At 50.7% G+C, this 141510-nt stretch overlaps 3 protein-coding genes across 3 annotated transcripts; 1 reads left to right on the top strand and 2 right to left on the bottom strand.

Moving 5' to 3' along the window:
* Window positions 1-19216: 19216 nt before the first annotated feature.
* Window positions 19217-40057, bottom strand: RHBG (Rh family B glycoprotein). Its single transcript, XM_077841161.1, has 10 exons — window positions 39868-40057; window positions 29758-29944; window positions 28611-28761; window positions 27918-28065; window positions 26218-26384; window positions 24263-24400; window positions 22910-23043; window positions 21298-21419; window positions 20080-20153; window positions 19217-19291 (listed from the first exon to the last, which is right to left on the bottom strand). The coding sequence occupies exons 1-10, from the start codon at window positions 40055-40057 to the stop codon at window positions 19217-19219; spliced, it is 1386 nt and encodes a 461-aa protein (XP_077697287.1).
* Window positions 40058-51061: 11004 nt separating this feature from the next.
* Window positions 51062-60498, top strand: HAPLN2 (hyaluronan and proteoglycan link protein 2). The gene is made up of 7 exons (XM_077841302.1): window positions 51062-51269; window positions 54870-54914; window positions 56133-56246; window positions 57378-57731; window positions 58931-59047; window positions 59677-59862; window positions 60215-60498. The coding sequence occupies exons 1-7, from the start codon at window positions 51062-51064 to the stop codon at window positions 60496-60498; spliced, it is 1308 nt and encodes a 435-aa protein (XP_077697428.1).
* Window positions 60499-68368: 7870 nt separating this feature from the next.
* Window positions 68369-121427, bottom strand: BCAN (brevican). Its single transcript, XM_077841599.1, has 13 exons — window positions 121238-121427; window positions 101773-101859; window positions 97795-98187; window positions 95354-95528; window positions 94219-94346; window positions 91448-91741; window positions 87830-88252; window positions 85071-86396; window positions 79087-79194; window positions 76399-76557; window positions 71391-71473; window positions 69772-69916; window positions 68369-68586 (listed from the first exon to the last, which is right to left on the bottom strand). Exons 1-13 carry the CDS (start codon window positions 121425-121427, stop codon window positions 68369-68371), a joined length of 3729 nt encoding a protein of 1242 aa, XP_077697725.1.
* Window positions 121428-141510: the final 20083 nt, after the last annotated feature.

Raw genomic sequence — 141510 nt, 5'->3', positions numbered from 1 at the left:
TTTGTTCGCAGTCCTTCGCTTCGTATTCGGTTTGTAAATAAACCTGACTCCCTGCTGCACTGGGGCCTTTTCTTTCCTAACCCAGCAAAGAACGAGCCGATTGTTCGTGTCAAAGGGAGACGCTTTCCTTGGAGAGCCCCGACCTTGAGGTGCCTCTTCTCCCCAAACAGGCACTAACAACAGCAAGCCACAAAACCTCCCGCACGGCCACAGTGCCAAATATTTTAATTACGCTGCCTAAGGTCAATAGGGAGCAGAAAATAGGATGTGGAAATTGCCCTGGGCCAAAGTCAAAGCCCAAGCACTGTGTGCGTCTCTTTCACAGGTGTCTGGGCCTGGGATGAGGGCACTGATTTAGTGTGGCAAATGGGCCAATGACTAGGGCACCAGGACACCTGGGTTCTGTGCTCAGTGCGGAGCGGCCGGGTCGGTTTGAGCGTGGGACTCCTGGCCTGTATCATGAGCCTAGGACTGGCACGCCTGGTGAGATTTGAGGGTTTTCTTTAAAGCCGCAGCTCCTGCAGTCCCATGATTACTTGAGCCTGGGATAGAAGGCGTCTTTTAATGATTAAATAATTTCAGCCGAGGCACTGTCCTCAAATCTCCGAAAGGCACCGGAAAGCTTGGTTTCAGGCAGCGCATCCCGGATATCAATGCAGTGCCCACAGCCTGGTAAATCCTGGGGCAATCCATTGCACTGTATCCGAGAGGGACATGTCTCGCCTACTGGGAACAGGAATGGGTGGAGGGCATGTCGTTACTTTGTGAAAAAGGCTGGCTCTTGGAGGCCGGGGGTGGGCTGAGAGAAGGTGGGAAATCATTTTCCAAAGGGCAGAGCTAAGGACAAAGCAGGTCCAATTTTTACCTGAATCATTTGGTGGAAGGAGATGAAGGCACAGACTGGTGGGCAAGGCTCAGATCCTCATAGGGTCTTAGAGGCCTGAGTCCAACATTGAGGCACTATCGAGGTGCCTCATTGCTCGGGTGACTGCCCTAACTACTAGGCTAAAGGTCACAAGGGAACTCTTTCTTGCAGTCTCAGCTTCTAGCTAGCTTAGGCAGATGCCATCTAGCCAGCAGGGTTGTTATGGCCCAGGCATTGTACAGGGTGCCTAGCTCAGGGCTGTGGATTCCACTGGGTGGCGAGACATCGGAAAGTGCAGTGCTGCAATGCTGAGCGTTGCAACGTCAATGTCCCTTTGCAGATTTAGCCCCCGAGACTGTCCCTCACTCTGTGTGTGGATGCCACAGCAAGTGCACCAGTGCCCTGATTTCAGCCGGCCCGACTATAATGCACATAACAGTAATGTCATAAGCTACAGTTCCAGCAGGGATGAAAACAGAAGCCCCTTGGCTCCCTGGAAAGGTGAAGTGACAGCACTGGGGGTGCATTCCTACCTGCTGCTTGGCTAATTTGCATATGGCAAAATGCAAGGCTCCTTACCTGCTGGTAGGTATAAATTTGCATATACATCAGCAGTTCCAGACAGCATCTAAAGCTGTTCAATCTGGAATTTCCCCATGTGCCACATTTACAAACTGATAAATATTCTGTGTAATTGCACCTACATGATGTGGGGAGGGAGGGTATAGTGACAACATATGGGGGTTGACAAGGGGGAAAATTGGCCACCCTAATCTGGAAAGTATTCGACTCAGACTGGGTAGCCCAGTCCCAGGGGAGCAAAGTCTTTTAACGTTCTACTTGGGATGTGTGTCTGCTCTGTCCAAAATGGAATTAGACTGGATGCTGGCTACTGATAAGAAGAGGGTGAGGACTGAACTGATTCACAATAGCAACAGATTGTAGTAAGTATCTAGAGACTTATGGTTTCTGCTCCTCTCTAGCTGAAACAAGAGATTGACGGGCCCTGGGGATCAGCTTTGATTGGTCCTGTGGTTGTCTCCCTCTTTTTGAACGAGAGTCACCTTGTGCTAGAGGTGGTACAAACACAACAGAAAAAAGGGTTCTCTATCCCCCACATCTACTGAGCCTTGCTGTGGGCTCATCAAGGAGCTAGATGTTAAGAGAGAGGAGGGGTTAGCCCCCACCAATTAGTTTATAGTTTGTTGGGGTTTGTATATTCTAAAGAAAACCTTGGTCATGTTCCCACATAATCCAAACCCTAGATATCTGTGAACAGGCAGGTTAAATACCATTGAAAGTGGGTGTGGTGGGAAGACACTACTTAGATGGTGAATTTTTGGGGGCAGGGACTGTCTTTTTGTTCTGGGTTTCTATGGCGGTCCTGGTGCTGCAATACAGAGTGTTTCCGAGAGCCAGACGTGGGAGAATGGCTCTACATGGGAGCTTGACCCAATTGTTTTTATTTATTTTAAGCAGAAGCCCTAGACAGCCTTTGCACTTGGTCTTTACTTCTGCGATAGAAAGGTCACAATAGTCCTGCATTGACTGGTGGATGAAGGACATGTCCCCAAAGGGAGTTTTCCTGTCCCGACTTACCTGTGCCATATGGCCTCCAATCGCTGATGAAAACCTGTATATTTCTCACTTGGTTGTATGGCCTCAGTTTCTCCCTGCTGTCTGTTAAAGATGGGCCTGAACTCAAATGCAGTTTCCAAATGCTCTTGAGCTCTGGTATGTTCCAAATCCTCAGACAAACTTTCTGATTTTGGGCTCATCTCGTTATTTATCATTGGAAACGCATTAGGATCGGGAACTGAACTGGTGTGTCTGAGTCACTGTTCTCTGCCCAGTGGATTCACTAAGCTACATTTACACTCATTTTGGGGCCCTTTTATACTGCCAGAGCAGTGTATAGCAGCCTAGTTTAAAGTGATCCAAACCCGCCTCCCCAGTGTGGATGCAATTATACCAATATAAAAGTGTTTATGTATAGCTATTCCTCTGTGGGAAGGGGAATAAGCTATATCAGTAAAAGGCACGTTTACAGTGGTTTAATTATATCTACTAGTACAACTGATAGCATATATCGGTAAAAAATTATACCTCTAACCCAGCAGCTCTCAACCAGAGGTACGCATATCCCTGAGGGTACGCATATCCCTGAGGGTACGCAAAGGTCTTCCAGGGGGTATATCAACTCATCTAGATATTTGCCTGGTTTTACAACAGGCTACATAAAAAGCCCTAGCGAAGTCAGTACCAACTAAAATTTCATACAGACAATGACTTGTTTAGACTGCTCCACATACTATACCCTGAAATATAAGTATAATATTTATATTCTAATTGATTTATCTTATAATTACATGGTAAAAAGGAGAAAGTCGGCAATTTTTCAATATCATTAATCTGTGACACTGTTGTGTTTTTATGTCTGATTTTGTAAGCAAGTTGCTTTTAAGTGAGGTGAAAGTACACAGGACAAATCAGACTCCTGAGAGGGGTTTAGTCGTCTGGAAAGGTTGAGAGCCACTGTAGCCTAACCAACATAGCTATATCAAATCTATCACAGATATATACGAAATCTGTGCATCAAGCAGGCCTTAGTGTAAATGAGAATCAGGATCCAAATATTTACTGGAATATTCAGTATATCCTGCCCTTCCAGCTGTATTGATTTTGTACAGTGCAGTGACATTGGTATTTAAAATGGCCACAGTCCCTGGGTTGAGTTGTAAGGGACTTTGTTAGCTCGTGACAGATTTTTCTGGCTGGAGAACGATTAGCCATACTCCCCTTTGTTCAAACCGGGGGGCGGGCGGGTAGGGGACTCTCTCTGCTCCCTGTTGTTGATTATCTCTCTCTGCTTTCCCATATGGTTCCCATTATTATAATATCGCACAAACCTCAGCTAACGAGAAGCATTACAGGTGTCATTAGAATAACGAGTCACACTCTAATGAAGGTGGGAAAGAAGATTAGCTGGATTTCCATCCAAGGAAGCCTATGACATCAGCTGTGTTACCAAAGGGAGGGGGTGCATAGCTTCTGTTCTGTAACCTACAAGGGCCAGCATGATGGAATAACTGTTCAGCTATCCAAGAGCAAATCTCCTCCCATATTCACATCCCCTAAGGCCGAAGCTTCCAGGGCCTCATCTTCTGAACCAGTTTGCTTGGGCTTGGGGCCATCAGTCACAGTGCGTCACCTTTTAAAATATAAATGCACTTTAAGAACAGACAGGCTGGCTCATCAGCACAACTCCTCTATGCCCCTAAAAGCTCATAGAAGATTAGGTTTGGAAGAGATCTCAGGAGGTATCTAGTCCAACCCCCTGCTCAAAGCAGGACCAACATCAATTAAATCCTCCCAGCCAGGGCTTTGTCAAGCCAGCCCTTAAAAACCTCTAAGGATGGAGATTCCACCACCTCCCTAGGGAACCCATTCCAGTGCTTCACCACCCTCCTAGTGAAATAGTGTTTCCTAATATCCAACCTAGACCTCCCCCACTGCAACTTGAGACCATTGTTCCTTGTTCTGTCATCTGCCACCACTGAGAACAGCCGAGCTCCATCCTCTTTGGAACCCCCCTGCAGGTAGTTGAAGGCTGCTATCAAATCCCCCCTCGCTCATCTCTTCTGAAGACTAAATAATCCCAGTTCCCTCAGCCCCTCCTCATAAGTCATGTGCCCCAGCCCCCTAATCATTTTCATTGTCCTCCGCTGGACTCTCACCAATTTGTCCACATCCTTTCTGTAGTGGGGGGCCCAAACTGGACCCAGTACTCCAGATGTGGCCTCACCAGTGCTGAATAGAGGGGAATAATCACTTCCCTCAATCTGCTGGCAATGCTCCTACTAATGCAACCCAATATGCCCTTAGCCGCCTTGGCAACAAGGGCACACTGCTGACTCATATCCAGATTCTCGTCCACTGTAACCCCTAGGTCCTTTTCTGCAAAACTGCCGCTTAGCCAGTCCCCAGCCTGTAGCGGTGCATGGGATTCTTCTGTCCTAAGTGCAGGACTCTGCACTTGTCCTTGTTGAACCTCATCAGATTTCTTTTGGCGCAATCCTCCAATTTGTCTAGGTCACTCTGGACCGTATCCCTACCCTCCAGTGTATCTACCTCTCCCCCAGCTTAGTGTCATCTGCAGACTTGCTGAGGGTGCAATCCACACCATCATCCAGATCATTAATGAAGATGTTGAACAAAACTGGCCCCAGGACCGACTCCTGGGACACTCCACTTGATACCGACTGCTAACTAGACATCGAGCCGTTGATCACTACCTGTTGAGCCTGATGATCTAGCCAGCTTTCTATCCACCTTATAGTCCATTCATCCAATCCATACTTTTTTAACTTGCTGGCAAGAATACTGTGGGAGACCGTATCAAAAGCTTTGCTAAAGTAAAGGAACATCACGTCAACCGTCTTCTCCATATCCATAGAGCCCGTTATCTTGTCATAGAAGGCAATTAGGCTGGTCTTAACCAGAAAATGTGTAGGGGTTGGGGGGGGGGGGTTTCTAGGTGAAACTTAAAGGTCTTGAAATTTGAGTAAATTTAAAGTAAGGGGAGGGGGAGTTGACAGGGTCAAAAGCGAAACCCATTTTAAAATTATCGAAATGAAACACTTTGTTTGACCTGAACAGAATTTTTTTTTTCTGGTTTGTGAAAATTTTCAGGCTTCAACTTTTTGTTCTGATTCAGGATGAGGAAATCTCTCCATAGCTCAAATTGTCCTGGAATGGGAAAACTGGTTTAAGTCCTGCTGTGGGCCAGATGATCTCCAGCCCTAGCTCATGCTAGTCATAACTGTAGGTGGATTTAAAAAAAAAAAAAAAAAAGCAATCTGCATGGGGGAATTTATAAACTGATTGGCTGTGAAAGTGTCTCTGCCCGTTTTAGGCTAATTTCCATGGAAGTTCTCATGCAGGTTTTCCAGGGAGCTTGCTACAGATCATTTTAGCACCTTGGAGATGCCTTTGAAGCCCTGTTGCCTTCCAGTGGTTTGCAAAGGTGCAGATGATTGGGATTTAGCAAACAGTTCTGAGCATAATGCACAAGGTGGAATAGACTCTACCTCCAGCTCCCAGAGTTGGGCTGGCTTTGCTGGGCTAACGGGAATCAAAAGTCAGCAGATCTGACTGATACAAACAAGCAGCCTGTTAAGTGGCAGTGATGTCTAGTGGCTAGAGCACTCAACGAGGACCCAGGCAACCTGGGCTCTATTCCTCTCTGCACCACTGCTTTGCTGGGTGACCGTGGGCCATTGCTCTGGGCCTCAGTTTCCCCATCTGGGCAATGGGGTTAATGATACTGCGTTCTTTTGCAAAGCACTTTGAGGCTGAAAAATGCCATGTAAGAGCGAAGGATTATTTTTATTCACTACGATGGTGCCTTTTCTGCAGAGCTGGAGGAGAAGTTGCACTTTATAATCCTACTCCATCCGTAATGCTGTGGCAGTGGGTTAAATCAACAGGTCACGGCTTTGGGGAAAATGAAAGCTTCAGGGGAGCTGTTGCTGGAGCGAAGAGGGGGAGGATGAAGAGGAGCAAAGAGGGAGCCCAATAAGGGTGGGGCGATGAAGAAAGGCAAACACTTGAATTAAATAACCCCCCTATAAAGCTGAACTGAAATTGAAAGTATAAAGCGTGTCCTCGGGGCATTACCAGCTTGCCATTTCATGGAGGGGGTGGGGGGATCCTTTGACGGTATAAGTTTAGAGATAAAACTACAGAAAAAGGGGCATGCTTGTCTCTTTCCTAAAGTAGAAGGTGTCCCAGCCGCTGTGCTCTCTAGGCTGCGGAAGCCTCTGAAGGGCAGCACTCAGGCCAGTGTCAGGGTTCTGTGCCCCTGCCCACCGAAGCGATGCCGCTCGAAACACCAAGCGTGACGCAAGAGCTGCCGACGCCCAGTGCAAGGCCTAACGTGAAATCCGCTTGCATTCGGGTGTCGTCAAAACCCGGTGTTTCCAAAGCTCATGATGGTGGGGGTGTTTTGGGTGCCCTATTTGAGATTTTTCCGTAAAGCCCCAGCTCCTGGAGTCAGCCAATAACATGAGAATCTCAGCTGGCATTTTAAAAATATATATACTTTTAGCTCTCTCGGTTGCAAAGAGAAGCTTGCACACGTGACCTCCAAAAGCTTAGAAACTAGAAGGCAAATAAAAATAACCCCAAAGGTATTCTAGATATTTAAGTTTCATGATTTTTAAGCCAGCTGTGACTCTTTGGATTTTTGAACACTTAGCTTTGACAATACTGAAACCCCCAAAATCTTGAGATAGGCCTGAACCACAATCCCAGATCCTCACACGTATCCTGAAATTTAGGGAAGCTCTGACCTGCATCCAAGCGTGTAGCACGTTGTGTCTCCCTTTCCATACTGCAAGCACATTCAGGAAGTGAAGAGTTGATTGGTTCATGCTTTTAGACTGTCCAATCTTTCATGTAGATGAAAAAGGAGGAGTTTAGGAAAGTGGAGTGAAGTTTTAGGGAGGGGCTGTTTTTTTATTTTAGACAGATCTCCCAGTCACTGCGTATTATTTATTTGCATGGCAGTCGTTTCTAAATGCCCTAAAAAAACATTGGGACCCCATTGTGCTAGGTGCTGCATGGGCTAGAGCTGGTCAGGACAATATTTTTCTGCTGGAAAATGCAGATTTGTGGGAACCAAAACTTTTCTCGGCCGTGGATTGGTTTCAACAAAAATCGTGTCGGGATGGGTGCTCAGGTCTGGGATGGAATTTCTGCTCAGAATGGGAGAGGCGGAGCTCTCCTTCCCGTCCCCGCCGTAGTGGTTAGGATCTTGGTTGGATATCTCTCTTGCTTCCCTCTCCCCAGAAAAAAAACTCCATGTTTCAGTTTCATCCTGATGCGGAAGAAAAACAAAGTCTGAAAACTCAAAACTTTTCATGAAACCGTATTCATCTTTTCCAGCCAGTTCTGGTACAGACAATTCCTGCCTGGAAGAATTAACGATCTAAACGGAATGATTAGCCCCGTTCTTTTTGTATTCGGCTGGAACCGCCGAAGCACAGTGGAAACTGTAGGTGATTTGCTCGGAATTGGACAGGAAGACTGTGGCAGAAAGACGAAATGAACCAGGCTTTTCTGAGTCTTAGGTCAGTGCCTTCACCAGACTGATCTTCCCAGCCTTCTGAGCGCTCTCGCCCTAAACCGCCTAACCATCTGCATTTTCTGAAGTTACGCTTTACTCATGCACGGAGGCCTGCAAAGGACTGCACAGAAATGAATGAAGCCTGTGAGGTGGATCTGGTGACATTCCCTCCATGTGGGGAAACTGAGGCACAGAGCGGCAACACAACCCTCCCCCCACCCCACCCCGAACCCAATGGAATAGGGCTGACTTAGAATCCTGGCTCCTGACACTCCACAAACACAGACTTGTCTGGAAACCAGATCCAGAGGCAAACTTTGCCTCCCTGCTTGGCTGAAGTAGAACCTCCCAAAGATGGGGCTGTTTGAGATCTGATGTGAATTCTTCAGCTTGGGCCTGTCTCTAATCATCATAATCCTGATGCCCATAATGTCTGGGTGACCGCTCCGCCCCAGGACAGGCCTGTGGGTAGCAACCAAAGTGGGCTGCCCGGATTAACTGCTTAGCTGCACCATCTGTTCACCAAACTGCCATCATTACGTTCAACCTGGGAAGAAAAACGGCCCCTACAGAGAAGCAATTTGTTCGCTGACTAAACCTTTCAGGCTCTGGCTGTCCAAATCCGCCATTGGGGGAAGGCTAGAACTCGCCTAGCTACTGACTCACTTAAACAATCTATCTACAGAGGAGCCGGGCTCAAACTGTAGGGTTAGAAAAAGGGCCAGGGCCGGGGGAAGCAGAGGGGAGAGAGTTCTCTTAATCCGATTACAAAACATAACAGCTTCTATGGAGATGGGGGAAGGGAGGTCAGTTTCACACCGGCCCTGGACGTCTACGGCTTAGTAATGATCCCGCTGGAAGAGCCTTTCTTTCAGTCCCAGTAGGTTGCTTTTGAAACCTGCCGAGCGGAGATCAAAAACGGGGGGAGGGTGGTTTACATGGGAAAGCAAAGGAGGTGGAAAGGGTGATGATATTGGGTTGTATTAGGCTGATTCTGGGACATGGGAGACCTGGATTCTGTTCGCAGCTCTGCCACTTGCCTGCTGAGCGACCTTGGGCAAGTCCTGTTACCTCCGTGCCTCGGTTTCCCCATCTGTAAAATGAAGACAATGATCCTGCCCTCTTTGGCAAAGCGCTCGGTGCTGTATGGATGAAAAGCACTGGGTAAGAGCTGGGTAGCGTTGTTCTCGCAGCTCAGGGGTGAGGCACATTGGCAGCATGCTGGCTAAGGGAAATCTGCTCTGTGATGCGGGGGAAATCGAAGGCCACTCCTGGAAGTTTTCACTAGCACTAAATCCATGAAATGCCATGGGATTTGGGCACTGTACCTAACTCCCTTAGGTCCTGAGAGCAAAGCATCTGGATCCAAAGTTTCCTTATCCCTTTCTGGAAAGGGTGATGGGCCATCCCCATTTTTGTAGATACTGTAAAAAGCATCACTAAACCTGTCCCCACTCCGTTCTCACTCCCGATGCTTTATCCCATCTCCTCTGGGGGTCACTCCGATCCATGGCAATGCTGACAACCCCGAACCGTCCAACATCATGAGTCGGGCTTCAAGAAAAATAATGAGATTGTCTTAAAAATCATGACATTTTCTTCAGTACTTCCACTCGGGTTCTCTTTATTTGCCTTCTGGCTTTTGAGCCTTTGGGCTTGTCAAGTTTTTCTTCATAACCCCGAGATCTACAAATGTCTTTTTTTTTAAACACAAGCTGAGAGTCTCATGCCCTCACAGGACCCCAGAAGCTGGCGCTTTAAGTAAAACATCCAATTCTCGAGAAAATTGTGAGTGCTGGCAACGCGGCCGCTGCCTTTGGGCAAAACTAGATCCCCAACATGGTGTCTGGCAAGGTCAGCCCCAGGCCCGTTTAGAGCCATTCGGCTCCTCTGGCAACCAGGCTGCTTATTTGGGAGACTAAAACCAAGATTCGTTGCCTTCAGTGGGGCTGCTGCGTGTGGAAACCACCTAAAGAGACAAGCAGCAGGAGGGGAAAGGAAGGCTAAGGGCAAACAGGCCAGGGACAGGGCTAGAACTAAAGATTCCCAATGCCCTAGGCACTAGATCACATTGCTTCTTTACTCCTCTCTGTTATCCTCCAAACTGACTCGACCCATCACTAGCATCCCGGAGCCTTTCTCCTAGCTCTTCCTTAATGGCCAATTTGGAAAGCCTTGCGCAGACAGGCTCACACTCACCTCCTTTCTCCAGCTCCAGCGGGACCTAGCCAATCAGCTGGGTGGCACCTGTTCCAGCAGGAGACGCGCACACCCCGTGCGAGAGTCTGGCGCTAGAGGCATGAAGCATCTGGGGCCCGTCTCCCTGGGTTCGCAAGCTCCCAGGAGGTAAGCTCACACCACTCCTCCTGCCAGCAGCCCGGTGCAATCCAGGCCTGGACGTCTCTATTTAGCATCTTGCCCTTGTCTTGCATATGCCAGATTCAACTCTGTGAGGCCATCAGTAGATCCACAGAAGCCAGTGACCCTGAGCCTTCCCTGTTTGCCTTTCGAGGCAGCGCGTGGGGGAGGAGCCTAGAATGAAATCCAAGCGGCAAACACCTATACCTGATCTTCAGAGCCCGTCGAGTGCAGAAGGCTGGTCTTGTAGACAAGGCTAATGCTTGGCAGGGATGTCTGGGCTCAGTTCATGACTCTGGTACACAAACTCCCAGGCTGGGGAACCTTAAGTAAATTGTTTCCCCTCTCTGTGCCTCAGTTTCCCCATCCGCCATTTGGTGACCTTCCTTCCTTTGTCTTTACATTGGAGGCGGAGATTGACTCTTGCATGTGCAGCACCTAGCGCAATGGAGCCCTGAACTTAGTCAGCCCTCTGGATACTACTGGCATAGTAACTTGCGGCTGGACCCTCAAAAGTATTTAGGCACCAAACTCCAGTGGAAATCAATGGGAGTTCGGGCCTTGTGGCTAACTCTGACCCAGACCTTCCTGTCACAGGCAGCCTTTTCCCTTTGCTGGACTCTGACCAAGCCAGATCCAAGCTGCTGTGGTCCATCTCGGACTAGTCCTAGTTACCCATTTAAAGCTGTACTCCCCTCCCGCCCCCGCAACCCTTGACAGAATCATTGGCCTGATCCTGAGCAGCACGGAGCACTCTCTGTTTTGGTTTCAACAGGGGTTTGCAGGTGCTCACTGGACACATCTTTTGGCCCTAGAGAAGATTTTTATATCCGCAGGCCCCCTCCAGGAGCAACTGGGTAAAGCGCTATGGCCTGTCATACGCAGGAGATCAGATCGTGTGATCCCGTCTGGTTTTAAACTCTAGGAACGCACATGTTCAGACACTGGGCCCAGGAGAGGCTGTATGCTTGCTTGTCTTCTCTGAAATCAGGAGATCAGCCCTAAAGGTGGGAGGCCCACTTGCCTACTTTATGCCTGTACTTGGCATGCCCTAAAGCCATTGGACCAGGGTGTGTTTGGGTTCCATCTATTCGGGGACGGGGAGATATATTTGTATGGACCTAAGGTATCCCGGCTAATCCCTTGGGGCAGGAGCATAGGGTGGGTGAGGAGCCCAGCTGGCCTGCTTTCCCCCTGCATTAGGTGTAACATGCCAAGCCGTGTGGAAGAGCCTGTGCCGTGAGGCCCCATTTAATCAAGCAGTTGTTGATGAGCCTCCGGCTGCAGGTGTTAGCCAGGGCTGGTTAGCGAGATCCTTCTGTAATTTACAAGCAGCAGCTGCGGAATTCACAGCCCTGGCCCCTTAGCTGGGGGAGTCGATCCTGCGCTAATTAGCAATTAGTCCTTGGTTATAGGCAAGGGTTTCTGCCTTCATGTACAAGTGAATTTAAAGCTCACGGAAGCAAGAGACTAACAGCAGAGGCAGGTGCTTTTGCTTTCTCCTAGACCTGTCCCAAGCAGCAGCCTTGCAAATCGGGATCCCAGGCTCCCTTCCAAGGAGCTGCAACCGTGTAAAGTCTGCAGGCCCGATGCTTTTCTCCCTTGTGCTTCAGTGAGTCGGGGCACGGCTGCGCAAGCCAAGGGAGCGGATGGTTTACGCGCTGAGTGGAGACTGGCCTAAGGGAACGGAGAGTCGGGCCCGGTTTGTGAGCCATGGGAGAATCAGGCCCATGGGACCGTGGCTTCAAGGGCAAACATGGCTAGCACTAAGGGAATGTTTGGATGGGGGGGATTTGAGCCTCTCTCCAAACTCCTGTGAATTCTTTCTCCTCCAGCCAGCCCTTATTCCTCTCACTTCCTAAACTGTTGTTGTTAAGCTGCAAAATTCAACTGTGCCTTAACTCTGGAGCCATAACTGGCACCTCTATCATTTGTATCCATTACCATTAATTATGTCTGTCACCACAGCCCGCAAGGGCCTAATTGCAGGGCCAGGACCCCAGGGTGCTAAGCACTGCACAGACTAAACAAAAAGAGTCCCTGCCCCAAGGAGTTTACAAGCTAGGTACAAGTGAAGACGCAACAGGTGGATACAAGCAGACAGGCGGGGGAGTACAAGGAAACAGCAATGGTCAGCACGAGCAGCAGCCGTCTGGCAGGTGTTGAGGTTTTTGAAGGTGTCCAAGCCGAGGAGAGTCTTAAGCAGGGGTGTGAAGGAAATAGCTTTGTGGATGGTTATGGACCGCTCCTCCCAAGCATCAGAGGCAGCACGGGAGAAAGGACAAAGTCGTTCCGGTCCTGGAGCCCCTCCACGGAGAATAGGGCCGCACCGGACTGAGTGCTATATGGAACTGACAATCTCTGACTCCGAGACTTTAAGGCCAAGAAGGGACCATCGTGTTCATCTGGTCTGACCTCCTGCGTGGCGGGCCACAGAGCCCCATCCGTTCGCTCCCCTCCCAGGCCCGTAGCCTCTGGCTGAATTACTGACGTCCTCAGATCTTGATTTAAAGACTTCAAGTGACAGAGAATCTACCATTTACTTGCAAGCGACCTGTGCCCCACGCTGCAGAGGAAAGCAAAAAAACCCCAAGGTCTCTGCCAATCTGACCTGCAGGAATATTCCTTTTGAAAATGGGGCAAGTTAGGTCCAGATTACCGGAGGTGCCTTTGGGGTGTATGTAGGTGCCCAACTCACATTGGAACCCATGAGAGTTAGGTGCCTAAATACCTTTGAGGATCTGGGCCCAAGTCTTTCTGGCCTCAGTTCCCCATCTGTAATAAGGGGATCATGATGTTTTCTTTGCCTGTCTTGTCTATTTCGTCAGCTGTGCAGGACAGGGGCTATCTCCTACTAGGTGAATGTACAGCTCCAAGCGTAACGAGGCCCTGACTGCTTCATTGGCAGCCTGCGTACGTAGAGACCAGTGGTACATGCTGAGAGGCCTGCTGCATCCAATTAGAGCCCTCCTGGAACCTGTCCCTCTTCCGCCGATTCCACTTCTGTTCCACCAGACCCAACCGTAGAGAAAGATTTAAATCTGTCTGGAGAAGGGCTCAGATATGCAGTGTGACAATAGCAGGGAACTAGCCCTTCCCCACCCCTCAACCTTTCCCACTACGCTATTGTTTGTCTTCTCGGCTCCCGTAACAGGCTCCTGCAAGGTCTGAGGTATGTCAGTGCCAAACATCCCCACCAAACCCTCTCCACTGGCTTTCCAGTCCCAGCCAGCACTCTGGGCTCCATCTCGAGCCCATCCTCATTAACCCACAGGCCTTAATTACCACTCGCGTTGTTGCCTGCGAGACAGAAGCAGAGCTGGCCTCCCAGAGCAGGAAGGGGAGTGAAAAAAGGTCTGCCCTGGCTGTCATCAATATATTGATCTTTCCCCTTTCTGCCCCTTCTACCTCTTGGTGTTTAATTGGCAGTAAATGAGACCAGTTGGAGGTGTTGTAATTAATGCCTGCCCACAACTCTGTCACTGCCGGGACATGGGATTGCTCTCTCTGGCTTTTCACGGCATACAGCCGCTCAGGAATCTTCTGGTGGAATGATTGTGACTGAAAAGATTCTGTCTTTGCAAAATCAGAGTTTTCCCCCAGGAAAAATTTCCATTTTTGCCAAAAAAAAAGAAAAAAAAAAATTCAATTTTTCCCCCCTTCCAGGCAAGCTGAGCTCTTCAGATCTCTGCCTCCACAACCCCAGCCTGGCTGCCTCTCCAGTAGGTTGCATACAGATCCGTTGACAGGATTTGGGGCCTTAAAGAGAGGAAAGATATTCTGGTTCTAACGTGGAGGTACCCTTGAAATACAAGGAAAAGCTGTGCTGGCTATTATTGTCTAGCTACATTTTCATCTGACACACACATTCGCCTGTGGAACTCATTGCCACAAGGAAGCATTAAGTTTAGTGGAATTCGCAAAATGGACTGGCTTCATGTATACACCGAACGAGAACATCCGGATTTATCTTGGCAAAGAACAAACAATCAAATGCAAATAATTGGAGGAAGTGCTCAAAACCTCATGCTTCAGGGTCTGACTCAAGCTCTGTTGGATGGAGGTCAGGAGGAAGCATCCCCGGAGGCAGGTTATGCCATCGCTGCAGGAGTTCTTGCACCTTCCTCTGAAGCAGCTGGGGCTGGTCAGTGTGGGAGACAGATTCCTGGGCTAATCTGCTCTAGTGTCCTATGTTTGTATTCCTAGTCTGCTGAGTTCTTGCCCAGCAGCATTGCCGGGGCCGGAGTTTGGACCTGGTGCACGTTTTCAGGAGGACAGTAGTGGACGAGAGATGTGCAGAGGGAAGAATCATAGAATATCAGGGTTGGAAGGGACCCCAGAAGGTCATCTAGTCCAACCCCCTGCTCGAAGCAGGACCAATTCCCAGTTAAATCATCCCAGCCAGGGCTTTGTCAAGCCTGACCTTAAAAACCTCTAAGGAAGGAGATTCTACCACCTCCCTAGGTAACGCATTCCAGTGTTTCACCACCCTCTTAGTGAAAAAGTTTTTCCTAATATCCAATCTAAACCTCCCCCACTGAAGAGAGGTCAAGCCGGAGGATGCACGGTCAGCGGGACCAGAGGAAGTCTCTGGCATGGTGGCCAGCAGGGACAAGGAACGGAGACGCTTAACAAGAGACAGGGGCCAGCTGGTGGCCGTTGTAGGGGGACGTGACTGGGCGTCAGAGGAGAGACTCGGACACGGGCCGTGGCCACCAGGGTGGCAGGTTCGACAGCGATGCAGAGCTGGAGCAGGGCTCCTGAAGGGACATGGCCGGGATAGGTGGGTGGGGAGAACACGTGAGGTGGGGTGTAGGGAGGCCAGAGAGAGGAGGGAAGCGACATTAGTCGAGACAGGCAGTTAGGGCACAGACAGGGGTCAGGGTGGAGGTGGTGGAAGAGCTTAGATGGGAGCTTGATGCCCCTCTAGCTGGAGATAACCGCTTCCTCCGGCTGAGTGAACAGCCAGCGATTAGCTGTAGGGATGTCCCTAGCCAGACCTCAGTTCTGCATGCTGGAGGGGGGAGATGAGGCTGCTAAGAAACAAAGTCCCCATTGATGAGAGAGGGGAATGCAGTACAGCCCTGCTTCATCCACAGCACCCATTCCCTGCAGCCTTGATGGGCAAGGAGCACCCTCTGCTGGAAGAAGCCTCTGGATTCTGCAGAAAAGGACCTGGGGATTACAGTGGACGAGAAGCTGGGTATGAGAAGAAGGCCAATGGCATATTGGGCTGTATTACTAGGAGCATTGTCACCAGATTGAGGGACGTGATTATTCCCTTCTATTCGGCACTGGTCAGGACACTCCTGGAGTATTGGATCCAGTTTTGCTTCCCCCCACTACAGAAGGGATGTAGACAAATTGGAGAGAGTCCAGCGGAGGGCAACGGAAATGATTAGGGGGCTGGGGCACATGATTTATGAGGAGAGGCTGAGGGAACTGGGCTTATTTAGTCTGGAGAAGAGAAGAGCGAGGGAAGATTTGATAGCAGCCTTCAACTACCTGAAGGGGGGTTTTAAAGAGGATGGAGCTCGGCTGTTCTCAGTGGTGACAGATGACAGAACAAGAAGCGATGGTCTCAAGTAGCAGTTGGGGAGGTCTAGGTTGGATATTAGGAAAACTTATTTCACGAGGAGGTGGTGAAGCACTGGAATGGGTTCCCTAGGGAGGTGGTGGAATCTCCATCCTTGGAGGTTTTTTAAGGGCTGACCTGACAAAGCCCTGGCTGGGAGGATTTAGTTGGTGTTGGTCCTGCTTTGAGCAGAGATTGGACTAGATGACCTCCTGAGGTCTCTTCCATCCCTAATCTTCTGTGATTCCAGTTGAGTGAGCAGGAGGAGCCAGGCAAAGTGGTGCCAAAGGGCATGTCTACACTGAACAGAAAAAGGTGTACCGCTGAGTTTCAGAGCCTGGGGACCAGCCCCCATGGGTATGTCTGCACCACTGTTTTTAGCCCTGTGAGCCCAAGACACGTGGGCAGGGCTCCGAGGCTTGATGCCATGGGTTTTCCTTCACAGGGTAGATGTACCGTGTAAGAAGGCAGACCTGCCCCCAAGGGGTCTGGGGGAAAAACATTTCCATCCAATTGCTTTTTTTTTAATGGGAAATTGGGTTTGGGGCGCAATGAAAATTTTCCTGGAACCAATTTCCCCAATTTCCACCTCTAGCTTGTACCTCTGAGGCCTGGACCCTCAAAGATATTTAGGTGCCCAACTCCCATGGGAGTCCAGCACTTGTAACCCCAGGTTACAAGCCTGAGCAGCAATTCCTACACTGCTATTCTAAGCCCCACAGCACAAACTGGAGGTTGACCCGACCTCTGGGACTCTCTGCCACAAGCCTTTTGTTGCAGTGTAGACGTGCGCCATGTGTCCGAGGCTACAGCGCTCTCTGCTGCTCAGTGGCTCAGAAATAAAACGTACATTCACAGTATGTCCTAGAAGTTATGGAAAATCCCCCTTCCCCCTAAGAAACCTTCCCTTCTAAACTTTAATTCTTTGACAAAGGGGAGCAAAGTTGAAAACGGCATGTAGTTTCATTTCATTGGAATCTTGTGTGTGTGGTGTCCCTACATTTTGCTGGGGTGTGTGGATTTTCTTCCCCCCCTTTTCCTCCCCCCCACTGGAAAAGGCTGAAAGAGGGGGAAAGTCAGAAAACACACAATAGTTTTGGTTCAGATTTGTTTCATTGAAAATTCTAAGAATTTTTTTTGTTCAAAACCTTTTGTGCAGATATGTGACCAAGCCGAGTACCCCAGTACACTGTATAATAACACTTTCATCCATCGATCTCAAAGCACTTTGTAAGGGTGGCATGGGATCATAATCCCCATAGGGAAATTGAGGCACCGAGCAGGGAAGTGACTTGCCCAAGATCGCCCCATAGCACAGCAAGGAATAGAAGCTGGGTCTCCTGACAGCGACTCCCACGCCCCCTTTCACCCCAAACAAAGAACGGAATCGTTCTCAATAAAAGACTAATTTATTTCCTTGTGGTTTGGTATATCTCAGTCCCCTCCATTGTTTTTAAAAATAAAGTGATTTATTAATAACCTCGTCAGACATGGCTCTTAATGGGGTGACAGTACGTTCCGTGAGCCCAAACGTGTGCAGTTTAAGGCCTGCTGGACACACCACTGACTAAATGGGTCTAGTTCTACCAGTAGGCCCACGTGTGGACGCAATTACATCAGTATGGAGGTGCTCTACATGGCAGGGGATCTCCGCCATTTTTTCTTTCTGGGGCCCCCACAACAGGCTATAAAAACGCCACAGCTCACTTGTGCCCCAACAACTGTTTTTCTGCATATAAAAGCCAGGTCCGGCGTTAGGGGGTAGCAAGCAGGGCAATGGCCTGGGGCCTCCACGCCACAGGGGGGGCCATGATGCTAAGTTGCTCAGGCTTTAGCCCCCAGGTGGCAGGGCTTGGGACCCCAGGCTTCCCCCCCATGCGGTGGGGCTTTGACTTTCTGCCCTGGACCCCAGCAAGTCTAATGCTGGCCCTGCTTGGCGGACCCCCTGAAACCTGCTCATGGCCCCCCAGGGGAATATAAACTGTACTGGCAGGAGGTGCCTTGGTACTTGTATAGCTGTATCCATTGTAGGGGTTGTCCAGGCAGGGGCACTGGAACAATTGTATAGTGCAGGCGTTGCGAGCCATTGAACCAAACAGTAAATCCTGCCTACCATGGAAGCCAGACGTTTGGTTGCTATTATTCCTTCAAGCCAGCAAGAACTGCTGCACCCCTGTTCCACTGCTCCTGGGCTCCGGGATAGCTCTGTTTAAAAACGAACCTCACCCCTAGCCACCAGTTTCTGCAGAGCTGGTAGAAAATCTGTATGTAAAGCCAGCCTAAATCCCATGGTCAAGGCAAGAAAACAGGGACAACAGTTTGTAAAAAGGCTGCGGTTAAAACAGACTCCTGTTGCATCCATGGCACTTCAAATGGACATATCTTAGGCACCTCTCTGTCTTGGGCTGGTATAGAAGGCTTTTGACCTGTCTTTCAAGACTTCTTGAATGATTAGTTACTTTCACGGTAGCACCTCCAGGGCCTCATTGGACTGAGTACTGCACAGACGCATAGTGAGAGAGAGTCCCTGCCCGAAGATCTAAACAGCTCAGGAAGGATTCGTTTTTAATACAGAGAGGGGAAACTGAGGCCCAGAGGGAGGAAGGGCTTGCCTGCAGGCAGAGCTGCACTGGTTAAGCCAAAGGTGTGTGTTTTATACCAATGCCCAAGGCTGGATGGAGGTGACCTTTTCAGTCGGAGCGCTTTATTTTGATTTAACTGAAATCAACGAGGAGCAGGTTTAAGATCAGCCACTGTTTAAACCAAAATAAGAGAATCCACTCAGTTTGCATCAGCTCAGTGATGCCGGTGTGTACGCCAGGCCTAAAAGACTGGCCTGATCTCACACCAGGCTTCTGACCAAGCCAGGAACTGAACCCAGATCTCTCAGTCTAGCCTCCCACGGCTTCCTTTTCTCTGGAAAGGAGCCTGGACAGCGAGTGAGGCTGAATGGGGGTGAAGAGGGCGTTAGCCCCATGGGAACGTTGATCCTGGCTTCCATTCGCTTCGTATTCCAGGCATGGGGTAGATGGGCAGGGACAGTCCTGACGCGGGGATCCTTGCAAGAGGAGGTGGGATGGGGTGGAGACCATGGCCTGGCTTCCTTCCTCCCATCACAAGCTGCTACTCCTCTGTCCACAACTCAGGCTAAGTCCACACTAACACCCCTTGCAGTTGGCAGATGCTCAGGAAATCTCCCCCTATACTGGATGGCTTGAATCAGGTGGGCCCACGTGGTTAGCAGGCTGAGGTGTGCCGACGCAGAGCTTAGCCAGAGAGGGAAATCCCATTAGACGCTTGCACTCCTTTCGGGGTCCTCGGAGTTCACAGCCGTCATGTACCCATCCTGATGATCCTCAGGGACCTGGATGAAACCAGAGACACAGGGTGACACTGGGTATATTCCTGCTCAGACCAGCTGGGGACAATCAGAAACCTTGCGCGGAAGAGACGCTGACTGTGAGCCATGACTCTGGGCATTGATGGTGACCATAATACAGCAAGTGGCATCAGCTGAGGGCATGTGTTAGCATTAGACACAGTGATTGGGAAACTCTTTTCCTATTGTGGAAAAGGTGAGTGTTAAGATGTCGGTGACAGTTTCAGGGCAAATGCACCTATTTCCCAGCCCCCTACGGTCCTGGGAGGGGACCCACTTAAAGGTTTCTGGCTCCCAGCCACTGTCTCTGTCATGGCTGATTTTTTGTTTAAGTCTCTGGCCTGGGACTCAAAAGACCAGGGTTCAATTCCCAGTTCTGCTCCAGATTTGCCCCGTGACTCTGGACAAATCACCTGCGGCTACGTTTTCAAGCGCTCCCACTGGCGACTTTACAAAGCAAAGGCAGCTGCTGAGCGCTTTGGAAAAACCAGGCCTTTTCCCCTCAGCGTCTCAGTCCACATCTGTCAAATGGAATGGATCATTTTTTTGCCTAGTTAGGTGGCAAAGCTCATCTGGGCAGGGCCTGGGTCTCACTATGTATACGTGCAGCCCCTTGGCTCATGGGGCCCTGATCCTGGTCTTAGCTGCTAAGTGCTATGGTGAAATAAGTCATATGTGGCGCTCAGTCTGCTACGGCTCTTCAAACGAACCCCAGGGATCAGCCTCTGCTGCTTGTGGGACCTTGCCGAAAGAAGACGAAATCAAGGATTTACCTCCCAGTAGATCTGATCTTCGAAGCACTGTGTGTCTGGAGGGGACCCAAGCGCCCTGATTTTCAAAGTTGCTCCTGGGAACGTAAAAGGAAGGGTGAGGGGAAAAGTTCGTCCCATTCTGCAGTCTCTTTTCAGAGGTACTGATCACCTGCAGCTCCTCTTGTAACCAGTGGGAGCAGCCAGGGCCCAGTACCACTAAAAATCAGGCCCACTTATTTTGTTGCCTGTATTTTGGATGTCAAACTTCAACTACCCAACTTTGAAAAACTTAAAAGAGTTTTTAACAGCTGCTGATTTCCCGACGCCTTGGTTTATGCTGACCTCTAGTGGCCGGACAGGGGTTTGGCACTCAGTGGTTATAGTATTCAATAGGGATTTATGGAGAACTAATTTCGAAGTGTAGATGCTACTTAAGAGAGGATTATAAGCTCCTTTATGTTCTGTGTCTGTACAGTGCCTAGTGCCCCGGGGGCCTGTCTGTGACTAGAACTCCAAAACGCTACCACAACACAAATAATTAACAATAGTAAAGTACTCGACTTGAGAATCGGGAGACCTGGGTTCAATTCTCTCCTCTGCCACAGACTCCTTGTGTGACCTTAGTCAAGTCACTTTAGGCCCAAATCTTGAAAGGGATTTAGGAACCTAAATATCTTTGAGGATCTGGTTCTCATTTGGTTCTGTTATTGGCAAAATGGGGATAATGATTCTGTCTTGTCTATTTAGACTGCAAAGTCTTCAGGTCCAAGGCCATCGGTTGTTATACCCACATGTGGTGCCTAGCCCAATGGGGCCCTGATCTCTGCCGAGATCTGTGCTACTGCACCATCAATAACTGCTATTGAATCAAACCAAAAATGCTGCACTTTGTGGTCCCGAAGCCCTGTAGCAACGTTACCATGAGATGTTCCTGGAGTCCTAGGCGCCAACTCCGTGGGTGCTCTGGGGCTGGAGCACCCACAATAAAAAGTGGGGCACCACCAATCAGCTGTTTGGCAGCTGGGAGCGGGGCTTGGGGGCGGGCGGAGAGCAGCGGGCGGGAGCTTCGGGGCAGAGCCGGGGTGGGAAGAGATGGATCAAAGGCAGGGCCTCAGGAGAGGGAGCAGAGTGGGGGCAGGGCCTCAAGCGGAGCAGGGGTGGAGGATAAAAGTCTATGTTTCTGCCCGCGGTACTGTGACCACAGTGAAAAGATGCCCCATCAACAGGCACAAAGCTCACCCACGAGGCTCCCTCCGACCACCGCGAACCCCAGCGTGATGAGTAACGCGAAGAACTGGTAGGCTCCCTGGTACTTTGCCGTCCGGCTTCCATTGGCAATTAAAGGGAACACGTCGGCCATCCTGCAAGATCGGTAAGACCAGGTATGTGTTGGGAACTCCTGTAACTCATGCTGACCAAGGTAAGGCCTTGTCCCCATCACACGCCTGATTCATTTAAGGGGATAAGAATCTACTGCTGCTGGAAGTCAGTGGAGTTATTCCATTAGCTTGAGCTGTAGCCCGTCTGCTCCTAGTGCTGAAGGTCACCTGTTCAAATCCTGCCCATGGGCCAGCATCAAAGCCAGGTCGTGGGCGCTCAGTGCGGCTTCAGGGACTGATGTTTTGCTACTGTGGAACTAATGAAGCCATAGAGATGTAACCGTGAAGGATTGCCTAGATACAGAAGGGTTCAGAGGCAGCAGAAAGGGTGCAGTGTTAGGGGTGTGGAGGATTTGGACAGTCCTCGACCTCTGGAGCTCACTCACTGCTTGTCCCCTGACAGGGGCTTTTTGGGGGTGGATCAGACGCATCTATTGCTGGAGGGGGAGCTTACTGTCCACAGCAGTGGATAGTCCTGCCACTGAGGAGCAATTCCCTTCACCTCTCCATGCTCCGGTTTCCCTGTCAATATGACTGCAATAATAATGTCCTTCTCCCAGGGGTTGCATTACGAGGCAGAACTAGCATGAGTAAAGCACTCAGGGTTGGAAGGTGCTATAGATAGGCTTGGCTGTCAATGTTAGTAAATATCTGATGACTGAAATTTACAGCGGGGCAAAGTAAGAAAAACAAAAACGCTGCTTAAGAACTTGATTTCAGGCTGTTGACCTGTCATTTTGCCACGTGCCGCTGACTCTTTGCGCCTTCGAGTTCTAAAGCTTCAACTTCCTGCATCTCCGCGTCTACTCTCGTTAACTAATGACTGTCTGACGGCCTCTGTGGTCTGTCCACCCCCCATAACTTCCCCACAACTGTGAACAAGTAAATAGATAACTTGGAAAAAAAATGCTTTAAAATAACCCTTTGTGTTATCCAGCGACCATATTAAAACATAGTCGTACGTTGCTGAGTCTCGGTGTAAAGCCTGGGTCTTCGATATGTGGGCTATTCCCCCCCCCCCATGCCCCGAGCAGCGTTGCGAACAGGTGTCGGGGGAGGGGATAGGAACTGCCCTGCCCTTTCCATAATACACACTGACCTTCTGGTGCTGGTACACAGGAAGGGGGTTCTTGGTCCTGAAAAGATGGAGAACGGCTGCTATAGAAATACCGTCTCCCAGGGAATAGCCGTGCAGTGATTCTCGGCCTCTCGGTGGCCGTACGGAGTTAGTGAGCAGAGGACAGGGTGGTGTGTTAGTGAACTGTGCGCGCTCAATGCCTGGCGTGCATGGAGCTGCCTGGATGTCACCTCCCACCCACTCCGTCACCGGCATCGGGTGGGGCGCGATTTACGATCGAAATCAAGGAATCCACTGGGGGGGGGAGGGTTGGGATGAAGGATGGTCTCTTCCCGTCCTCTCCCCCCCCCCAGCCCCCCAAGTGAGTGAGACTGGCGTGCCAAGCAGCGCTCACCCGTCCCCGTAGACGTCTTGTGTTGCCAGAGCTGCCATCAGAGCTCCCAGGAGAGCACCCAGGACGCCCGGCATCCCGTGGAGGTTGTGGACCCCGCACGTGTCCTGTATTTTTAGTCTGGCGTCCAGGATGGGCTGTGGAGAGCACAGAGGGGTTGTGAGGACATGAAGGCCTAGAGGCGCGTTCAGGGCACGAGTTCTGCAGCGGGTATCTAAGAGGCGCAGTGCAGGGGGTGGGAGGGCTTAAAGCAACCTTTCTGGACTGCCCCGGGGGCTGGAAAGCCCCTTGGTGTCACTGAGACATCCCTGGGGGCCTGTCTAAAGGCACGTCCACGCGGGACGCTTCTTACAGCAGTGTGGAGAGTACATAGATGGCTTCCTCCCTCCCCCTTCCGCAGGTTCAAATAGCAGTGTCGATGGCAAGGCAGGGCTTAAGCAGGCAAAGGAAAGACGCGCCTGACCCCTGTGGGTATGTTTCCAGTACAAACCCTACACGGTTCTCTGCACGCACAAGGTAGCATTCCCGCTGTCTTCCTCCCGCGCCCCCGGCCGGAGCCGTTCGCTGCCACCCGCACGCTGCAGTGTGGACGCAGCTTGCTTTTCGCTGCGGCACGTGGCCACGTGTACCCTACGCATCACCACCAGCGCTGTGTAATACAGACATGGTTTAGGCCCCAGCAGTCCCCACCCCCGGGCTTCAGGGCTGTTCTTGAGGCCTGGCCCCCACGGCACACCCGATGCTGGGGGTAGCGAGGCAGAGGCAGCAGGGCGGCTGTCTTCCACGGTCCCGGCGCTGGAGGAAACCTCCCCTGGCCCCAGCTGGGGTTTCAGGGCCTCTTTATGCTGCTCCAGTTCCTTTTCCCTGTGTAAAGGAGGGCGAGGGCCTTGCTAGAAGGCCTGTGTCTCACCGACCCCAAGGTCCAGCACAGCGGGCAGAAATGAAACTTTCACCCACTTTGAGGGCCCTGGCTGGCGCGCTGGAGAAAAGGGGCCTTACTGCCAATGAGGATCAGGCCCCACATTAAAGGTACGTACGCACGCACCACACGCTCCCGTCCGTCGTGGGTAGAGTGCCTGAACAACGTGCCCCCCGCATGGGTATAACTACCAGTGTAGGTTGCAAGGCACCGTTTAGGCAAGTAAAGACACACCTGGCCTCTGTGGGTGTGGACCCTACACGGCTTTCTACGTGCCCAAGCAGGGCCTTCCCTGTCTACACAGCCCGACGCTTCCTCCCGTTCCCTGGCAGGCGAAGCTACACGCCGCTGCGTGACCACCGCCCGCTTTTCACTGTGGCGGACCCTCTGCGCCGCGGCAAGAGGCGTGCTGCGTAGACGTCGCCGACGGGACGTACCGTGAGGAATTTGAAGCCCAGGGTAGAAATGAGCCCAGCCAGAAACCCAGCGATCATGGCACCGAATGGAGTCAGCATCATCTCGCCTGACGTCCCGACCACGACCCCGCCGGCTAAGGCTGCGTTCTGAATATGGACCTAGAGAGAGAGCATGGGGGGAGGAGCTCAGTTCAGACTCCCGCACCCACCGCTGGTCAGGTGCGGTGAAGACTGGAAGGAGAGGTGGTGAGAAAGTTGGGAAGAATTTCAAAGTTGTGTCTGGAAGGCACGGTTCAAAACAGCAGCCCCTCGAAAGGGGAATCTTAGATCTTAGAAGGCCCAGAGGGAGAGGAACTGTCCCCATAGTATCTACCAATGGTATTTATGTGGGCTTCATCACTACAGCACCAGAGCACCTCTCAGTCTGCAGTGTATTTATCCTCACAATCTCCCTGTGAGGTAGGGCAGCGCTATTGCCCCATTGTGCAGATAGGGAAACTGAGGCACAGAGACTGAGTGACTTGCCAAAGGTCACAGAGTGAGTCTGTAGCAGAGGAGGGAATAGAACTCAGGTCTCCCAAGCTATAGGGCTAATGTCCTAAACACTAGGCCATCCTTCCTTGCTGCCTCTGGCAATATCCTTGGGAGTTTTATTGAATTAAGTTTGTCTCTTTGGGCTCCCTTGTATTAAATGAATGGTTTGTGGTGTTGTGGGCTGAGATTATTTGTAACCTCTCAAGGGGCGGGGGGCAAATGTGACCGATGTGAGACTTGGGGCTTGAAATTACTATAATGACCAATGTGCCAGACAAGAATGGACTTTTAGAACAGAAAGCGCTAAGTGGTTTTCCTGGAGAATAGTTGGGGGCAAGGAATGCAAATTCCCCACCGCTAGTTACACCAAAATCCAGCCTTTTGAAGCTACACCCTGAAGATCGCGTCACTGCCTGCTGACGGCCTGGTACGTGAAGACAAGATGAAAGGCCCAAGCTGTATAAAGGAGAGGCTGAACTGTTCATGGTGGCGGTGAACTGACACAGGTGTGAACTTATAACCATGGGGAAAACCTGATTGGGGGTTTTGAAGAACTGACACCTCCCAGAGCCCGAGTCTGGAGTTGGAGTGGGCTCTAGTGAGCCTTTCAGCGTGTGGGTAAGTTCTTGTATTGTTTTAAATAAGTTTTCTCTGTAGTGCTGCTACCTTAAGAATAAATATGCTTGCTTAGAAAGCGTTGGGTGGTAACATAACTGCGAGCAATTATGCTGCTCGTTGCTTTCTCTCCAGAGGCTGCTTGTGCAGCCTGACTGGCTTGCTGGGAATGTCACAGCCTGGAAAACCCTCAGTCAGGAGGGAGAGAGACGGGGGTCTCTCCCCAAGCGATGTGAGGGCTGGGGAACTGGGAGCGCCTGGTGGACCACGATGGGGGAAATACAGGCATCCTCAACTGTGACACCCATAATCCCACCTGCTCACCTGTCCACCATCTTGGGAAGGATGGTCCTGGCGAGACAGGTCTGCACAAAGGGAGCCCCACTCTTGTGCATCTCTGCAGGTCGCCAGGCTCAGGGCTCCTCTCCTGCAGAGCCTCGGGGGTGCGTAGCAGAGTCCACACGGCCAAAAGACTGAGGTTCTCATTGGAAGGGGGAAATGTGTCTGGCAGGAGACTTGGGGGGATGGGTGGCGGGTATCGAAGGCCAAAGGAGGCTAAGCCTCCCCTAACCCAGGCCATGGCTCCCCTGAGGCCTCCCCCTTGGTCCTCTTCTCCCCTGAAGCCAGCAGGGGCTCAGCTGCAGACGACGGCCAGTGGTGGCTCGGGGATCAGGCCGGTCGTGAGGGTGGTGGACTCGGGGCTCAGGCGTGCCCTCGGGAGGAAGGGGCGGGGCTAGGGGCTAGCCTCCCCGAAGGTAGGGTTCACCCACCGCCCATGCTTGGGGAGTCAGCAGCAAAAAGACAGAGCTGCCACTGAGTTGACTCACCATGTCCAGTTTGCCTTCCCCATTGATGAGGGCTGACGTGGCAAAGGTGGCCAGCGTGCTAGCAGCCAGGGAGAAGTAGGTGTTCATGGCTGTCCGCTGCTGGTCATCGCCACAAGCTGTAATGGCAGAGTTGAAGCTTGGCCAGAAGAGCCATAGATAGATTGTTCCTGCATGGGAAGGAATTAGGAGTTGAAAGCAGATTTGGAAGGCAGGGAATCTCCCACAGAGCTGATGGGGAATGTTCTGTGAATGCTTTTGCTTTGATCAAAAGCCGCTTGTTGTCAAAACAACTTTTTTTGACGGAAAATGGGTCTTTGACCAAAACGTAAATGGGCATACACGCTTTGCTTCTGGGTTGAAATTTCCTGTTTTTTCCACTGAAAAAAACAGAAAATGAAAGACTAAGTGCTGGATTTCGGTTAAATCAAAACCCAAAACACTTTTACCAAAAATTTTCAGTTTCTGATTTTTCAACAAAAAGCGCCCCCCCCCCCCCCCCCACACACACACACAGTTTATGGAAAATTCAGAGGGGAAAATGTTGGGTTCGAATCCATGCTCTAGAAAAGACTCAAAATTTGACTTTTCTGATGGAATTTTCAGGTTTGGTTTGACATAAACGCCCCCCCCCCCCCCCAAGAACTGCTGCTGAGCAGACAAATCAGCTATTCACCCAGCTGTTTACTGAGAGAGTTGTTTACTGTTTAACAAAGGACTTTTCTAAGTGCCCTATAATACACATGCTTGCTTGGATTGTTTTGAAACTTGCTGTACCGTATCTGTGCCAGTCTATACTGTTATGGTCACCACTTTTACAAGACTCTAATATATTTTGTACAAAGCATACCTTGTGAGAGATCATTGGAAAACTCATATCCCGCTGAACATTATTGTCCTGGTAAAATATGTGTATCAACATTGTATGGTAAGTTATAAGTTTCTACTATATAACATTGCTGTAACACAGGGGTTCTCAAACTGGGGGTTGGGACCCCTCAGGGGGTCACAAGGTTATTACATGGGGGGTCACGTGCCGTCAGCCTCCACCCCAAACCCCGCTTTGCCTCCAGAATTTATAATGGTGTTAACTATATAAAAAAAGTGTTTTTAATTTATAAGGGAGGTCACACTCAGAGGCTTGCTATGTGAAAGGGGTCGCCAGGAAAAAAGTTTGAGAGCCACTGCTGTAACGTGTTCCAGAGCTAAAAAGGCAGGTCCAAACCAGTTCTTCAAAGACGCATTAGCACCCCCAGCCAGGTGTTAAAGAGCTGTCACTGGCTTAAGCAGCCAATCTTCAGCAACATGAAGGTGTAAACAAGAAATTCACATGTCATCACAGAGATGGTTCAACCCGTACGTCCCCAAGAAGCTACTTGTCGCCTGCACCCCAGTCAGGAGTAATCCTCAGAGAGGGGAGGTTGGTATAAGAGAGAGACAGAGGCCTCCTCTGCTCATGACATCAACAACTCTCGAAGAATTGAACTAAGAGGAGAGTGGTCCCAGCAGCTGTTCAGTGGTCCAGACGGTACCCTGGGTAATGTCACACTGGGACAGGGTTAAGGGTTCAAATTTGGAGTCATCTGAGCAAGGGGATCTCAAGATAAAGCCCCCTAAAAATACCACAGACATAGTTTTCCGATTCGTCAGATGTTATTTTGGCCCCATCCGGGGCTCGAGCTATGTGTGTTCCGAGTCCTTACCGATCATAGCAAAGAGATCTGAATGGTACACGGAGCCTTCCCTCTGTCTGCTCTTGTCCAGCTGGGGCCGATACAAGATCCGCGAAACCATCAATCCGAAATAAGCCCCGAAGGTGTGGATGGTCATGGAGCCCCCAGCATCCTTTGCCTGGTTGGTACAGGAAGCAAAGGATGGTGCTGAAAAGGGGGCAGGAGGTAATACAGTCTGTACCACCACTGGGCAGCATGTTTGCAGCCCAACTGCGCTTAGCAAACAAACACGGATTCGACAATATTGAAATGTTTCGCAAATTCATGTCGGTTTTGTCGAAGGCTTTGGTGAGCAGGGGAAGGGAGGGAGCCCTAAAAAATCTTTAGAAATCTAAACATTTGACTTAAAAACTATTTTTCATTTGGAAGCTTCCTGGAATTTTATTTTAAAAACAGTTTTAAATGCTTGCAAGAAAACATAGCTAGATTTATTTAAAAATAAAGGTGGGGATAAGAACCACCCAAAAACTAAATGAAAATAATTACGCTTTGGGTCAAATTAAATGTTTAGTTTGACCCAAAACAATTTTTTAAATTTTATTTAGCCACTGAACCAACAAGTCAGGTATTTGCTCAGCTTGACAACCACGCTGTGACCCAGCTTAGAACAGCTTAGAACAGCTTCCTCTGGGGAACGGAAGAGCCATGAAAAGTGTGACTTACCCCAATGACGCTGAGCAGGACGAATTCATTAATACCAAAGAGTGTGACTTCAAACAAGGCCATCAACAGCAGCTGGATGGGGCTTGTCTTGCCCAGAACTGCTCCGAAGGAGATCAGGACAGCTCCGGAGCAGAAATCGGCATTGATCATGCTAGCAGGAATAGTGAAGAAAGTAGAACAGGTTGCAGGAGACTGTTACCCCGGGCAGATTGCCAACACAAGACCAGTTTCCTCTAGATTTAAATGGTGCAGGGACCCTTGCGCCTGGGTGAATTTCAGCCTCCAGTTTAATGGATAACGGAGAAGATTGTCCACTTGACAGTCTGGGAAATTCACAAGGGTCCCCAAGAGAAAAGCTTTCCAGAGAAGGAACGGCAGAATCGGTTAGCAGGTGTGATTGGAGACTTTGGAACAGAAATGCTAGGCTCATCTAACGAATGGGTGGAAGGGCTAAGAACTGAGCTGGAGGGTTTCACATCTGTGAAATTACTCAGCCGGTATTGTGGTCTGCAGGAGGCCAGATGATCTATTGATCCTTTCTAGTCTCGATCTAATGAGTGAAAAAAGCCCTTCTGTTGTTCCGTGTATTACAGTAGCCTCAACTGAGATCAGAGTGCATTGTGCTAGGTTCTGTCCATACACATAGGGAGAGATGCGCTCCGCCCCGGAGGCGAGAGAAATGAGCTCTTGTTATCCCTATGGTACAGATAGGGAGCCGAGTCCCAGGGAGACAAGGTCACAAGGGGAGTCTGCAGCAGACATGGGATTTCAGCCTAGGCCCTCTTATGCCTACTGCCAAATCCGCTTTTGACTGCTGCATAAATGAGCAAATCAGGCTGAGGCAACACAATGGCGTTCTGATCACAAGCATGTCTGACATGAACATCTGTGCGGCTCCCTGGCTTAGAGCTGGACCCGGAAGGAAAGCTGTATGTGTGACTTCACGCCACGTTACCATCTATCCGAGCGCCTCTGAACCTTTATCCTTGCAACCCCTGGGAGCCAGAGCAGGGCTGTTCTTCCAGTTTTACCAATAGGGAGCTGAAGTACAGAGACTTACCCACTGTCACACAAAGAGTCTGTGGCCAAGCTGGGAATGACCCACCTGACATCCTTCCTCTCTGACACCTGGCCTCCAGCCACTCACCTCTCTATTCCGATGTGAATCTTGCCATTGTGAAAAGAGTGGAAAAAGCCTTGGATCAGTGTAGACCACTGGATAGCGAACGCCGCGATCAGGAAGTTAAAGGCTACGCTGCCAAATCCATAACGTTTCAGGAAGGTCATCAAGAAGCCAAAGCCGATGAAGATCATGGTGTGGACATCCTGGAAACCTGGGGAAAGCATCACAAATGGATTTGATCCCGGGGGAGAGGGAACTTGTCAACACATTTTCTGAAATATTTATTTCCCCCCACCCCACCCCAAAAAACCCTCAAGTATCGACAGCTTTTTGACATGCTCCAGGATTGGTGCAAAATAACCCAGGAGGGGAGAAATCCACAAAAATGTTGACTTTTTTTTTCCGTTTTTTTTTTTTTTAAATCTGAATTTGAAACTACCTTTGAACTTCAAAACATTTTTAAACTTTCTGTCAGGAAGAAGAGCCGGAGAATCCACCCCAGAGGATATAGGTAGACTGCAGTGCTAAGATCATCCTCTCAGCACAAATGCAGGTGAGCGTTTCCCAGGACCGTTTCTTTCCCCTCTGCTTTCATCAGAACAGACAGCAGCCCCCAGCCGGCTCTAGGAAGCCATCATCCAGGGCAAGAGAGCAGCCAAGCGACCTTGAGAATTCGCCGAGCACGGACGTGCCATGTGGCCCCGTTCTCTGGGGCTGCCCCATGGAACGATGACCTCGCTGAGTGGCAGCTGCGCAAACACTGTACCTCACCACTTTGTTCTTCCGCCGTTCAGGCGGGACGTAAAAAGCAAGGTCCTGACATTAAAGAACCTGTGACACCTTTCGCAAGAGCTCTGGGGTGTCTCCTGGACATTTTCCAACTGGAGCCACTCCCCCCACCTCCCCACTTTTCAGAAGTGAAGAATCAGAAGTGCAGTGCTCCACTCCAGACGTGGCTGCATTTCAGTGCGGGACAGGTGACCCCTGTTCTGTAAAGCACTTTGGAATTCTTCGGGCTGACTAGTGCTACGAAAACCTAAGTCCTGGTTAGAAGCATCATGAACAGCGTTGCACTTGTAAGGGCGACATTTCCACCCAGAATCTTACTCGGCGTTACTGTGGGAACATGGACAATAATTCTTAGCCATCGCAGAGCACCTTTCCTGCCTAGATCTCTCCTTACAAAAGTGGGGAGCGGTTACAGATCATTGCTAGTTCTCGCGATTTTATCACAAGTCTCGTGATATTTGCTGTTCTTGATAAAGCCCTGCTCTGGGAGTCAAGTGGTGGGGGGAGAATTCAAAGCCACTTCTAGCCCTCATGTCTGCAGAGAAAAGCTTGCAAGTGCAAGTGAATCTAGTGCACCCTAAAGGCTCAGAAACCAGACCAGAAGATAGATAGAACCCGGAGTTTTGTTTTTGTTTTTTAATCTCACAATTTTAAGCCAATATCATGATTTCTTTGGGTGCCTGAGCCATGATTTTTTTTGAACCGTTATGGGGTTCGCAACACTGTTGCTATTATCCTCATTTAGCATACAGGGAAACTGAGGCAGAGAGCGGGGGAAGAGGTTTGCCAAAGGTCACACAGCAAGTTAGTGGCAGAGCTGCAAAGGGAACCAAGTTCTCATCACTCTTAGTCCCTTACTGTAACCATTAGACCAAGTGGGCTGTTTGTCCAGTTAAACCAGTTGTAAATCCAGAGTGACTCCCCTGACTCCAGTGGATTTTAGATCAGTGAAAACCATCGCAGAGATGTGGCATGCCAAGCCACTTATGGAATCGCTCTGAAACCAGTGCGCCAAATGCAGCTGGGAATAAGAGGGTCTTATTCTCCCTGGTCCAGCACCTCCTGTTTTCATTCGCACCAATGCTAAGCATGTGCACCGCACTATGGGCCTGATTCTCACTTCCGCTATTAAGGTCCCTTTGCACTGCTCTGGCAGCGTGAAAGCCCCTTTCACTAGGCTAGAGCGGCATAAAGGGGCCTTTGTGTAAATGAGAATCAAGCCATCAGCACTGGGTGGGTATAAAAATGATTGTAACTTTCATGCCCGGGGGAAGGGGGGGCGGCGGAAATCGGGTCTATAGCAGGAACAGCAGCGAACCAGAGAGCTATGCGAGTACAGGGTCTGCTGTGTTCTCTTAAACTCTCCCCCTTCACCACCCCCAGCACAGAGATCTGCCAGCTTCTTCACCACCCCCTCGTTCCACAGGAGTTAACACAGCCCACAGAGTGCCAAGATCCTGCGCGGGTGTAAACCGGTGTCACTCCACGGCAGCCAATGGGACTTCACCGATTAACACCTGGGTAGCACCTGCCCCTCCGTCTCGTCACCTCGCTGCTGCCAGCGTACGGAGCTAACACTCGACACTGGCGACAGTCACAGGTACAGGCTTTCGCTCATGGCCTCCGGCCATGCCACCATGTGCTCTGCACGGAAAGTGACTAAAGTAAATATAAACTCTGCAGGTGCACAAGCATTAGGCTCATGATTCAGGAACAAAGCAAGGGCCTGGTCTTGTGGTGCCCTGCACCCTGTGGGAGTCCTTTGCTCTGGTGTGAAGTGGGTGTGAAACGGCGCCTGCCCGATGCTCATTTACGCCAAGACCCTTTACGCTGGTCTGGCAGGTCTTAAAGAGGAAGTAGACTCATTACACTCCTGCTAAGATCCTGCTTCCCTTGCCAGAGTGGTGTAAAAGGCCCATGGTATAAAGGACACTCTGCATCTACCACTGTGAGGATCAATATATTAAAGATGACGAAACGTTTGGGAGATCTACCAAAGACAAATGCTATCTCAGAACCTGGTATGCTTAGTTATGATTTTGTAGCATTTTACACTTATTTCATACTAGTGCCAATAACAACACAAGGGGCCCAATGCTGATTTACACCAGGGCCCCTTTACTCCACTCTGGCAGTGTACTTACATGTGCTTGACACCCGTGTGCGCTGCCCAAGTAGAATAAAGAGGACTTAGTGTAAATAGGACGCCCGCGGGCGCAAGGTACAGGGCAGTGGAGAATGAGGGGGCATCTACCCTGCAAAAAAAGACCCACGCAGCAAGTCTCAGATCCTGGGTCAACTGACTTGGACTCACACTCCAGGGCCAAAAATAGCAGGACATCTGGCCCTCAAAGGCTCTGAAACCCAGTGAGCAGGGAGGGTCTCAGAGCCCAGGCTCCAGTCTGAGCTCGAACATCTACATGGCTATTTTTACCCATCACGTGAGCCTGTCAGTTGACTGGGGCTCTGAACCTCACTGCTGTAGGGTTTTGGGGCAGGGGTTTGGTGTTTGGGGGTGTTTTTGCTTGTAGCGTAGACATACCCGGAGACGCCAGGTCTCCTAGCTCAGTGGCGTGGTGGAAAGTGTCCTCCTGTGTGTGCAAATGGTCCTGGGTTCTAATCCTACCTCAGATGGCACAGAAGAACTGGTGAGGAAGGCTGAGTGATCACAGAGCTAGGCTGAGAGTTGGGAGACTGATTTCAATCCCCTGCTCTGTCACAGGCTTCCTGAGTGCTCTGGGGGCAAGTCTCTCCCTGCCTCAGTTCCTCATCTGTATAATGGGCCCTGCCCTGCTTCCCAGGGATGGTGTGAGGACAAATACACTAACGATGATGAGGGGCTCAGACGCTATGCTAACAAGGCCCAGACGTGGGTGTAGACAACTGTGGGGGACTTTACCCTCCTCTAGAAAACATCGTGGATTGCATTAATAAAGAAACCTCGAGCTTGGGCCAGAAGCTCGTCTATCTCCCTTTATTAAAAGTGGACAAATTCAGGCCTGGTACAAAGCTGCTCCTGGAAGCAATATGCAACAACTCTGCCACCGCCCAATAAAAAAAAAGTTGTCTACCCCCGGCTATCTAAGGCCTGGCCTACACCTGAGACGTCGGTCGCCCTAGCTGCGTCGCTCAGGGCTGTGAAAGATTCTGCGCCCTGCAGGTCTCCTTAACCCCTACTGTAGGGGCAACTAAGTTGATGGAAGCATTTTTCCATTGATCTCGCCATGGCCTCTCGGAGGGCTGGATTATCTGCACTGAGGGAAAAATCCCTTCCCTGGATGCCGGAAGCATCCACACAACAGCCGCGCAGCTTCAGCTCTGCGGTCGTGTAGACGTACCCTAGGCCACCTCTTTCCTGATAGAAAGTGCATGTCTCTATGTGTTGAATGTGTGTGTGTGTGTGGGGGGGTGAGTAATTCTCTTTCAGCTCTGGGTGGAGTTAAGAGTTGGCAGATGAAACTGGGAGAACCTGTAGGACGTCCGCTCCTGCTAAAGCCTGACTGCAGCTATGCGGTTGCCCTGCCTTCACCAAGGCCGAGCAGCGTAGGTCTCAGCCCTGCATCCACGTACCCCGCCTCTTGGGCAGGGGTTCCATGAGAGCAGGAAGCGGCATGGATCACAGGCTGTGACGTGCTGATCCGCATGGTAAGGGGAGTCCTGGGAAGCCTAGAGGCAGGGTTCGCGGTGAGCTTTTGGTTTTGTGCCTGGAGCACTGTTGGTCGCAACTTCCTTTCCCCTGGGGAGGGGGTGGGAGAAAATAAAAATGACCCATCTGGCTGCAGGAGTCTTGATCCAACTGAAGAGGCAGAGGCGTGTCAGACTCGGGAGGAGAGTCAGGTGTGGCTCAGGGGGGAGCAGTTCACATCTGTCCATTGGCAGAGCTAGGAGTTGAAAAATGTATCCTGAGTCCCAGGCCAGTGATCTGTGCGCTAGGCAATGCTGCCACCCTACACACTATTGCAGAACCATGAGGCCAACGTTTTCAAAAGTAACCACTGACTCTCAACTCTCTGTTGAAGTCACTGGAGCTATGTTGATTTACACCAGCTAAAGATCTGGTCCAAAATTGCCCCGAATTTCTCTTAAAAATCAGGTACTTGTCTACACTTAAAATGCTACAGCAGCAATGAGCCACTGTGGATAATCCACCTCCCCAAGAGGTGATCGCTAGATCGACGGAAGAATTCTTCCGTTGCCCTAGCACTGTCTACACTGGGTGTTAGGTTGGCTTAACTACACCACTCAGCGGTGTGGATCTTTTTCATGCTCCTGAGCAGTGTCGTTATGCTGAGCTAATTTTCTAGTGCAGACCTGGCCGAAATAAAGACAACGGCCTGGCCTACACGAGAAAATTATGTGTTCATAAATCCACACCCTAACCGACGTAGGTAAGCTGACCTAAGTCCCCATGTCGACAGAGCTAGAAGAAATTCTTCTGTCAACCTAGCTGCCGCTTCTCAGGGAGGTGGATTACCTACGCCAATGGGAGAACCCCTCCCTTTGGCATAGGTAGGGTCTACACTGAAGATAGTGTTTACAGCCATGCCGCTGTAGCATTTCCAGTGTAGACTAGCTCTAAGCACCTTTTCCAGACCTGCAGAAGAGCTCTGTGTAGCCCAAAAGCTTGTCTCCCTCCCCAACAGACGTTGGTCCAATAAAAGCTATGATCTCACCCACCTTGTCTCACTAATATCCTGGGACTGACACAGCTATAACACTGCAAACCTAATTTCTCTTTCACTTGCTTTGCAGCGTTAGTTTCAATCTATTTCATGCTGCTCCCTTAGCTAAGGCAAAGGGGGCGTGTTTTCATTATTCCTGCAAGTGTCTGATCTGTATCTGTTTCAGGCCTGGCAGTTTTGCTGGCTGCCCTTAGCAATTTGACCAGGACATCAGGATTAATGACCCTGGTTCAGGACAACAGTCACGGGACTTTCCATCCCCATGAGTGGTCCGAGCCTATGTTTTGCAATCGCGCTCATTCCAAAGAGCGTTCCTCAGCAGCGCACCGACCTCTAACCTTGTCAGTACTGGAGCAGGGAAGCGTCTGCAGTGAGAAACGATGCACTAGATGGTACTTCGATTGGAAGCTCTACGTTCTGGATTCATACAGCACCTTGCACTGTGGGTTCTGGTCCGTGATTGAGGCTCCTGGGTGCCACCGTAATACAGATAAGGAATAGTAATAATAGTAGGATGGTACTAAATAGTAATTATAATTAATAGATCACATTGGAGATTTAAAAACATGTGTCTTTCTCAACCAGAACCTGATCTAAAGCCTGTTGGAGTCAACAGAAAGTCTCGCAGTGACTTTCACAAGCCAGGTCCTAAGCTGTAAAGTGGTTGTGTCTATGGTTAAGTTTATGACCGATCCACACAGGGTAGAAATTTGAGCTGGTCAGAAAAATTCCAACCAAACAATGTTTCATCAGAATTGCCAATTCGGTGAAGTCAAAAGGTTCCATAGACACAGTTTGGCTTCACCAATGTTCCAATGGGCTAACTGGGGCAGTGGGCCAGGCATCCAGCCCTGGGGGTCCGGCTCCTCTCCTTTTCATGGAGAATGTTGAAATTTTTTGTTTTCATTCCAAATAGGAGTGAAACCCAATTTTGAAATATCAAAATCCCCCATGAAACGGAACTACTTTCCCCCACTGTGTATATCCCACAGTGGCCCATGATGACAGCCAGCATGTGGGAACACTGAGCAAAGTTCTGCAGAGAGCAATGAAAATGGTTAGGGAACTGGAAAGCATACAAATACGTACAAATATGTTGTTTGTATAGCTATGCCAAGCAGTGATTACTACCAACTAGAGCCCTCAACCAAGATTAGAGGCCAATTGTGCTAGAGACTGTGTGTGCAAATAGCAAGAGACATTTCCTTATGAGCATGTCTTTGCTGCAGGGGGAAAAAGGTGTGTTCTTAACAAGCATTAAAATCCTAGCACAGACAAGGTGGGCGAGGTCATATCTTTTATTGGGCTCACTTCTGCTGGTGAAAGAGACAAGCTTGCGAGCTACCCAGAGCTCTTCTTCAGGTATCTTCTCTCTGATATCCTGGGACCGATACGGCAACAACAACACTGCAAACAACAAAGGAAAGTAGCGAAGGCAAGGCAGTTGTAGTTTTGACACAAGTTTGCTGGCAGACTAAACTATAGGCTCCCCTACAGTAGAGATGTAGGGCTAGAAAAGCATACCATCTACTTAACAGCACGTATAAATCCAGTGTATGCATAGCTCAGTACAAAGATCTCCTTTATTAGCTTAGGCGTTAGTTATGTTGATAAAGGAGCAGTGTGCAGTGTGAGGTTATTACAAGAGATGCACTGTCAAGCAACAAGAAAAGGAGTACTTGTGGCACCTTAGAGACTAACCAATTTATTTGAGCATGAGCTTTCGTGAGCTACAGCTCACTTCATCGGATGTATACCGTGGAAACTGCAGCAGACTTTATATATACACAGAGAATATGAAACAATACCTCCTCCCACCCCACTGTCCTGCTGGTAATAGCTTATCTAAAGTGATCATCAGGTTAGGCCATTTCCAGCACAAATCCAGGTTTTCTCACCCTCCACCCCCCCACACAAATTCACTCTCCTGCTGGTGATAGCCCATCCAAAGTGACAACTCTTTACACAATGACAGGTTTCAGAGTAACAGCCGTGTTAGTCTGTATTCGCAAAAAGAAAAGGAGTACTTGTGGCACCTTAGAGACTAACCAATTTACACAATGTGCATGATAATCAAGTTGGGCCATTTCCTGCACAAATCCTGCACAAATGGCCCAACTTGATTATCATGCACATTGTGTAAAGAGTTGTCACTTTGGATGGGCTATCACCAGCAGGAGAGTGAATTTGTGTGGGGGGGTGGAGGGTGAGAAAACCTGGATTTGTGCTGGAAATGGCCTAACCTGATGATCACTTTAGATAAACTATTACCAGCAGGACAGTGGGGTGGGCGGAGGTATTGTTTCATATTCTCTGTGTATATATAAAGTCTGCTGCAGTTTCCACGGTATGCATCCGATGAAGTGAGCTGTAGCTCACGAAAGCTCATGCTCAAGTAAATTGGTTAGTCTCTAAGGTGCCACAAGTACTCCTTTTCTTTTTGCGAATACAGACTAACACGGCTGTTACTCTGAAACCTGTCAAGCAACAGGTGTTCTCAGGATATTAACACCCCTCCAGAAGGCTTCTAAATGAATGGCCCAGGATTTCTGCAGTATTTGTGCAGTCTCTTTGAGTATTTCCAAAGTTCAGCATGGGCCTTGCTATTTCTAGTCATGACCCAGTATTTCTGAGGGTTCCTGTCTAACGTTTCAACTGTAACAGGCCAATATTTCTACAGCACGGTCCGTGGGAATGGACCAGTCATCCTACAGTGCTTTGAACCATTGCTTGTCAAGCTTTTGGTCAAGCAAAGCCCACTCCTTTCTAACTAGGCAAAGGGAGATTATCTCCATCTTAAGAAGGGAAACCAAGGGTAAGTCTCTGCAATAAAAAACCCACGGCACCCCATCTCAGAGCCCAGGTCAACTGGCAAGGGCGGCGGGGCTAACAATTGCAGGGTAGATGTTCGAGCTTGGGCTGGAGCTCTGGTTCTGTAGACCCACGTCCGGGCGGGGTCTCAGAGTCTGGGATCCGGCCTCAGCCCAGACGTCTACAGTGCAATATTATATGGCCGCACCAGCCCATCTCAGCTGGTCCAGGCCAGCCGTGCTCCACGGATCTTTTATCGCTATGTGGACATACCCCAAGGCACAGAGAGCCTGAGGCTATGTTCGACACTGCCAGTGGAGGGTACCGATAGCTTCAGGGAGCATTCATCTACCTGGCGTGGGTACCGACAGCAGCCGCAGCGCAATCCCCCCGAAGCTAAAGCAGGCTGCCACAGCTTCGCTGCCATTGGTACCCAAGCTGGCGGAGGTCGGAACCTGTTTACACGCTGCAGTCACCCCCTGAGGGATTTGCCCAAGGGATCTTGTGGCAGAGCAGGGGGTTTGAACCCTGTTCTCTAGCGAGCTAGGCCAACCGCCTTGACCCACAAGACTATTCTTCGATGAGGCCAAGTGGAGCAAACGTCCCCTGTGGTGCTGCAAGTTGTGTGTGATTCCCAGCATTTAAGCTGGCTCTGATTGCCACAATAAGAACAGATCTCAACCGAGGAATGAATGAATCCCTGAGCAGCCTCATGCCTCCCTTCCAGGCCCTTGACTCTTCGTCCACCAGCCCTGACTACCATTTGCTGTTGAAGTGCAGGCCCCCACGGAGCAGCTGCTTAGCAATGTCACTCACTGTCTGCTCCCCCCAAAGTCAATCGCCTCTTTCAGGCTTTAGGTTCCAAACGAGCCTCCAAACGCCTCTGCTCTGCGAGGGATGTCCTGGCACACAGAGGCGCCTTTCCCAGAGGCCAGCTCTGAATTGCAAGACCCCGGGAAGGGATTACCGTTTGCCTTGCAGCTGCGCTGCCCACCAACTCCCGCGCGCGCAAGGATAATACTCTGAGTGCTTTTCAACCCACACGCCCGGCACTGGCCTTGCTAGCTTCTCCCATGCTCTGCACAATGTTTCTGCACCAAGAAGAAAAACCAAGAGGATACCAACAGCGGGCACCAGCTTGGGGCACTTCTAAGTTCTTAAATTCCCCCTGAAAGTTATCACCCACCAGTCAGCATAGCCCAGATCCTCTGGGCCTCTAATGTATATACACTTCCCTCGGTGCCTGAGCCACAAAGATTGCTGCTGTTGCTCTTGATTTTATGTGGAAAGTGCTCAGATACTACGGGGATGGGCTGCAGTTTTATACCCCTAAGATAGATAGGCTGTGAGTCTGATACAGCTGTAGAGGGTCATATTTTACGACTGGAGGTCCCTGGTTCAATCCCAGAGATCAGCCAAGAAGGTGGCTGTTATATAAATGGGGGCTCATCTGGGGTTTAAGAGACTGTGGGTGTCACACACTTGAGATGAGCGTCCTCTGTCACAGAGAGGGGCCATGGAACATCTGGGGCACGGAAATGCGTGGGTTCCCCTCCTACAGATGGCATCTGACCATGGTGATGGGCAATGTAGGTGGGACCTCCTGAATTTGGGGGGGGGGGGGGAGGGATAGCTCAGTGGTTTAAGCATTGGCCTGCTAAACCCAGGGTTGTGAGTTCAATCATTGATGGGGCCATTTAGGGATCTGGGGCAAAAATTGGGAGTTGGTCCTGCTTTGAGCAGCGGGTTGCACTAGATGACCTCCTGAGGTCCCTTCCAACCCTGATATTCTATGATTCTATGACCGAGGCTGATGAAGCAGGAGCTGAGTGCATGGATGGGTTGTACTCACTCGGGTAGCGAAAGTAAAAATCGTTGTCCCGGTTGCTTTTGTTGTGGTGGCTCAGCTCCTCGTGCCAGAGTCTGGCGCTGGTCTCTTGATCGTAGCGGACGAAAAGAGCGAAGAGGATGATGGTGAAGAGCTGAAGGAGGAAGCATATTGCTGGGAGCTTGAGCCTGAGGTTGGTTGTGTGGCCAGACATGCTCCTGAGGAGGAGAAAGAAGCGTGAGAGAGATGAAAATGAAACTAATCTTCCAACCTGGCTGCAGGTGGAAGTTAACAAGCTGAGGCCCTTGTGCCAAGACTTTTGTTAATTACTTGTAGAAAGCCTCGCCCACCAGTCAATGAGTTGCCAGCTGGGTCCCTCCCACTGAAACACAGCGCAGCTCCAGAGGATGAGAAAATATTTGCTCATGTCTTCTTTGCTGCATGCCTGCAAGCAACTGTCTGTTTAGGCAGGAACAGAGGAATGTGGAGAGCCAGCTTTGCCAATGGCTCAGTGACTGAGGCACCAGGTATGGATTCCTAGAGCCAAATCCCTGGTTGAGGTAAATCAATTGTAACTCCATGGCGGTCAATGGACCTAAACTGCTTTACACCAGCTGAGGATCTGGCCCACTGCGTCATATCATGACAGCAGCTGAGTCAGCCTGTTATGATTCAGAGACAAATTAAATGAGTTCAGCACAACTGTTGCATGAGGATGACAATTTAAATGCAAGTCCTAGCACTGGAATGGGGCTAGGGAGAAATGGGTTCCGTTAGCCTATAGATTCAATAGATTAGGTTACAGAACAGACAGACTGGATTAGATTAATAATACTTACCTCTTGCTTCCCAACCTCACATTAAAGATTGTGAAGCAATTTAAGACCTATTGGTGAAAAGCATTATACAAGAAATGGGTGTTGTTATTGTTATCTCCTGCTTTTCCTCAGTAGATCTCAAAGCACTTTACAAAGGAGGTCTGTAGCATTATCATCATTTTATAGATAGGGAAACTGAGGCACGGAAGGGTGGAGTGACTTGCCCAAGGTTACTCAGCAGGCCAATGGCAGACCCAAAACTAGACTACATGTCTTCCAAATTGGGCTCCTTTGTGCTATCCATTGGTTTAGAGAGTAGATTAATTGAATTAGATTAGAAAATAGATGGATTAGATTGTATTTGGTTATATATTGAATGGATTATTTTAGATTGTGGATTAGATTGATTCAATTTGGTATTGGATGTGTTCATTTGTGTTAGTGTCCACAGTATGCTAATTTCTAGAGATTCAAGATTGAAGAGATTAGATGCATAAATTTACGGACCAGATGGATTAGATGAATTAGGTTAGACAGAGGTAATAAATTGGTTTCTATTATTATGGAGGTGTCGATCATGACTCCACAATCAAAGCTGAGTTGTTTATTGCCCTTAAAGAGGAGTTTCAACCTTTGTATTTTGTATGAAAAATAACCCGTACCCTCCCCAAATTTACAGAGCTTACTCTTTGAGCACAGAATTAATTTTCTGAGAATTTACAAATAAATACGTTTGTTAGTTTATTAGTGTAAATTAACCCAAATCTAGATCCTGGAAGAAATTTAGTATCCATCAGTCTTTTTTTTTGGCCCAAATGTTGTTAACAACAGAATAACACAGGCACTTGAGCATGTTAACCAGGTGAACTGGATAAATTAGTTTGTAATTTATCTGAATTGTTGTATCTAATTTTTATGGCTAGACAGACTAAAGGCAGGCTCAGCTCAGGTAACTCTTAAGGAAGGCCATTGTCAGATAAGGTAGTTCAACCAATCACCACACTTCCTCAAAAGCTAATTTGCATGCAACAACGCTGTTGGTTGTAATGACCCACCAGTAAGGGACTGGTCAGTTGTGTCAAGAGTTCTCATGGGTAGGTTGTTTGACATGCACAGTTAAGGCACTCTTGCCATGGTTTCATAATGTTATAAGGGAACAAAATATAGGAAAAAGTAAATGTGTCTTTAAAAATCAGTTGTATCTAATTTAGGACCAAAATTATTTAAAAAGTCTTAATTGTAATCATATGTTTATTGCATGATGTCACGGCAAGGCAGAGTTAAGGTTGTTTGGATAACTTTGTTGTACATTTCTTACCATAAAATCTGCATTTCTTTTAAATGTATCTTTAACTCTGAATTTCCTGGATTTACGGTGTGTGGTTTTTGGGATACTTACAACATATCTGAAATGCCTTTTAGCTTTTAAATTACTGACACATACTCTCAACCTTAACTCAATTGTAGAGTATTTTTTGGTCTAGATTCAACGGATTTGGGTAGATATGAGATTAGATGGATTGGACTGCAGAATAGTGCTAGGTGAAAAATGAATGTTTTGATTTGCTGGCAATTCTGAAAAATCCCCCCCCCCCAAAATGTTTTGGATTAAACTGAAAACAAAATTTTTGAAATTTTCAGAGAATTGAAAATTTTAAAAATTTTTTTAAAAAGGTTTTAAAAAGTTTTGCTTTTGAGTAGTGAATTTGAATGAAATTTCTCAACAGAAAGTGATCTCAAACCAAAACAATCCATCTCATTTTCGAAAATGTCATCAGAACAAAACGTTTTGATCTTTTCTAAAAAAAATTGTTTTTTATTCAAAACAAATGATTTGGTGAATTTGATGTGAATTCGCAAAACAATTCAGTGTTATAGAGTCAGCAATTTTCACCAAAAAAAAGTTTGAACCAAAAATTTTTGCCCAGTTCCAGGTTGTCAATTAGCTGAAAAGGAGAGAAAGTTTGGTCTCCCAACTGGGGGCAGAGAAGCTGTGTCAGCCTGTATTGTGTATAAATTCTATGCTCCTAATAAAGCCTGTACTGTTTATAAATTCTTTCACACATCTCTATGGGCAGGCAGTGGGTGTGGGGAACCGAGAGTGTGATTTCATTTTTTTCTCTGCATCTGCATTTGCTGAGAGGTGTTTGTAACATACAGAGACAGTGCGAATTCCAAGACTCGAGAAAGCAGAGGCGGAGAAACACTGAATAAACTAAAACAGCCTTTGGAAAGTGACGTGGACACATTTTTTTAATTTTAAAGGCTCTGAATCAGATTCTGATCTCCGTTAACTTCAGTGGAATGACACTGGTGTAACGGGAGTTACTCCAGATTTGCGGCTGTGTAAAAGAGATTGAAATCTGGCTCACAAAAAAACAAAAGAAAGTGGAATGAACATGTTGTCTGCTGCCCTCCCATTAGTCACTCTGCTTGTCTGTTGTATACTTTTCCTTAGCCTGCATCTGTCTTAGGATGGCCCAATTGTTGGGGCAATCGCCTTGACCTTGGTAGAGCTGGGTTCAGTTCCCTGCTTTGCTGCAGACTCTTTGGGTGATCCTGGGCAAGTCACTTAGCTTCTCTGTGCCTAGTTTCACCACCAGTACACTGTGGCTAATTGCTCTGCCTTACAAGTGTGCTGTAAGGATAAGTACTGTGAAGTGCTTTGAGATGTACTGCTTACAAAAGCCCCATATAGGAGCTAGGTATTGTTAGCTTTTGGGAGCAGGGAGCCCTTAGATGCTATCTTAATAACCATAGAAATGTAGGACTGGACACGTTGATAATTCTGCCACTGAGATGACTTTAATGCCAATGATGTCAGCCTTGCGTTAACCCAGTGCAAGCAAAAGAAGGACCAAGGCCATAGTTGGCTCTAAATTTTAGGCCAACTCCCTAGCTGCTGTAAATCAGCGTGGCTTGACTGAAGCAACATCAATTTGTACCAGCTCAGGGTGTGGGCCAGTATTATTTCCTGCATCCTCAAAGACCAAATCAAACTGGGTGTGTGTACAAGGCAAACCCCCACCCCTTCGGCAGTGAGTCTCAGCACCTAGGTCAGCTGACTCGGGCTCACACAATGGGGCACAAGAACAGTGTCGATGTTCCCATCCCAGCTAAAGCCTGGGATCTCAGACCCACCCTCCCTTGCTGGGTTTCGAAGCCCAGCCACCAGCCTGAGCAGGAACATCTACACTGACCCAGGCTCTGAGACTCGCTACCACAGGTCTTCTTTTGCAGTGTAGACATACCCACCGGGGCGGAAAAAAAAGGGGGGGACCAGTTAAAGACTGTTCCACAAACTACCTGGCAGCTGTTAATTACTAAAGCTGAGTTCACCCCTCACGCTACTCAGGGCAAAATTTCATTTGGACGTAGCCAGTTGAGGAAATATGTGTTCCCAGATTTACTCATATTGCTCCAGATACTCTCAAATGCTGGAGTCCCTTTTACACAGCCAGAGAGGTGTAAAGGGGCCCAAGCGTAAATGAGAATCTGGCTTCTTACCCCTGCTGGTTGACACAGATAAAACTCAAGTGACCTCAAACAAAGCAATTACCCAATTAATCATTAAACCTAAGATTTCAATCCATTTATCTTCATGCTTCATCTGTTTTTTTTAAGCCAATCAAAACATTATGCAATCAACAAACGGGGTTCTTTAATGAGATCTAGCCCTAGAAATGGCTGCTTATTTAATACAAACATTGGCCCTGGTTCACATTTACACGGAGGTCCCTTAGTAGCGTAAATGGGACTTAAAGCAGTTATAAATTACATTTACGCTCGCTCCTCGGAGGCTGTTTTCGTGCTGCCAGAGTGGTGTAAAGTGGGGGGGTCCCAGTGTAAATTCTCTCCTTTTTATTGTTTGCCTTCTCACATATAGGGCCAGATTCTCCCCTGGGGTAAATCCATGTCATGCTGAAGCTGAGGGAGCTGCGCTGATATACGCCAGCTGAGGATCTGGCCTGTGGAGCGAAAGTGGTTGCTTATTTTAGTCTGAGCGGGAGGAATCAGCTGAGTTTTGTCCGGTTCTGATGCCCGTGTTTGGCTAGAACTTAAAGAAACTGGAAAGGGCTGGATAGCTAAACGGACTTGTGATGGGTCTGGGAGTCCTTCAGTTCTAGGTCGCTGGTTTCAGTTAATTTCCTGCTGGTAAAAGTCACCCTGAGCTGCTGGGACCCTAGGAAATGAGCACAATGGATCTCAGCCCAGTTCCCAGCAGAGAGGTGTCCGCATTGCAAAAGTAACCACCTGGCTGGCAGACTCTTGGAGAGACCAAGGGTTGAACTGGTCGTGAAGAGAGCACAGGGCCCTCAGAGGCAAGCCTTGCATGGGAAAGATGAGGTGTATAGGGAGGAGCGGAGAACAATCTTTACCTGCTCTTGGGGAATCATAGAATCATAGAATATCAGGGTTGGAAGGGACCCCTGAAGGTCATCTAGTCCAACCCCCTGCTCGAAGCAGGACCAATTCCCAGTTAAATCATCCCAGCCAGGGCTTTGTCAAGCCTGACCTTAAAAACCTCTAAGGAAGGAGATTCTACCACCTCCCTAGGTAACGCATTCCAGTGTTTCACCACCCTCTTAGTGAAAAAGTTTTTCCTAATATCCAATCTAAACCTCCCCCACTGCAACTTGAGACCATTACTCCTCGTTCTGTCATCTGCTACCATTGAGAACAGTCTAGAGCCATCCTCTTTGGAACCCCCTTTCAGGTAGTTGAAAGCAGCTATCAAATCCCCCCTCATTCTTCTCTTCTGCAGGCTAAACAATCCCAGCTCCCTCAGCCTCTCCTCATAAGTCATGTGTTCTAGACCCCTAATCATTTTTGTTGCCCTTCGCTGGACTCTCTCCAATTTATCCACATCCTTCTTGTAGTGTGGGGCCCAAAACTGGACACAGTACTCCAGATGAGGCCTCACCAATGTCGAATAGAGGGGAACGATCACATCCCTCGATCTGCTCGCTATGCCCCTACTTATACATCCCAAAATGCCATTGGCCTTCTTGGCAACAAGGGCACACTGCTGACTCATATCCAGCTTCTCGTTCACTGTTACCCCTAGGTCCTTTTCCGCAGAACTGCTACCTAGCCATTCGGTCCCTAGTCTGTAGCGGTGCATTGGATTCTTCCATCCTAAGTGCAGGACCCTACACTTATCCTTATTGAACCTCATCAGATTTCTTTTGGCCCAATCCTCCAATTTGTCTAGGTCCTTCTGTATCCTATCCCTCCCCTCCAGCGTATCTACCACTCCTCCCAGTTTAGTATCATCTGCAAATTTGCTGAGAGTGCAATCCACACCATCCTCCAGATCATTTATGAAGATATTGAACAAAACCGGCCCCAGGACCGACCCTTGGGGCACTCCACTTGATACCGGCTGCCAACTAGACATGGAGCCATTGATCACTACCCGTTGAGCCCGACAATCTAGCCAGCTTTCTACCCACCTTATAGTGCATTCATACAGCCCATACTTCCTTGATTGAGCTCTTAGACTGCAGGGGGTCAATAAAGGTTCGGTTAGCTGAGGGCTACAGCCTCAGGAATATTATGAGCAGGAGCATTACAATGAGCGGCCCTCAGCGTGCACAAGAAACAGCTGCAATTTATCACAAGTCCCTTGAGCAACAAATCTGCTAACCAGGCCACCGGACACTGAAGTCCAACAGCAGACGTTGGAAATAGGGAAATAGAACGCTCCAGTTTCTGGGCTGCAGCATTCACCAGAGCTCAATTCAATGCAAAGTATTCAGAGAAACTCTTCGGAGGATAAGCCCTTCTCCAATTTCTCTTGTCCCCTTAAAAAATAAAAAGGGGTTGGGGGGTAGATCCTAAAATATAACATATATGTATAAATTAATGTCATAACACAGAGTCTCAGGCCTGTAAGATATTCGGCTTAGCCACACAAGGCCTGAGGCCTGAACTAGATTGACATGACTTGTTCACCAAGATCACTAGTTAACGCGGTAGCCGTAAATTGCCAAGATTACAGGACAAGTCGTGCTAATTGCTGATGTTTTAGAAAAGCTGTCACAATGTATCTGTTAATTTGGCAAGATGACTGGTAGAAACTTCTTGGGGAATTTTAGCTCAGCCACACGTCGCTATGGCAACTGTGTGACGCCCATGTTAATCAGTGAAAAGGGAACTAACAAGGCAGCATATGAGAAAGGGGGCATCCCTAAATTAGTGGGAGGAGGAAGTCTGGACAAGGGGCAAAGGGCTGGAATACTTATGGGTAGGTCTGAGCATTAGTAGGTGAAAGCGTAACTCAGGCTAAAGATGTGGGCCAACATGTCGGGAGGCACTAGCATTATGACGAAGATGATGATGAAGAAAATAGTGACTGACAGTCCAGGTTGCCCCAGCAGGAGATGTGAATGATGCTAGTCACAGTGCTAAACACCCTGAACGTCTGCTGTTGGACTTCAGTGTCCGGTGGCCTGGTTAGCAGATTTGTTGCTCAAGGGACTTGTGATAAATTGCAGCTGTTTCTTGTGCGCGCTGAGGGCCGCTCATTGTAATGCTCCTGCCCATAATATTCCTGAGGCTGTAGCCCTCAGCTAACCGAACCTTTATTGACCCCCTGCAGTCTAAGAGCTCAATCAATAATCAATACATCAGCCCATCAATAAGGCCACTCTCCGGTCAACCCACAGTCGGGTCACCCTGGTGCAAAGCCATTGCCACGCTCCATTCAGCACGGTCTGGTTACAGCAAGACTTACCTTCACCTCCCCGGCTACAAAGCACGTTTGTCCTGTCCCCAGTGCAATTCATGTTGCTGTCACATTCTTCAGGTCTGGGTCAAACAGATCAAGGGGACTCGTTTACCTCCCCCTGCCCCCATCCCTTTTAGGACAGCACATGGCCAGACTCTGACTTCCCCCCGCCCCACTAACTTTGGCCCTGGTTTCAAGGGGCCAGATCCTCAGCTGGCATAAATCAGCACAGATCCCTTAGCTTCGTGGAGTGATGCCAGTTTATACCAGCTGAAGATCAGGATCATTGCTTAGCTGCAGATTGCCACCTCTGACAGCACTGGCAAGCAAAGAAGTAAGTTTGTGTGGAAGAGTAGGAGCCAGGAGATCTGGGTTCAATCTGCCACAGACTTCATCTGCACAAGTCATTTCATCTCCCCATGCCTCAGCACCCCACTCCTAACATGGGGCTAGCAGCGAGTCAAAGAAGCGCCAAGCAGATACGTTCATTGATGTTGCAGGGGGTTATGTGGCTAGCGCCTGGATAAACAGCTAGCTTTTCTGGAGCAAAATGGCTGTTTTGTTGCAACTGAGATTTCTGAGGGAATCCTCCATTTTCACAGACGTTTTTTAAAAAAAAAGACCCTGAAAAATGATTTTTCTCCCCCACAGTTTTCGGCATCCACTTCCTTTGTACGGCCTGGCAGCACAAAGGGGCCTTAAAGTGAGCGTGACTGCGAATTGCAGTGGCCGATCGGTGTAAAGGGGGCGTTCGAGCCAGCAAGAGTGAGGCCCGGAGACTTGTTTTCATCCGGTCCGGAGGGGAAGCTTGTTTTCGGTGGAGTGCGTGTCACGGAGAGGCCAGGATCGCTTTGTCCCTTGCTGCCAGAGACAAACTGCCGCTTGTCTTGTGTTTCATGAGAGATGTACATTTCCTTCTTCCCTGGAGATGGATCTTCAGGGCAGGGGTACCGGGGCGGGGGGGGGCTGAGTGAAAAGGCCCAGTTCCATCCCGCGTCCCCAGAACACAGCCTCATTGTGTCCCCGTTGTTTTTTCCTCATCTCCTTTCAGAGACAGATCATCCCCAGCCTTAGCTGGGGGGGGGGGGGGTTGTGACCAAGGGCCCGATCCAAAGCCTGGGGAAATGAATGAGGAGCCTTTCCATCAACTTCAGCGGCCTCAGGATCAGGCCCCAGCCAAAATGAGGCAGGTATGTTACCGAAGCGGAGCTACGCGTCCCTGTCAGGGCTGGTTTGAGACCTTGGGATTATAGGCCTGTGTGTGTGGAGGGGTATGAACGCAGCTTGTGGGGGAGGGGATCCCCAGCTACCACCCCCGTCTCTCCAGAGGGGAGAGGGGGAGCATTGCTTCCGTTTCGGAGCGGAACCGGGAGCTGCATGCATTGGCATCTCCGAGGTACAAAAACCCAGGGCAGCCGGGACGCTCCTGAACCTGCAAAACCAGACAGCTGGCAGTGGCAGCCTGTACCGCACCACCCTGACACATTTCCCAGGACGGCTGCCTCGAAAAACGGGCAATCCGGGGGAAACCTGACCAGGTGGCAGCACGACTCGGGGCTGTGCCGGGGTGGGGACCGGTGTCCTAGTATGCCTAGGACCCTGGATTGCCCTCACCCAGCCCTGCCCGTTCCCGAGTGTCTCTCTTTTGGGCTAATGAGGGATTTCTGCCTTCAGAACACCCTGGCTTGTTCTTCCAAACATCACGAGTGATTTCCAAGGCCCAGCTGAGACACACGAAAGAGGCCTGGTTTCCAGAGGACGGGTCCTTCGCGCTCTCCGAAAATCAGGCCCCTCTCAAGGCGTCTTAACTGGGCCGTCCCCAAAAAGGGAGCCACCCAAATCGCTCGTCTGGCGTGGGGGGGTAGGTGGAATGAGGAAAGGCCCTGAGCGCTGACCAGCACTTTAGTAATGTCAATTGCGCAAACGTTGCGGAGTTATGGAAGGCTGGTTTCGTGCTGCTGGATTCAGCCCTTGGTTATTATTTTTTTAAAATATTTTTTCCAACTTTTTTTTTTAATCCGGCTTTTTGCCCCCTGCCCCCGTCAGATAGAACTTTTGACCTTGTGATTGTCAAAAGACTTAATTTTTTTTTGGACATCTCCCGGTGGGACTAAGCTGCCCAATCAAAAGTTGCACACTGGCGGGGTCGGGGAGGGAAACAGCCAAACCCGAAACAGAATGCAGCTCCTGCCCCGCCCCAAACAGTGAGCCAAACAGCAGGAGCGATCGTTTGCTTGGAAAGATTGGACGCTCTCGGGGACAGGGAACGTCTCTTTGTTCTGTGTCTGTACAGCCCCTAGCGCCCTTTCCTTGAGTCTCTGGTGCTTCTGGCTTTAGATCAAGTCTCCAGCATCCTACCCAGTGCGGATGCTGCCATGTAGCATCATGCTGTGTTTCTAGCAGTGCCGTGCTTGAGATGCCTTGAGGTCAATGGGCCAATTCGCCAGCTGGTGTAAACCAGTGTAGCTCCATTGACGTCAGTGGGAGCTGTACCAGTTTATACCAGCTGGGACCACTAGCAGTAGATCCAGGTAGAGCACTCTGTTGCCGCTGTAATGGGTGCTGTATAGGAACCTAGATAGGCTTGTGACCTCCCAAGCTTGCCTGCTGTTTGGGTTCCTTCCTCAAGACTGCTCAGCCCACACCCTAGATCCTCTTATCGCCAAGACCCACGCCCACCTCTTTTATACCCGGTCGGGTTAACCAGCCCCTAGCACCAGAGAGTCATCGGAACTCATTAACCTTTTCCCATCTGGAGCAACCCTTGCTAACATATTGTGGGGACTGTTTCAAGCAAACTCTGCCAGTCTGTGTTTGGAGGGGCCGGGGGCACAGGGGAGGAGAAGACCAGTTAATTTACAGACCTACAGTAGCATTTCAGAGATGATCAGCTCTCATGCTTCAAGGGATCAGCTGATCAGTACAGAGATCAGGAAGGGGATTCCAACAACCAATGTGACAACACTGTCAACCCGGTGCAATAGGGAAGGTTCCTCTTTTAATCGGAGCCATCAGATTTTGGCTGCTGGAAGGGACTGTGGCCTAATGCACTGTGGGAAAATCTACTTTCCCTGGCGCAAAGTGAGTTTAGATCGTATTTGAAGGACCTGATCCAAAGCCACTGGAAGCGAATGGGTGTCTTTCCACCAGCTTTGGATCTGGTTCGGAGGAGATGTGGGTCTGAATGGTGTTGACAGCTACTCTGAATTCCCCCAACTCTGCGGCTGCATATAAAGATGGGCTTGTTCACTGGGGCTGCTCTGTTCTGCTGAGCAGAACAATAAAGGGAAAGATGCTCACAATGGGAAATTGTACATCCTCCTTGGTCGTGAAAGGGGAAAATACAGACACACCAACTGTTTACTGGTCCTGGGCCGGAGGGAGGGATTGAGAGGGAGAGAGAGAGGGAAAAGGAGATACAGCCACCACCCAGACAATTTTGATGCTGTCCAAAGAGCACAAAGCCTAGATCTTCCAAAGCAGAACTTGTTCTCTGGTTATTTGATTTCCTCTCCCAGAGCAGGCAGGCCTCTCACTGTCCCCGATGCCCGATGATAGCAGATGTGTCCACTAGCCATGGAAGGAGCCAGGAGCCGCCTCTTCCAATGAACCCAACGGCAAGTTTGGTCTTTCCGTTCCTCTCCCGTCCAACAATGGGACGTTTGTGATGGAGACGGGACCGGGTTTTTGCGAGCGTGCGTCATGCCAGATGCGTAACAGGGTGCTGAGTCACCCCTATGCCAGCAGTCTGGCCCGGGCGGGCGTGCAGCAGCAGGTGGTGGAGGAGAGCTCTCAAAGGATTGCTTTGTCTTTTTCACGGCTCGGTTTGGAGGGGTACGGTGGGCTGGCAGAGGATTTCCCTGTGAACGTACAAGGTACGGGACCGGAGCTGGTACGTAGAGCCCTGCAACTCCGCAGATAGCCGCTTTATATCCATGGATGTCTGCATCCCCGGACGCGGGTGCATTGTTTACCATCTTTGGGGATCGGCTGCAGATCCAAATTTGTGTGTCCGTGCAGGGCTCTAACAATGTGAGAGGGGACTGGGGCAGATGCATATAAAAGATGGAGGACGGGTCAGATACAAGTTCATTAGCGTGGGTGTGGTTCGGGTGCGGATACAAATTTGTGTGTCCACACATGGCTCTACTGGTAGGGATTCTTTTACCATTAAAGCACGGCTCGTGGTGTCCCCCGGGCTCCCCCGACCCTCCACCTACCAGACTTGGTGGGTGGGAAGCTCAGGACCTCTGCCTTGCAGCAGCATGGTGGGGTAGGGGATTATGCCCAGTGAGGAGGAGGGTCTCAGGGCATCTGCTGGGGCTTGGGGCTTCAGCAGGAGTGTGGCTGAAGCCCTGAGCCCCGGCAGGCACCTCCCACAGGGCTGAAGCCCCAAGCCCTGGGAGGTGCGCCCTGGCTCTCGAACGTCTAAAGATTCTCATGTGCGGCTCGGAGGGTCAGTAAGTTTCACGACCCCAGTCTAGTGGATCTGGCACTGGCATGGGAGTGGGGAGATGTGGGTAGTCTCATATCTGAAGCTAACCTGCTGTGTGACCTAGGGCAAGGCTGTGTGCCTCAGTTTCCCCTCCCATTCCCCGTCTGTTTTGATTCTAAGGGACTGTGTCCATACAGCACCTAGCGCAATGGGACCCCAGTCTCGCTTGGAGCCTCTAGTCATTGCAGGAACTAGTCAGAGGCAGCTGAGTCAAAACATCCAGACCCAGCTCTTCAGCCTCACAATGCTGGTTATTGTGGGCTAGTGGGAAGTCAGCCAGACCCCCTCCTGGTTTGCTGTAGAGGGCAGGGGTCGAGTTGAATTAGCTTCACCCTCCCAGCCACACACCACCCGCACTCCCCGTAATACTCCTTTGCCTCCCTTCATCGTCTCTTACCCACGATCCCCAAAGGGATCTGACAGTGGGGGTGGTTCCTCAGTGACGTGAGAGGAGGTTCAGAAGATTCAATAGGTAGGGCAGCATTGCCTAGTGGGTAGGACACTAGCCTGCTGAGTGATCCTTGGGCCAGTCACTTCCCTTCGCTCTTTCCCCCCATCCCACCTCTTGTCTGTGTAGACTGTAAACTCTTCAGGGCAGGGCCTGTCTCTCATGATGTGTTAGCGTATTGGGGTAGCGCCTAGGAGCCCAAACTCAGAACCAAACACAGAACCAAAAGAGACAGAGCCGCCAACCGCCAGCCCCTTGGATTCCAGAAATGTTAATCAACCCATGTGAAAGCCACAGAACGATGCAATTTGTGTTTGTCTAGAGTCGTTCCTACCAAAGGGTAACAGACTGAGTGCATCTTGTAGAGGACAATGGGCTTAGGGAACCTCGTACAGTAAGTGTCGAGCTGGAGGTATGGCAGGGTAGGGGGACGCTTTATAGAAACAGAGTTTTTATCCTCCATTGCCTTGCACCTTCTGCTGTCATTCCCACCCATTCCCTACGGGGTGCAAATTACATGTGCACTGATCCACTGGCGATTTGCACCCACTTTGCATGCCTTTTGCATGGATTCCATGACTGCGCAAGGGGCAGGGTGATGGAGAATTGGGGCCACAGGTCAGAGGAGAGGGCCAAAGAGTGGAGGGTGGGGAAGGAGGCTGGACAGCTCCTTGCAGCGTGGGACTCCGGTCCATGACCGGTTCGCCTACATACAACTGTTGTCCAGATGATAATGATGATAAATAAGACATAGCGCTACGAGCCCGGGGTGAAATCATGGCTTCACTGAAGTCAGTAGCAAAATACCCATTGATTTCACCTCCAGGACTTCTGGGTTCTGTCCCCAGCTCTGGCCTGTGCTTGCTGTGTTAAATTAGGCCATCACTTAACCTCTCTGTGCTGTAGTTTTGCTGTCTCTAAAATAGGGGCTGCTAATACCCACAGTATGGGACCAGGGGAGGCTTTCAAATGACCCTAAGAAAATGAGGTGCCTAAATCCCATTGGCAGTCAGTGGCATTGGCCCACCCTTGGCCTCTTTGAAAATCATAGAATCATAGACTTTAAGGTCAGAAGGGACCATTATGATCGTCTAGTCTGACCTCCTGCATAGCGCAGGCCACCGAATCTCACCCACCCACTCCTGTAACAAACCTCTGACCTATGTCTGAGCTATTGAAGTCCTCAAATCGTGGTTTAAAGACTTCGAGATGCAGAGAATCCTCCAGCAAGTGACCCGTGCTGCACGCTGCAGAGGAAGGCAAAAAACCCCCAGGGCCTCTGCCAATCTGCCCTGGAGGAAAATTCCTTCCCGACCCCAAATATGGCGATCGACTAAACCCTGCGCATGTGGGCAAGACTCACCAGCCAGACACCCAGGAAAGAATTCTCTGTAGTAACTCAGATCCCACCCTAACTAGTGTCCCATCACAGGCCATTGGGCATATCTACCGCTAATAGTTGAAGATCAATTAATTGCCAAAATTAGGCTAGCCCATCATGCCATCCCTTACCAAGCTTAGTCTTGAAGACAGATATGTCTTTTGCCCCCACTGCTCCCCTTGGGAGGCTGTTCCAGAACTTCACCCCTCCAATGGTTCGAAACCTTCGTCTAATTTCAAGTCTAAACTTCCTGATGGCCATGAGGCTTAATGTATTTATGTTTGTAAAGTGCTTTGACATCTTTGCATGGGAAGATGCGAGAGATGTGCAAAGAACTTGTTTGTTAGTGGAAGCATTCATAGCCGTATTACTGGGGTTAATTGGAGGCAAAGAGGGACATGGAAGCAGAGGCAGAATTTGAGGTGAGGCTCAGAAATCTCTTGGGATGCTGCATGAACCATATGTTGGAACGAGAGCTGTGTGAAGAACTGATATTTTTTCAGTTCTCTGGCCGTGTCGAAACCCTGGAGCTGGTGAGAATTGATTCGGATCAAACAAAACAGTTACTCCGCGAGCCTTTTAAACCATTTTTTTACATAATTAAGTGGCCAAACAAAAGTGTTTTGAACGGAAAGAATCAAATCAGGCGGATTTGTAACAAAAAAAATTCTTACGACCAAAACAAATTCAGCGAATTCAACACTGATCTGTGAAATGGTTTGGTTGACCCAAGTCTGATTTTCTGGCACAAAAAAAGTTTGGGGGAAATTTTTCGGCCAATCTCCTCGACTAGTCCTGCTGAGGTGTCTGGGACAGTGCAGGGAAGCATCCAACAACCTGCTGAGCTCTGCCTGGCACTGGAACAAGCTGGGGATCCGGGAGGCAGTGGACGCAGACCATGAATGCCTGGCACGGCTGGTCTGGCCACCTGGTGTTGATCGGCAGTGGGCGAACCTCAGGCATACGGGACCATGGTGAAGCCCATTCTGGGTTTGGTTTGAGCCTGGGGTGGGTGTGTGAGTTGGTTCCTCTTTCACCCAGGCTGGGTCAGCTTGCCCTGACAGCCTCTTGCTCTCCATAGGCGAGGCCAATGGGGGAGGTGAGTGGGGAACCAATGGGCCAGCTGTATTGAATCCCATTTCTCTCCACAGCCCCGGTGTCAGAAGTGGCCGGAGACCCTCTGGGAGCTCGACCGAGTGAGTATTAGAGAGAAACCCAAATCCCGTAGTTAACCATTATTATTACTGTGATAACCCCTTGTGGGGCCCAATTAGGAGCCAGGGCCCCACAGTGCTAGGTGCTGTACCAGCCAATAACACAAAGAATCAAACTATGGTCTGTTCTATTCGATCCTGCACGACACGTGCGATATCCCCTTGCTCTCCTGCAGCACTGAAGTTCAGTAAAGACATGTGCAAAGTACTTCGCTTAGGCAGGAAAATTCAAACGCACGACCACGAAATGGGGAATAACTGGTGAGTCCAGCTGTACTGCTGAAAGGGATCTGAGGGTTAGGGTGGATCACACATTGCATGTGAGTCAACAATGGGACACAGTTGCAAAAAAAGGCTATTATCCTTCTGGGGTGTATTAACAGGAGCGTCGTACATGAGGAGCAGAAGATAATTGTCCCACTCTGTGCAGACTGGTGAGGCCTCAGTTGGAGTCCTGTGTCCAGTTCTCGGCCCCAGGCTTTAAGAAAGATGTAGATAAGCTGGAGAAAGCCCAGAGGAGAGCAACAAAAATGACAAAAGGTTTAGAAACCCTGACCTGTGAGGAAAGGTGAAAAAATCTGGACATGTTTAGTCTTGGGAAAAGAAGACTGAAGGGAGGACCTGAGAACAGTCTTCAAATATGTGAAGGGCTGTTCTACAGGGGATGGGGATCGATTGTTCTCCTTGTTAGGCTAGGAAGCAAGGGACTTGATCTGCAGTAAGGGAGGTTTAGGTTAGATATTAGCAAAAACGTTCTCGGGGAGTTAAGTTCTGGAACAGGCTTCCAAGGGAGGTTGTGAAATCCCCATCGCTAGAGGTTTTTCAGAACAGGGTTGGATAAACCCCTGTCAGGGATGGTCTAGGTTTACTTGGTCCTGCCTCAGTGCCAGGGGCTGCACTTGATGACCTTTCGAGGTCCCTTTCAGCCCGACATTGCTGTGATTATATGAATGGGGAGAGAAGGAGGATTGTCCAGTGGTTAGGGAGCTAGCCAGAGATCTGGATACAATTCCCTGCTCTGCCACGCGCTCCCTGTGAGCAAACGCTCCTGCTGCTTGCAACAGCTCCCCCTAAACGAAACTTAATCGCAAAACTCTAACCATGAAGAATTTCTTCAAAAACTCCACAGGAGCAAAATAACTATGTGGAACGGTGCCACCTGGTGAGCCCGGCTAGAACAAAACCTCAATCCTTTTTCAGGCACGTTCCTGGCCCCACAGCTAAGTATGCACCAGCTGATGCTGCTGGCTTCAGTCTGCTTCTCTTCTCTGCCAGCTGCTTTAAGTATTTACCAGAAGGCAACTGGGGGTCCAGGTGGGTAACCATGTTCTCTCCCTCCCAACAAATCTGCCAGCTCCTTTCCCCTGTTCCCCTTTCCAGCATGGGGCAGTTTGGCTCTTACCCTAGTCCCAACCCATCTGCGTCACAAAGTGCTGCAGTTTAAAGTTGAGGTCACAGTCCGGGGGAGGCCGGGAATAGCAGGAGGCCGGTTTGAGGTGCACTGGCACGGCTGTGAGTCGGGCACCTGGGGCTGGAATAGAAATGGGGGCAGCAGGCTGGGGTTGAGTGGCCTCAGCAGGGGGGCAGGGGAAGGGAACCTGGACTGTAGGAGGCAAATCAGGACCCCAGTGCTGCAGCCGTGCATGTGGAAGGGGAACCCTGGACTGGGGGAGTAAGGTGGGGTTGCGGGTCGGGACTGAGGGGCATTGGGGGTGCTGGGGGGAGCTCAGGGCTGGAATAGCAGGGTGGGACTGTGGGGCGGGACTGAGGGGTGCTGGGGGGAGCTTGGGGCTGGAATAGCAGGGTGGGGCTGCAGGTCGGGACTGAGGGGCACTGGGGTGCTGGAGGGAGCTTGGGGCTGGAATAGCAGGGTGGGGCTGCGGGTCGGGACTGAGGGGCATCGGGGGTGCTGCGGGGGGGGAGCTCGGGGCTGGAATAGCAGGGTGGGGCTGCGGGTCGGAACTGAGGGGCATCGGGGGTGCTGCGGGGGGGGGAGCTCGGGGCTGGAATAGCAGGGTGGGGCTGCGGGTCGGGACTGAGGGGCACTGGGGTGCTGGGGGGAGCTTGGGGCTGGAATAGCAGGGTGGGGCTGTGGGTCGGGACTGAGGGCACTGGGGTGCTGGTGGGAGCTCGGGGCTGGAATAGCAGGGTGGGGCTGCGGGTCGGGACTGAGGGGCATCGGGGGTGCTGCGGGGGGGGGAGCTCGGGGCTGGAATAGCAGGGTGGGGCTGCGGGTCGGGACTGAGGGGCATCGGGGGTGCTGCGGGGGGGGAGCTCGGGGCTGGAATAGCAGGGTGCAGGGTTGCCGTTTGGGACTGAAGGGCATCAGCAGGCAAACAGAGCAGGTCTCGGAGGAGAGCCGCGACCCTCCAGCATCTCGGGAGGCTGCAGGCCAAGCGAGGCCGGGGGTTCGACGCACCTCCCCCTGCCGGTGTCTCCTCACAGCCCCCACCCCGCGCCTGCGGTACTTGCTGGAGCCCCTCCATGAGGTGGTGCACACCCAGCGCGGTGCCACGGTCACCCTGCCCTGCGTCCTGCGGGCACGGCCCCCCCACTACCAGGTGAAATGGAGCAAGGTGGAGCCGGCCGAGCTGCTGGAGAGCGTCATCCTGGTCACCAGCGGGGCCCAGCACAAGACCTACGGGCAGCTGGGCGGGCGGGCCCGGCTGAGGCGTGGCCACCGCAACGACGCCTCCCTCACCATCGCCGGGGTGGCGCTGGAGGACGAGGGGCGCTACCGCTGCCAGCTGGTCAACGGGCTGGAAGACGAGAGCCTGTCGCTGACGCTGATGCTGGACGGTAAGTCCCGGCTCCCACGGCGGCCTGGGAACGGTCCCCCTCCGTCCAGCAATGGCCCCATCCTCTTCAGGGGAGAGACCCTCTGCCGATGGGAGCCCCGGGGGTTGGGGGCAGCCACGTCCCCTGGTGGGGGGCTGGAGGAAAAGGGGGGGGGAGCCATGTCCTCTGGCGGGGGGCCAGGGGAGAAGTAGGGGAGCCGTGTCCCCTGGCGGGGGGGCCCCTGGGGGGGGTAGCAGGGGGAGCTGCGTCCTTTGGCGGGGTTCCCCGAGAGGAGGCAGGGGAAGCTGCATCCCGTGGAAGTGGGTCCTGGGGGGAGGTAGGAGAACCTGCATCCCCTGGTGGGAGCCCGTGAGGAAAGTGGTTTTAAAAGCCTTAGCTCACTTCCCCTCTGCCTCTAGCTCCTTCTGAGCATAGGGGTGAGTTGGGTCCTTCCAGCCATCCCTACACATTGCAGGGGGTCCCTGCGGCCACTCCTCCCCAAATCTCTGCTGGGTGACCTTGAGCAAGCCTCTGCCCCGTCGCTGTGCCTCGGTTTCCCTTCCCACCCTCTGTCTGCCTATTCAGACTGTGAGCTCTCCGGGGCAAGAACTGCCTCTTGCTCTGTGTCTCTGATCTCATGTGAGCCTTCGATGCGCTGCTGTAATGGAATAATACCATGGGGGTTCCCCGGGGTGCCAGCAGATCTGGTTGGGAAACGGAATTTCTGTCCCATGGGAAATCCTGACATTTCAAACTTTGTTTTCGTTCCGGATCCGGAAAGAGAAGTCGAAATTTTGAAATTCACCATGGAACAGAAATTCTGAAGGATTTTGATTCAGAAACTTCAGAACATTTCAGGGACATTGACACAGGCTAATAGACTACACAGTATCCAATAGTATGTCTCAATAATATTGACTATTTTTGTATTATTATAACATAAAGAAAAAAAAGTGGCCGTGAAGCGAAATGCTTCCGACTGTATCGAAACGAGAAAGGTGAAGTGAATTGCGTCAACTTGTTCCCACGGCAAATGTCGTCAAAGTCGACGAGTTCCTGCAAATCATTTGGATTTTGACAAACCTGCATTTTCCGACAGAAAAGGGTTCCGTCAAAATATTGTCAAGCAGGTGCAGAGGCCGGCACCCTGCCCTGAGATTCCCAATCGATCCTCTGATCCCAGAATACCAGCTCACTCCCTTTCTCTTACGATCACCCAGGTGTCGTCTTCCCCTACCAGACCAGCCAGGGGCGCTACAGATTCAACTACTTTGAGGCTAAGCAGGCCTGTGAGGAGCAGGACTCCAGGCTGGCCACTTATCAGCAGCTCTACAAAGGTAACCAGCCTCTGTCTGTTTCACCCACCTCCTCTGGTGGCTAATTCACAGACTTTGCTCTAGATATGCTTGGGGGGGAAATAGTTAATTTCTTTATTTATTTAGGATGCTTTAACAGGTCTGCAGATCATTGCCATGTAAATATCAGAGACAAAAGGGTAATCAGGTTTCAGAGTGGTAGCCGGGAGTCCTTGTGGCACCTTAGAGACTAACAAATGTATTTGGGCATAAGCTTTTGTGGGCTAAAACCCACTTCATCGGATGTTACAGAATCGTTACAACAGCCAGCTTTGGTTTAGAGAAGCATTGGACAGTAGGATCATCAGATCTGGGAATAGGACCCAGGAGTCCTGGCCCCCAACCCCCTCTCTTCGAACTGCTATGCCACACCCCACCATCCCAGAGCTGGGATTAGAACCGGTTCCTCAAAGCACTGGACCACTCTCTCTCCCAGAGCTGGGGATAGACCCCCCCTTTGCTCTGCACGAGACGCAGGCCAGTGGAGAATCAGGGTCATTATTAAGGTATCCTGTAGCTTGGTTCTGACGTTCATCAGTGCCCCGTGGTCCCCGTGCTCTGCCCGCAATGCACTGAGCTTGCCCGTCCCTCTTTCTCTCACTAACCCACAGCATGGACCGAAGGGCTGGACTGGTGTAACGCAGGCTGGATTCTTGACGGGACCGTCCACTACCCCATTATTAACCCCCGAGAGCCTTGTGGAGGGCGGCTTCTCCTCCCGGGAGTTCGGACCTACGGGGCCAAGGACAAGCAGAAGGACCGGTTTGACGCATTCTGCTTCACCTCCGCTGTGAGGGGTACGTCCAGAGGGAACGTGGTGGCTCCATGCAACCGCAGAGCATAGGGAGAAAAGATCAGACCAAAGGGTCAGCTCGTCTGGTACCCCCTCCTGTTCTGGGTCAGCTCACTACTCCGTCTGGTGTGATAGCCCCTCTTCCCCGTCTGGGTCATTCCTCCCAGGGCAATGGCAAATGTCCCCTGCTCCACGCCACCTTCCTGAAGCAGGCATTGCCCATGAGCTAGGTGGGACCTGCTGTTTTCTAGCCAGGCTAGAGGGACCCTTGGCATCTCCATGGCAGGTCCCCACACCACCCAGCGTCCCACGTGACCTTCGCCCTGACACCCTCCCTTCCCTCTCTCTCTCCCCAGGCCAGGTCAATTTCCTCCGGGGCCGCCTGAGCTTCAAAGAGGCGGGGCAGGCTTGCCGCAACCAAGGGGCCACCATTGCCAAGGTCGGGCAGCTCTACTCCGCCTGGAAGTTCTCCCAGATGGACCGTTGTGACGGGGGCTGGCTGGCGGACGGCAGCGTCCGCTACCCCATCACCACCCCTCGCACCCGCTGCGGGGGCCTTCCGGACCCCGGCGTCCGGAGCTTCGGCTTTCCCAACAAGGAGCAGAGGACGTACGGGACCTACTGCTTCTCGGTGAAATAGGGATGGCGCGGGGTGATGATGGGACGCCGGGTAGGGGACGGCAGCTCTGCTCTTCACTGGTTTCCAGCTGCCTGTGCCTTTCAAGGGTCATGAGATCCATCTCCCATGCGTATTTCTCTTTCCCAGTGGGTCTCAGGCTGGTTTCCAGCAGCACATAACGCTCGCTTGGCCCATCCTCTCATCGTCAGCCTTAGCAGAGAGACCAAGGACTGGACCGGCCATGGAGACCAGAATCCTGTCTCATGTCTAGACATGGTTCCTCCAGGAGTGCTGGCAGGGAGAGGCCGATAGGCTGCTTGCCCTGTTCTGTGAACAGAGGAATCTGTTCTCTGGAGCGGTGAATCTGACACAAAATTCAACCCCTGGGCCGATTTGGACCCTCTACCCAGGGGTGAATTCCACCCTTTCGACACAGATAGCAAGCGACAATGGAAATAGCAAAGCCTCCAACCTCAGAACATCTTTGGTCTTCTCGGGGCTTTTGCTCTCCTAGGTTTTGGCTCCTGATGTTTGTTAGCTGCCATCTGGAGCAGGGGGTTGTCAGGAGAAGACAGAATCCATGGGACACGGTAAAAATCCAGTGTCCTGCTCCCATGAGGTCGCTGGACCCCTCTGAGGAATAACCAGTAGCTGTAGATTTTTTTGGTTTAGTTTAAAGCTAACGAAGAAATGGCATTTTGTATCCATTACTCACCTATTTTCAACAGGGGATGGGTGCCCCTGGAGATAAAAAAACTTCCTGACTCTCCGTATACTTACTCATGCTTGTGGAAATTCACAACGATAGCAAGGTCACAACTCAGATCCCCCTGCTCTGCAAAGCACAGGTCCCTTTCCACTTGAGCTAAAGAAGCATCTCCTTAATTAGCAGCAGTATAGGGGCTACGATGCACAGTTGAGCCACTCTGATTCCATTCCAACAGAGGGCGGCAGTGCACACAAGCCCCCAGCCAGCTCACTACACTGTGCTTGTGAAGGTCTGTTTTTTAATCCCAACACCCGCCAGGCTCCCCCCATGAAGAAGCCGTTCAGTGTCTATATGTGAAAGGCTGGAAAGTAAAGAGTTTGACTAATTGAGTTTATTCATGTAAATTAATAAAATGATGGTAAACCCACCCAAAAACAGCACCTTGGGGTTGTTGTTTTTTGCCTGCGTATTAGCCATAGGGTGACACAATCCGACTCTCGAACCAAGGACTTTCAGAGCTAGAAGGCATGAGCTGCTAATGTGTCAACTGAAGCACTATGCCCCCTTAGCTGAAGCATAAAAACATAAGAACGGCCATAGTGGGTCAGACCAAGGGTCCATCTAGCCCAGCATCCTGTCTTCCGACAGTGGCAAGTGCCAGGTGCCTCAGAGGGAATGAACAGAACAGGGACTCATCAAGTGATCCATCCCCTTTCGCTCATTCCCAGCTTCTGGCAAACAGAGGCTAGGGACGCCATCCCTGCCCATCCTGGCTAATAGCCCTTGATGGACCTATCCTCCATGAACATATCTAGTTGTTTTTTGAACCCTGTTATGGTCTTGGCCTTCACAACATCCTCTGGCGAGGAGTTCCACAGGTTGACTCACTAACTTTGTATGTGGACTAGCCACTAGCGAGAGGCCAGACTTACCCATGTTGTGGGTGGCAGATATCCAGCTTATGTGCTCAATCTGAGGTCTCGTTACGTTTTTAGGAGAAATTACCCTGCAGCGCGAGAGCTTGCCCGGACTAAGACTTGCCCAGAGTTCGGTCAGGGATGGTTTGATCCTTTGCCAGCTGCCTATAGCTGAAAGGTTCCAGCATAGCCCTTACCACCACGCCCGTTAGCCAGCCAGTCCCAGCCACCAACTCCCCCAAGGGCTTGTCTTCACATACAGAGCTGCCCCTGTAGCACTTCAGTGAAGACTCTACTCAAGACCTGCTCCTGTTGGCGTTGTTAATCCACCTCCCCAAGAGGCGGTAGCTCCATTTACGGGAGAGCTTCATTGCACTGTCTGCGCTGTGGGTTAGATCAATATAACTACGCCGCTCGGGGGCATGGATTTTTCACACCCCGGAGTGACACGGTTACACCGATTTAAGTTTGCAGTGTAGACCCAGCCTCCGAATCTTTTCGTATGTGTCGGACCGTAGCAGCAGGTGGTGCCAAGTGGGATCAGGGCCCCGGTGCGCTGGTGCACGCTGCTGCTCTGAGCCATTTCGCATCCCCTGGCAAGGCACGCAGGGGATGGACTGTTAGCCCCATTTTGCAGGTGGGGGAACTGAGGCCCGGAGCGATTGCGATTTGCCGACACAGGGTGAGGTGGAGCCGAGACCATAGCTCTGCCCTTTGTGTGCACCGCACCGAGCCTCGGGGACGCCCTGATCTATCACTGGGGGCCTTAGCTGCCAGAAGTGCCGACTCTGTGGATACTCCGGGGCTCAAATATACCCACTTGAAAAAAAATAGAGGGTGCTCAGCACCCGCAGGGCCGGATTAATCTTTTGGGGGTCCTGGCACCCGGACCGCGGCCCCCGCTCCACCTGTGCGCCACCCTGAGGCCCCGCCCCCGGCTGAATCTCTTCCGGTGAGGCTCCGCCCACTGCTGCGCCCTGAGGCCCCGCCCCCCACTTGGCCTCTTGGCCTCTCCCGCCCTCCCCCCCCCCCCGAAGGCCCCACTCCCCCACTCAGCCTCTTTACTCCTGAGCCCCCTGCCTGCTGCTTGCATGGGCAGGAGAGGGCAGAGAGGAGCACCCACCGGCAAAACCCAAAACAGAGGAGCCGCTACCGCGGGGCAAAGGAGGGCTAAGACCACGAAAAGGGAACGTGTGCTAACGCAGGGGCTCTGGCATGGGGTCCGCAACGGAAGGCTCTGCAGTCTCCTCCGCTGGGTCCTTTGGTTTAATATCAACCGCAGCGTACGAGGCGGCGTCAGAAAAATAATCCCCGTCGAGCAGGGTGTGTGGCCCCAGCAAGGTTTTGCTTACGCTGCAGCTGGGGTGCTGGCGGGACCACCCCTTTCAGAGGCAGGGCCCTGCTCCTCCGTCCCCAGCAACGCGGAAGTGAAGGTGAAACACCTGAGAGCCAGGTCTCAGGTAAGCGAACATCAGGTAAGCGCTGGTAGCATAAAGGCGGCTTAAGATGGGTGGAGAAGGCGCCCTTCCTGCGCCTTGCACCCGTCCTGTTCCCAGTGTCGGGAGGCAGATTGGGATGTGGCTGGGCGGATTAGCCAGCGGGCCGACGGGGCCCGTGTCTAGCGGTCCCTGGCCAACTGGACGGCCCCGGCGCCCCGACCTGCTCCGCCCGGCCGGCCCCCGGCTCCCCAGAGGAGCGCCAGGTGGGCGGAGCGGAGCAACCCCTGGTGCCCCAAGCCCATTTCCCTGGCAGGAGGGTGGGGTGGGGGGCCCCCACTTGCTCAGGCCCAGGGACATAGGGAAGCAGAATGTAAGCCCTGAGACTGGAGGCTGAAAAGAATATGGGAAGCCTGGCCCCGCCCTCCCCACGCACCCACTCTGTGCCTGCCCCAAGCCTGGGAAGCATTGCCAAGCTCCAGCAATTTTATCACGAGTCTCATGAGAATTGCTCTGATTTTTCTTAAAGCTCCAGCTCCTGGAGTCTAAGAACCATAGAAATGTCGGGCTGGAAGGGACCTCGAGAGGTCATCTAGTCCAGCCCTCTGCGCTGAGGCAGGGCTAAGTATTATCTAGATCATCCCTGACAGGGGTTTGTCCAACCTGCTCTTAAAAATCCCCAGTGATGGAGATTCCACAACCTCCCTCGGCAACTTATTCCAGTGCTTCACCACCCTGACTGTTAGGAAGCTTTTCCTAATGTCCAATCTAATGTTCATCCCTTGCTGCAATTTAAGCCCATTAGTTCGTGTCCTGTCCTCAGTGGTTAAGGAGAACAATTCAACCTCTCTCTCTCTTGTTGGCTAGAGCTGGGTAGGAACTAGATTTCCCTTTTTTGTGAGAAATTCAACAATTTAGACACTTTTGGGGGGTGGGGGATGTTCCCAAATGGAACAAAAAAAAAGAAATTCAAAAGTTCCCATGAAACCAAATTCAGAAAAATATTAATTAATTTTTTGGTCGATTGAACCATTTCATTCTGATGTTAGCCTTTTTAAGATTTTGGGGCGGGGGGGGGAATTACACACACGGAATTTCATTTCAAAACATCATTTTGAAGCAAAACCAAAAATGTTTTGTTCCCAAAATGTCAAACCAGCATGTTTGGACGTGATCAAAATGCTTTCTAAATGTTTCAAGTTGAGAAAACCGGTATTTTTCATCAAAAACCTGTTTTGACCAAAAAATCCCCAACCAGCTCCAATGTTAAAGATCTATTGAGAGCGATATCCCTTACTTTGGGGGAGTTGAGACCTTACATAACAACTTGACAAGGTGCCTTAGAAATAACTAAGGTAGACAGGTCGATCCAGATGTATAGTTCACAGGTGGCTTGTTTCTCTACAATGGGTTTGTCGAAGGCCGGCTGGCCCTTTAATGGGAGAAAGTGCCTGCAATGCAGCAGCTAATTCTGATCTGGTGACTCTGTTACTAGTGATCCCAGCTGTGAAAGAGCCAGGGAGGATTACCTAGAGAGGGACGAGAACCCAGTGTGTGGGAGACCCAGGACAGAGGAGCAGTGCTGAGCCAAAGGAACAATGGAGGAACTCTGCAGGGCCCGAGAGCACGGGTGGAGAGCAGCGAACCCCAGCCTAGCAGGTGAGGGGTAGAAGGATCTTTTCTTTGCATGTGGGGTGGCTTCTGTACTGGGGCTTTTGTTAGCCCAGAATGGAACGGAGCTGGAAAGAGGGGACCTGACCGGAGGGCTGGGCCATGGAAGACGCAGCCAGAGACAGGCCAACGCAAAGCCAAAGGAATGGTCAAGAGGGATGCTGGAGAAGACCCCTGAAACACCCATGTTCCAGCACCAAGAGGCACTGGAGAGGAAGATCCATGCAAGGCCCCACACGCTACGGCAGTGAGTACAATGGCATATGGGGCTGAAACCCAAATTGCAAACCTCCTCAAACTCCAGGCATATCCCGGTCATATCTGATTCTGGAGCCCGATGTGGGGCCCATCCCTAGTTCAAACAAGCTCCCACAGCTGGGTGAAACCAGGGAATGTCTTTTCCAAGATGGGGAAAATACAAAGGAGTGCATTTTGGAGAGACGTCACTCCTCCCAGATACAGATTTTTTTTTTCCATGAAATGGGCTGAGGTTTTTTGCAGCAGGAACCTGAGAAGATTTGGAATTTTGGAGCTACCTTCCATTTGGGAGCAGGTCCCTTCTTCTCTGGAAAAGGGAGCCGGGTTTCAGGTAAATGTGGCCAAGTCAGGTCATTTTTGACCTCACGAAGAAATGCCAGAAAAATAAAAACAAAAAAAACGTCCTAAGCTGAAGGAGTTTTGTCTCTTTGTGCAAATATTTCACACACCCCACTCTAAACCCCCTCACATCAATTCACCCAGAACCTGCATGCAATGGAGTTTGGTGTCAAGCAACTTATTGCAGTGACAAACTCCCAGCCTCCTGTCGTCATGTCCTGGGCGGAGGAAATGAGGTCACTTCATTTCATGATGTCATTTCATTTTCCAGGCACTTCCCCCACTTGTTTTCTTCTTACACTTAAGCATTTTGATTCTACAGACCAAAGCAAGAGATTACAAACACAGACAGCAGTTAAGGAACAACTTCCTTGTATAAAGGTGCGGGTGGAGGGCACGAATCCACTGGCCAATGGTAGGAGAGAGGTTCACCACACTCATAGTGACATCATGTGGCTCGGCCCATAGGTCGAAGGTCACATGGTCTTTGGCTCCCACATTGATTTCAATTCAGTTTCAATTTCAATAACAAAATACTCCTGACACAAAGTGAAAAGTTACATTTTATGTTGCTCTCGATTTTGTTTTTTTTTTTAAAGGGAATATTTAGTCATTAGAATTTCTTTATACATACATAAAAAATATGATGGGGAGAAAGGCATCGTTGCTTTTCCTGCTGGTTTTCAGACTGTTTTACAAAAAAATATTCCCAGCTCCCTTTCCATTCAGAACCGGCCCCAGTGCCCTGGGAAGGGATGTCTTCCATCTTGGGTCCATCCTCAGCCATCAAGGGTTTGGTCCAACTTTTCAGAGAGAAATATACAAGGAGCAAAAGCATCAGTCAAATGCCAGCATGTTTGGATTCATAGATTATAAAGCCAAAAGGAACCATTAGATCATCCATTCTCCCCTCCTGTATAACACAGCCGAGAGAATTTCACCCAGTTGCTCCCGTATTGAACCCAATAACTTGGGTTTGACTCAAGCATCTTTCAGAAAGGCAACCAGTCTGGATGTGAAGACATCACGAGCTGGAGAAGCGGTTCTCAACCTGCGGCCTGCAGGCCGCTTGCAGCCCAGTTAGCACACAGCTGCAGCCCATGTGACATCCTCAGGGCCATACAGATAGTATTGGATGCAGCCACAATGGTAAATAGGTTGAGACCCACTGAGCTAGAGAGTCCACCACTTCCCTTGGTGGTTTATTCCAGTGGTCAGCCACCCTCACTGTTAAAAATATGTGCCTTATTTCTAATTTGAATTTTTCTGGCTTCAACTTCCAGCCATTGGTTCTTGTCCTGCCTTTCTGCACCAGATTAAAAACCCCTTCCGTATCTGCTGTTTTTACAAGGTATTTAGGCATTGGAATCTAGTCACCCCTTGCTCTTTTTGGCCAATTAAACAGATTGAGCTCTTTAAATCTCCCACCCTAAGACGTCTTTTCCAGTCCTCAAATGAATGTTGTGGCACTTCTCTGCATCCTTTCCAATTTTTCAACTTTTTTTTTTTAAAATCATGGATACAGAACTGGGCGCAGTATCCCAGGATTGGTCTCACCAATGCTGTATACACAGGTGAAATCACTCCCCCCACTCCTACTCACTCGTCCCCTTTACACATCCAAGGATTGCGTTGCCCTTTTAGCCAACCCATCGCACTGGGAGTTCATTAGTTGCTTGTCCAGCATTATCCCACATCAAGCTCACACGTGCATGTCCTCGAGCTGTCTGTCATGCGCTAGGATTTTCGACAACACACGGATGGGATCAATTATTTGCTATACACATTTTGCTCCGGCTCTCGCAAGTTTCCAGGTATGCTCAAACAGATCACCCCATGCAGCCCCAAGGCTTTGCAGTAGCCCTCCCACGTATACGTCACTTCCTGCTCCCCGTTCAGCCAAATATACACCCGGGACTCAGGACACGGCATATTTGCTTGGTTTGGGTTAGCTCACCCATTGCCATAGGGAATCGGACAATTGATCTGTTTAGCCCAATACGCCACCGACGGCCATCTTGTAGCAGACCACGCAAGCTCAGCGTCCCACCTCCTCCCAGCGCAGATCAGAGCATTGGTCCATCCCGTTCTGTGTCCAGCCTCCAGCCCAGGACAATAGCTGCTCTTTCATCAGCTGTTGGAAAGCTCCCACAGTGCATCTAATTGACTTTAAATGACACATGGGAGGCAAATCCCTTCCTGATCCTGCAGGCAATGATGTCACGCTGTAGAACATGGCATCTAATGACCCTTCTTAGAGTCTCACCGTGCCCATCTGGAAACAGCTGGCCCGAACCTGTATTTGTGCACACCCATTGAAATCACCTGACCTTTGGGGGGCACGAGCAATGCAAAAACCCGCCCTCTGCCAGCACTGGTGAAAGGAGCCCGTGTTCCAGCCTATGCAGAACTGTCACCTCGGCTGCTCTTGAGCCAGCTGAGATACTAGGAACCAGACCCTCAACTTGTGTAAAGTGGCACAGATCCATTGGAGTTGAGGGGCCAGATCCCCTGCTGGTCTGAGTCAGCATCATTTCATTGAAATCAAAGGCACGAGGTGGCTAGGGACTCAGCCCTGCGTTTGCCAAGCACTCACTCGGAACGCAGCTGAGCTGCGGCCACTCCCACCGGCCGTCCTCCTGGCACCGAACCACGGGTGAGTGGCGCTGGGTGAAGCCGTCCAGGCATTGATACAGTACAATGGAGTTGATCTCATAGCGCTGCTTTGGTTTGCCAAACCGGTGGGCGTTTGTTATCTCGGGCGGGGAGGCACAAGACACTGGGGGGACAATGGAAAGGGAGACAAAGGGTTAAAGGTCATGCAGGATGTGACAGTGTCTTGGCCGGGGTAGACATGATGTAAGCCCCACAAGTACACCCTAGCAAGATGACCCCTCTCCCTTCCCCGCCAAGTAGCCCTTCTGCAAGACGATTCCCCCCTCCATTGCCTCAGGGAACCCAGAGACATTAGAGGTCGGGGGAGGAACCTTTCAAAATTTCACTGAAACTTTTCACCAACATTTCTCATTTCCACCAAAAAAAAAGTGGCGGGGGGGACTCAGAATTTTAGTCTAAATGTTTGTCATTTTTTTCTTATCCCCTTCTATTTTTCAATCCGATTTAGGGTTTGCATCATTTCCACTCAGTTCTCTTGGTGGTATACACGGAAAAATGTGTCTCCTGCTTTCTTCTTACGTTGCAGTAAAGCCTGGCAGCTCCAGTCGTGGCCCGGGGCCTCCTGGCTGTACAAACACTGAACCAAAAAACCAGTCCCCACCCCAAAGAGACTGGCTTGATTCTCTGCTCCCCTGCACCTTGTGCCGTTATCGACCCCAGTGCAAAATGGGTGTAAAATGCTCCCAGGCTGGCTGGTAACACGTTGCATGGATGGAAATTCCTGCAGCAGGTGCAACGCAACAGAGAATCAGGCACCCGAATTAGACACTGGTTAGTGTTGCTTTTGTATAGTGCTGCAGGCTAGCACAGGCAGTTGGGGATGTTTTGTGCAAAAGTTACATGAAAACTTTTTGGTTTGTTTTTGTTAAAATGTTTCTACACCATTTGGGGCTCCCCCCCGCCCCAAAAAACCCAAACCTGACAAATGTTCGTTTTCAGCAACCCAACGTTTTTTGAAAAATGCTGAGTTTTCAGCACCCGAAAACCAGAACGCTCCTGCTGTGTGAGCAAAAATGATCAGTAAAATCAAATCTATTGCCCGACTGGCCACGCTGTTTGGTGTTTTTGTATTTGTTTTTAAGTTACCAAAAACCAACAGAACGTCAGTTTAGGGGATGAAAACCTCAAAAATGGACAATTCCAATGTCTGTTTTGGACACGGGGCTCGTTTTCCATTGAAAAAACCTGTTGAATGTCCAACTGTCCTCCCCACCCGCCCCCGTGCTAACACCTGGGTCTCAGAGCGGAAGGCGGCACCGGTGGAAGATGTGGTACAACTGAGGCTTACCTAGACCCATTTTACAGGTGTAGGACAGGTGGTAGTTGCAAGGCACGTCACTCCACTGCCCCCCGTTATGCCACACTATGACCACGCAGTCTTCTCCGGACAGGAAATGGCTGTCGGGCTGCCCGTGGTGCCAGTTCTCATAGAGCTGCCAAGAAAAGGAGCGTGAGTGAACTCTGCAGCGGGGAATACACTGCCGAAAAAGCTAGGGCTCCAACACAGAAAGGTCATCCGGATGCCATCAGATATAGGAGACAGGACCGGGCCTGGGGAAATTCATAGATGTATTTATTTTTTTAAGGCCAGAAGTGGCCATTGGGATCATCAAGTCTGACCTCCTGTGTTGCACAGGCCAGAGAATTTCATCTTGTGTTGGATGCATAACTTGTGACTGAGCTAGATGGTGTCTTTTAGCAAGAGGCAGCGAGTCTTGAACTCAAGACCCCAAGTGATGGAGAATCCACTGTGCCACTTGGAAAGCTGTTTCAAGGTCCATTTCACTCGCCGGGTTGGGTTTAGCTAGTCGTAGCATCAGTAGCAACTGTAAAGGATGATAACCTGCAGGCCTGCTCTGGAAGGGATAATAGGACCAACCCAAGGTTACCATGGAAAACCTTCAGGACGTCAGACAGTAACCCTGAAAGTCTCTACACCCTCCCCTTAGATGCAGCCACCTCTGGGGTGGAAAGTTTAACCGCCCACGGCAACAGAAAGGGAAGAATACTACATCCCCCCTGAAACTGCACAGGGAATTGAAAGAGGTGCAGCAAAAGGGAATTTAATCTGAATTAGCTCCCCCCTCCCTCTGCTTTGGAAAAAATACCACGAGGGCTTAAGGCCAAGAATTCTTGCAAGGTTTCAGCACCCATAATTGGGAGCAGGCTTTCAGCCGGTCTTAGCTCCCATTGAGAGCACACACACACACAGAGCCGTAGGTTGAATCTGATCCCAAGTGTGGGTGCTGAGCACCTGAAGGTCCAGGCCTGGATTCTTTGACAGTCAACGGGATTAAGGCTCAGAAGTGCCTAAATCACTTTTGAAAATCAGGTGCCAGTTCCTAAATCAGTGAAGCGCTGCAATGCTGAATGCAGCGACGCCTAAGTGCCTTTTAATATCCTGGGCCCTGGCCCTGAACAACAAAGGGGCGGGGGCATTCCTGCAAAGATCCCTGCAGTAGCCTGGTGCCCTCTACCTCTGCCCAGCACAGACTCGGAGAAGAAAAACGCCTATAACTGAATCACTGATACCAGTGCCTGGGTTTTCATCAGAGGCCTCCCAGCCAAATCACGCGTAGCTTGTCCAAGCTCAAGGTGGTCTGGCACAAGGTTACAGCCTGCCTTCCAGGGCAGTGCTACCATGTAACCAGCAGCCTATCGATGCAAAGTATGATTCAAGTGTCTGATTCATACCCACAGCTGTAGAATATTTTCCGAGTGATTGTGAAGAACAAAAGGCCATTGACAGGGGTTTTCCCCTCGCCCTTTACTGTGTATGATTTGAAATGGCCATGCTAAGCCAGTGTTTGTGTGCCTGGTAAGTCTGTGTCCGGTTAACTGAGCTCTCACACTGACTCAAAGGGGCCTTTGCACTGAAGAGCAGAGCGCTGACCCCCTGTGACTTACCACGGGGCTCCCATCGGACCACTGGAAATCTCCTTCGATGGTTCGATCATTCAAGCCGATCCACTGATATTCCTTGTACTGATCTGGAATCCAAAGGGGGTTTGTGGTTAGTGCAGTGCGAATTAAACCAACAGGAACCGCCAGACTGGCAGAAGCATGGCCCATCTGGGTCGGTATCCTGTCTCACGTCAGCAGAAGGGGCAAAAATCCCCCAATGGTTAAGGAGGGAATTACCTGGACACAGGACACCTGACTCTCATCTGTGCCCTGGTGCAGGAGAACTGACTTCCCTGCCAAGACGGCTGGTTATATTTTCAGCCTGTGATTTTCAAAGACACGTATGGGAGGCTGACTGAATTCCTGTGGCATTTAGACAAAAGAGGAAAACTCCCAAGCAACTGCGACCAGCTCTAAGGTCCGAGGTGGTCATCGTGATTTGGTAGCGTTTGGTAACCCCTGTGCCCTGAGGTAAATGCACAGAGTGCAGGGCAGCCCAGAGTCAAGCTCAAGGTATTTCGTTTAAAGGGGGCTCGTTCTTGGGTCCTTCCAGGAGAGGGCAGCAGAGTCCATCCATTTCCCCATCCTCTGATCCCACACTCCAAGCTGCAGCCGCTCCCCACCACCTCTGTGCAGGCCCACTGTTCACACTGCAAGTGACAGCCCTGCCAGGTTAGGGCGGCAACCTTCGGCACACAATCCCCCTTTCCCCTCCCCTGTCTCACACCTTCCCTTCCTCCTGCCCTGGACTGCTTTTTGCCCCACTACGGCATCCGCTTTCTCTCTGATCCTCTGTCCCTTTCTCCCTGTGTCCCACTGTACGGCCTTCTTTCCCTCCCTGGGTTTTTCATGAGTGCTCTTTGTTTTTCTTTAAACTTTAGTATCTATCTATCCATCTATCCCCATACATCCTAGCTAGCTAGCTAGCTATCCTTGAGTTTTCCATGATCATTTACCTCTGTGTCTCGCACCACTTTCAGTGAGGTGAGCCTCCTTCACGCACATGCACGCACACACGTGAACGTTCGTGCACACCTCAGACAGGTGTGCACACGTGATACGTGCGTGCACACACGCACAGAGCAGCTCTCTCTAATCTGCAGGTTGTTGCTGCCACCACCATGGCTTAGCTAATGCATCAGGGGAGGAAGGCCAGGGAGCGGCGCTCCACACCGGCTGCAAGGAACAGTAGGGAATGCTGCCGGGAGAGGGGAGAAAAGTTCACAGGCTACAGAGGGAGTTCCCTGCTTTGAAACAGGAGTAGATTAAAGTGCGCTAGGGAATTTTCAGTGCACAGCCGCAGGATCCAGACGCACATGTGCGTGGCAGGCGAGTGCAGTGTAGATTTATACCCCATTTTTATCCTGAATTAACTTGTTCATCTAGACAAGCCCTCAGCTTTCATTGAAAAACTAAAAGTAAGTTTCTAACTGTCGTGGTTGCAGAGAAAAGCTCAAAAATGTGTAGGGTCTGTCTACGCTGCGCGACAAGGCTGGGCTCTGACTCAGGTTTGAACCCAGCCCCACCCCACCCTCTTTTGTCCACACACAAATCAGTTGACTCAGGTCAGCGAGCACTTGGGGCCCGAGCCCTAGGATCCTGCTAGGGGTTGGGTCAGAGCCTGAGTCCCACTGTGACTTGGGGCCAAGCCCTGTCAGTGTGGATGCAGCTCAAGCCACAGATCTGAGTCAGAAGGTCGGTGTAGTGCAGCGTGGACGCATTAGCCCAGCTGTGAGACCCAGGCCCAGCAATTGTACACCCAGGTTTACAATGCAGTGAGAACGCTCAAGCACACTCTTGGAAACACCGAGTGTACAAACCCAGGTCCCACAGACGTTGGTTTATTTTGTATCTGAGCCCCTGTGCGGAAAACTTGGGAAGCTAGAGAACAGCAAAGGTAAGTTTTATTCCCCTTGCTCCTTCACAGTGCTCAAATGATTGACCAGTATTGGTCTGGTCGAGCCAAGCCTGGCATGGTGAATAGAATTGAAAGAGGTTTGTGGTCAGATCTCAAGATAAATCTCCTACCCACAGGTAGGTTCTGAAGTGTCTTACTGCCCAGAAACATGCCAGACTTTCTTTCTCAATGACACAATCTGTTTTTTCTGGAGCACTCAGGGCTCTGGACCCGAATGCAATAATGACTTCTTGTCCATTTCTTAGCCGAGTCAAGACAGCACCACGACTGCACTCACAAGCATCCGTGGTGACAATCATTAGCTCTTTTGCGTTTGAGCTGCAAAGAGTCGGGCCGGTGGCAATTGCGGGTTTTGTGTCATTAAAGCTGTTCTTGCGCACTTCATCCCATTCAAGCCATGCATTCGTTTTTAGGCGACAACACAAAGGAACTACTTTCAGAGCAAACTACCGCACAAACGTTGAATAGTATTCGCACAGTCCCAAGAAGGATCAAAGTTTGTCCTTATTGTCCAACTCTGGTGCTTCGCAAAGGGCTTTCACGCGGTCTGGTTTTGGTTGTAGGCCATTCCAAGAGTTAATATGAGCTAGACATGACACTGAGTCAGTACAGAATTGCCTTTTTGTGTGTGTGCACTGCTAGTAAGCCCATGTTGTTGGAGTTTTTCTAGAACCCTTGTTAGGATGACATCATGTTCAGAATCATCTTTGCCGTACACCACACTGTGCTCTTGAAAGGACACCCGTATCTCTCTAACGATCCCATGCATCATTCTCTGGAATACAGATGCTGCAGAGGCTAACCCAAATGGCATCCGTTTGAATTGGAACAAGCCTTCTGGAGTGATGAAAGCTGTGTACATGTGGGATACTTCCACTGAGGGGATCTGGTGGTACACTGAGGATAAATCAAGGGTCATAAAGATTCTTGCTTCCTTCAAGGTGAGCAGCTTTTCACTGACGTTGGTTAGAGGATGACAATCCACCACTCTGTTTGGAATTTAGAGCTCTCAAGTCCACACGTGCAGATGGCACCATTAGGTTTCCTTGCAAGAATGATAGGAGAAACCCATTCAGATGAGTCAACCGGTTCAATGATGTCTACTTAGCATAGTTTCAGACAGTCTTGGAATCTTGGAACTGTCTGTCTTCATGATGATTTGATCCTGAGCATCTCATCTGTGAAAATGGCAAATTCACAGGTTGCACTCAACTCACATAAGGCAGCCATGCAGTAGTCGATGGACTCATGAGGCATCTATACACGGGAACAGAACGTGAAGCATCCAGCAGTAACATTGAGTAAAGGATTAAAATGATCCTCCGGGGCGGAGAGAGTCACATTTTGCAGTATGTCAGGAAAAGGAGGAAGATGTTTGAAGATTTGTTGCCCTTTGGGACCAAGGCAATGAAGCAATAAGTCTTTCCGCTTTTCTGGAGTGTATAGAGAAGTTTCTACAGAAAGCACATAGTTGCTGAAGTAAGACCTCCACTGTTCCCATGGGAGTGACGGATGTCCTGAGGGGAAGGCATGAAGAACAGTGGAAGCAGGACATGCGTCATGGTAATAAGTGTGGAAGCAAGTTGGAGGAGTCAGGAAGAAAGGTGGAGAACAATCAGCTGGTAAGATTTTCTGGTCACAGAATTGCTGACTAGCCCTGTAAAAGTCTGTTCGTGGTGCAGCTGAGTACTCGGAACTGCAGGGGAACGTGCCACCTGGAAAAAAGGAGCACGCTGAAAAATAGATAGTGCTCCTTCAAATTTCTCTTCTCAGCAAGCTGCAATTGCCGGCAGCAGCAGGCTTTTAGGCCAGTGTGGAGTTTTCCTGGGAGTAGCAACAGCAGATAACAGCAGCAAGGATTATGAGGCACTTGGATAGCCCTAAAACAGTTCGATTTCGGTTTCGCTGGGGGGGTTTTAGTGCTCATCACCAATTTGTTTTGTACCTCAACCGCTGTGAGGAAGACTCAGGAAGCTAGATAACCGCAAAGGTAAGGTTTATTCCCCTCGCTTCTTCCCGCAGCTCATATTCTCATTTTTCCTTCTCTTCCTCTCTCTCTCCTTCCCCAATGCCCTCACACTCTCTGCAGTGCATCCTGGGAATTGTAGTTCCTGGACCCAAGGCTACAGAAACTACCTAGGAACAAACTTACAAACACAAATGTGTGTTGCTATCTGCACATAGCTAGTGTGACAGGGCCAGGCCAGATGGCTACAGGAAAGTGCTAGAAGATAGATACATTAGCCCCAGATTAAGCAGGTCCCTTGTCCCTGAGTAAGATAACAGGGACTATTCCAGAACAATCAGGAACCTGGTAGAACCAATTAAGGCAAGCAGGCTAATCAGGGCACCTGGTTTAAAAAAAAAAGACCTCCCTTCACTTAGAGAGAGGCGGGCAAGGAGCTGGGAGCAAGAGGACGTGCTGCTGGAGGACTGAGGACTTATCAGACATCAGGAAGAAGGTCCTGCCGTGAGCATAAAGAAGGTGCTGGGGGAAGGCCATGGGGAAGTGGCCCAGGGAGTTGTAGCTGTCACGCAGCTATTACAGGAGACATTATAGACAGCTACTATCCACAGGGCCCTTGGCTGGAACCCGGAGTAGAGGATGGGCCCGGGTTCCCCCATCCCCCCACCCACTATTTGACATAGGAGGAGTTGAGCTGGACTGAAAGTTACATCAGAGGGGAAGGTCTAATTTGGAGAGGGATCTGCTCAGTCCTCAACCCACTAGGTGGGATAACAGAGACTGCAGAGATTGTTCTCCCTTTCCCCCATGCTGGCCAGTGATGAGGTGAGCTGCGTGAAAGGCAGGTTTGAGCCTCTAGCAAAAACGGCCAAACTGAGGGCTGCCGGGAACCTCTGAGGTGAGCAAATCCACCAGAAAGCGCAGGATCCACCAAGGCAGAGGAAGAACTTTGTCACACTAGATACAACAGTTTGCAATGCAGTGTGGGCATGTTCCCTAGCCTCTGGAACCTGAAGGCAAATAAAAAGGAGCTCAAACGTATTTTTTTTTAACTCATGATTTTGAAGCCCCCAGCTCATGATTCTAGGGAGGCCTTGCTCCCGATATTTGAAGGCAATGCCGCTTACTGTTGATGAAGTTCTGCTCTTCGGGGGTCATGATGTTGGCCAGGTGGCCACCATAACGCCGGCACTGAGTTTCTGCATCCTCCCAGCTCCTTCGGGTGGCGAAATGTTTATAGCAGGAACCCTGGAAGCTGTCCCAGCCTGGGCTGCACTTCTCCAGATCTGGAGGGAAGGAAAGAGGACAAACAAGAGAGCCAATGAGAGGAGAAAGTGACAAGATGACTGGAGAAGCGAGAGAAACAAGCGTGTCCGTACAGAGACGGATCAGCTACGCCCAGCAACTGTCGAATGCTCATTTCAAAAGAAACATCAAGAGAGAACCTCGTTCCGCAAAAATCCGCTTCCCGTAACGTGTTTTGGTTGATAAGGGCCTTGCATTATTATGAACCATGGGCCAAATGCTCAGCTGATGTAAACTGGATGAAGTCAATGGAGCCAGTTTATACAGCTGAGGATCTGGCCCTATATTTTGGTTAGAGTCAGATTCACACCTGGTGTGACTCTGGATCTTCCAGACATACACCCTGGGGGGTCTGGTGGATCACGCATCTCCATGAGTGACTATTGTACAGCTCCCCTTGAGTACAAAGACCTGGTTCTCTCAGTTGCACTATGCGTCCTTTACCCTGCTGGGGCAGCGTAAAGAGGATTTAAAGTGAGCATGACTGTACTTCTCGGCCAGAACTGGGTAAAGGGATGTTAATATAAATGCGCATGAATTCCAGAGTTGTCTCTGAACAGAACCATTCTCCTAGCAGCCCACTTTTCTATTGCATTTTATAGGCCTGATTCTCCATTGCTTTGCACCTTGCTCAGTCATTTACACCAGATCAAAATAGCAATGTTTTGCACTCAGATTGCACTGGTTTAAATGACCGCCCAAGGTAGAAAGCAATGGAGACACAGGCATTATAGCTCTTATCCGTTCATTGTCTTTCCTTCTTGCTTCCCTCCATCCTTGGGTCTTAGATGATTATTTATTGGATTTTCTTTAACCTTTAACTGTTCTGGTGAGCCTTAATTATTCAAATAGCTTATTCCATCGTGTTATTTCTGGGTACGTTTTGCCCCAGTTCATAGACACCTTAACATTCTTTTAACAGGCTTGCTCCACTTTAGGTGTTTAAGTGTTTGTCACTAGGATTGTGGTTGTGTGTCTTTGTGTCTCTTTGAGAAATGTGGGTCCTACATAGTGTTCACTGGAGAAACTCTGATGGATCCACATTCCATTGTACTATGCCAGTGATACTCGGACTAAGGCTCATGAGCTGCAAGTGGCTCTTCAATGTGTCTCCTGTGGCTTATTGCAGCACGTGATATTAAAACATTGTGGGATTTAATTATTAACCAATCAGGATGCTTTTACTGTTTTAACCAATTGTAGTTGGTAATATAATACTTGATCAGTCATTTTGCTGTGAGAATATTTTATATATATAAAATATGTAAATGAAACAATGAATTCACGCTACTGGGGCTTTTTTGGGTAATGTTGATCACTGACTTGGCTCCTGAACCACTGAAGTTTGACTATCACTGAACTATGCAGTTCCGTCGAAAGGCGAACACTTTGCAAAACTGGGTCTGTTTCACTGGAATTTCGTTTAAGAAGAAAACCGGAGAGAAAAAGTTCTGACAATGTCAGAACATCCCATTTCGATATTTGTGGAACAAAATGTTTCAATTTTTCCTTTAAATTTTTTTTTTATTTTGTATTATATATTGTAATGGTATTATAATACTATATTGTGTATATGTGTGTGTGTGTATATATATAAAAAATACAAAATTAAATAAAAATCAAAGCAAAACATTTCGATGGACCCAAAACAAAATTATTGTGGACTTTTTCATTGTGGAGAATTTTGAAACGTTTAGGTTTTGCTCCAATTCAGAACAAAGCCATATTTCAAAATCTTGGAATCCTTCACGAAATGGAACTTCCATCCTTCCCATAGCGCTAGTCATTTGTCCCAGGGCGTGAGCTCTGGACACTTTTTATCCTGATTTTTCTCTAGCTGTGTTATTCAGCAGTGAAGCCCTGTAGTCTACAGGAGGGCTCGGGGGGGCCGTATGGAGCCATGCATCTCTGAGCTGAAGCCCCACAAGACGGGTGGTGGCCTACATGAATTGAATTGTTGGGTCGTGATCCAATTGAAAAGATGTCCACATAACAAAAGCACCTTCTTGGCTGGCATTAAATTTGCCCCCTTCTTGGCTTTCTTAGCAGAGAGGCCATGGACAGATGGGGTCAGGTAGACCTGAGGTCCTCTCTCTCTGCTAGCATGAGGTCCCTGCAGCTCTGGGGCTATACAAGGGCTATGTTTTATGCACTGCAGCAGAGTTAGAGTCCACCAGTTCTGCCACTGAACTCCATTGAAATTAAAAACCAGCAAGGTCTCATCATTGGTTTGAAGACCAGGGACTTATTATTATTAAACTGGTGTGTGCGTGCCACTGCCCTCTCCTGGACAGAATCAGAACTGCTCAACTGTGTGTCATAGGCCCCTCCACCACTTGAGCTCAGGTGGCTGTTAGAGCTGGAGGATCTGGGTTCTATCCCAGCTGCTGCCCTGAAATTGCCTGTGGCACGCAGGACAATTAGCAGCCTAAGCAGGCTGTGAGTTTGTTCTGCTTCCTCAAAATACAACAGCCTTTCAGGCTGTGTCTGTGGTGCCCGCCTGGACTCACCTGTTTCACAGATGTCTCCTCCATAGCCTGGCAGACATATACAGCTGATACGGTATTCTTCTTCGCTGCAGGTCCCTCCATTCATACAAGGGTTTGGGATGCAGTCATCTGAAAGCACATTCAAAGAGTGAAGCAGGGAGCTGAGCCCTGGGATCCCACGTGACATTAATCGTGGGAGCAAATCTGAGCAGCACCCTGAGAGATCGGGCTTGGCTGCAACTGTTCCAGACTTCTCCAGGAGCCAGCAATGGGGTCTCAGAGCCAGCTGCCAGGGAGACAGCAGGCAGCCCTCTCTCCTGCTCATGCCGAATCTGTGAAATGCCCAGAATGCAGTGTAAATCGAGGTGGACTCCAAGCCTCAGATCTGCCAACCCGCAGTTCCCTCTCAAGTGTTGGGAAAGGGCAGGATTCAAACCTCACTGCAAGACCTGAGCATACCCCTAAAGTTCTGGCTCTCTGTCAGATCTTAAACCAGAGGAGGCCTGCTTTGTCTAGGCCTAAGGCTCGCAAGAGATGCAGAGCAACGAGCCAGTCTTATGGCAGCATGAAGAACCGAATGCCCCAGTTCTCTTGGAGAGCCGAGCGTGACCAGACACCCCCATGTTGGGGGTTCCACTGCGGGTAAAGAAGCAGCACCGGTGTTTAAGGTTCCATCTCATGAACCTCAGTCATGTTGGGAGACCACGTGCAGCAGCCCCCCCCACAGACGCGGCGAGCCCTCTCGGACACTGTTACAAATGGGGTTCCATCCCACAGAGCCGACGGGACAGACCTGAGTGGTGGTGGCCATTTGACCTTTCAAAGGATCCCTAGAGAAGGTAAGTGCTGGGCAGGAGGTGAGGAGGGGCATTCAATAAAACCCTAATAATTGTCTTTGTGTGAGCTCAGTACTGGCCATTGGATTTGTGGGCCCCGGGGATGGAGTGCTGTAGTGGACTCTAGGGAGAAGGGGGATTCTTTCAGAGCAAGAGGATCTACCGCACGTTCCGTTCGCACTGGGAGGATTGTCTGAGAAGCCATGAGGGGGAGGAGGTGGAGACATGCATCTCAGGAAGGGATTGCTGTCTCCCAAGGAATAGGAATGAGTTCTGGTGGGTCCCCTCCTGCTAGATAGGACTGAGCTAAGAGTCAGACTTATCCGGGGATAGAGAATGGCGTTGGCTGGGAAATACCCTCGGGGGATGGCGGCCTGGGCTAATGATCCAAGCACTCGCCCCCCAGTAAATCTGAGTCCCGTTCTCAGCTCCGCTATTCCCATGCTCTGTAGCCTTGTATTAGTTGAAGTATTCTGTGCTTCAGTTTCCCCGTTTATCAAACAGGGAAGAATTACAGTGATCTCACTAACGGACTTGGAAGGATGTGATTTTTATTGGTGAATGTCAATAAGTGTCAATTGCACCGTGCGCACAGGCAAACCCATGGAAAAATATTTCCATCAATTACAATTGAAATTTACAGCTAGGCAAAGGAAGCGATCGGCAGCTCGAGAACTTCTTAGAGTTCGGTTTAAGGATATGCCCTTTGTATATTTTGGCATGTGATGGTGACAATTTGTGTTATACCGGTTATAAAGCATTAACTTTTTGAATCTGAACATCTCCTGCCATAATCTTTGCCTGATCCCTCCCCCTCCCCCATATTGCCTGACCTTCCCATAATTTCCTGCAACTGTGAAAATGTAAAACAATAAAAATTGTGGGGGAAATGCACAAAATTATGGGGCTTAAGTCACCGGGAAACTTTAAATCGATTAAAAATTGAAAAAATGCTTAAAAATAAACATCAATATTATATAAAAAAAATTAAAATCACATTCCTCCAAGGGGTTAGAGTGTTCACGGCATTCTGAACACGCAGGTGAAGATTTTAATTTGAGTGGCAAATGGGCATCCAAATCTTTTATTTGGCTTTGAAAATTTCACCCCTAACGAACATCAGCAGACAGCATTGTCCCAGAGTCGCACTCCTGAGCTCCAATCCCCCTCACCCGAATCTGCTGTCTTATAGGTAGACTTCAAGCTCTTTGGAGGAAGGACTGTAGTTTTGGTCTGTGTTTGCACAGCACCCAGCACCATAGGGTCTTGGTCCATGATACAAATATGTACTTATCTATCTCCCATCCCCATAGCATCCAAGCATCTCGCTAATCTTTAATGTACTTATCCTCTCTGCTGTCTGGGAGGCAGGGCCGTGCTGTTTTCTCCCTTAGACAGAAAGGGAACTGGGCCCTAGAGAGGCCAAGTGAGTTGCCCAAGCTCACAGTGGAAGCCCATGGGAGAGCAGGGACTTTTATGCAGGTCTCCCAAGTGATAGGCGAGGGCCCTTACCACTGCACCATCTTTCCTACGTGGTACTGACACACCAGGCTTTCAAACCAGATTGAGGCTCTCCTCTCCACAGGAAGTCATTGAGGCCGAGAACTGAGAAGGAGTCAAAGAGGTTTGAGAGGTTGATGTGGATAACAAGAAGATCCAGACATAGAAGAGTAAATGCTAAAAAAACAGAGGTTTGCAATAGGTATAAAGTAAAAACCTCCTCAAGGCTTAAGAGCATCTCTGCTAGGGCTTAGGCCGGCTGCCTATCCCGAATCTAGCTACTGCAGGGGTTCTTTTGCATCTTCCTCTGAAGCACCTCTAGTGATCAATACTGGGGACAGGATGCTGCGTGAAGTAATGAAGGACAGTCCCGTGGTTATAGGCTGCTAGGCTGGGACTTAGGAGTCCTGAGTTTCATCCCTTGCTGCAGACTTGATGTGTGATATTAGGCCCAGATCCTCAAACGGATTTTGGTGCCTAACTCCCACTAAAATCAGTGTCCTCATCCATAAAGACAGTGTCTCTGCCTTTGACCTTGGGTTAGGGATTAAAAAGGGGGAATGTGCAGTGCATACAGTATTTATAATCACGGCAGCGTTTGCTTTAATAAGACCAATAACGGATGCAGGGCTTGGGGAGACCAGACTGGTTCATGTCAGAGTCAGCCCGTGCTTTCTGCTGGGAGCATCGCAAGATTTTGGATCAGTGGGAGTTTCTCAGTGAGGAGATCAGGGCCTCTGTGAGCTTCTTAAAGAGGGAAAGGACCTAGGAGGTCATCCGGTCCCACCCTTCCACAGATCATGTGTAAGGATCATTTCCCCATTCTAATCTCAAAGTGCTTTGTCTGGTCCCACCTAAAATGCCCCCATGTGATGGATACCTCCCTTAGGGAGACTGTTCTGCTCTGAGCAACAAGAAACATGTCTTGATCTGCAGCCCAAATTTCTCTTTGTGCCTGGTGAGGCTTCCTTAAAGCCACCCTAAACAATCCCTGTCTCCCGTTGGTCCTGGTCTACACTGCAAATGTTGCTGTTAGCATAGCTAACGTCATCCAGGGAGATGGTATTTCTATGTCGGCAGAAGATCTCCTTCTGTCGGGGTACGCGGCACCTTCACTCAGGGCCTATGCACAATTGATCGGACCCTGGAAACCCAGGTCAGCTACCCCAATACAGGGTGCGTTGCACGGCTTAAATTGCACATCTGACTCTACCGCAGCTCCACCAGAGGCTACAATCCCAGGGTCGGCACTCCCTTCGACAGCCTAAGGGATAAGGACAAAGCCTTCTCCGCAGAAGCACAGCGCTGAAGCGGGTTCTAACCCACGAAAGCTTACGCCCAAATAAATCTGTTCGTCTCTAAGGTGCCACAAGGACTCCTCGTTATTTTTGCTGATACAGACTAACACTGCTACCACTCGGAAATCTGAGCGCTGACTAGGGTGACCGGATAGCAAGTGTAAAAAATCGGGACAGGAGGTGGGGGAGGTAATAGGTGCCTATATAAGAAAAAGCCCCCAAAATCGGGACAGTCCCTATAAAATCAGGACCTCTGGTCACCCTAGCGCTAACTCATTTCCCTCTCTCCGCCTGCCATCTGAATGAACCGGGCTATATCAGCTGAGCTGAATCAGGCTAGGTCGGTGAGTAGATGGGAGATGTCTGAGGTTGCTGCAGGAGGTTGTGTTTCTGTGACAGCAGAGGGCGCTCTTCCCTATGATTCAGCACTGACCCACAATGCTGTGCTGCCAGAGGCCTTCTCTTTCATCTGAAATGTGACATGGAAGCCTATCATAGAATCATAGGGTTGGAAGGGACCTCAGGAGGTCACCTAGTCCAACCCCCTGCTTGAAGCAGGACCAATCCCCATTTTTTTGCCCCAGATCCCTAAATGGCCCCCTCAAGGATTGAACTCACAACCCTGGGTTTAGCAGGCCAATGCTCAAACCACTGAGCTATCCCTCCCCCTAACCTATTAGGGGTCATAATTGCATTTAATTCTTAATTCACTACTACAATGGTTTGGGCTATTATTTGCAATATACTAGTTTAATTAAGAGTAGCCCTCTTTATTGGATTGTAAGCTCTCTGGCAAGGGACTGGGTCGTTCCTGTGGGTTTGTACCGCTCCTAGCACCAGAAGCCCAATCAGAGTTGGGCAAATGACATTTTTCGGTTCTTGGCCATTCAGAAAAATCGAGGGAAAAACTGGTTCAAATTAAACTGAAAATGAAATTTTTCAAAATGTTGGGCAAATTGAAAAGTTTGAAAAAACTTTGTTTTGGGTCACATGAAACACTTTGTTCAACCTGGAGCAAAATGCACTTGAATTTTGAGCATTTTTAAAGTATTCTTTAAAAAACTGAAATGTATTTAAAAATTTAAATAATTTAAACAAAGTCGTTTGAACCAAAAAATCAAAAAGTTTCATTCTGAAACTCGCAGAACGGAACACCTGGGCTTTTTTTTTTTTTTTTTTTTTTTTTTGCAGTTTTGGTTTTCTTTTTTACATGAATTCACCAGTGTTTTGGTGTGGCTGAACCTGCAGCGTTCAGTGAAAAAAAGTTTTGGATGAAAATTTTCACTCCATTCTTGCCCTGATCCCTGACTGGGGGGCCCCCCAGACACAACTGTAGCTCACTGGTGAACGTAGGTTCCAGGCCCCCCTCTTTGCCAATTCACAGAGGAGATGAATCCGTTGCAGCCCCAGCGAGAGAAGCTGAGCCCAAGCAACAGCAGCTAGAACTAGTCAGGAATTTCTGACGAAATGGTTTTCTCACCAACGCATGCCGATTTGGTCAAAACTGAAACTGTTCACGGGAGAGGGGCAATTTCAGCGAATTTCCGGGCTCAAACCAATGTGGAAAAAGAAACATTCTGTTTCGGCATTTTCTAAAGGAAAAGTTTTGGGGTGGGTTTTTGTTTTTTTTTTTTCCAGTTCAAGCAACTTGAAAGGTTGAAAAAGGGGTGGTCTACGGTCAAAATCCAAATGAAATATTTCAGAAGTGCTCCAAATGTTTCCATTCACCGAAGCTGAATTTTTTTTCCAGTTTGTCAGTTTGCAAAACTCTTCAAGACACCATCACAATGCAAACAGTAACAAGCTACACCGGCAGAGCTGTGCAAAGGGGCCTCAGGGTAAATGAGAATCAGGCCCACTATACATAAAGGGTTTATAATTTGGCCCACAGTTCTTAGGCCAGGTGTAAAGAGAATTAGTTCATCAGTGGGAGAGACACACCCGCACCCACCCACACACGCACGAGGAAAATTGCAATAAGACACAAGGCAATGGACCAATCAGGACAAAGGGAAGCACAGATCTAGCCAAGGTGGTTTTGTTCTAGAAAGCTTTTAATTCGCTTTATTAGTACCGTTGTTAGTCATAGTACGTTGGGGTTTTTTCTCATCGAAACAGTCGTTAAAAACACTTCACAGAAGTAGCAAGAGATTTAAAGTGCATGCACTGTTGAGACTAATTTGTTTGACAAATATGTGCTTCTCCGGACCCTTAAACGTCCCTGATCCAGCGGAAGAGGGGAGGGGAGAGAAAGACAGACAGACGAATGGAGAGACAGAGGAAAGCGCAGTGTGCAAGGGAGGCTTTTAGTGCGAGAGGCCGGTGTATATGGCTGCCCAGAGGGCCAAGGCGGCAGAGCCGTACGGGTTACCTGAAATGTTCACCCCTGCTCCCAGGCTGGCGCTGTCTGTTGGCAGGACGGGGAGAGGGCTGGTGGTGGTCAAAGGGGCGTCTGTGGAAGGGATCCCGTCCAACGCTGGGCCCGATGCTTCTTTGAAGACGTCTGCAGTGGGGGAGGTGAGGCCGTGCTTGGCGCTGGATGAGCATCCTTCCCCTTCTGGTTCTCCAGGAGTACCCGTGGGGGAGATGGCCGCCATTGCTGGGGTCGCGGAGGGAACAGTTTGCTCTTCAATGGCCTTCTCCTCCTCAGATGATTCACCTGACAACGGGCCGCTCGCGTCGGAGTCGGGCGGCTCCACGCTCTTGCGTCCCACCGTCTGGCTGTCGTCCTCTGCTGGAGACTCCCCGCTGGGTGGCAGCACGGTGTGGACCTGGCCTACTTCGGTGTGCGAAATGGTGAGGGCAACCATCGTCCCCTCCGGTCGGGAGGCAGAGCGGATGTCCTCCGTCTGGGAGCGGGGGGCGGCGGGCTGCAGAAGCCAGGTAGAACCCGAGTGCTCCTCGCTCTCCTGGAGGCTGGATGTTCCCATACCAGGGGATGCAGACAGCGGGGTATCCTGAATCGTTGAGGTCCCTTCTGGCCACACTGGGCCAAGAGCCACATCTCCAGACAGCTCTGTATCTTCAGAAGAACCCGGGCGTCTGCCCGAGTCAGGGAAGCGTGTGCTGCTCATCCCGGAAACAAGCCCACTTGGAGGTGTGGCATAGGTCTGGGCACGTTCCGTAAAGAGCCGCTGACCTGGTTCTTTGAGATCTTCTGCCTTCCACCCCACAGTTGGGGCAGCAGAAGCAGCGACGGTAGGAGAGTGCTCTTGCACCCCAGAGTCCTCCTTGATGCCCCTGGAGCTGGTGGTGCGAGCCAGCTGCTCCAGAGCATCCACCTTCTTCGTGGCAACGACCTCTAGGTCCAGGGATGAACCAGGGATGAAATCCACTCCTAAGCCATCAGCAGAGCTGCCTTCTGCTGTGGGCTCCTCTCTGCGTTCTTGGTGGGAACTGACAGGGACGTGAGACATATTGGGTTTGATTGCATCACCGGATCCAGCTAGTTTCGGTGAGATTTCCGCTGGCGCATTTGTAGGGCTGGCGGTCATGTCTCCACCAGTCATTTCTACCTCTGCGTGGGGGACCATGGACTGGGGCTCTCCTGGAGTCATCTCAGTGGGAAGAACTAGATTCACCCCATCTGATCCCTGGTGGCTGCTGCCTGGAGTCTGCTTCTCTTCAGCAGTCCTCACGTTCTCTCCCTCCAACGAAGAACTCAAGGTTTGTTTCGGGTCAGTTCCATGTTCTTCCTCTGCAAAATTCAAATGAAAAAGACAGCGATCAAACTACCTCCTGCCTCCTTCAGGACAAACAACCAGAGCTGCTCGGAAACAGGGGTTTTCATCCCCCAGGGAAAACGTCAACATTTCAAATTAAGTTACCATTCCGCAAAAGTTGAAATATTGAAACTTCTCGTGGAATGAAAAGTTTCTAAGCGGAAATGTCGGAGCTAAATATTTCAGCATTTTCAATCAAAATGAAATGATTCAACATGACGAAACCACAGTTTTAATTTCAAACCAATATTTCAGAACACAAATGTCGTCATTGATCATCACGACATCTCTCTAACATTTGTCCTTAAGTTGATCATCCATATTATATCTATCTTAGGTATTTATATTGCCCTCTTACCATTATATCTCAAGCACCTCACAGTCTTCAATGTATTTATCCTTACAACAACCCTGTGAGATAGGGCAATGCTATTATACCCAATTTACAGATGGGAAACCGAGGCACAAGAGGCTAACTGACTTGGCCACGTTTACACAGGAAGTTTGTGCAGAAAAGATAATTTAATGCGGGTCTCCTGTATCCCAGGCTAGTGCCCTAACCACTAGACTATCCAGCCTCCTTGTTTTGCTAACTTAACATCAAACTTTACTCCATTTTAACAGTGTTTTTTGTCTGAGAATTATAAACCAGATTCCTCAGCTCGTGTGAACTCCCATTTAAATGAATTGAGTGAGGCCATTTACACGAGGTGAAGAGCTGGTTCCGAGTCCTTTGTTGCCAGAACTACAAAATGAACTGGCTCTGTGCACATTTTACTTTTCATAAATATGTGAATTCCCCTCTCTTTTCACCCCTTTTATTTTATTAAAAGTGGAAGGAAGGAGCCAGCAGCCAAATTGGGTTCTGGATCCAGGTTCTGAACCTGCCATGAATTTCGTGGGATTTCAGCACCAAACCCAACACTAGTTTGAGCTAATGGGACTTTTGCAAATTTTGATTCTTCATTTAATTTCAACTGGGGGAAAAAGAAGTTGAACGTTTCTGACAAATGTTTTTCAGTTTTTTGATCCCCTGGATAGAAAAATGTTGAAACATTTTTTCAAAGTTTCAAAGAAACAGTTTAAAAATCCAAAAATGTTCATTACGTTTTGTCTTACTGGTTCTTCAACCAGCTCTCTCCATAAATATTGCCTGTGAAAGTATTTGGAGAGATTCTGACAATGGGGACAACTGACATGAGCCACCTGTAAGAGAGACTGGATTAGCCTGTGATTGTCAAAGGTGCCCAACTCTCATTGTAACGTGGGCATCTAAATCCCTTTGGCTTCTTTGAAAATACCAGCCCTACGGACTCTGGAGTTTGGGCACATGCTGCGTTTGTGACCCCATTCCAGCCATTGCCCTAAAAACGTTCCCTGATCACACTACAGAGGATTCTCTACCTACCATTCCTGGGTGTCTCTGTGCAATTTCCAATTCTCCCCTTTTCCCCTTCCTCAGCTGGAGGGGCAGAGCTCCCTTGTTTTATATCGCTGCTAATCAGACCTGCCTCGGGACTGGCTGGGCTCTCGGGGAAACGTGATGGCGGGTGAAGTCCTAGATCTGAGGATACGGAGTTATCTAGCAGGGCTTCCCGGGAGATAGGAATTGATGCCTCTTCGGGGGCACTGCTTGGCTTTCGCTGCTCAGCGTCACTCATGTCCTGAAAAAGAGGGACGGCGTATATAGCCCCTCTCGACTCATTCTCCACTTCCGCTCTGGGCAGCTGCAGCTCCTCCATCTTGTCTGTCACTGTAACAATCTCCTTGACCCCCTCGGGCTCAGTGGCTCGGTATTTTTCTGGAGACTCCGTGAAAGAGTCTGTCTCTTCTGTGAGCAAAAAGAAAGCGGGAGATTACTGCCTTGGCCTGTTCCCGGGGTGTCAGGCAGCGACACCTTCCAATCAATACCCTTTCAAAGCAGGACCGCCCTCACTCTCCGTCTGAGGCATGGTTCAAGCAAGGCAGAGAAGATGAGCCAGATTCACCCTGGTGAACTCCAGTGACTCCCGTGGAGTTTCCTCAGGGATAAATCCAGCCCCTGTCAAGCTTTGGGGCCTGATTCTCATTGACACCGAGGTTCCTTGCAGTGCAAAAGGACCTCCAAATGGGTGTCATGGCATCCAGGTTAAGGGTCCCTTTACACCACCGGAGAAGGGTGTAGAGGGGACCTAGCATAACTGAGAATCAGGCCCTTCGAGTTTATATCCGAGCAAGGCCTGAGAACGCCCTGGCGATTTAGATCCAGGCCCAGCTCCAGAGCTGAACAGTGAAGCTAAATCTTGGCCCGGACGCTCAGCTGGGCCTGCCTCCATTAAAGCCACCCAGATTTACACCTGCTGAGGAGCTGGGTCTCCCTGCTTTACAATAAACCAAAACAAAACTCCCTGGCTCTGACCCGTCCCTCCACCCCCATAACTTCGAGTGAGTTCAACCCCACCCCTCAGTCCGAACCCTGCAGCTAAAATGGGTGTCCAGTTGGCATCGATTTTTACACTTGCATCATTTTAGCTCTTCTTTTCTCTGGCCTGAGCTTATTTTATCCCCTTTCTATTTAATTTGTGAGATCCTGAACCAAACAGCTTAAAAGCCCGGGGAGTGTGTAACCCAGCGGGGAACATGTTATAGAGTCAGCCCTGCAGAAATCCAGAGGATATGAGTCTGCTACAGCCCCGTCTACACCAGCTTAGTGCTGTAGCCAAGATGGCGGCCATCCCAAGAGGATTTATGGGTAGCTTCAGAAACTGAAGCCCTGGAATTAGCCACAGCAGAGAGTGTAGGTGGTAAAAGCTTCTTCCATCTCCCCCCAAAGGGGAACTGCGGCCTCTTTAAACACTGCCAACGAGGGGGCTGAAGGGGCCAGGATTCTCAGATTTGGGAGGGGGCCAACTTGAAACCCCATAAGCCCTCTGAAAACCAGGTCCCTTTTGAAGGCCTCTCCTGTTAGGCATCCACAGGAACTAGTTCCTTTTGAAAATTGTGGCCTGTTTCATGATGTGGAGAGCTCCTTGCCCAATGGGACATGGACTCAGACGGGAGCTGGTCAACACGTTTTCTTCAAAGTGTTTTTCCAACTAAAAATGGGCTTTCTAGTCACCAAAAAAAAAGAGAGCAAGAGAGAGAGAAAAATTCTCATGGGAACTTAAGTTTTTCACTAAACATTTTGAGTTTTCTTGAAAAAAGATTAAAATTTTTTTGTTAATGAGAACCCCCCCCCAAAAAAGCTTTGGAAGAAAAATATTAACGGAAATGACATTATTAATTTTGGTCAAAATTTGTCACCGGAATGAAAAAAATCTTTCCAGATCCGGACTGAGACCTTCTGAGTTATCACACAGGTGGCTCAGAGGCATCAGCGTGTTACAAGGAGCTTTGGCCATCACTGATCAATCATTGAACCAGTAGCCAAGAGGGGAAAGTGTCCATACTATCCCATTCCCAATCCCCTGAGAAATCCATTCCCAATCCTGCCTGTTTTGTCTCAGAATATTGTCACTCCGGCCCCATGGCTACAAGGAAAGACCCTGCGGCATTTTGCAGTGTTATGTTTAATAATATTTAATAAAATGAAAACAGGCCAGATCTTTATCTGGGGATGATAGTGTAGCTTCAATGAGGCCAACAGAACTATGCCAAATGATGCCAGCTGGGGGTCTGGCCCACTGACTTCAATAGAGTGACACTCATTTATACCAACCGGGGTTCTGGCTCTGATATATGTCAGGCAACTAATTTCTGTCTAAACCAGAAAAAGTCTTTCTTTTTTTCTCTCTCTCTCAGCTTCTACTTCTCGCCTCTTAAGCCGAGCTGTTCTGCCCTGCTCTAGCTTCACACACACACGGGCCAGGAGCGTCCTTGTGACAAGGGACAAGCTGTGAAGCAGAGACATTCAGTTCACAGCATTTTTTTCTCTGGCGGGATCCTGTCATTCAGTCTGAATCCGCATCTCCTGCAGAAAACCCATCGGGCTGAGTGGCTCCACGAACCCAGCTCACATGGTACCAGGTGGGTTCGGATGATATCAAAAGCCAGGGTTAGTATCACTGTCCCTAAGGGATTCCTGCCAGAATCCAGAAGCATGCCCAGTCCCCAAGACCTAGGCACCATGCCTAATAACCAACATAAAATAGCCAGCAAGATATATTTTGGGCAACCCCCTTGGCTAAGTCTCAGCGGTCACACAACACTGTGTTGTGTCCCATGCTGTCATGTAAGGGAAAGTCACGCTGCCCTTCTTACGCAGCACAGTGAAGGACACGCAACAGGAACAGGAGACCAACTGCAGTTCTGTGGCTCTGGACCCTAGGAAGTCAGGGTCTGATTCCGAACTCTGCCACAGACTTGCTTTAAAAAAATATATCTCTGTGCCTCAGTTTCCTTCCTGTAAAGTGAGGGCAATAGGGGTACGGCACTTCGATACCTTCAGTGCAGGTGCCTAGCGCGGATCACCAGGCTGCCGCTGTCTCTGGTGAGGGCAGAACAGGAAACACCCAAAACAGATGGGTATTTGAGAAAACTGAGGCCTATTTGGGGAAACGCCCACCGTGCACTCCTCTTTCAAGGGTGAAATCCAGGCTCCGTTGACTGGAACCAGGATTATGCCCCAAGGGCTTGCTCTCTGGCTACAAGCCCAGGTAAGTAACTGTAAGGTCCATCAACAGCTATTAGCCAAGACGGTCAGGGATGTAACCCCATGCGCCGGGTGTCCCTAAACCTCGGCCAGAAGCTGGAATTGGACGGTGGATCACTCGCTAATTTGCCCTGTTCTGCTTATTCCCTCTGAAGCAGCTGGCGCCGGAAGACAGGGTTCTGGGCTAAACGGACCATGGGTCTGATCCAGTCTGGCCGTTCTTATGTAAAGTCGTAATCTGCAGAAGTGCTCGGTGCCCAAAACTTCAGCTGCAGGCAGAGGCAGCTGTGGGAGTTCAGCACCTCTGTAAAATCAGGCCCTCGGCAGCTAAGGACTGAAAGACTGATGGCAGCCTGCAGACCAATCTCTCTGCGACCCCGGAGACGGGTCCCTTACCTCGAAAGCAGTACACATCGTATCTGCTCTGGGCATTGGGGAATCCAGTCTGGTTCCGGAACTGGAAGATGGTTTTGACTCCCGGCTGGCTCCCTCCGCACCGTTCCCGCGGGGTGACAATGGGGTAGCGGACGCTGCCGTCAGCCAGCCAGCCCGAGCTGCAGTGGTCCAGCCCTTCGTTCCAGGCCGCGTACAGCTGGCCCGGCGTCGCTATCTCCGCTCCCAGATCCTGACAGTGAGCCTTGGCCTCCTCCAGGGTGAATTTGTCTGGGGCGGTCCCCAAAACGAGTTCTCCTGCAATCACAGATGAAGGGGGGAGGAATCAGAGCCCAGAGGGTCTCGGCCAGTCCAGGAAAGAGGGCTCTTTCAGCCTCCCCGACCCTTTCCTATGGCTGCATGACCCACCCCACCCTTCTAATTACAATATCGAACAAACTCCCAGTGGATCCATTAGCTGCCGTCTATCTCCAAGCACTATCTAAGACAGGGGTGGGCAAACTATGGCCCACGGGCCATATCTGGCCCATGAGCCATTTTAAGCTGGCCCGCGAGCCGCACCACGCAGCTCGGCCCCGATCCTGCCGGAGTACTGGGTTGGGGCCGCTCCTACGCGCTCCAATGGGAGCTGCAGGGATGGTGCCTGTGGATGGGGCAGCATGGAGACCCGCCTGGCCGAGCCTCTGCAGAGGAGCCGGAAAAGGGACATGCCACTGCTTCCAGGAGCCGCTTGAGGTAAGCGCCGCTCGGAGCCTGCACCTCTGAGCCTCTCCCCATGGCCCACCCCGTTCCCCAACCCTGATCCTCCTCCTGCTCTCCAAACCCCTTGATCCCAGCCTCAGAGCACCCTCCTACACCCCAAACCTCTCATCCCCAGCCCCACCTTAGAGCCCGCAATACCAGCTGGAACCTGCACCCCTTCCCGCACCCCTGCCCCAGCCCTGATCCCCCTTCTGGCCTCCAAACCCCTCGATCCCAGCCCAGAGCACCCTCCTGCACCCCAAACTCCTCATCCCCAGCCCCACCCGAGAGCCCGCACCCCAACCCCAATTCTGTGAGCATTCATGGCCCACCATACAATTTCTATTCCCTGATGTGGCCCTCAGGCCAAAAAGTTTGCCCACCCGATCGAAGAGGTAGGTCAGTCGCCTCGTTATGCAGACGGGGAAACAGAGGCACAGCAACCAGCTGCAACCCCACAGCTCAGTGCCGGAGGCTGAACTAGACTGCCGCTCACCGGGTTCCCAGGTAAGTACACTGGCCCCTGCATTATGCTATGGATGAAGGGCTAGCACTTAGGAATAGCCGTGGGAAGAGCAAGACTGCACACTCCCACATTTTCCCACTCACATGGCAGCGAATGTCAATAGCCCATATCACGTAAGTCAGCTCATCCGTGTAGTGACCCATCAGGGCAGGACATGTGACGCTTCGCCACGTCTGTGTCATACCTGTGCGGATCAGCTCACCACCAGGAACGTAATGACCCGCCAGAGCAGCCTGGGCGACAGTGCTCTAGGGTCTGACACATGCCAGTCCCCCAGCATAGGACATGTGACAATCCTTCAGGGCAGTGCCTTGATATGTGCAGTGGTTAGGGCATCACCAGTGATCTAATGACACCCCAGGGCTAGATATGTGACAGTCCAGCAGGTCAGCACCATGCATGTAATTGTCAGACAGAGCCATACATGTAACGACACACGAGGGCAGGACATGCAATGATGTCCTAGGAAAGGACATGTGACAATCCACCAGGACAGAACATGCAACCATCCACCAGCCAAGGATATGCAATGACACAGGAGGATCTGCACTCAGACTCATATACCCAGGATTTAAGGTTTGTTTCCAGGATATATGTATGTATCTCCCAGCCTCTGGGATGTGTACCAATAATCCAAGCCATTTTCTAGTCTCTAAAGACATTCACCAACCAAAACTATCTTCCAGAATCCTGACACGCACACCGAATCCAAGCTATGGCGTGAGATGCTTAGCCCTATAACAGAATCTGAGATATTCCACCTGAAGACTAGAATATGCTTTCATAAGGTCAGATAATATGCTCGTAACCTAGGATCATCTATGAGTTTAGGAGGTAAGTGTGGAACAAAGGGCATGGACTTTGTGTTCACAGTCTACCCAAGGTCCCAGAATACAAGGCAAAATCCCCAGCATACATTGTACATTCAGGCCTTGGGGCATGGGCCCAGATTTAGGACAGTTTCCCCATTAACTCTAGGCATCTCCCAGACCTTAATCAAGAGATGGACCAGAAAATGGGACACGTGCCCAAAACTTGGGACACTGTATGTGTCTAGACCCTGAACATGTCCCATAACTCCTGGAAACCAGGTTATATAGAGAAAACTCTAGAGTACGTCTGCTTTTGTGCTTTGGTCCCATGTGCTAGATTCTCAACTTGCATCTAGGATGTTTTCCAGTAGCCAGGACTGAGGGCTCAGTTCTGCAATGCGCTTAGTGCCTTCCACACCTGTTGAAGTCAATGGGAGCAAAGGGTGCTCAGCACCTCAGTAGATCAGGTGCATACTGCAGGACACAGAACTTACGTCTGACATGCTTCTTCAAAGCTACTGCAAGGCTTCAGGGCCAAAGCCAAGCCATGTGTGTAGTTTGTTCCTCTATTGACCTTTACAGGGTTTATTGGAACCTGAACTGGCAGCTGTCAAAGACAGGAAACTGGACTGGATTGATCCAGCATGGGCCATTAAGGCAGATAAGGACGCAATGCACTTTGGTGTCATAATTACCATGCAGATCTTCAACGTAACAGTATACATCGTACATGTCTTCTGGGTCCACTACTCCATAGTTACGGACCCCTGGCAACCCATCCATGTCTCCATAACAGGCCTCACGAGGGGTGTGGATTGGGTACCTGGAATGAGAAAACAAGAGTACTGATTTTCCACAGAGAGAAAAGGACTGCTGGAGCCAGCCGGTCAGATGCTGTGCTAAACCCTTGGGTGGCTCCCAGCAGAGGGCTTAGGTGACCCTGGCAAAGTAGCCCCACCCCAAGTGGCCACTGATTTTTGGATGCCACTGTTTTCTGGAACACCCCCTTCGTGACCACCCTGGCGGCTTGATTTCCAAAAGCACCTGCAGCTCCAGCTGACTTTGAGGGGAGCCAGCACTTTCTAAAACTCCAAGGTGAGGCAACCAAGACCCCGGCATTCAAAGCCAGTGGCCACATTTGGAAATGTTAGCCCATTTAGGGCCCGTTGATTAGGTGACCAGCAACTCTGCTCTGAAGTTCATTGAAATCAATGGGAGCCTTTCCTTTGACAACCATGGGGTTTCAATCAGGCTCCTAGAGCAGTGGTTTTCAACCTTTCCCTTTCCAGGAATCTCCTCCAAGCCAACCACCTGTCCCATTTAGCTACATGGGAAGGACAAGGTGGTGATGACCTCCTGATGCTTGCTTGCAATCTCTAGGTTAAAGAGATTGAAAACTGTGCTCAAGAGCTCCTCCAAACTCCAGACAGCTTTGGAATCGTTGCAGGTGGAAAATTTCAGCCTGCTCTAATCAGTGTTTAATTTGGAGAAAAGTTCACCAAAGCCATGTACATTGTCTTAGACTGCAAGCTCTTTGGCACGCGGGCCATCTTTTCCTTAGGGGTGTGTACAGTGCCTAGCACAATGGGGTCCCAGTCCAGTACTGGGGTCTCAAGGCACTGTTGTAATACATATCATCATCATCATCATCATCACTGTACAGTGGCATAGGAAGAATTCCATTTTGGTACTGGGGAAGTGGATTGCCCCGTATTGGAACTTATCATTATTCATCTCCTTAATATCCAGTGGCGGTGAGTTCCACAGGTGAACAATGTGTCATGTGAGTTCCGCATCCACCTGAATCTATCCTCTGAGTGAGTTGCCCACCTGACCGTCTGGTCTGCGATCCAGCCCGCGTCGCATTGCTCGTAGCCACTGAAATAGGCGGCGTACAGCTGTTCGGGGGTGGCGATCTGTGCCCCTATCCTGGCGCAGGCCTCCCGAGCCTTGGCAAAGGTGAAGGCGTAGCGCGTGGAGCCCTCCCGATAAAGGAACACCACCCCTAGAGGACAGAGTGTGAAACAGCATCTAAATGTCCTTGCAAACACAGGTCTGGTGGGCCATTAATCCAGGGGGATTAGGGAGGTGCAGTACTGCACACTCACCATCAGCCAGCTACGGTGCTGTCTCAATACATAATGGGGTCACCATGGCAGGCATTAGACTTGCTGGGGCCCAGGGCCGAAGCTCGAGCTCCACCACCCAGGGCCGAAGCCAAAGCCTGAGACCCGGCACCCAGGGCTGAAGCCTGAGCCCAAGGGCGTCAGCCCTGGTTGACCGGGCTCAGACTTTTGGTTTTGGCCACCCTGCCCGGGTCAGTGGAGCTCGGGTGGGGTCAGGCTTCAGTCCCCCCTCCTGGGCTTGTGTAGTAACTTTTGTTGTCAGAAGGGGGGTTGCAGTGCAATGAAGTTTGAGAACCCCTGGCCTAGGCCTTGTACGCCCTGAGTGCATTCGCTTGCTGCGTACATCAGTAGCCTGTTATGACAGATCATAGGATCCTATGCAAAATCTTAAGGCCAGAAAGGACCATTTTGATCATCTAGTCTGGTCTTCTGCATAGCACAGGCCTGAGAACTTCATCCTGTGATGCAGACACCATGCGGGGAACTTCTTGTTGAACTAGAGTGCAGCTTTTATCCAGTCTTGATTTAAAGATTTCAAGTGACGGACAGCCCCCCTCCCCGGAGGTCAGTTGTTCCGAAGGCTGATTGCCCCTCGCTGTTAAATATTTGCACCTTATTTCGACCCTGACTCTCTTCATTTTCCAGCCGTTGGGTCCTGACTGTTCTGAAAACATGATCATCCACTCAATGTAGGATGGGGGTGAGAGCAAAGAATCAGGAGAGGGGGGTTCTAAGTCTGGTTCTGCCCCCCAACTTCCTTTGTGGCCTCGGCCACGTAATTTCCCGTCTTTACGTGCCTCAGTTTCCCTGTCTGTCAAATGGAGATGAAAATACCCATCTTTAGGAAGTCCGAGATATATACATGCAGCATGCTGTATAAGTGCTAACTATTTTTCATAGTTTTGCCCTTTTGTGCAATGATCTTGATGTAAACTAGCACTCACAGTTTCCCTCTGAGCTGGACAAGAATCATTAGTGTCCCCTCCCCCCCTTACAGATAGGGAAACTGAGGCACAAAGAAGGGACGTGATTTGCCCCGAGTGACACAGCAAGTTAGTAATAGAACACAAGAGTCCTGACTCCTGCTTCTAAGCTTTAACTGCAAGACCGTGATTTCCCTCCACTAAAGAGCCACTGCAAAATTGCAGAGGAAATCATCCATAAACCAGGCTGCCCATCGCTCCAGTGTAAATTGCATGTCTGGCAATGTCAAGCGAGGAATCAGAGCAGCCGGAAACATTTCTAAAATGAATGGGCAAACTTGGGCTTCCTGCCGGTTTTTGCAGAAAGGCAGAAACCAATGAGAAGGGATAGGCAGGCAGGAGAGGAGAGGGTGCGTTGCCAGCTGGACTTTGCAGGGGGCTTTTGCCATAAGCAATACAACCTGTCTCCGGGGGGGATGCGGGGAGAAGAAACGGGGAATCTTATGAGATTAACACTTGAATATTAGAAGTGTGCAAAGTTAATTGAAACCGGGAGAAATAGCCTACAGAGTGCATTAAGGAAATTGTTTGGTTTTGCCAGGGAAATCCATCAAAGTGAAATAAATAACAGCATATCAGAAACTTCTCTGCAGTCCTGGCAATAAATAAAAGTATTCATCTAATGACACACCACGGTATGACCAGTGTGAGACGTCAGCAATTACTGAACCCTGGACATAGCACAGACAGCTAGCGCTTGGACAAAAAGAGCAACTCCAAGAAGTGATAGCGGTGGTAGGCTGTTATCCTTTAGTAGTTCAGCCACTAGAGGACGACAGAGTACACGCTGTGTTAGTGGGGGGGTTATGTTCACACATCTCGACGCAAGGGGAAGTGGGGTTAACCCCTCCACGTAGAGTCAAGAGCTGCAGAATGCTAAGTCAAGCAGGGAATAACAAGGTGGAGTAATACGATAATAATACAATATAACAACGCTACTATAGCATTAGCGAACAGAGACGGGCCTTTTAGCTCATGTGCTAGAGGCTTGTGCGCTTACCACCAGATGTCCCCGGTTCAATCCCCGCCACTGACCGTTCACGCAGTGGGCCTGACTTATACAGGCAGTCAGGCAATTACAATCCCTCCGGGGCTTGTGCCAGACCTTCATCCCGTCCCAGCCCCATCCCCGCGACAGATGTCAGGGTTAGGGGGCTGTTACCTTTGACCTTCACCTCCAGCAAGTCATGCCCGTCCTCGATGCCGTGCTGCAAATTACAGCGGTAGATCCCGGAGTCATTGGACCGGAGCTCGCTCATCACCAAAGTGGCGTCAGTGGGCGTGGCCGGGTAGAAGGGCAAGGAGACGCGGTAACGGTAGCCTTCGCTCACCTTCACCTTCTGCCCCCGGGCCACCAGGATCTCAGCCTCCTTCCCCTCAGAGATGAAGGTCCATTTGACCCGGGGCGCCCCCAACACCGCCCGGCGCCCCGCTGTACTAGAGGTGGCCAGGGGACGCAGGTAGGTGACGTGGCAGGGAATGGTGAGGGTGCCTGCCAGCACTGCCCGGACTGGCGGGTGTTTGGCAATGGAGACCCTCAGAGCCTTGAGGTCGTCTGCCAGGGAGAGGGAGGAAACAAAAGGTCAGCAGTCATCCAGGAGAACCCAGTTAGTTTTGTGCAGTATAGGGTCCATGACACGCAACTGAGCAGTAACGATTCCATCCAGCAAAGATCACTGGTAACATACACGCACGTGGACGCATACACACTTACACCACACAGTGCTTGGCATTTTCAGTCTGTTTGTCCATAAATTGCTGCTTTTCTGTCTCTTCTCAGTAATTTTAACTGCCTGTGATCCCCTCTCCGGACCTGGATTTCAGTGTGACGTCTGTCTGCTTGGACCTTGCGCCGTTTAACGTCACTCTGACAAGAGGGCTGAGCCCAGAGCCCTGATCAGAGCACTGTGAGTGTGTGCAGGGTGTTGGGTGAGCTCCCAGGTAGGGTTAAACTAGCAGTGAAACCATGGACAATCGGGTGAGCAGCTCCAAGTTCAACCCCAGGTTCCCTTATATTATTATTTGTATTACCTTAGCACCTCGTCATTGACCAGGCTGCCAAGTGCTTGGTGCTGTACAAACCCAGGCTTTAACTTGAGCTGCTACCCACGTTGGGAGCTGAGGAGTTCTGTCTCCACTGTTGTTTTAACCCGAGTTAACTAACCCACCTTAAGACCCCACCTGGTGCTGCCGTGCAGGGGTATCTGTAGAGACCTAACTAAAACATGCCCAGGGACAGCTCAGGAAACCTCCCTCTGGGGCAAATTCACCCGGGGTGTGACCCCACAGACTTCATGCGTGGGTTTGGCACCTCTCCCCGCAGGACCCCTGCTTTATTCAGTGACGGGGCTCACTCGGCAAACTGCTATTCCATGCATTACTTTCTGCTTGCTGTTCACTGCCTGGCCCCAGGCCTTAATTTAGTGAATGCTGCTTAATTTAGTGAATGAAGCCCTGCTCTGAAGCCAGAAGGGCTAACTTCCTTGTGCTGGGAGGTACAGCGCTCACGCTGTGGCAGCGGGGAAGGGGTTAACAGATGGGTGCTTTACCTCTCCAGCTGGTACTCACTGGCCCATTAACCACAGCTGGGGGTGGTGGGGGGGAGGCTGCAGCTCTGGCAGGGGAGGCTGGGTGCCGGAGACGCGAGAGTTGCTCTGAGAAAGAGAATGCAGCCCTGGGAGAGAGACGCCTGCAAACTGGCCAAGGTAGGACAGGGCCCAGGTGCGGGATTGTAAGAAATGACAGACCCTCGCTGCTTACACAAGGGCTGTGGGCTGGCCCCCTGAGGCAGGGGGTTCCCTTATCACCCTCCCCCACACATATACCCCCTTGGAGGATGGGACGTGCAAAGCTTTGGCACTAAAGGGGTGCATCCAGACTGAAGACCCGGTATAAGACATTGGTTCAGGTTTTTACCTGGACTCTCCTGTTGACTGGATGGGGGTTTGGCCGGCTGGGGGACTGGGTGGCAAGGTGGAACAGACCCCGCCCTCTCCGAGTGACTGAGCTGTGGCTGACGGGAGGTGATGGAGACAGAGGAGCCCCGAGGAGGCCTGCCAAGCCCAGAACGAACCTGTGACATTTCTTGGGGTCTTTTCCCTGGTGTGCCTCACTGTGGTATCGGGGCACGTGGCAGCTGTTAATGACTTTATTTTCACAACACCCCCATGTGGGGGCAGGGTGCGATTATCCCCATTTAACAGAGGGGGAACTGCGGCACACAGAGACGAAGCTCAGCCGTAGCTGCTAATTTTGGGTGCCCGATTTGAGGCAGCTGGTGGTGGTTTTCATGCGACTTAGCATCGTGTAGCACTTCACAGGCTCAAAGCCTAGCTCCCACGGAGAACAGTTGTAGCTGCGAGCGTCCGGCACTTCTGCCAGTCGTGCCCTAGGGCCTCAAGTCAGGCACCCAGAAAATGAGGAATGCCCATTCCCCCCCCCACTCCCCAGCTTTGCATCAACAGGGGTCCTACAGACCCCTCTGATATGTCCCTAGAGCACCCTCTATCTTGTGTGCTGATTGAGGAGGGGCCCTGGGGTGGGGGTGGGCGGGGGGGAGTATACGATCATGTAATTAAAGATTGTCTCACAATGAAGATGACCATGGGGGACATTTTGCTAGCATTTCCTAACTCTTGCGGGCTTGACTTTGCAAGCTTAGCATGGGCCCAGCAGGGAGGTCATGGAGAGCACAAGGTTGCCTACTCTCAGGTCAGGGGCCTGCCCTACTGCGGCAGCCCAGCTCTGTCATGGCAGGAAAATTCCTGCTTGGCCCCAAGCTCTCGCTCGGAGCCGGCAGAATCTTCAGGAAATTTAGCTCAAATCTAAGACCACCCACTAACGGGCGTACTGCTGGAAAGGAGCTGGGGATTCTCGCAGATAGCTGTCTGAATGAGCGGACACCGGGACGCAGTCACGGAAAAGGCTAATATCATTTTGAGGGTGTACAAACAGGTGTCGTCCGTAAGGCAGAGGTCCGTGAGACCTCAGCGGGCATACTGTGCAAAGTTTTAGTGACCAAAGGTTTAGAAAACCTGACCTAGGAGGAAAGACTAAAAAAGCTTGAGAAAAGCATGCCTGGGAAGGGGGGTGGATAAGTCTTCAAACAAATGAAGGGCTGTTATAAAGAGGACAGGGATAGATTGTTCTCTGTGTCCAGGGATGGCAGGGCAAGAAGCAAGGGGCTTAATCTGTAGCAAGGGAGATTTGGGTGAGACATCAGGAAGAACTTTCTAACTCTAGGGCAGGTAAGCTCTGGAGCAGGCTTGTGGAATCTCCCTCATTGGAGGTTTTTAACAACAGGTTGGACAAACCCCTGTCAGAGCTGGTCTAGGTTTATTCGGTCCTGCCTCAACGCAGGGGACTGGGCTTGGTGACCTCTCGAGGTCCCTTCCAACCCATCTTTTCTAAGTCTCTATGTGGCATGTGCAAACTTCCCCTCCTCTCCCACCGAAGCCTTGGTCAAATTTGAGTGGATTTTCACAGGGACCGCAAAAGGCAGCTCCCAGATCCAGAGGCCACCCCCCTGTCAAATTTCAACTCCCTGCTCCAAAGCTGGGGAGTGGGGGGGGGGCATTAAAGTTTGTCAAAGAAAGGTCACCTGACTTCTGTAACATGGGCCAAAGAACGTCTCTATTCCTGGCCTCACTTTCAGAACTGGTTGCTCTATTTCAGCAAAAATCCCCCCTCCTACCACCCCATAAAATTCAGCCTCAGTCAAACACCTGGCATGGAAAATTTTCAGCCCAGGTGGTTTAAGTTTGGCAAAGTTAAAAACAACTGAAAACAGGGTCTTAGAATGGGAAGTGTTGGGCAACCTTAATAAGAGGCCTGCCTGTAATAGCGTTACAATAATGCCTAGAGCCCCAAACCAGGATCCAGACTTCATTCTGCTGGGTGCTGCACGTACCCATAGCAGGAGACAGTCCCTGCCTTGAACCCAACTCAACAAGACAGACCCAGGAGAAGTTACTGGCCCAAGGTCAGAGGCACAGCCGGGACTAGACCCCAGGTCCCTGCAGAGGCAGCCCCATGCCCTAATGCACTCGACCCTACTGCCTCTTGAATCAGCTTTGAACGGATTTCGGCCGCAGCCACTGCAAAGCTGCCTGTTGACCGGCTCGGAGGGTGTCCGACTTACCTGCACTGTCCCCAGAGATAAATGCGTCTGTAAAAGCAAGGCGGGAAAATACCCAGAGCAGCAGCATCATGTTCATCATCGCTCCACCTGGGCGGGAGGAAATATACAAGATGAGTAAGCCCCTTCATTTTTGGTTTAAACCAATTTGTACCGAAAAATTCCCAGGTTTTGCAAAAAGTATTATGCAGTTTTTTACTGATTTTCACCCTACTTTTGTATCATTCAAATATGTAAAAAAATAACTTGTTTTATTAGGAATATACAAAACATTGCATGAGATATCTGTATGAAGTTAATACATTAGCTGTGTGGATATGCAAAGCTCCCTGTTTATGAAGTAAAGCTCTACGTATTAGTCTAGAAGCTACACACAATAAACACAGGCACGCAGACGAGCTCTGAAGCGTGTGCACATCTGAACAAACTGATGAATCTCACGCTCACCACGTACCCATTTCAAGCTGTTAGCAGATAAGAGTTTAAAGATCTGACACGCTAAAATGGGAAGAAAACGAAAATCTGTATCAGAATACGTTTCAGAACACAGAGAAGTATTTGAAAGTTTTAAAAAAAATGAGTGTATGCAAATGGTGCGGCCCAATTATTAAATGTAAATATTTATAGGCTAATAGTTCTGAGTCTACAACGGTAACTTCTTGATTCAAATGAAAAGTTTTATTTGGGGATTAGAGAGAGATTGTTTTCTTAAACTCAGCAATGGCCTTGTGTTCTGGGTTCTGTGTTAATTGACGTGGTTGGCTGCAGCATTAACAGAATTCGAGCCATTAATCGGCTGAAAACTCCCCCCCCCCCCCCCGCCGTCTTTCCAGCCAACAAAATAAACCCCGATATTTACCCAGAACAATGATTAATCGTTTTTTGCACTGATTTTCACCTGTTTTTGTTGTGGTGGTAATAAAAACGGATAAATTCCTGGGGGGGGAATTTTCTCTATCTCTGCTTGCGTGAGATTGTTCTGCAGAACTGAGGCTGTTCACTTAAGTTACCTTCCTTCCATGTCTAACTAAAGAGTTTCAGAGAGGCTAAGAAATTCATTGCTCAGGGCTGTAGTTACAAACAGCCTTCTTTGCTACACAGCCCCAGTTCATTCCCAGAGCACCGGCCTTTCTGTACATTGAATGAAGCAAGGGTCCTGTAGGGAAATAAATGGGATCTAATTTGCACTAGGAACCTCTTTACCCAACTCTGGCAGAGTAGAGAGGCCTTAAGAGGACATCAATTAGAGTTCAAAGGTCCGTAGGGTAAATGAGAATCTGGGTCTGTAAGCATGATCCAAATCTGAAGGGAGCAATTCTCTGCTGACTTATCCCTGCATAAATCTGGCGATGCGGCCGTAAAACTGGCATCGGCGCTTGCCAAGTTCTGAAACTGTTCCAAAGCTGGTGAGCGTGGTGGGGGGGAGGGCATTTGGATCCAGGAGTTTGGTTCTGGCCCAAGCTAAAATACCACAAGGACTCCTCGTTGTTTTTGCTGATACAGACTAACACGGTTACCACTCTGAAACCTACTCCAGGATGCCTTGCCTTCGGCGACAACCTGAAAGCTCCTGGCTTCATGGGACACTGAAGAAAAAACCCTTAATATAATGAGAGCAGGGTGGCTGGATTTCAGCTGGGCGTCATTCTGGGTGGCGTTGTGATTACGAACCCAAGCTGGGTGTTAATAACGTGTGTTTTGCAAGATCCTGTTTGCCCCAGACAGTCTGCTAGACCCACTGGGGTGGGGTTGGGGGCGGAGAGGTCATTGATTAGTTAGAGAAGCTGCAAAAGGATTTCACAGTGGTGTACAAAGATCACGGGGGGAGGCCCAAGATGGCCTTCCTTTGAAATTCTGCTCACGCTGGAGGTTCGCTGCTCACAGGCTGTGAATGCCGAGCGCTGACCAAAGAGCTTATTATATCCCCGGCCGTTTCTCAGTGCTGCTTGGCACAAAGAGACTTCCCCATCTCCCCCACTGCTCCCAATGAATTAATCTCTAAGAAGTTTTCCAAGGGCTGATGCTGACTCTGCCATGTGATTTTCCCCTCTCTGCTGACCGCCAGTGTCCGTCTCGCTGCATCTCTCTCTGCAGCCACCAGGGAGAGGGAGTCTGGTGCAGCGGTTAGGGCGCTAGCCTGGGAGCCTTGGATTCCATTCCCTGCTGTGCCATGGACTCTTTCCGTGACCTTGGGTAGGTTACTTAGTCTCCCCGAGGAAACTGAGGCACGCTGTACAACGGGAATAACAGCACTACCCTACCTCACAGGCTGTTTGGTGGAACAAGGGCAGATGGCTGTAGTTCAATGCGGTTTTATCATTTGAATTAGGTTGGAAGGGTTCGATTTTTATAGGCAAATGCCGGTAAGATGTCGATTTCATCGTACGCACACACAAACGGATGATGCTGGAGACTGTCTTTAAGGGTTGGGTTTCCCAGACGGAGACTGGACCATACACTGTGCGGCTCTTGTTACGCAGAGTCAGTTGGATGCAGACAGAGAATAAACCAGATTTCTTGTGAGCACGGAGAGATCTCTGAACACCATGCGCCCCTCCCCAGCTTTCCTGTTCCTTTCCAAACTTAGCCATGCTAGAGCCAAGTTGGGGCTTTTGTTGTTCTCTCCGGATGAATTGGAATTCAAGATCACAGCTCTGGAGAGAGAGGGAATAAAAAATACAAAGCCCATCGCTCTGAAGCCAGGGCTGGGATTCAACCCCAGCAGCCGGTAGCTCGTGGGATCAGGCCAGTCCCACCAGGGCTGGTTTGCCTTTAGCCTTTGAAACGAGAAAGCCTTTGTTGGATGATTTCTTTTTTTTCCGTTCCCAGGGCGCCATCGCAGCTTGAGTGATTTGCTCTCAAGACTGCTTCAACCCGAGAAAGCAGGTTCAACACCCCCCCCTTCACGTCAGGATCACAAGAGATTTGGCCCCTTCCCCATCGCAATGCCCTGGGCCAAGTTAGTGTTGCGTCTTTTGCTTCTCGTTGGCGTCGCCCATTCTGAGTCTCGCTAGAATCAGTGTTTTCTGTAAAGCCCCAGCTCCTGGCAGAACGTGACGATGGGAGAATCTCTTTTGTAATAAGAGTCTAGGGATCATCTTTGCAAAGAGAACCTTGAAACGTGTGACCCCCGAGCGCCCAACGGCCCAGAAAGCAAACGAAAGACATCCCCAATTCAGCTTCAAAATCATAAGGATTTTTTTTTTAAATGCCTAAAACCTCCTGGTTTCGGAGGCCTGGCTCCTGCTTCTTGGACATTTAGCGTTGGCCAGGCGGCTCTCCACATGGGCAGGTTATCTACGGTTGCCAGCATTGTATTTCAAAAATAAGGGACTGTTTTCCTAGCACCCCCGCCCTACCCCTCTTCCTGATATTCTGGTTAAGAATAATACTAAGCAGCACTCCTCTGCATTTACCAGGGGCATTTCTTGCTGCTTTTGGTAGCACTTAGCAATTCCCGATCTTGTTTTACAGAGATGGGGGCGGGGGGGAAGGGGCATCTCTTGTAATGAGGGGCTGTCGGCAACCCTAGGCCATCCTCCCTGTGGCAAATCCCAGAGCGGTGTGGCCGCCTGGCAAACCGCGTGCCACCAGGAGCACCACTAGAGGGCTCGGGAACTATTTAAAGCAGCGGCTCTCAACCCGCGGCCCAGCGGTGTGCCTAAAAAAAAAAAATTCAAAATTTGCGGCTCTGGTCTGGCAGGGGGCGGGGCTGGCTGAGGGGGAGACAGCGCCTTGCAGCCTGCACCAGCGCTCCTGCCAGCAGGGGGCGGGGGAGTGGGTCTGTGGATAGGTTTGCAGGGGGCGCTCTGGGCAGTGAGGGGGTGCAGGGAACCAGGGGTTTGCTGCAGCAGCCCCAGGTTTTAGGTGGGGCTCCGCTCCTGGCCCCCCTTCTCTGCACCTGGCTCCGCTCCTGGCCCCGCTCTGGGCGGGGGCGCTGGGCGTAGGGGACTGTGGGCCGTTTTAAGGGGGGACGCTGCGGTTCTCAACCTGCGGCCCATGTAACACACTGCGAGCCGCATACGCGGCCCCCGATGAGAAACAGGTCGAGAACCACTGATGTAAAGCAACGCCACCTTCTCCCCAAGCAGTACATTTAATCCGGTTGGGGCTCAGTCCCTCTCTTCCCCTGCCTCCCAGGGCCCGTTGTGAGGCTCTAGTTAGACGCAACGAATCCTGCATCGTGGCAGGGGGTTAGACCAGATCAGGGGCTCGCAGCCGCTTCCTTTCACAGGCCCCGGCCCCCACCCAACATGCTATAAAAACTCCATGGCCCCACAGTGCCACACCTGGTTTTCTGCATATAAAAGCCAGGGACGGCATTGGGTGGGGGGGGGGAGGAAGCAGGGCAATTGCCCAGGGCCCCACGCCACAGGGGAACTGCGAAGCTACATTCCTCAGGCTTCGGCTTCAGCCCCGGGTGGCGGGGCTCATGGCCCCGGGCTTCAACCCCATGCGGTGGGACTTCGGCTTTCTGCCCTGAGCCGCAATGAGTCTAACACCGGCCATGCTTGGCGGCCTCCTGAAACCTGTTCGTGGCCCCACAGGGGGCCCTGGGCCCCTGGGTGAGAGCCACTGGCCTAGATGACCCTTGCGGTCCCTTCTAATGCTGTGAGTCTGTGATTGTAACAGCAAGCTTTTGAGGTGCTGGGACACTAGGGGAATGGGGGACCCAATAAATATCCTAGACGGATGCTTGTGCACCCCCCTGGCACTGGAGGACTGGATCCAGAGTTTCAGCCTTGGGGGCCCACCTCTCCCATCCCCAGGCGGTGATGGTGGGGCTCCTGGGAACCCCCAGAGCCAGGAGCAGTGCTCCGGGCTGGCTGTATTAGCAGCAGGGTGGGGAAGTTTGAGGGAGCTGGCTGGAGCAGCTGCGTCCCGTTCCCAAGACACACACACTCCCAAGACACACACACACGACGCTTGTCGCCGAGGCCGTGATGAAATGCCAGGTCCCCTGGCCAGAAGCAGAGAAGTCTGGCGGCTGCTTGGCCTGTCCTCAGCTTTGCCGTCTCCTCTGAGACCCTCATTTGCTCAGCCCGCCCCCCCTGCCGGCTCCCCTGTCCCAGCAGCTTGTCTCCTTGTTGGAAGGTCACCTGCTCTGATCCCCATTCAAGGCCTTCTCAAACCCCCCCCCCCCACCCCCCGTCATGTGATGATTCGTCATCCCCCATCACAAGGTGCACTGTCAGCCGGCAGGAGGCAAAGGAGACACACAGAGAGGTGGCTTTTCGGGGACTCGGCTGCAGGATGAGTCAGCCGCAGCACATCCTGGGCCCTGGCATCTTTCCCAGAAACAAGGGAAGAGAAGAAATCCTTCCTGTAAAGTCCCGCTTTTGATGTGCATTGCCAGGCACGCCTGCTTTTGCACACATCTGCACCAGCGTGCACAGGCCCCCCCCATATGCACGTGCATGTGCAAAACCGTGCACACGCACACACTCCCCACGCTCGCACACTGGCAGGCTCCCTGCACGCCCTGGCACATGGCTAATCTCCCCCGTGCTTTTCCCCTCATATAAACACATGCAACTGCTTTCCTGCACACCACCAATGCTCACACGCACCCACACGCATGCAATCCCACGTGCACACCCTTGCCCCAACATGCTTTCCAAGGACAGCGGCTCAGAATGCTCTTGCAAAGGAAAAGCACCTCTCTGCTTTGCAACAGCCAGCCCGTAATTTCCACGCAGCCCACTGAGAGCTCCCATGGTATTTTCCAAGCACGTCTCCCCCCTTCTCTCTACCTTCCGCCTTAAAATTCCAACTGCCCCAGGCAAAGTGGGGGGGGCTCTTTTTTTATACGAAGCCACCCCCCTGGGCTGGCAAGGGACAACTCCCTGGCCTAGCGCCTCTCACCAGAATAGACAGTAAAGTCCCGTTTTTAAAACCAAGTCCTCTCGACAGGAACAATCAAAACGTTCCCTTCCGGCCTCATCAAGACGCTTTCGTATTTAAATTTTGTTTGGGGGGGGGGGGGAATTGTTGCAATCAGCCTGTTTCCCCCGGAAAGCGTCAATTTAGAAGAAAGAGCCTTTTCCAGCGGCGCCTGGTCCAGCTGGAGGATTTTCCACCCGCTCCCCTTGACGGCTGGCAGCAAGCCGCCTGGGCCGGGTAGACGGACGGTTGTTAGCAGGGCACACGCTGGGAAGAATCGTGTGCACGTCGCATCACCGGCAGAGGCTCGGGGTGCGCTCAGGCCCACGCGCTCATCCCCTGGGGTGGGAGGCTCGGGTCCAGCTGCAGCAGACGTACTGACGCCGGTAGGGGAAGATGCGTTCCGTTCCTACCATGAAGGAGGGACCACAAAGGCGCCCTGTCAGCTGGGGGCTGGGTCCGTTCTCTGTGGCCCACCGAACAATAATAACACCTGGTTCTTAGCGAGTGCTTTTCAGGCACAGCCTCAACATACTTGCCAAAGGAGGTCAGTTTCATTCTCGCCATCTGACAAAGGGGGAAACTGAGGCACAGAATAGGAGCAGGAAGAGCTAGTGAGAGAACCCAGGTCTTCTGTGTCCCTGTCTTGTGCGACTCAGCCACTCAGCCATACTGTCTCTCCAGTGCAGCGAGGACTCCTCAGTTCTTCTCTTGAAGCAGAGCTGGGTCTGCTGTCAGTGCAGTGGGAAGGGGATGGGGGTGGGGGCAGGGGGGGGCATCCCCTGCTGGATGCAGAAAAGGGGGCACATTGTGATGGACGCACTCGGGAGCCGTCGTGTTGGCAAGAAAAACTTGGCAGCAGCCTAACAGAGTGGAAACGGGAAGAGGGGAGGGTTTCTTCTGGAGTCAGTGACTTAGGGCCTGGTGGGTTACCCCCTAGGGAAGGAGAATGGAGCTCTCTGTTCCAGACTGGGCAAGGGGGTGGGGAGGTGGGATGCGGGTGTCACAAGCCCCGACCCCCCCCCCGGCCCCACACATATTTCTTCCTTCCCCTCTAATTGCATTCAGCAGATGAGAATGACGCTCCCAGGGCTAACGGCTCCGATCCGGCTGGCTCAGGGCCCATGCTTTGAAGGCCAGCAGCTGCCGCTCCGGTTGAGATAGCGGGGGATGCAGCTGAGATCCAGATCTGCAGAGACAGCAAATGGCTTGGCCATGGCAAGACGTCGTGCTCACAAAGGCACGTGGCCTCCAAGAGCCCCTTCCCCCACCCCATGTCCGTCCCCCAGTCATGCCCACGGAGTTGGGCTCCTTGCTCGAGGAACGGGCTGCTCTGCCCAGGGTCTGTGAGAACAATGGAGCAGAGCAGGGCTGATAGTTCAGGCGCAATGAGCTGGAGCCAGTGGGGAGTTTGTGGAAAAGGAATAAATCGAAGGATGGTGCAGGGAGCAGCTGCTCGGCTGAGCGCACTGAGATGAGTTTTCTACTCTGAAATGGAGTCAGGCAGGTAGTGGTGGTCCAGTGGTTAGCACCCAGGCAATGTTACTACTGTAATAGCTAGGTGCTAGGCGCTGTACATATATAGAGCTGGTTCCAGGCCCAAAGAGCTTGCTGCCTACATAGACATAGGGTGGGAGGGATACTGAGGCAGACAGAAGGGAACGAACTTGCCCAGGGTCATGTAGCAAGTCGGGGCAGAGCTGAGAACAGACCCAGGTCTCCTGACTTTCAGTCCCATGATCTTCCCACTAGACCATGCTACCTCCCAGTTGGAGAGCAGTGGCCTCGTTGTCAGTTAGTCTGTTCAGAGAAGAAGGATGGGGCATAAAGGTGGCTTATGTCCCTGTATGCTGGAGCTCTGCAGGGCTCTGCCTGGACCCTGGTGTCAGCTAGAGCAGCCCAGAGGCTGCTGTAACTTGCACTTTACTTGCCTTGCCCCCCAGAAAGCAGAGAATAGTCATAGTGCAGTGTGCTCTGGCCAAGTTGTCAGTCCACTCCCTCTATAGGCCACTGGGAGCAGGGCTTGTAGGCCAGCTCCCCACTGGCCATGGAGGCCCCTTGCACAAGAGGGGTTCTTAGGATGGCACTTTGTCCCCTTGCCAAAGCAACACAAAGGGGTCTTGTGTGTAACCGAGGATCAGCCCCCTGGATTCTGTCCCTGGGCTCTCTGTGATCTGGAGCACGTTGCTTAGGCTACAGTTCCACCTAATCTGTATTCAGGGACCTACACAGCTGTCTTGTGCTCATGTACAGCTCCTGGTACAAGGGAGTCCCGGTCTGAGTTGGGGGCCCCTTGGTGCTATCGTATTGCAGATCCTAATAGAGTCCAGATTTCCAGGGAATTTGTGAGATCTCCAGCCTGGAAAGGGGCCATTTGCTAGAGAGGGCAGGCCGCTGTCAGCATCCTGAGCTCGCCTTCCCCCTCACCTGGATCTCACCGTGCTGAGTCAGGGCGGCTGGGGCCTCGGGGCTGGGTGCCACGCAGACTCTCTGCCCTTCAGAGGGCTGTGCCAAGAGCCAACGAAGGTGGGGAGGTCAGAACGCAATCTGCAGGAAGGTGGCTTCTAACCGCAGTGTGGGAAGATCCCCCTCACCCGCAGGTACACACTGATACACACAGTCCTGTACAAACACGAGCATGGCCCCACAAATGCCCTGTTCAGCTATATGCACACACCCACATACTTAAGTATGCACACACACGTACAAATACTTACATACGCATATAAACACACGACCAAGCACATACACACACATATATGTACCTACGGACATACAAGTGTACACATAGATACATATGGACACAGAGATACACACACGCGACGTATACAGACATATACTCAGGTGTACTGTACACAGAGGGTAAGATCCTGCTCTCTTATATCATCTTGCCTAGTGGGTACAGCAGGAGACCTGGGTTCTAATCCTGGCTCTGCCACTGGCCTACTGGGTGACCTCGGGCAAGTTATGTCATCGCCCTGTGCCTCAGTTTCCCTGTCTGTACAGTGGGGATAATGATACAGACCTCCTTTGTAAAGTGCTTTGACATCTATTAATGAGAAATGCTCTAGAAGAGCAAGGGATGATGATTATTACTGTACACGTTCCCTGCTATGCCAGGCTTCTACCGCCCCAGCCAGTGTGTTAGACCTCGTTCCAGAAATCTTTGAGCGATTTTTCTTTTCTTTTTCTTTCTGCACTGATCCTTTAGTTCAGGGGTCTCAAACATGCAGTTATTTCCTGCGGCCTGCCATAGGCGCCGACTCCACCGACAGCCAAGCTCCCCTCCCACCCCACTTCCCCCTCGCCAAAGCACCACGTCCCCGCTCCTCTGCCTACCTCCCAGCGCTTCCCACCGCCAGACAACTGTTTGGCAGCGCTTAGGACTTTCCAGGAGGGAGAGGGGAGGAGTGGGGACATGGCGTGCTCAGGGGAGGAGGCGGAGAAGAGGCGGGGCCGGGGTAGGGATTTGGGGAAGGGGTTGGAATAGGGGCAGGGAGGTGGTGGATTTGGGGAGGGGATTTTGGGGAAGGGGTTGGAATGGGGGTGGGGAAGGGATGGGAAGAGGGGGGGCAGGGGCAGGGCCTCATGGAAAGGGTGGAGTGGGGGCGGGGCCGGGGGCAGGGGGGTGGGCTTTTGTATCTTTGTATGAAAAGGTTTCAGTAATGCAGCCCTCGGGCCGATGTACTAGTCCTTATGTGGCCCTCGTGGTGATTTGAGTTTGAGATCCCTGCTTTAGTTCAAGAGCTTGGTGCATTTTGAAAAACCCACTAGCCCTGGTTTCCCTATCCAAGAGCCCCGGAGCACTACCCACTCACAGCAGAAATGGGTCTTCTTCCTGCCAGGGGGAAATGACTACTAAAACAATCTCCCAAATCCGTCCATTAATATGCACTTAGCATCTTCCAAGGACTTGCGAGGACATCCCCACAGCATCCCAGGGAGTTGAAGGAGTATTAGCTCCATTTTGCAGATGAGGAAACTGAGGCACAGGAAGGGACTGTGACTCACTTGTGGTCACAGAGTGACCAGACCAGGAATAGAACCCAGGAGTCCAGGACCCCTGTGCTAACCTTTGGCAGAGTGCAACAGGAGTTTGTTGTATTAACTCCATCAGACGAGGGAGCACATGGTGCAGGGTAGAGCTCTTCTCATATATGTTTTCAGGAGAAGGAGGCTCGGGGCATGCTGGGATAAAAGCAGGGACTGCATCAGACCAGCAGCAACACAGAAAAGCTTGAGGTCACAACGGTCATCACTGTTGGGTCTCACAAGCATCTGGGTGCTGAGGAGAGCGATATGTAAGATTGCTGAAATGCAGCCACTTCTGGGATGGGTCACTGTGGCCTCATATAACAGCACCAACTAAACCGTTTAAGGTAGGAAGTGAAGAAGGAAACCACATCCCATTAAAGCCCCTGGCGACATTTAAGCAGGCAGAACATAATTATCCAGACTGGAATTTGGCCAGATATCTGGGCTCATGTTTAAAAACATATTAATATGCTTCCCCTGTCTGTCTCTTTTGGGAACGAAAAAGTGCAGCTTACCCCCTGCAGTGTGTGGTACTTGGTATCAACCAAGCAGTTCAGGAGAGCATTTAAACTATACTCCTCTCTTCTTGCTTTTACTCATCTCAAAGCACTTTACAAATTCTCATTTGACCGTGGTGGAAACTGAGGCACAGAGTGGTTTTGGGGGGATGGGGCGGAGTGAGTTGCCCATGCTCACGCAGTGGCAGAGGTAGGATAGAATCCTGACTCCCAGTCTGCTCTAACCACTAGACAACATTCTCCTCCCAGAGCTGGGAAGAGCACCTAGGAGTCCTGACTGTCAGTTCCTCCTGTTCTAACCCCCTAGATCACGTTCCCTAGGAATAGAACCCAGGAGTCCTGATGGCCAGCCTGCCCCAGTCTAACCACTGGACCACGTTCAGTGGAAAGAGAAACCTGGCATCCTGCCTCCCAGTCCTGGGCGGCAACGTTTAGCCCATGCCACCTGCCTTCATGATTCCACTAAGAGGCGGACAGCAAGGTGAAGTCACTTGTAAACCTCCGGAGCGCTTCTGAAGAACGAAACAGCCATAAATAAATATCTAGTCTGAGTAGCGCGGCAAGCGAGATAAGTGTTTCCCGCCCTTCCTGCTGCTTGGCATAAAGATTCAGGGAGCCCTCTGACAGCAATAAGGGAAAATGACCGGTTCAGATTTTTTGCTTGGGGTTTCTTTGCAGGTTTCAAAGCGCTGGAGAATTGAGATGTCGGAGGAGGAGGAAACTGTGGCCAAAACCAGCGTCTGAGCACAGAGCTTTCAAGAGCAGCCCCATTGTCTAGCTTCCCTTAAAACCACCAGTGTATTTCGTGCCCATTGCCTGGCCCCGGCCGCCTCCTCCCCTTGCACATTGTAGGTGCAAGAGCCTTCTCCACTGCATCCCGGTGTCCTCTATTTCTCAGCCTTGCCACCTCTGTTCAGATCTTGGCTTGAAAACTGCCTTTCCCCCTTGTCCTTACAGGGGGAGGTGTTGTGGAGGATCAAAGATCTAGGGTTGTGCTGACTCTGCAAGCTTCTAAACCCCCTAGGCAGGTGGCTGGGAGAAACCAACCCCATGGGATCGCTGTCACTTCATGCTGGAAGGTGCTCAGATAGTACTGTGACAGGCGCGGTTCAAGGACCCAGAACCCAGATCCCAGGACCACCCAACACTGTGGGGAAAGTTCTGCTCCAAACTGGCTCTCCCTTGTGGCCCCCCCTCTGAAGGGCTGAGTTTCCTCCATCTTAACAACATCTCCTTGCAGCAGGCCTGGCAGTGGTGGTTTGTGGCTGGGTCATTGGGAAAGGAGTTGGGACACCTGGGTCCTAGTCCCGGCTTGGCAGCTGACCTGGGGCAAGTCAAGTCTCTGCGTGCCTCAGTTTCCCCTCACCTATTTAGACTGTCAGCGCTGCAGGACCGGGGCTGTCTCTTACTGTGGGGTTGCTGTGCTTAAAGTGGTCTGAACAAAATGAGGGATTCAATCCTAAACTGGGAGCGGCAGCTTTAGAAAGAGAGCTTAAATTGCGCAACCCAGCTCAGTGTTTAGATTTTGACTGGGGGGGGATTGACCCCCTCCTTCCACTTTAAATGACTCCTCCCACTTTAAGCACTGTAGCCCAGATCTTCATGTATTTAGGCCCTTCACTCCCGTGGGAGTTAGCTGCCTAAATACCCTTGAGGGTTTGGGCCAGTGTGTCTGCACGCTTGGCCACTGATCTAGGTTGGACCCTCCAGCCCTTTCATAATAATGCTAAAGTAACAGCAAGTATTCTGCGGTGCCTCTGAACTGCCAGTTTAGGGTGGAAACTTTTGCAGCAAGATAAATAGCCATCAATTAACTGAAACAAAACAAAAAAAAGTGCAATTAAGGGTCTTAATTCCCTCCCCAGCCTGGAAATTGAGGGCTGGTCTCCACTGGGGACGTCCATCAGCATACACCCCTGGTGTAGACAGTGCTAGGTGGACGGAGGAATTCTTCTATCCCCCTGGCTGTCGCCTCCTGATAGGAGAACTGCTTATTGGCGTCAGCAGCGTGAGCGTCTACATTGAAGCGGGGCAGCTGTTTAAGTGGAGACGTGCCGTCAGGAACTCCATCCTAATACTGAGGCGTTGGAGCAGAGAGGCCCGATTCTGCCGTGCTCCTCGGCAAAGATGCCATTGTTTTCAACGGGCTGAGAGTTGGGCAGGGTGGATAAAAATCAATTATTTAAAAAAAAAAATAAAAAAAATCGGGTTTTTTTTTATTTAAATCGGATTTTTGAGGAAAAACCCTCTCTAAAGATAGATACATTGTAGCTCAAAGATATCTCCTCATGAAATAGGGATTATAAATTCTAATTCTATCGTATGAGATGATATATTCATGTAAAGTTTAAGAAAAGTTTTGTAAAGCAGTTCCAATAGTTCATGGATTAGGGACCCAGTTTTATGAGGTTCCAGGGGCTTCTGTATAGATTATTTAGGTTAATCTTTCTATCTACCCAACGGGACTCAGTGCTCAGTCTAGAAGTTACCATCAGAGATGCTTCGTTTTGCGGTTCTCAACCTGTGGATTTGTGTCTCCAGAGATAACACGCTTGTTAACAGCAAAAATGTTTTAAAATAAATAAATAATATAGAGAGGTGAGAAATAACAGACCCCAACCCTATTGTCCCTCTGCAAATTTGTGTACACAGAGTCAATCCCTTACCCCGCTCTAAAAGTGCAAAGTTTCAAAAAGTTCAGTGAATAGAAGATTGTTGGGGGCAGAATAGATCTGGACAAGGAGAAGGAGTCTGGAGATAAATGTGAGAAGGGAGGGACAGGCAGTAGAAACAAAAGTGAAACTGTTTGAGCAGCATATTCCAGAATGCTCTTTTATGTAGAAATCCATGATTAAACCGAGTCTCCCTGACTAGTGATTTAAATCAAATCCACCCTGGGGTCGAGTCCGTTAGCTCCACAGGGGCTGTGCGATGGGGCCCTCAGGGCACGGGGCGTATTTGCGGGCTGGTTCCGGCTTGTTGTATCGCAGACAGTAAACGTGCCGTTGCCCTGCATGGGGGCAGGTTAGTCCTGAGCTAGCAGGTGGAGTTTCTGGGGGGGTCATTGCAACAGACAAGGTACATGGGGTTGGATACGGCTGGCCTTCCATGCTTCTCCATGGGACCCACTAGGGAATCTGCAAGGCTGGGTTTTGTTTTGCAAACAGATGAACCTGAGTAAGTCCCCACCCCCAGCATTTCCCTGCAAAGCCTTCCTCCAGGAAACACGCTAGGCTCCTGTCGCAGAGGGGCTGCAAAGAGTGTCTTGTCGATTTCCAGGCCGCTAGGCTCCTTCCACCTGACCTGCTGCATAAGGCAGGCTGAAGAACCTCTGCATCAAACCCAGCACCTGAGAGCTGATCCCAAGCAAGCTCTCCAGGCACTGAGCTGCCCTCTTCACCACAGCAGGCGATCACCTCTCAGGCATGGGTGCCTTTAGCCTCACCGCACCCCTGTGGAATAGGGCAGCCCCATTTTATATGGGCGGGAACTGAGGCACAAGGTGGATGGAGTGGATTGTCCAAGGTCACACACAGCAAGAACCCAGGTCTCCTGGATCCCAGCCCCATGCAGGAGCTGCTAGCCCATCCTTCTTACAGGAAAGCCACCTTAGCACATTCCCCCCACCCCCCCAATTATTGGCAGTCTCAGCAGAAAGCCCACAGAGCGAGTTACATTCAACCTGCTCCATTAAAGAGAGTCTGGCGGGGCAGAGCTCAACGGCGCATTCGCAGAAGTTTAGCACAGGCTTGCCCTGCCAGTGCCTAGACTGTCCCTGCCCTCTACGTACAAACGGCAAGTGTCAGGCTCCAGGGCTGTTAATACAGGATGGAACCCGGGCCAGTGGTAAATTCTCTCTTACATGCCACTTTAAAAAAAAAATAAAAGGAAATAAAAACCATTAAAAGTCCCCCACGCGTTTCCAGGGCTGGAGCCGCGACGGAGTGAGAGGACGAGAGAGTTTGCACACGCAACACAAGGGAGGAGGCAACCTATTAAAAGGCTTGCTCGCCCACATATACAATTGTTCAGTGCGGCGAGAGAAACCCTGGACCATCGCAGATCCAAGGACAAATCCCCGAGGTAGCCACATGAGGGGCCCCGGCTGAAGTGACAAGCGTCCCCCCCTTGATCCCCTGCCTGCTGCACAGAGCTGAGTGTTGCAAATGGCATATTCACTGCATGTCTTCTCATGCATCAACCGCAACACACACACACATCCCCAACCAAAAACTGTTTGCACTGGAAAATGGCTTTGCCTGTCACACTCTGCAAGAGGCTGAGATCTCAGTGCCAGGCTGAGCTTTTCCTCTGACTTTCTGTCCTCCAAAAAAAGAGAGACTGACCAACAGATCTGTTCGCAAAAAGAACAGCAGGACTTGTGGCACCTTAGAGACTAACCCATTTATTTGAGCATAAGCTGCAGCTCACTTCATCGGATGCATCCGATGCTTATGCTCAAATAAATGGGTTAGTCTCTAAGGTGACACAAGTCCTGCTGTTCTTTTTGCGGATACAGACTAACAGGGCTGCTCCTCTGAAACCCCTCAATAAATCTATTTGCACTTGGAAAAACAAACCCAAGGGCCAAAGTGTGAGTCCTTTATTAACAAGGGGGACCTCGTCGCCCCAGGGGAACGCTCCTGGGAGTAGCTTGCTGCTCCGCGATGCGAGGAAAGGATTCACGACCCAGCCCCAAAAGAAGCCAGAAGAAACCGAAGAGCTGGATCCCAGCGCAGCAAGGAGGAAGCCGCGAAATCAAAGTCATTCACTAACCTCTCCTGAGAAGGCAGCCGGCTGCAGGGGTGGAAATTCACGCCAGGCGTGTGGATGCTGATCTTGCGAAGGGGGCTGGAGAGTGGGAACTTCTCCTCCGGAGCTGGGCTGGATCTTGCAGTGGGCCAATGCAGAGGTGAACTGCAGTTATTCCAAAAGAGAGCACAGAAAACGCATACCGCCGGGAGCTCAGACAGCGGGCGAGGCAGGACCCAGGTTGAAACGAGCTCCCCAATGCACAGACACACACACAAAACCTCCCCCCCCCTTTTATTCTCCCCCCCCCCTTAAAAAAAGAGTGCCAAGAAATCACACAGCTTGGCAAATGTATTTCTAATTCAGCGCCGAGCTGGCAAAATTCCCCCCTCCCCTTTGCAACTGGCAAAACCCAGCAGAATATCCCACGGAGAGAGGGGGAAATTGGAGCAGGACAGATTTTTAATCCAATGCACCAAAACTTGCTGATGCCCCTGAGTTGCAATCCAAAGCGCAGTGCTTCTGCTTGGAGAAATGCAGGGTCCCGTCCCACCCCCGTCTAGTCCCCTTATCCTGATCGTCCCCTCATTGCACACACACGGGTTTCAATAGACACACGCGGCTACCTGCCGTCTAGCGGCTGAATGTTAGTTGATACCTTTGTGCATCGTTTCAGATTGCAAGCAGAAATGCACAAACCAGCCCTGCCCTGTCCCTATTTGCGGGGGTGGGGGGGGGGTGCAGTTTGAACCCTGGGCTGAGTTATTTTCAGCCTTTGGCGGAAGGCACAAAGAGGCAGGACAGAGGGCGGCTGCTTTGTAATGTAAATTACCCGGAGTCTTTGTGAGCGTTGGGGGAGCCCGGATGGAGCCCAGTGGCTGGGAAGCTGGTCTCTCTCCCCAACAGAAGTTGGTCCAATAAAAGAAATGACCTCACCCGTCTCGTCTCTCCAATATCCTGGGACCCACACGGCTCCAGCTACACGGCCTAGCATTTGGCAGCAGTTCGCGCCAGAAAAGTTAGCGACAATCGAGAACCTGGGATGTTTTTTTTCCCCTGAACGCCGCTTCTTTAATAGCGGGTGGCAGCTCCGAGGGGCACCTGGCGTCAGCGGCTCAGGGTGGGGAATGAAATCCTGTTCACTTTGTTATCCTTGTAACCGTCTCGTCTGGGAGTCCCAGTCCTGGCCCAGGACCCCAGGGCGCTCGGTGCTGTACAGACACAGAACAGAAAGACGGTCCCTGCCCCAAAGAGCTTCCAGTCTAAGAGCCCATCTGCATTTGAGCTGGGAGGTGTAATTCCCGGCGCCGATAAACGTGTCTGTCCATACGTCTCTATGGTGGCTCAGGCCGGTGGGTCACTGGGTCAGGCAGGTTTGTCTTTGTCTTTGGGGCAGCTAGTCTGAGCAGCCGCCCATCCTGCTGCGGATATGCAAGCAGAGCTAGCATGGGTATGGCCACACAAGCTGGGAATCACAGCTGCCGGCTCAAATGTAGACGTGCCCAAAGCATACGAGACAACCGATGGGCACAGAGAGCCCGACAGGGAAGTGCAAGGGAACAACATCTGTCAGCCTGACTGTTCCCAAGTGCGGTACGTTCCGTGAGGCCACCTGGATGTCTTCAGTTGCAGAAAAGACTAAGTAGCTTTTCCCCCATGAGAACCCGCTTCCTTCCAGGCCTTGAGTGGAACCCTCCGTGCCTCAGTTTACCCATCTGGAAAAAGAGGACGAGGATAAGGACCGAATCAAATCACAAAGGGGTCATGTTTAAGTGCTTGGAAATCCTGGGTGAGGGGCTAAGAATGGGCACTACACTGTCAGTTTAGCTGCTCGATTGAGTGGGGCCTGATTCTGAACTGACTCCAGTGGGTAAATCAGGCGTTGCTCCATTAGAAACTGTGTGGTTTGGTTGTGCTGGTGAGCAAAGACTCTGTCCTTCCAGTAGACACAGGTTCAAATCCTGGCAAGGCAGAGGAATAAATCTGTTTCAGGCAAATTGTTTGCAGTTTGCTGGACACTCACAGAATGAGCATTTTAAAAATCAAGCTCCTGTCTGTCTGCCCTACTTGGGCATTAAGTATTTCAGGGCGTTTCTCCTAAGAGTGGAGTTTTGCCTTCATTATCCTTGGCAGAAATCTTTCCTAACCCGCAATGTTGGTGCTCCGTGCCAACTGGCTGCAGTCTTCCACCCCAGAGCTGGCTGCATGTCAGCAACGGTAGAGCCAAATTCTGCCATTGGTTATACAAAGGCTTTTTCTTTTATGATTACGGTAGCCCCTACAGGCCCCAGCTGGGATCAAGACCCTGCATGCAAACGGGCTGTACGTACACCTGCAGGTCAGTGGCAGAGCCAGGAACAGAACCGAGCTGTCGTGATTTAGTGTCCTAGTCACTGGACCACACTGTCTTTGGAAATGAATTGGATTTCCTGGAAGAAACTAAAGGCATAAATTTGCGCTTAGTTTGTGAAGGCCTTGGGCTCTCTTTGGAGGATAAAAGTTACTCTGAAAGGTCTTATAGCCTGCAAGTAGGATTCAGTGTAGAACTTCGTATTTTATAACTAGATCTCTCTCAAACGTCCCTTACCAGAGGGCAGCAGGAGAGGGGCCTGTTGGATAATGGCTTCATTGAATTTACAGAGAGCAACAGCACCTGAATGGAATGAATCATTTATCACTCTAAGAATTAAGATCTAGTTAATGGTGTTGTCCGAACACTGTGAAACAGCTGCCAGGTTCCACCCCAGAGGTGGTGGCATTTTGGTGCTGGGGAATGATCTCTGTGCACTGTCAAATAGCTGTTACATCCTGCCTCAGAGTGGCAGCATTTCAGAGCTGGGTGAGTGACCCCTGTGCAGGCCATATCAGTACCTTGGATTGATGTCTGTCCCTGAAAGGTAATACAGTGCTATCAGCACCATTTTACAGGTGGGGAAACTGAGGCAAAGAGACTAAGTGACTTGCCCGATGTCACCAAGGAAGTCTGTTAGGGAGCAGGGAATGGAACCGAGGTCTGAGCCCACAAGCTAACCAGGCTTCGGCTAGATAGACGCATACAGAGCCTGGAGAGAGGTGACCTTGTTGTAAGAAGGGTAGCAGACGGGATGGGACATTGAGCAGCCATCGCTTGACTTGATGGAGCACCTGTGATTTGCCGGAGTCCAGTCCGAACACGTAGGGCATGAATCAACATTACCCTCCAGAGTGAGCAGAGCTGTCTGTTGACGCTCCTGCAACTGTGAAAAAGCCATCTGTGCTGAGCCTGCATGCAAACGGCCAGGAGAAGAGAGACTCCAGTCCAATAGGGAAGCCTGGGCTTTCCTGCTAAAAGAGAGGGGAGATGGAGATTTCCCTGCAGAGTGAAAAATAAACAAGAAAGAAAAATCTGCTTCACCAATAAAACCACTGGGTTCCACTAGCAGGGTCAAGAGAATGCCCTGATGCACATCCCCGGGGAGGCAATGATATCAGGAGGCAGTGTGGCCTAGTGCATAGAACACTGCACTGGGACTCGGGAGATCTGGATTCTATTATCAGCACTGACAGGTTTGGTGACCTCGGGCAAGTCCTTCACCCCTTTGGGCCTCAGTTTGCCTGTCTGTAAAATGGAAATAACAATACCAATCTTCTTTGTCAAGAACTTTGGTGGTTTTTTTTGTCCCCTGTAGATCTCAGTGTATCGGAGCTAGCTATTATATTTCCAAAGAAGTAACGGGGCTGTCATTGACCAATGCTGGAATTTCATTAGTTTGTTTTCCCATTTACAGGCTGGGGCACCTTATTTAATGAAACGGCTGGTGCTGTTGCTTCCTCAGGTGTGGGGTGAGGGAGAGGCAAAGGGACATGTCTTCACCACGAGAAAGATTTGTGGGTACCAAGAAAGAGTCTGCTAGCAAGGCTTGTGTGAGAGTGTAAACCCACAGAGAGGCCAGCTCTGGACTCAAAGCAGCGTTCCGGCAGCAGCTGCCGCAATCAGAGGCCTGCGTTCAAACCCCTTAGAGTAAAATAAGCTGAGGTTGTTGAAAATGCTCTGTTGGGAAAAGACGAATTGACAAAATCAGAACTTTGCATGGGACCATGTCGATTTCACTGACATGACTGCAGGAAATGATCAAACGCTCTTCCTTCCAGAACTCGTTGGGGTTTGACTTTGTTATTTGGACTTTTTGGGTATAGTCTCGATTATATTATGTTCTGTTTTCTTCTTCCCCTTTTCCCATTAACTGGGGTCGGGGCATTGTGCAAGCATCCGGCACCCAGGCAGTGCTACGGGGACTTACCTGCTGACCACCTTTGATGCAGTCCAGCCACCACTTCCTTGGTCTTCCTCGGGGTCTCTCCTCCCATCCTCTTCTGCCAGGCTGTCTTCACCAGCTCCCCTGCATTCATCTTCCCCAGGCCTCCACACCAGCCCAGTCCTGCTTGCTGGATTTTGTCAGCCACATCACGGACTTTGCTTTGTATCCTCATACTCCCATTTCGAAATCCGTCCCTTTTGTGTGTCTTGTCGTATGCTGTAAAGACATCTCCTCTCAAACCGGCAAGCATTGAACCCGCTTTCTCCATCGCCCGTGCCCCTATGCCGTACAGCGTGGTGGGGGCCCGTTGTCCTATACAGTCGGGCTTTTTAGTCTCAGTGGCGTACACTCATCATACGCTACCCTTGAGATGTTGTTCTGCCCTCTTCTAGCGCTCCCCAATGTGGCCTGTATCTCGCATTCAAGTTCACCATCTTCAGCCGTATTTACGTTCTATTATATGTTAGAATATATTATGAACTTACATTGATGTTATATCAAGTATCAGGGGGTAGCTGTGTTAGTCTGTATCCACAAAAACAACATGGAGTCCGGTGGCACTTTAAAGAATAACAGATTTATTTGGGCATAAGCTTTCATGGGTAAAAAAAACACTTCTTCCACCGGACTCCTTATTGATGTTATATGTAGCATATACACACATTTTTGGCATATGTCACTTTGCGAACAGTTCTGAGATTTCAACCCGATATGGGGCTCAAACAGATTTTGAAATCTTGGAATTTCCCATGGGATGGAAATTTCATTTTTTTATCAAGCCCTAAAAATAAGCCCAGGAGTGTGATTTGCATCCAGAGCTGCACCAAAGCCCAATTTCCAGCAAACATGTCTTGGACCAAAGTAAATAGCAGCATAACGATTCGACCTATTGGATCAGAGCAATAGTCCATCTTGTCTGGGGTCCTGTCTCCAGTGGTAGCCAGTACCATCTTCTTTGAGGGAAAGCTGAAAAACCCCCAGACTGGACAATAGTTAGCCCACAGGGGATGTATCTTCCTGACCCCTGCCAGGGTTTTGCCCTGAAGCACGAGGGTTTGCATCTAGATCTGTGCAAATAATGGATTTTTTGGTTCTCTGACAATTCCAGACAAAAATTGTTTCAGGTCAAACAGAAAACAAATGTTTTCAAAATTTTTGATTAATCAAAAAGTTTTAAAAAAAAAAACCAACCCTGTTTTAGTTCAAATGAAATGTTTTGTTTTGATTTCAACCATTTTATTTGGGTTTTAAAAATAAGATGAAAGGAAAGGTTGAAACAAAAAAGTTGCTTTGAGCCAAAAAATCAAAACATTTCATTTAGAAAATGTTCAAACAAAACGTTTAGATTTTTTCCAAGGGGGGGGGGGGGGCGCTCTTTTTAACCGGAACAATTCAGCGAAACTGACAAGAACTCGCACCATCTTTCTGGTGCTGTCAAATCTGCATTTTATGCCGAAAACAATTTCGGCCCCAAAATTTCACGGAGCCCGATTTGTATCCCTTAGAAATGTTCGGTCACTCGAATGTGGCTGTGTCTTTTTCCCTGTACAGAACAGGGAAGGCACTGGAAAATCCTGTATCCCAGAGTGGGATATAATGCTGCCATCTTTCCTTGCGGTCTCACCCTTCCCCTGGCCCGACACGAATGAGCCCCTTCCTCTCCTGCAGCCTCTTTCTTTTAGGGCCAAGGATGCTCGGCGTGGGAGCCTAGCTAAACCAGCTCATTTTAAATCTAATTCCGTCCCCACCCTGAGTCAGAGCAAAAGCGACTTAATTGTTTCCTAAACCATCTGAAATAGACGGATGTCTATTCCGGCCTGGAATATTTGCCAGGCCAGCAATTCTACAGGCTCCTTTGGCAGCTCTATCCCATCCCTGCTTTTTTCCCCAGAGTTGGAAGGGTTTTCCTATCATATAACTTGATTGTTGGCCTTCATTTTCATCTGATGATCACTGTACCCTGGGCTCCTGCAGGATCTGCTGATCTCAAAGCGGGGGGAGGGAGAGCTCAGTGGTTTGAGCGTTGGCCTGCTAAACCCAGGGTTGTGAGCTCAATCCTTGAGGGGGCCATTTAGGAAGGATCAGGGGCAGAAATTGGGGATTGCTCCTGCTTTGAGCAGGGGGTTGGACTAGATGACCTCCTGAGGTCCCTTCCAACCCTGATATTCTATGACAAGCATTAAACACCCCAGACAGGTAGGCAAGGGATATATCTGTATATGGGGTCACTTCTCTCCTCCCTGTGTAGGGACGTGCCAGTTGTTTCACAGCACTGCACAGGGATCACTCCAAAAGCACTGAAATGCAGCCACCTCTGGAGTGGAGGGTGGCAGCTGTTTAACATCCTGCAGCAACACCGCACAAGACTTTAGGACAGGAAGTGAGGGAGGAAAATACTGTGTCCAACTGAACCAGACAGGGTGTTTGCAGAATGTGATTCCCCTAATGCAACAGAGCCAGGACGCCACATCGCACAGTCCCATCATGCCAACAGTGACATGACCACAAGTGGGCAGAGACTTGGGCTTGCATCTTACCTGACATCCAGGCCCCCCCCCAAACTCCACAATGGCCCATTCATTCTGCACCGATTCTCTGCCATCTCCTGAATCAGCAATGACCAGCAGGTCTCCCGTCCAAGCCCTGACCCAACCAGTCTCTGCTCAGCTCATGAGATCACATCCTGAGTCGGTACATTTGTGGCAAAACGCTCAAAGAGGGGAAACCTGAACTGCACGTTCAGCAAGAGACGTGAAACCATAATTGGTAGCAAATGTTCCCCGCTTGGCCTGCGCGCGGCTCTCGGCCTCCGGGCTTTTTTGCTCCTCCAGGGTGAAATTCACCCCTGTGCCGAGAGCAGCTCAAAGGTCAAGCAAAGTGGGTGGCAACGCCCTCCTGAGAATCCCCCTTTCTCGGGGCAGAGCCTCCCTGGCCAGTGTGAAGCTGGAGTAAGGTCTCGGCTCCCAGAGCCTGGTGCAGGGAAGTGGATCAGGGACATGGCTGCAGCACACCATGCTGTGGCTATTCCCTGTTCCCCAGGGCCCATAAGGAGCAGAATATAAAGTTAGAGCATCCCTGAGGCTGCTCTAACTGACACCAGTTGCCAGCCAGGCTCCTGCATGGCCCAGGAACCCAGGGAGTGCAAAGGGGGCTTATCTCCATGCAGGAGAATGGAGTAACTGGGAACCAGGCCCTGTGTCCTGACTGCTGAGCCCCATTGTCCCCCTTCCTTTCCACAGAGCAAACCCTGATGCCCTTGCTCAGCCACAGCCTGGGTAGGGAGCTCAGGATTTGGCCCTGTGTCATGACCATTTGTCTCTGTCTTCCTCTGCCTTTAACGGCTTTCGCATCCAACTCTCCACTCTTTCTACCCCGGCTGCCTGGCTGCGCCACTCGTTCCTCTCTCTCATCACGGGATCATCTCATCCAGCTGCGTCTGATTAGCTTGTCCCATTAGACGTCTCTCCCCCTCCATGCCCGGTCTGCCTGCCTCGTTCCTTTGTTTCTCCTTTACAAGGTCCTCCAGCTCCCCTTTCCCTGGCACGATTGATAGGGCTCCCCCCTCGGGAACAAATCCAGCCCCTCCACCAGGGCCAGACCTTCCACCAGAGGGAGCCCCAGCCAGCTGCCCAGCAGGCCCGATTCTCTTCTGGCAGCGCACGGCTCCGAAGCATCGCTGCTGAAATCAACGCATCGAACTGGAGAGAGGTGGCAGTGGGGCGGGAGCAGACTGAGGGACCTAAGTCTGATCTCCCAGGCCTCTGAAATCCAGGCCTATCTTATGCCATTCAGGGGGTCCGTAGCAGCTTGGAAGCGTGTGACCCTGGTATTACTGATCCTTGCCCTGCAGCAGGGGGAGAAATCCCAGCATCCTGCATTCAGGATGGTCAGCTGGCTCTTGGGTGAGAAGGCCCACGAGGTTCTGGTTCGACAGGAGAATTCACCAGGCTTTTAAAATAGGGTCGGTAGGGAAGGGGGTGGGTTTAAGCCCCCTTTGCATCCCCCTTTGCAGGGCTGCCATGAATCTGGACAGCATTGGACCCGGAGGGAATGATGGAAGGTTCCACCTCGGAGACCATTGGTTACGTCTGTCTCTTTCCCTCTGCGTCCTTTGTTTCTGTCGCGCCTTTGGACTTCATGCTGCTCCAGCTCCCTATCTGTTATCAGGCAGTGTCGGCCTGGCTCTGTGATTGACAAACTCAGAGATTTCCAGCCCAGAAGAAATCATTGTGATCATCTAGTCCAACCACCTGGATGGCACAGGGCAGAGAACTGCCCTGGAATAATCCCTAAGGCAGATCTATTAGAACAACATCTGTCCAGTCTTGATTTAAACATTGCAATGGATGGAGACTCCATCCCCCCCCCCCCCCCCCAGGTAAATGCAGGCCCCCATCAGGGAATCCAGCCCCAGGTTTGAAAGGCAGGAATGCCTCGGGGCTGGGGGCAATACACGGTGGGGCTGGGGGTTGGGTACCAGGGCCGGGTGTATGATCCACTGAGGGCAGCTGATCACTGTAACTAAGGCCAGGTCTGCACTGCAGGCCTATGTCATTATAACCGCGTCGCTCAGGGGTGTGAAAAATCCACTCCCCGAAGCGACGGAGTTACGCCGACCTCAACCCACTGTGCACGCAGCCCTGTCAGCGGGACTTAAAAATGGAGTTTGTTTAGTCTGGAGAAGAGAAGACGGAGAGGGATCACGGTAACGGTTTTCAAGTACATAAAAGGTTGTAGGAGGAGAGAGGTAAATTGTTCTCCTTAACCTCTGAGGACAGGACAAGAAGCAACGGGCTTAAATTGCAGCAAGGGCAGTTTCGGTGGGACATTAGGAAAAACTCCCTAACTGTCAGGGTGGTGAAGCCCTGGAATAAATTGCCAAGGGAGGTTGTGGAATCGCCATCCTTGGAGATTTTTAAGAGCAGATTGGACAAACCCCTGTCAGGATGGTCTAGATAATTCTTAGTCCTGCCCTGAGTGCAGGGGACTGGACTAGAAGACCGGGGAGGTGGATTAACTACGCCAACGGGAGAGCTCTCTCCAGTCGGGGTAGGAGCGCTTTCGCTTACGTCCTGCAGTGACGCAGCTGTGTGGGAGCACGTTTAAGGTGTAGATCTGCCCCAGGATTGCTCCTTCAGCTCCACTGCAATCAGGGCTCTGGCTTTACACTGAGATCAGGAGGTTCAAGTCCCAGTGGAGTTATAACGCTGGCACTGAGATCAGTGCCTATCCCAGTCCCTCTGTTTCCTCCTGCCCGTACTCTCCCCCCTGGACTCTCTTTCCTCCGTTGTAGCTTTCTCTCCCCTGTGGGAGAATTGCGGGAGCAATGCAGTAGCTTGGGTTTGGACTTTTTAAAAGTAAGTCTAGGCACGCTGTGCCTCAGTTTCCCTCTCTCGGGTGCTGTGTGTCTGTCTGCAGAGGGCTTGGAGACCTGGGCTGGGAAGTGCCAGAGATGGACAAAGACATTTTGATATTGACAAGGCCTCACATCGGGGAGCCCTGAAGCAGATGTTTTAGGGAAGCTGCCCCCGTCCCCCCCTTTCCACCAACTCCCTGCCAAGCTGCCCTCTGGGGTTCCCACCACGTCTGTGCCCGCGGCGCCCTGCCCAGCCGACCCTGTGCAGCGAGGCTTCCTCTGAGAAGCAAACATCTCCGCAGCATGGGGCTGTATTGGCCTATGTGACTCCGGACCCCGCTGCGATCCTGGCTGGGACTCAGGGCTGTACAGAGCCCCTGGCACAGGGAAAGGCACTGAAGAAATTCGCTGCCACCAGAAGCCTTCTCCGGTAGCCACATCCCCCTGCTCAGGGCTGCCCCGGAGCTGTTCTGTCCCCAGCCAAGGCTGCAGGTGGGCAGGGTCTGTCCCATGCCCCCTCGGCTCACGGCTGAATTGGAGCTTTCACAGAGCAGCTGAAAGGCCCCCCCGCCCCTACTAGGCTGAGATTGCTGGCACAGGAGCCCTTCCTCTCTGTTCACTCGGCCCCTGCTAAGCCCCACGTAGGCAGCACCCACTTCCGGCGCCCATGCCAAGCGCGGCCGCTGGACACTCCGGGCCAGATCCTCGGCTGGCATCAATCAGAACAGCTGCATTGGCTTCACGATGGTGCAGAGCTGCCTCGCCCCAGCTGGGGACCTGGTACATGGGTTCACATCCAGTAAAGCTGATTTGTGCCACCTGGGAATCTGGCCCATTGAATCCAAAGGAGTGCTGCTGATTTTCACCAGGCGGGGATCTCGCACCATTCAATATCTGGATTCATACGCTGGGCTTGGCCACAGGCTCCCTAGGTGAGCTCAGGCAAGTCTTTGTGCCTCAGTTTCCCCACATAGAAAAAGGGGAGGTTAGGGTTCTGACCCACCTCACTGGCTCAGCTCAGCAATGATTGTGAGGTGCTTTGACCAGGGGGCAGGTAAGAGCCTGAAGGGACTAGCTTCTACCCGGGGCAGGTTGGGGCTGTGAGCCCAAGACACTGTTGTGCCCCGCCAGCCCCACCGAGGAGGTTAAGCAGCCTGGATCAGTGCACAGCCATGGTCAAAGGGGGCTGGAGGCTGCTCTGTGTCTGATGGGCACGCGGGCAGGCTGATTAACTTTGCTGCCGGCTGGGGTTTCTGTTTGTTTTAGGAGTGGGGCAGGATGGGGAGTTAAATCCGACCTCCCAGCCCCAGAGTGGAACACACTCACAGTGCGCTGCTGAGCCCCAGCGTTAAACCAACGCTCTGGGGGGCTGGGACAAAATAGATCCCAGATCCCAGCCCCTGCCTGGGTCAGCCCAGACTCTCAGCCCCTTAGCAAATCCTTCGTAGGTGGAACTGGGGGCCTGAGTCACTCTCTCCTTGCAACTTGGGCCGGGTGTTTTGTGTCTCTGTTCCTGCCCTTGGGATAGGGATGGGCGGGGACAGGGGCGGGCAGGGGGTGACTGAAGCTTGAAGCCATCTGAGCGCTCCCTGGGCCTGAGCCTCCATTACACTAAAGCCCCGTTTCTCCATTCTGGCAGTGTGAAGGGGCTGACCCTTTTACTCCCCCTGGGGCATTAACCCCTGGAAAGGAGCCTTGGTGTAACTGAGAACTGGGCCTCCTGTACTCTGCAGCTCCGCAGGGTCCTTCCTGGGTCCGTGGGATAAAGTAGAGCAGCCTCAGAACTGCTCTGATTTATGCTCTGCTTCCCTTTCTGGCCTTTGGGAAGCAGTGACTACCCATAGGGCCATGCGTTCCAGCCATACCCCCAATATGCTTCACACCAGCAGCTGGGAGCAGGGCCCTTAGGCCAGCTCCATGCCCACCAGGGAAACCCTCTGCACAGAGGGGATTCTTGTGCGTGGAAACGGCCTCCTTTAAGGCCCCTTTACACTGTGGAGCAGCATGTAAGAGAATCAGGCCAGCTACCACACTGGGTGTAAAAAGCATTACACCCACCTTGCACTGGTGTAACCAAGGTACAGGCTGATGGAGAATCAGTCCCAGGGGGCCAAATCCAGCCCTGGGGTAAGCAGGGGCATTGGCCACCAGTGCCAGGAGCTGGAGCTGGCCCTGGGTTTCTTCAACAAGCACAGCATCTAAGTGCATGTACTCTCCCCAGGGCATCTGTAACAGGCACTGGACAGGCTCCTGGTCTCCCATGAAGTATCCCTGGCTCTCAGCTTCCCCTGCCACACCCTGTCTGTGGGCTCCCTCCGGGTGGGGAAAGCCCGGGGGGCTCTTTTCAGCTGGTGGGGCTTTTGTTAGTCTTCCTTTGCTGGCAGGATTTTGGGATCAGCTGGGTCTCTCTCGCCCCCTGTCCCAAACGGGGATTTGAACCTCTGTTTAACTCTCTGGCCGGCAAGATCCTGGGTCGTTCTCCTGCAGGGGAATGGCAGAAAGCAAAGTAGGGTGAAAGAAGACGAAAGGGCACAGGAAAGCCGCAAAGGAGGAGAAGAGGCTGGATGGGTACAGCCCTGCTGCCGCTCTGCTAACTCAGCTGTGAGAGTCTAGGGCCTCCTGGTGGCAGAGAGGAATATTTAAGGCCCAATTTCCCCATCGCCTTCTGCCTTGTGCTGTCATTTACGCCCATGCAATGTGAGGGTGTGATGCGCCGCTGAATCGGGGAGGGGGAGGGTTGCATGTGTGTGCGCAGGGTGGATAAAAATAAATGATTTTTTTAAATCAAAAAAGTCGGAATTTTTTAATTTAAATCGGATTTTTTTGATAAAAGGCTTTTTGAGGAAAAAACTTTCTAAAGATAGTTTTAATTAAGATACATTGTAGCTCAAAGATATCTCCTCATGGAATAGGGATTATAAATTCTAATTCTATAGTATGAGACAATATATTCATGTAATGTTTAAGATAAGTTTTGTAAATGAGTTCCAATAGTTAGTTCATGGATTAGGGACCCAATCTTATGGGGTTCCAGGGGCTTCTGTATAGATTATTTAGGTTTCATTTTTAGAAGGGACACACTATACATTTTAAAGTGATTTATTTTGAAAATTTTCAGATTAGTTTTACAGCTATATCAGAAAATGAATGATTGTTTGGTTATTTCATTTACCAAAAATAATTGAAGCAGATATTTATGAAGTCATTGGGAGATGAACTATCTCCAGTTCAACAGGTCAATCATTAATATTTGGAGGATTTTCTTGCCATGCTGTGTTAGGAAGAGAACATCACCAGACAGATATTTACATTGTTTTATTTAATTAAAACGACAACGTTATGTGTTCTGGATTTTTTTTCTTCAACAGCAAACATAATATTTTAACAAAACTAGCATATGAATGTTTGAAATAGTTAAACATTCACGTTTTTTAAAAATTAGGTTTGTCTTTGTTAAAATTGTTTTTAAGTAAAATAGTTAAATGAAATTTTTTTTTTAATGCATGTTATCTCTGGAGACACAAATCCACAGTTTAAGAACTGCAAAACTAAGCATCTCTGATGGTGTCTTCTAGACTGAGCACTGTGTCCCATTGGGTAGATAGAATCACCGAGAGCCAGTGCTTTTGAGTTTCTACGTGAGGTCTGGTAGACAAGGCGGCTCTGAGTCCACCATCCCCATCACATCTCTGGCAGCAACCCCCGGGGCACGGAAGGCACATCAGAAGCATCTGTGAACTCTGAGTAATATCAGCCTCCTAGCAGGGCCCTGCCATGCACCTTGGCTTCAGTGACACCGGTCAGGAGTGGCTTAGCACAAGTGTAACTGACCTCGCAAGCTGCAAGTCCCAACAGCTCCAACCAAGTGCAAAAGTTTGGATCTGAAGAAACACAGGGGCCTAGTTGCACTGTCCCCGGTGCTGGTGTAAACTGGGAGTCATTAATTGACTGGGTGGGAGAGGCAGTGCAGTGTAGTGGATAGAGCACTTACTGGACTGAGACCTGGGTTCCCGTCTTGGCTCCGCCACTGCCCAGCTGGCCTTCCTTGACTCAGTTTCCCCTCCTTGTTTGGCTTGGACTACGCTTTTTAGGACAGAGTTGCTGTGTTTTTGGTAAGGACCTGTCTTGCTAAGAGACACCGAGCACTCTATTGACATCAGTCGTATGAAACGAGGCGCTCAGGCCCGGATCCGCAAACGTATTTAGGTGCCTAACTCCCCTGGGAGCTACATGCCTAAATACCTTGGACAATCTGGCCCACAGTTACCGCAGCGATCAGCTCCTCTCTTTCAATTGTCTGCGTCAATTGCTGCAGTTCCCTCGGAAGGCCTGTCTGTGTTTGCCCCGTCCTCGGGATCAGCATCCAAAGCTCCGCTCGCCCTTCCAATAAAGCCACATGATGTCAGCCCCAGACAGGGCAGAGGCAGCTGGCCTCTGGGTTACATTCCTTGCTGAATACTTCATAGAGCAAACAGGACTTTTTCTCTGCACCCGCTCGCTGCCATATTCCAGAGTCTGTCCTGCTCCCAAACAAGACAAGCTGGATCCTCAGCTCGTGTAAACGGGAGTCACTCCATTCTGATCGATGTCGGGCCCAGCACTGTTGTTACTTGCATGACACTAGCATCCAGAAGCCCTGACTGACATTGCAGGCCTGCTGTCACAGACACCGCGGAAGAGACAGTCCCTGCCCCAACGAGGTTACAATCTGAATAGACAGGACAGATGAAGGAAGGATTATTTCCCACCCCCCCTTTCTACCACTGGAACTCAGGAGATCCGGGTTCAGATCCCGACTCCGCAACAGACTCCTGGTGTGACCTTGGACAAGACACTTCATCAGCCCTGTGCCTTAGCTGGGGGTGACTCCTATAAGTCATTGAGACGTGGACTTTATCCACCTGTTGTCTCTTGTCTTAGGCGTAGCGTGCAAATCCCTGGGCCCAGGGGATAGCGCACTGGTCTGGGAGCTGGGAAATCTGGGTTCTCTTTCCAACTCTGCCTCTGGGTGACCTGGGGCAAGTCACGCCCCCGCTCGGTGCCTCAGTTTCCCCATCTGTAAAATGGGAACAATCATACTTGCCCTCCTTTGAAAAGTGCTTTGTGATCTATGGAGGAGAAGAGCTGGGGACTGTGGTGATTGTTTCTGTGCAGCACCCAGCCCAACGGGGTCCTGAGCCAGGCCTGGGGCTCCTTCATTGCCTCGGCCTGGACTTGAACCAGCAGCAAAAAGTACAGTTCCTGGTTGCACATCACCTGGACCAACTAATCTCTCAGCTCACGAGACCGTCTTGCATTTTGCTTCCACAGTCCCCTCCCCTACCTCCACCTCTATCAACCCCAATTCCTCAGCCATGTTTTTCCCAGCTATAGCCTCCTCCTCGTCTGCACAGACCCATCTCTCGACGTCTGGAGCTCCGGAGATGAATTACAAGCCCTTTGGGCCGGTCAGAGCCATCCGTATCGCTTAATGGCATTTCAATACTGACTCACTGAAATAAACCAGAGATCGGGGCAGCCAGACAGGATGTCTGGCAGAGATTTGGTGGAAATTCAAGGCGCTGGAAGGAGGTTGGTGAGGGACCAGGGGATGCCCAGAGAAGGCTCCTTCTCGAGTGAAGAAAGCGGTGGAGGGAGGATTGCAGGGAGCAGCTTTTGCTGCATTTAAAGCAGAGGATCTTTAAGTAGCACTGCCCAAGCAGGCCCAAAACCAAGGAAGAGGGAGTCCATCCCCGAGGGGCTGGCTTTGTACGTTTCAGAGATGGCTCGTAGGAAGAGAGTAGCCCCAATGCAGTGCACTCCCGCCACACCCCCCATTTCCTCTCCCCTACGCTGGGGGCTGGGTGGGTGCAGGGTAGGGTGACCAGATGTCCTGATTTTATAGGGACAGTCCTGATTTCTGGGTCTTTTTCTCACATAGGCACCTATTACCCCCCACCTCCCGTCCCGAGTTTTGATACTTGCTATCTGGTCAGCCTAGTGCAGGGCTCTGCACCAGCCAGGGAGGACCCCTGCATGGGGCGGGACTCTCAGGGGGGATTGTTTCAGCCCACTTTAAGGCCCCTTGATCGGCCTAAAGGGACGTCGCCGTCAGCTAACGAGGACAAGAAGGATGTCGATAAATGGGAGGGGGCTCAGAGAAGAGCCCCGCGAATGATTAAAAGCTTGGCCTGATCATGAGAGACACAGGGAGCTCTGTCTGTTTAGTGTAACGCAGAGACGGTTAAGGGGCTATGGTGGATTTTCCTGCACAGCAATTTTTTAAATCCGGATTGGATGCCTTTGCTGGAAGGTCTGCGCCGGTTCAAACAGGACTGAATTCGGGCACGGTCTCTGGCCGGTGTTATACAGGAGGTCAGACTAGAAAATAAATCGAGCCCAGTGGACTGACGTACATGAGAGGGAGAATGCTATTCCCCACAAAGCCTTTTGGGAAATCTGACTACCTGCCTGTATGTCCTCCTCCTCTTCAAGCCAGGAGAAAGAGTCAAACTTTTCTCTGCTGCTTTCCTGAAATTCCATTCGCTTCCCAGGCCGATCTCTTTGGACAGCTCGACAGCAGAAGGCTACTGTGAAGTGGGGCGGGGACGGGACAGGGACCAAAAAAAAAAGAAAAGATGGAAGAAAAAGCTTGGCCTGATCATGAGAGACACAGGGAGCTCCGTCTGTTTAGTGTAACGCAGAGACGGTTAAGGGGCTATGGTGGATTTTCCTGCACAGCAATTTTTTAAATCCGGATTGGATGCCTTTGCTGGAAGGTCTGCGCCGGTTCAAACAGGACTGAATTCGGGCACGGTCTCTGGCCGGTGTTATACAGGAGGTCAGACTAGAAAATAAATCGAGCCCAGTGGACTGACGTACATGAGAGGGAGAATGCTATTCCCCACAAAGCCTTTTGGGAAATCTGACTACCTGCCTGTATGTCCTCCTCCTCTTCAAGCCAGGAGAAAGAGTCAAACTTTTCTCTGCTGCTTTCCTGAAATTCCATTCGCTTCCCAGGCCGATCTCTTTGGACAGCTCGACAGCAGAAGGCTACTGTGAAGTGGGGGGGGGGATGGGACAGGGACCAAAAAAAAAAGAAAAGATGGAAGAACCAGAGAGCGAATGAGGAACTAACAGAGTTAAATGTGTGTCTGCGGGGCGCAAATGCCAAGCAGGGAGACGGGTTGGTAGAATGGCACAGGATGGATAGAACGAGGAGGTTGGGTGAAATTAACAGATGACTAAACGTTAATAATAATCCCTAGCTCTTATATAGCACTGTTCATCCGTAGATCTCAAAGTCCTTCATGATCTTTTAATGTATTTATTACATTAGGCAACCTTAGCTCTTAGTGTCTGCAATCAACTCCCAAGGGAAGTGGCAAAGCTTCACGGGTTTAGACCATTTGAAAATTGGACTGGGCAATGCACTGTAAGAAATCACTGATTCTGCTTGCTGCTGCCCTTCCCTGTGCCTCAGTTTCCCCTCCCACCCTGTGTCTACACAGGCTGTTCGCTGTTTGGGTCAGAAACGCTATGTGCGGCGCCTAGCACAAGGGGGCCCTGATTGCGGCTGCAGCCTCTAGTTCAATTGTAATGCACGTACATAAATAACGGTCTATAGATGTGACCTAGTGGGAGACCAGGGCGCAAATCCAGATGTTTGAACAGCCCAGGAGGCAGGGGGTGGGCTTGGGCCCCATCCCTTGGTCAAACAAGAGTTGTTTTTTCCTCTCCTTTCTCTAAGTTTTCTGGGGCAAACCCTCGCCAACCTTGATGAGACAAAATGTCCATGAGGTCTCCAAAATGTGATTAAGGGAGGGGAACAGGTTTTAATTGATGGGTGGGTACCTCCAGCTTCCCTCTACAGTGCTCTGCCTTATCTGTCCCAGCAGAGGGCAGTGTTGATTACCTATGGGAAAGCAACCACTCCATGCCCAGTTATGCTTTTGTTTCCATGTGCAAATTTCTTGTGTTCTTGAATTTTCACTTTGAGGGATTAGCAGATTCAGGATACACCTGACTGTAGGAGATACACCTCCCCAAGTGTTTTGATCACATGATCCCCCTTCTGAAATCCGTACACCGGTGTGATCTTTGCAATGGTCTCTGTTAGATCTGGGAGAGGATTTGGGTTGTTTGGTTCACGTGGAAATGTCTGTTGGTAATTGTAACAAAATCTTCCAGGGTTTCTTGGCAGCACTGAACATTTTTCAACATTGAACAGCAAACAAAAAATGAAAATTCCCTCCCCCCAAGATGAACTGTTTGAAAAACAAAAATGTTTTTGGCAAATGTTTTGCAGTTTTGGGCTGCCCAAAACCAAAATTTCTTCCAGGTTTTCAATGGAAACCCAAAAAGATTTATAGACTCATTTAAGTTCCTGACCAGCTCCACTCGTCTCTGTCTCGGTGCTACCAGCATTGGAAGATCTGGATGGAGAGGAATTTGCAGCTGGATGTTGCTGGGATGCACAGTATGGGGGGACAGGCTTTTACTAGGGATGAGCCCTCTCTCTGTCTTTTTTGCTGCAGGGGCACCCAAAGTTTGCAACCTAGAGCCATGCCAGCCACTGGCTGGGAGGCCCCAGTCATGCCTTGTTTGCATGATACGGTGGGGCCCAAGATTCCCTCATCTTTCCTGTGCAGAGACCTCCCCACAAATCCCAAAGCAAGTCACTTGCAGTGGTTGCAGGTCCCAAGACACAAGGGACCATTTTGATCCCAGCTGAACGATGGACCACCCCTGCGGATTGAGGGTGGCCACATCGCTGCGGGTCCTGGCGTGCATTGACCCTTTCTGCTGCCATTGGGCTTCCTTGGCTCTCCAGCTATGCCCTGCAGCTTTCCCAGTGGCATCCACCTCCCTTCCCTAGGGAACGCTGTCTGGTGGGCAAGCTCAGCCGCCAACATCAGGTGCTCCCAAGATCACAGTCTGCCAGGCTTTATGGCACATGCCCAGCCGTAGGGCTTCGAAGGCTCCCTGCTTCCCCGGGGACACTGTGGCCGAGGAGACGGGATTTGAAGAAGCAGGCGGTGGCTGGGAGGGAAAGCGTGGCATGAAGGCCTTGTCAGCCCAGGGTGGGATCTGTGAATGGCCTTAATCCTGCCTGGACCAGAAGAGCGGAGTGGGGATTCTGCCGCAATTGTTGGGGAACGTTTCTCCTTTCTTTCTTCCCCCCAGCCCCCGTAACAATCTCCGCCACTCCCAGTGGTTGTTTCCAAGCAACCCCTTTTGATCTTCTTGTGCCCAGAGACAGGCAAATGTTCTAGGATCCTGACGGCTCAGAAAGCTGCTCCCGTTCCCTGTTGTAAGAGGCCTCTGCCGCCCTGGGAAGTGGGGGGCTGACGGGGGGAGGGGCTCTCCACTCCAGAGGCCTCAGGCAGGGCCGGCAATGCTGCAAAGGGGGTAGAGTTTCAGAGGCTCGGAGGAGCAGTTCCAGACTGGCATGGCGCAAAGAGATGCGGAAGCGCAGAGCTGCAGATCCTAGGGCTGACTCAAAGTTCAAAGGGGAAGGGTGCTAAAGAATAGTATCGACCGATCCAGCTTCACGGCCTTATGAGATGAATTCCCTGTGGCGTTTGCAAGCCGGACTTTTTTTTTTACTTTTTTTTTTTGTGGCGAGAAGGAATTTTTCTGAGTTTGGGGGGGAAAGAATGTGCAAAGTAATTAGGATACTTAGGGATTTGTGTTTCCAAAGAGCTTTGCAAGTGTGCTCAAGCTTTTCTAGCAGCACACATTGTCCTCCTTTTACAGAGGGGGAAACTGAGGCACAGAAAGGCCGGTAAACTAGTAGCAAAACCAGGAATGGAAACCAGAACAGTGCTCTATCCACTAGGCAGCACTGTCTCCGTAAGAGTATAGATTGGAGCCAAATTAACAAGGATGATCCTGTGCTTAGATCCCTAGCCAGGGGTCTTGGGAGACCTGGGATCCCGTGCACCCCCTGGGTGAGCTTGGGCAAGGCATTTAGTCTTTCCGTGCCTCAGTTTCCCCATCTATGCAATGGGGATAACAGCAGTGCCCTGCCTCAGAGCGGCGTTGTGCAGATAAACACCTTACGCATTATGGCAGCGAGGGCCAGATAAGTCGCTGGAATGGAGAGATGAATGGATAAATGGGTGGGCTGGTTGAAATATGAGACTGAAATTTGAAAATAAAATCAGTGAAATCATCAATGAGGTTTTTCCCGGGCAAATGTTTGGGTTTTTTTATTATTTCAAAAAAATAAGTTTAGGAATTAATTGAAATTTTTTTTTTTTTTTTTGAAAAAGGGAAACAACTTGGAAAATGGCTCCCAATTTCCTCCCACTTTGTTTTGCCCTGCTCTAATTAGTGGGTATTTTGTGTGTGTGTCTCTCTCTCTGTGTATACACGCATGCGCTACTGTTCTTTCCTCTCCATGTCCAGTGCCCTGTGTGCAATGAGTCTGCTGGATTCTCAGCCCAGTTTCCAGCCTTAAGGATTTTGTGATATGGCCGCCACCTTAGCGCTAACACGTCCACGGAGAACTTCTCCCCTGACTTTTCCCCCTTTAAATCCCTGGGTTGTTACAGTGAAATTAATCTATGCGCAAAGGGCCAGTCCGGGCCTGTGGAACACTAGACCACTAGAATCCAAGCCACTGGGCTTAAATGGGGATTCGGTGGTGTGCACCTCTCACGTCGGCCCCTCTGCAGATGGGCGAGTTTCAGCTCCTGGCCTCTTGGGAACAATGGACTAAGGACATTGACAAAGGCATGAGTAGCTTATTATGATTATTAGCATTACTGTAGCGTCTCTGATCCGGCCTCCATTGTGCGAGGCACTGTACAGACATATAATGAGCTACCGCCCCTGCCCCAGAGGACTTGCCATCTAAACAGACAAGCCAGTCAAAGGGCGGAAGGGAAAACAGGCAGAGAGAGGGGACTTGCAGGTGTCCAGACTCCCTGCCTGTTGCCTTGTGCACTCTGCCTCTTTTCATATCGATTTCCCGCCACCCTCCAGGCTTTCCTGAGCCTTCTCTCCTACCTGGGGCACCCTGGCAGTTTAAGCAGAGCATGCTTGGGGCATGCTTAACCCTCTCCATCGGCGGTTAAAGTGTCTCGCTCCAAAGCAGAGTCATGCATCTGGCACCGAAGGGATTTTGCGCCCTCCCCAGCCAGCACTGGCCAACTTGCCTCTCAGAAATCTGCGTGGGCTAAAGCCATCCCAGGCAGCAAAGGGTTAAAGCCCACTTCATGCTCTCACTGACTTTCAGGGGCCTCCCACTCCGCTGCCCTGGAGTATGAATAGCTCTGCTCTGTTCCCTTCCCAGCCACTTGCTCCCTTGCGTTTCCTCTCCGTCCAGCAGACCACGTTCTTGGCAAGCAGCGCCGGGAGTGGACCAGAGCATGGAGGGCTTCCTGGCAGCCCGAGCCCTAGGGGAGGAATCTCTGCAGATGTGGGACCTCAACAAGCGTCTGGAAGCCTACTTGGCCCGGGTCAAGTTCCTGGAAGAGGAGAACGAGCTGCTGAGAGCCGAGATCCTGAGCGTGAAGGACAGACCGGCGGAGAGCTCCTGGAGGTGCAAATACGAGGAGGAGCTGAGCGCCTTGAGGGCGACCTTGGATGATGCCTTCAGGGAGAAGCATGCGGCGGAGCTGACCAGAGACAACCTCTCCGAGGAGATCCAGCATGTGAAAAGCTGCTGCCAGAAGGAGCGGGCGGCCCAGGAAGAAGCTAAGAAGCAGCTGGCCCTGAGCAAGAAGGAGCTGGAGGAGGAGAGACGGGCTCAGATCTGGCTGAGGGAACGAGCCACCCAGCTGGAGAAGGAAGTGGAGGTACTGGTGGAAGTTCACGAGGAGGAGAAAGCTGGGCTGGAGCAGGAGATGGCAAACTTCTCCCAGAGCCTGGAGAACTTCCGTGCCGTGCCGGTGGCTTTCCAGCCCGTGGAGGTGGAGGACTACTCCAAGAGGCTCTCAGAGATCTGGAGGGGAGCGGTGGAGACCTACAAGAGTGAGGTCTCCCAGCTGGAGAGCTCCTTCTGCCAGGCCAAGGAGAATCTCTGGAAGGCGGTGGAAGGCAACCGGCAGAACCAGCTGCATCTGCAGCAACTGGAGAAGGAGCTGGCTGGGCTCAAGGCACGGAAGGGGATGCTGGAGGAGAGTCTTTCCAGGCAGTGGCAGGACCAGAGAGGGGAGGCCGAGAAGTTCCAGGTGGGTCAGGGTTCTTCTTGCAGGCGGGCGTGGGGGTGGGGGAAGGGAGAGCAAACACCCTGCTCTTACAGAGCCATTCGCTCCCTACAGACAACTTGGTGTGCACAGGACTTCTGGAGTGATCTGGAGTGGTTAGAATCAGGGAGCCTGCGGGTCAGGACTCCTGGGTCCTATCCACATCTCTGGGTGGGAATGTTCTCCAATGGTTAGATCCAGTGGCAGCGGGAGGCAGGACTCCTGGGTTCTATTCCTATCTCCAGTAGGGAAAGGGAATGTGCTCTAGTGGTTAGAGCCTGGGGGGACTGGGAGCCAGGACTCCCGGGTTCTATGCCAGGGAGTGTGATTTAATGGTTACATCCAGGAGGAAGTGGGAGGCAGGACTCCTGGGTTCTATCCCCACCTCTGTGTGCCTCACCAGTAAAACCAGCCCCTGTGGATTGGAGCCTTGCACTAGCTTGTGTGTGGGTCAGTGACTAAGGTACAGGCCTGGAGGCCCAGGCTGCCGGGTCCTGCACCTGGCTTTACCTCTGGGTCACTCCCTCTCTGTGCTTCTGCTTCTCCCTCCCTAACAGTGGGACAACGATACTTCCCTCCCTGGGGCTGGGAGAGTCCAATTAACATTCACAGGGTGGCACTGATGGGGCTGGGAATGGGACACAATCCGTGAACTGGACGTCGGTCGAGCTCTGCGATCAAGAACAAGCTACTAATGCAGCCGGGAATCGGGGCTTTCTTAGTGTGTGACCATGGGACTGTCCGGTGTGGGGGTGAGGGGAAACTCCCATCAACTCCTGGAATCAGAAACAAAAGCGTGTGGCAAGCCCCCAGCCTAGCCCTGGTTTTGCCAGTCTCCATGTATGGAGCATATGTGGATGGTTACCTTAACTACTAAACTGACAGGTACGTTATGCATCTTGCTTTAAAATCTTGGATCACCCACGTTCACAGGGAGTTGGTCCATAAATGAGCCCCTTAGAACTCCTGTACAAATCAGCGTAACTGATGAGTTTATGAACACAGCTTCTGCTTTGTTCAGTTGTAGATGATCAGTTTACTCCTCCGTCTAGTCCTCGTCATCACAGTATGCAAGTTAGGCTCTCACACTCTGGATAAAACATTACCCCAGTTATTGGGCTTGTCCCTTTCAGAACGAGAGAGAGGATACAAACGCCAGGGACCCGGCATGCCAACTCTGGGGGAAGAGTTTTTCCAAGCGTTCTGAAATGAGAGATGCTTCGATTGCTTAGTGTTGCTGTCTAGAAAAAAAAATTCCTCCCACCGCAAAATCTCTGTGGAACAAAGGCAGCTGCAGTCTGCAGTGAGCATCTCAGATTTCTGGGATATTTTGAGCAGGAGCCAGAATCTGGCTGCTTGGAAAGCAGGAGTAATGCCATTGCGTTTATACCAGTGTAACTAGGATCAGAACCAGGCCCAACGTATCAGGTTTGGGATCCAGGAGGTTGGCTGAGCTCCTGTTTCCAAAATTCAGATCTTGGTGCAGATTTCAAACACCTTCAACGTGCAGAGGTGTGTTTGGGCCACGAGGATTTCACGTGGGTTCGTTTCTGGTTTGGAAGTCCAAGGGCCACATTCTGATCTCAAATACACTTGTGCCAATCTGCAGGAACTCTACTAACTTTAATGGAGTTAGGGCCAGATTCTGATCTCAGATATGCTGGTGTAAATCCAGAGTAACCCTGTTGACTTTAAGGGAGTTTCTTCAGATTCACGAGACTGGAATCTGTCCCAGTTTCACAGCCCCAGCTCTTCGATTCTCCGATCTCTCCTGCTGACAGAGGGCAGAGCTCATTTGGAAAAGAGATCAAGTTGCCCGTGGCCTGCATATGCCCCCATCATCTTCTAGTCCCAGTTGTCCTAGCAGCTGTTTGGTTCAGGTAACTGTGGTCAGACAAGGGGAGGGGAAGAAATCTCGCCTGGCTTTGTACCGCGGAACAGCTGCAACAATAATTCAGTGGAGAAGGGATGTCGCTGCGTTTTTATCAGCATGGAAAAGGGTCAAGGAATGCTGTGAAAGTTCAGAGCTAAATATTACTAGGGGCTGCTGATATGAAGAGCCAGGAATTCCCCCCATCCTGCGGCCCTCAGCCTGGTGTGTGAGAGGCTTCAGGGTGGGAGGCTGTTTCATGACGGAGGAATGGGGTTAGAACCATGCCGGGGGAAGCTGACTGGGGTTTTTTTTATAGCCTTCCTCCTGCTGGGATTTTAGTAGCAGATTTCTACCCTACTCACTCTCCCCTCCCCTCTGGGATTGCTGGCTCCCCCAAAACACACCTGAACCCCCACAGCCCGGCTTCATCAGCAACCTAGCACTCCAAGCCGGTTCTTTCTCTTCCTTCTCTCACTCTTCTCTTCCACCTTTCTTTTCTCTTCCTTGTTTTTCACTCTCGCTCATCTTCCTTCTCTACTTTCTTTCTTTTTCTTTTTTAGGATCTTTCTTTTCTCTTTCTCCTTCCTCCCGCTCTTCTTTTTTTTTTCTTTCTCATTCTTCTCTTCAGCCTTTTTCTCATTCATCCTTCTCTTCTCTTCCTAATCCATGCGTGGAAGAATTTATTTTAGGTGCTTCTAAACCTACTGCTGTAGTATTTTCTAATGCCTCTGAGCAAGAAACCACTGGCTCTCTGGTTTGCCCTGATGCCCATGGGGGAAGATGTCACTCTCAGCGAGATGTCGGTGTCACTGGATCAGGGGGTCCGGCAGCCTTGTTGGTTTCACATTTG

The sequence above is a fragment of the Eretmochelys imbricata genome, chromosome 24, assembly GCF_965152235.1.
Source record: "Eretmochelys imbricata isolate rEreImb1 chromosome 24, rEreImb1.hap1, whole genome shotgun sequence".
Lineage (NCBI taxonomy): Eukaryota > Metazoa > Chordata > Testudines > Cheloniidae > Eretmochelys > Eretmochelys imbricata.
The sequence above is the reverse complement of the archived record's forward strand: the minus strand, read 5'-3'. Positions and strand labels throughout refer to the sequence as shown.

What these genes read in the sequence shown, in the direction of transcription:
- RHBG (XM_077841161.1), bottom strand. Translation starts at nt 40,057, where the DNA reads ATGTCTGGCCACACAACCAACCTCAGGCTCAAGCTCCCAGCAATATGC. An exon ending in ATTCACATCGGAATAGAGAG is followed by an intron (nt 28,762 to 29,757) that starts GTGAGTGGCTGG and finishes TATTCCTGCTAG; the next exon opens with CATGATCAATGCCGATTTCT. An exon ending in TCCTGCTCAGCGTCATTGGG is followed by an intron (nt 28,066 to 28,610) that starts GTAAGTCACACT and finishes TGTACCAACCAG; the next exon opens with GCAAAGGATGCTGGGGGCTC.
- HAPLN2 (XM_077841302.1), top strand. Translation starts at nt 51,062, where the DNA reads ATGGAGACGGGACCGGGTTTTTGCGAGCGTGCGTCATGCCAGATGCGT. An exon ending in TTATCAGCAGCTCTACAAAG is followed by an intron (nt 59,048 to 59,676) that starts GTAACCAGCCTC and finishes ACTAACCCACAG; the next exon opens with CATGGACCGAAGGGCTGGAC. An exon ending in CTTCACCTCCGCTGTGAGGG is followed by an intron (nt 59,863 to 60,214) that starts GTACGTCCAGAG and finishes CTCTCTCCCCAG; the next exon opens with GCCAGGTCAATTTCCTCCGG.
- BCAN (XM_077841599.1), bottom strand. Translation starts at nt 121,427, where the DNA reads ATGAGGATACAAAGCAAAGTCCGTGATGTGGCTGACAAAATCCAGCAA. An exon ending in AGAGCAGAACTTCATCAACA is followed by an intron (nt 71,474 to 76,398) that starts GTAAGCGGCATT and finishes TTTGGATTCCAG; the next exon opens with ATCAGTACAAGGAATATCAG. An exon ending in CACCTGTAAAATGGGTCTAG is followed by an intron (nt 68,587 to 69,771) that starts GTAAGCCTCAGT and finishes TTGTCCCCCCAG; the next exon opens with TGTCTTGTGCCTCCCCGCCC.